Here is a 133,471-nt window from a genome sequence, read left to right as displayed (position 1 = left end):
CAGAACAGGGACAGAACAGGGACAGAACAGGGACAGAACAGGGACAGCCCAACCACGAGCCCCATGGACGAGCACCTCAGGAATGCCAAGTGCTGTGCCCACACAAATAGGTGTAAAAGCAACAACCATCTTACGGAGGGTTAAAAAAAAAGAAAAAAGCCTTATCACAAAGCATTCGGCCACAGGACTTACTGTTCCAAACAAAGAAAAAGCCACATGCTGTGTTCAAACAAAAAGTTTATAGAAAGGACTTTTCATTAAACAAAGACACCCCTCGTGACCCTGTGCCACAACCAGCAGAGGACACAGAGGGAAGTGTTGCTCCACCACAGCCCTCTATTCCTACTTGTTCTGGGCTGTGTGCTATCGGGCAGAGCCACAGGCAGTGCATGAGGTTATGGAGACCTTTGGCCTCAGCCCGTGCAATTGTACAATTCGTAAGCAGTGCAATACTGGTGTCATAGAACGCTTCCAACAACGTACCTTCTCCTTCTCTAACACACAGACCCACTGACTCCACAATTCCAGCCAGAAACCAAAACACACATAGCTATTTTTCTAGTAAAAAATCACAGATAAGAATCCATAAATTTTAAATGAGTATAAAATCGTAACAGATTTCCAAATATTCTTCATTAAACACCAAAAAACCGTAAAAGGCTACTTATAAAAGGCTTCGTTGTTTTTGTTTTGTTTGCTTGTTTTTTTAAAGGAAAATAAAAGCTTTGTATGCTTGAAATCATTGGAGAAAGAAAAAAATAGGAATGAATTATACTTGAGACTTCCACAGTCAACAAGAAGCCTAAAAGAACGTAAGATTTACTACTGCTGACTTCATCAGTACTTCACAACGTAAATCCATCCCTCTTTACTATACCACCATAAGTAACAAGAAGTTTAAAATACCAATTCGGTCCGCGTTTTGCTAACAAGAGGCACGGAGAACCGTTACGGAGAGCTTCACCAACCGGGCTACGAGCACAGCTTTGGCCGCACGGCGCCCCTGCCGCCCACATTCGCACCCCGGCACTTCCAGCGCTCCGTGCGCAGCCAAAGAGGAAGGAAATCGAATTCGGTTCTCAGCGACGCAGCCACAAGGCCGAGCCCCGCCCCGCCCCCCCCCCGCCCGAGCTGAGGTCCCTCTCCGCAGCCATCCGGGCCTCAGGGCCGCGCTCAGCTCCCGGCCCCGCGCCTCGACGGCCCGAAGGCCGCTCCCCACGGGTGGCAGGGCCGGGTCGCACAGCGCCATCGTGGGGGGACTCGGGGAGGGACAAGGCGGCGACGGGGACAGCCGGACCCGCCCGCTACGTGGCCGCGGGAGCAGCCGAGGCCGCACGGCCGGGCCGCCAGACGGGGAACTGGCCGAGCTCCGCCAGCCCGTGCCGAAAGAACGCGGGCCGGACGCTGCAGGGAAACCGGCGGCAGGGCCCGAGAGCGCGGCACGGGGCGGCCCTACCGGAGCGAGGAAGCCGCGGCGGCAGGAGACGCGGGCCTCGTCGCCCCGCGGGCCGGGCCGCGGCTCACCCGGTACGCGACCCGGCGCCAGCCCGGCAGTTACCTGCGCCGCGGGCAGCCGCTGTCCTCGTTTGGGTGTCCGAGGCCTGGCGACGGCAGCGAAAGCTCCGGGCTCCGGCGCTGGCTGCGTTGACGGTGGGGGATGGGCACGAGGGCTCGGCAGGCCCCTCCGAGCGGTCAAAAGGCGGACGGACGGCGCCGCTCGGCCGGCCGCGGAGGCGGCAGGCGGCAAAGAACGGCACGATCGTGACGAGCGGTCCCCGGACCCGGGCTGGGCCCCGGCTCTGGCCGCGGCGGCTGCTCCCCGAAATGGCGCCCGCCGCGTCTCGCTGCTCGCAGGCTCCGCACACGGCACGGGGGCGCCCAGTACCCGTCGCAGGGGCTCTCGCGAGACACAGAGCCCGGCCCCGCGCCAGCCACCTCTCGCGAGACAGTGCGGCCGGAAACCGGCGCTCAAACGCTCGCGAGACTCGGCAAGGGCTGCAAGACCACCATCTCTGCTCCTCTGTGCTCTCGCGAGAGTGCGCGCACCCGCCGCGGGAGGTCAAAGGTGACCCGTAGGGATTTAAATTCAGCGCCGCCATTTTCTTGTGTGACTCCTTGGGGGAGTTAATGGTGGTTGCTGTCGTTTTGTGTCCTTTCTTAGTTACTGGGCCTTGAGGTTGTTTGTAGCGTGTTTGCAGGAAGGACCCTATCTGATCTCCTGTGAGCTGTCTGTTGGGCTGCCTGTGACCACCCTTGAGCTTTAGCGGCCCAAACAGTCCCTGCTCACTTAATTGTTTTCATAGTGTTGTTTGTTTTCTTTTAAGTGGGTGTGCTCACTGCTCTCCTGCACCCCGGATGGTAGCTCAGAAGGGTAAAAAGTGTCTTTTGTGTAAGGTGTTCTATTCTTTACTTTTTCAACAGTGTGCACATTGGCCTTGTGCTGGTGGCTGCGGGCTCAGAGTCTTTGCTCTTTATTTATGCTGAAGCATCTATGTGATTATCCCTATGAAGTATTCCTGGGTAGTTACAGCTCTGATGTTAAGCTCTAAGTGAGAAAGGTCCTCTCACAGTCCTTTGTCATCTGGGGCCTTTTACCTAAAGAAACGGAAGAGCTTAACTTTAGAGAGATAAAAAGGAACTGGGCAAGATAAAGTGGACCCAGGATAGGAGGAACAGAAGCTGGGAACCTGCAAAGCCAGCTCAGGCTGTTAGAGGACAACTTTAGGCCATACTGCATCTGGTAGATCTTGTCAGCCATCCAAGGTATGCTTCCAGAGAGGCTGTGAACAGTGACTGATGCAAAGCTTCAGTGGTGCTGTAGCTCTGGTGTCTTTTAATCAACAAAATATGCATGTGTTGCCAGCTGGGAAGTTTTGCTGGCAAAGTTGCAGGCACACACAGGTGTATTGTCCAGCTTGAGCCTATTTTCTGTGGGAAAGCCTTGTTACTCCATTTTTTGAGCAAGGTTCTTTAAGAGACTAAGAAGTGTTACTGTTCCAAACATTTGGTAGAAGTGTAGATCACCACAGTCATGAGTTGAAGGAGGGATCACTGCAAAGGCAAGGTATTTGCCTAGACCCATCTCCTTATCTTGTGAATACTACGCAGGCCTGTTTAATTACAGCAAGCAAACTTAGGGAGGAAAAATTCTCGCAAACTATGCTTGCACACATTTTGGTAGGGTCAGAGTAAGGCCCCCTGAAGCCCCTGCAACCCAGTTCCAGAATTTTCTAAATCTTGAACTGCTCTTGCACAAGAGTGGGATCATACCTTGATCACAATGTTAGAGGGCAGCTGATGAGTATTTGAGACACTAGACTCATTTCTGGAATGTTCTGAAGGACTCAGCTTCTCCTTAGGAAGAGGAGGGACATCAGCACTGCTCAAGGATCAACTCTGGCATCGCTGGATCCAAGAGCGGTGACTGCATCTTTCTCTCTGTCCCCCCCCACCTCTCCTTTCAAATTATGTTGTTTACCAGAAACAATATATTCTGTGTAAGCCATTAGACATCAGTATCCAAATATCTGCCTGAGTTTGTTACATCAAACAACTTCATGCCTACTTGAGATCCCAATCCATCCTTATACATTCTTATACATCCATGTCCCAGTGTAAGCAACATGTTTTGGCTGACAGTAGCAAGTGAGAATTGCACAAAGGATAAACCAGAGGAGCTCATGACAGTAGCTGTCGTGGAAAGTGCACAGCCTATGTAAGCTGTGTCCAGTGTAGGAAATCCTGAGCTGTGTCTGTTGCAGCCTGAGAGCACAGGAGAAAGCCTTACCTTGTTAATAATATTCTTTCTTTCTTGGGTGAAATGGATGATGGTTGGGGATAGTGTTAGGCTTGTTTATTGTAGGAGAGAGCAAAATGTGTTGGGCAGGAAGTTGAAGCTGCCAGTGTTCCTTTGTGTCTGGCTCTTCTGATGTAATGACTGACAGTGGCTGTGTCTTCATGGTGTCTGTTCCTCCCTTTGGCTAAGGGCTCTGACAGGATTCCTCAGGCTTAAGACCAGCTACACCTGGTGGTGTCACTGCTGAACCCTTCTGCAGGAAGCTTTCCCTGGTTAAGGGATGCCCATGTCTGACAGCCTTTTGCCTGCCATAGACCCAGGTACATCTAAGATTGTTGGTAACCTGGCCTCCTCTTGCAGCTTTTGGCCCAAGCCACTGCTGACTGCCATATAGAGTCTGCAAGAACCTTGGGGGCAAATGGTTTAATGGAATAAGTACGAATGTCTTGTGAGATGAAGCCTGACTGTCTCAGTAATAGTGCTTTGTTTCCCCTGGAAGACCACAAAATGGCACATTCGTATTTACATTTAATTCAGTAATATTCTGGAAGTTTGAGCCAATTCCTCAATACAGACAAGCGTTAGTGACTGGGCTTAGGGCATTTTTTTCTCTTATGAGTCTGGAACAGTTTATAGATAAGATTTAAACAAACTTTGTCTTCTGAAACTCTCTTTTTTTTTTCCATAGCTAATGGAAATACTTAAACCAATGGGGGGGAGCTACGAACTCAGGTCTATAGGCTTCCAAATCAGAATGTATTTTATCACGCTGCATGGTGCTGGGCTCAGCAGTGGTGTCACTCGGCTGCTTCTCCTTTCACTGAGACATTTCTTAGCAAAAGCGTTCATGGGTAAGGGCCGGGCTGGGCCTGCAAGGGAGGCTTGCTGCCATTCCTGCACTGGGCACTGCAGGATGCACTGTTTGTGGCACAGGTCAGTGTGAGAGACATGGAGACAGTGCTACGAGCACCAGTGCCGTTACCGCTGCAAGGAGGCACCGGGGAGGTCCGGAGCAGGAATTCAAGTCGTTCGAGGATGCTGTGTGGGTGCTGAGAGCTCTCGCAGTTGAAAACTCAGAAAGGAGCTGAAATAAAAAACGTTTGCGCTTTCCCACACCGGGAGTCGAACCCGGGCCGCCTGGGTGAAAACCAGGAATCCTAACCGCTAGACCATGTGGGATTGCATGTTAGCTACCTCTGCTGCGGCGTCAGCTTCCTGCGCTCCGCCTGCGGTGCAGCGCCACTTACCGGCCGGGTCCCCGCACTGCTGCGCCGACCGCGCGGGCAGAGAACTGCGACGACGGCGTGGTGCGGGCCGCACAGCCCCGCCACCGCGTGCCCGGGGACAGCGAGGGCCGGGGCGCTCAGAGTCAGCGCACCTGGCTCATCTCAATCTGCCAGCGTGTAAAACTGCCCCTGCGGTTTGAAAGCTCGAGTGTAAATAGGAGTAAACAGGAAAAAACAAGTAATAGGGCTGCTGTAATGAGCGCTCTTCGAAACCAGTCCCAGGGATGTACCTGGGCGAGCGGCCAGGCTGCGGAGGCAGAAAGCCGGTCTGTAACGGGCCCCGCGCCGGGTCTCGTGTCAGCGTGCCATACAGGCCGGGTCTGCGATCCCAGCAGGCAGCAGCTGCCCGGGGAGAGGTGAGCCATTGGTGCTGAGAGGTGGGAGGGACTTCGATCAGAACCGTGCTGGTAAGAGAGCGCTGTGAGACCGGGAACATCGTGGGTGTGATCCGGTATAATTGAAAGAGCAGCTACACAGAAATCCCTCCCAAAAGAGCTAATAAAAAAAAAAAAAAAAGAAAAAGAAAAAAAAAAAAAGAATAAGCCAAATGGAGAACATGCTTGCAAAAGCCTCTTATTTCACCAGACGCAAAACTATTCTAAGAATAGTCTCAAATGGCTGCAAAGCTTGGCAAAGAAAGATGTGAAATACTAAATTAAAGATACAATGCTCTTAAAGATGCAAAGCTGATGCAGACCATGTCTGTTTGCCAGTAAAGAAGATCCCAGTCAAGTTCCAGGCTGTCCAAAGGCTCAGGAGTGGAATTGCATGTGCCCATGTGTGCAGGTGCTGCTTCCTGCAGGATCAGAGCTGCAGCCCCCGGCAGAGCGCAGGGCTGCACTGCTTCGTGCTCCTGCTTCTTCGGCAGGAGAAGGTTAGAGCCTGTTTCTGTGAGGTCAGTCAGGCTTTGGCACAGCTGTGGCAAGATCTGGGCTTCCATGCACCAGCCTGCCTGTCCTCAGCTTCAGATCTGCCTGGGTAAACACATCTGTGCTGCAGATGAAGACACTGTGTTCTGGCCTCCCAAGGGCTGCTCCTTCACCTGGGTGCACTCTGGTCTTACAGAAAGCTCTCCTCTCCTGATTTGCACCATCCAGCAACAATTTGGGGATCTATATATGGGCCAGCAATGAGTTATTTGCTGGGGTGCTGCTTCAAGGGATCTGTTGGGTTTCCAGGGGAGCTCTCATGCTCATCCCGCACAACCATGGAGCTGGGCCAGGCCTTGAGGAGGGGCTGGGGCTGGGCTGAGATGTGTCTGCTGAGAGTAGGTGATGCTGCCCAGCTGCGTCAGGGATGTGTGATGACTGTAGAGAATAGGAGAATTTGCCACCATCAATAAACTTAAAGAACTAAGTTGTCATTTTTTTATTGCTGTCATAGGACAGGTAGAGAAACTTGGACAACTCAAATGCAAATCTTTTAACCTTTCTTGTTCTTTGACTTTGAAATTCACGTCCATCACAGTCCCACTGCACTGTGGGTGCTCTGGGAACAGGCCTCGTTTACATGGTCCCATAAAGCAGCTGTGTTCAGAGTTTGCAGGCAGTGTCACTATCACCTGCACCTCAGCGTTTCAAACTGCTCTGCTGGGGCATCTGAGGCCCCATCCCTGCAGGTGTCCGAGGCCATGGCTGGGTGCTGGGCAGCCTGAGCTGGGGGGCAGACAGCACACGGCACGGCTGGGGCTGGGGGGGCCTTTCCATCCCAGCAGTGCTGGGATTCTATGAATTCCTGTCCAGCAGCGCTGTGGGGGCAATAGCTCTTCTCCAAAAAGCTTCTGGGGGCACACGTGCTGCTTCCAGCTGGAGTCTCTGCAGAGCTGGCAGCGCCCTTTGGGCTGAGCTGACCATCTGGAGGAAATGCTGTCAAAAAGCTGATTTTGCTAAGTCATCCCTGTATCACTGCTGAAGAACAGTGTGCAGGAGCAACCGCTTGCACTGACCACACAGGGATCCCCAGTAAATGCAGATCCTGAAAGCTGGGGAAGGCGATGTGTGCTGGTGTCCAGCTCACTCATGTGGAAAAGAAATGGCCTTCACCCTGTGTAGACTCTGCTCAGCAACAGCGAACCCGCCACGGTGTTATCAACACTGCTATTATTACAGATTCCCAAACACAGTGTGGTACAGGCTGGTAAAAGAGAGTTAACTCCATCCCAGCCAGATCCAGTGCAGCACAGAATACAGTACAAACTGCCTGGGAGGTGACAACAGCTCACACTACCTCTGGTACCAGGCTGTGTGTCAGCTGTGCCAGCACCATACATCCCCAGCCCTGGAGTCAGACATATCCCCATTGCCAGAAAAGACTCCAGTGCTGTTGTGTCACCAGACAGCTTAGATACTGAGGATGGCCTTACTGTTGTAGCACCACCTGATCTGGAAAGGCAATCTCTAGTTCAGAAACATAACTTCTCCCTGTGGTTACAAAGTGGAGCAGAGAGTTTGCTGCCATTCCCAATGGCTTCTACAGGACCATGGCTGGACCATGAGAAAAGATGAAGGATATAGAGCAAACAAGCACTTCTCATACTCAGTTTAGGAATGTTATCAGTGAGTATTAGTAAACAGGCAGCGTGCAGGCAGGACTCAAGACATTATCTTCAGTGAAATGGATTAACCTCAATTAATAAAAAAAAAAAAGTTGTCATTATTTCAACAAAGGAATATGGTAAGAAAAGCAACCTACAGATACTTCAGTTGGAAACATCTGTAAACAACGAAATGGAGCAAATCTGTCTGTGATGGTGAAGAATAACAAGAATAATGGAATAAAACTGAGAATGTGTAATGTACTCCCCTTAGCAGGAAGGGGAATTCTGGATGACGGCTCAGGAGACAACAGGACCAGCAAGAGCCTCTGCACTCATGGGCATGCTGCAGGAGACCCTATAAATCCCCTTCTTCCTTTATCTCCATAGTTCTGATGGTGGGACTTTCTGTCCAGGTTTCTCACAGAAATGGTAGCCCGATTAATTTGTCAAAGGTTGTAAGAAAACAAAACAAGCAAACAAAAAAACAAAGCTGCAGGATTAGCTTCAGCATTTGCAGGTTCTTTCTGCTCTGTTCTTGGCAAGTACCATCCACAGTATTACACTGCCTGGCACGGCCATCAGCCACAGACGGCTCCGGCAGCTTGTGTAGCCTGGCGGGAGAGGGAACAGCGAGCTGAAGTGTGATGGGACACCAAGGTCACCACCACTCATGTTGCTACTCGGGTACAGCATTGCTGTTCCCACTGCTAGCCTTGGCCACCCACCTCTGGTGGCATCCCCTGCGCCAGGCACTGTACTGCAGCTGGTGCTGGGACTTGTGCAGCTGAGCCACGCACAGTGCTTAACGTCCCCTATGTGGGAGAGAGAAGCGCTGGCTGGCTTGTGTGGTCTGGCTGATGGGTCAGCCCTTAGGGGGCAGACTGAAAGCAGCAGAGCTCTCACTGGGTACAAGGAGGTGTCAGTCATGGAGTAGAAGTCCCTTAGAAGCTCTAACTGATCTGGTAGTAAGGTGATGCATCTCATTTCAGAAATTTATCTGCTCTGTTCTCTCTGTGTTCCAGCCTCGCAGGAGACCCTGGGAGTCCTGAAGCAAGGCAGGGCATCTCTGCTGCGGACTTCTTCCCAGCCATCATTACCAGAAACTTGAGGGTTTAGTTCACAGAAAGTGACTTGAGAGCAAGGCTTCCCATCCAATTCTGCCTAGCTTTGGGGCGAGGACTACCAGGGACAGCAGGTTTGGGGGGGCATTCCCACCTCCACCTTCCTCCCCACTTCTCTCCCTTCATGTACAGTTCTGGTTTCTGGCTCTGCTCCTCACCCCTGGCACAGTGGTGGCCTTATCATCCAGCCTGGCAGAATACCTCACTCCTGCTTACGACCTGTTCAACAAGCTGATGTAGTTCACTCATCTGGACACAGGAATGAAGAGCAGCAGGAGGAGCAGGACTTGAAGCACAGGGAGTCCTCAGCTCAGCTATCTCACCCAGCTGCAGCCATGTGTCCCCTCAAAGGGCCTGTAATCACTGTCTCTGATGTTCTTCCCCTCTTCCCAGTCCCCTGTAAAAAGGCAGAGCTCTCCCATACTGTGGGGAGCACTTACCCCTGCCAGAGCCCCCTCCGCAGCTTTGCAGGCAGCCAGGGAGCCACAGAAGCAGGAAAGATGGCAGAAACCTCTGCTCTGTATTTTCAGTAACAGTCTGTTTTAGAAAGCAAGAGAGGAAACAAAGAGCATTTGCTGTTCCATCTGTTTCCTGGTCCCATGCTGCTAAGGTTGGGTTGCAGCCAGCTGCTGCTATTGCCAATCGGTAACGTGATAGTGTGACTGCTTACTTTGCAAGGGAGCAAAAGATGGTAAGATGGAAAAAATCGGGACAGGATGATTTTTAAAAAGCCCCATTGCAGAACATCTGGCTTCTTATATACATTTACATCATGCCCATGATAAAAACAAAACAAAACAAAACAAAACAAAACAAAACAAAACAAAACAAAAAAACCTGCTGATTGCTGCTTGAAACCACGTATTTTTACAAATGGCCAAATATTTTCAACTAGCTCTTTCCAAGTGACAGTCCTGGGCTATTTGATTTCTTCAGTCAGCTTCAAAACACAGACAGGGTTAATTAAGAACAGGGATGTTTTTTTATTTGCTTCATACATGCTAAGGCCTTTGCTGGAAGAGGACTCTCACAGTGCACAATCCAGGGAACCTCAGCCATCAGCTCACGCATCCAGGTCAGCCTGGTCCCGTTCAATAAAGGATCTGAGACATTTTATGGAAGATGTCTGCCCTCCAAAATAATGGAGAATTCACATCTGCTTTGTTCAGTTTGAGCCTCAAGCCTCTCACAGGGAATAAGAAGCACTCTGGTCAGAAGGCACCTTAGAAGGGCGCTAACCCAAACCCTCGCTTAAGGGAGACCATCACTGATGGTAGATCTGGTCAGCTGTGGCTTTGTGTAGCCAAGCCCTGAAAACTCTGAGGACGGTAAGCTGTACCCCTGGTGAGCCAAACGCTTTGTCTTGATTACCGGTACAACAAAGAGCTGCCCATGGTGAGAAATCTTAGAATCATAGAGTCATCAACATTGGAAAAGACCTCCGGGATCTTCTAGTCCAACCCAAACCCCCCCCACCATGCTCACTGACCGCGTCTGTCTGTGCCACAGCTACAGACCTCACCCAGGTGCAGGCACTTCAAGAGGTGGTTTGGTGGTTCTTGGAACATTGTGGAATACTATTGGGTCTTTCATTTTAAAACTGCGCTGCGTTGGGACTTGCCACAGCCACCAAGAGACAGAAGGGGAGGGAAAGAGATGAGAGGTAGAGCTGCCTCTGCTGAGATGGGGCCATACAAAGGTGGTTTGCTCCTCTGGCGGGGCTCTTTGCTCCTACGAGCGGGCCCTGCTCCCTGGGTTAGGCACTTCAGTATCCAAGGCATTACTTCTTCCTGGAGCCTGCTGGGGCTGCAGCAGAGCAGGCTGCTCCTGGTCCTGCTCCGCATTCCAGCCCTAGGGTTCACAGTGTTGAAGAGCATTAGGAGGGGGCAGGAGAGGAGAAAGCAAAGTAGTGTTGTAGCTGAAGGTGCAGTCCCACCATGCCAGAGAAGCAGAGCAGGTCCTGCAACGGTAACCAGCCACACCAGTGGCTGAGGCAGGCCCTGGGTACAGCCTGCCGGTGGTTGGGGCAGCAAGGAAGGACTTTGTGCAAGGTCCTGATGATGTCCTGATGTGCAGTGTTTGCACAGGTCTGTCAGCAGAGCAGCTGCATGAAAAGAGGAGTGGGCGTACGACTCCTGGCACTGCTTCTTCCACCCAGGAGCAGCAGCTGAAGGAACCATTTGAGCGTGATCTCAGGCACCTGGCTCCTTTTGCAGTTGTTCAGCGATAGCTGTGGGAAGCGTCCTTCAGTCAAGAATGGACAGCAAGGGGATACCTTGGCCTGGAACCATTGGTCGGACATCTCTTAATTCATCTTGCAGTAACCCAGTGTTCACAGCCTCACAATTCACAAAGGCTGTTTCTTCCAGTGCCTGGTGGGAAATGTGGTTTCATTACTAGCAAAAGAGCCAGAGGTTCGTAACCGTCTGCTCTCAGAGACGCTGTGATGTCTTTGCCACGCTTTCAAAGACCATTACAGACATTTCATGTCTACCTCCTGCTGCTGACAGGGGTGTGCTGATGGCCAGCATTGCATCCAGCCAGCCTGATCCCCTGTGCCTGCCTCAGTGCGACCTGCCCACACCACTGGGGGGGGGGACGACGACCCTCTTATGTTGTTACACCAGGCAGAAGGTTTCCTCAGCCCACAAGGCCTGAGCTATGCGAGCCTCAGGGAGAGCCACTGCAGAGGCCCTACAGAAGAGGCATTTTCCCTCAGCTCCTTGATCTTTCCCCTCCAGGATCTGCCTCCTTGTCCCCGAGCAGCACACACAGCTCACACCCACCGGCGCTCTGTGGCTCTCCCAAAAGTCACACCCTGCCCTGGCAGCTTGGTGCCCCTGTGCAAGTCCCAGCCTCACTGTGTCACTCCTCCTGGTGTCCCTACAGCAGGGGCTCCAGTGACCTCCCAACCCCCAGCTGCTATTTTTAGTCTTCATGAGGCTCCTGCCAGTGCTGCAGTGTCAACCAGACTGCTAACATTTTTACACGCTGACTCTAGCTCTACATGAGCCTTCGAACAGAGGCTGTCAGGCAGCTGTAAGCATTTTCCCAGATTTGCTGTGTCCCTCAGAGGACAGGTATAGCCTTTATTGGCAAAGGCAGACAGCATCTGCAACTCTGCAATGAAAGCTGCCAGGTTAACCACATTTTAGAGCTACACCAGAAACTTTCATTCTGAGTGTTAACTCCTGCTTTTCCCCTCTGCTGCTCCATGCCCCAACCCTGAGTTTTGCTGCCCGCAGCGCTGATCCCATCCTGCCTGCCTTGCGGTGCCACCAGGGATGTCCTCAGAGCTGCCGCAGGGCCCCGCTCTCCATGTGCACTGAATCCAGCCTGTGAGCAGGCGGCCATGATCTCACTGTCTCTCTATTTGTTATTTACAAGTGCAGGGGGACTTTGCTCAAATGTCTTCAGATTAAGTTACTCCAAAGTTATTCGGCAGTGCCAAAACAGCATCAGGGAGGCAGCACGGCAAGGGCTGTGTCTGGTGTGCACTGATGGGCTGAGAGGGGTCACGCCTGGCCGTGTGGGAGCCCACAGACCCCTCTGCTGGAGGCAAAGCCCACCTGGTGTCTGCCATCTCACACTGCCACGGGCAGAGCCTGTGGAGCTCAGGCACCCCGAGGCTTTGCCTCCACACGGCGTTGTTCCTCCCTGGAGGGACAGGGCCTTGCTGGCTCTGCTGTGCCACTGGGTGATGTTCTCCAAGTGGTGCTGCCAAGGCTGTGCTGACCGAGCAGGGCTCAACTCTTTGCAGCACTCCTACTCACAGGATGTCAGAGCTCTGCCTTGTCTCGGGGTCTCTGAGTTGCTGTTGTCAGCGTGCCGATGGCTGACATGCGCAGAGGCTGTGCTGGATGTTCCTGCACAGCCTTGGCCAGGCTGTCGGGGCTGATAGACACAGAAATCCTCCTCCAGACAGACATGATGTGGCACAGGCCCCATGGACACACATGGCACAGCTCTGCTGTATGGATGCCCCACAGTGCCCACGTCTGACAGCCCGGCAGGGAGCAGTGCTCCGTGGCACCGAACCTCTCAACCCACAAGGCTTTGCCATTTCCCAGAGGGGATTTTTGTTCCCTCGTGGAAAAGGCACCATCGTTCACAGCGAAGCTTCATTTCACGGAACAGAATGGGGTCCCACAGCTGATTTTGGGAGACACCGCACCCTCGGGCTCCCCATCGCTCCGTGCTGCTGCCAGAGCCCCGCGGCTCCCGCCGGGTCCCCGTTCTCCCTCAGCAGAGCCTTCTCTCCCCGCTCCATGTCCCCGGGCACCCCGCACCCCACCCGGACCGCCCGAAGCGGACGCACGGGCAGCAGCCGCCGCTCCCGAAGCGCCCTCCGCCGCCGCCAGGGGCTGCCCTCGGCCCGCGGGCCCCACGGCTGCTCGGGTCCCGAGCTGCGCCGGGCACCGCTGCCCGCCCCGCCCCGCCCTCGGCCCGGCCCGGCGCGGCGAGGCGGCCCCCAGCAGAGGGACCCGGGGAGCGGCCGGGGGGTCCCGACGGCCGTGCCGAGCGGCGGGGCGGGGCGGGGCGGGGCGGCGCGGCGCGGCGCGGCGGGTCGGGTTACACATCCTGCCCACTGCGGGCAGAGCCGAGCGGCGGCGCGGGCCATGGCGGAGAGGTGAGTGCGGCGGCTCCACCTGTTGAGGGCCGGGGCAGAGCCGAGCCGAGCCGCGGGTGGGGGCGGCCGTCCCGTGAGCCCCCGTCCTGCCCCGGCCGCTCTCTATCGCCTGTTGTCCGCTCGCGGCTCGTGAACAGGCGGTCCTGGGCTGCGGCCGCGCTCGGCCCCGCGGTGGGAGCTCCGCGGGTTCCGGGCGAGTTTCCTGCCCGGCGAGGGAGCGGCTGTTGCGCTTCTTGCCGGAGAGGCGCAGCCGGGATCCCGGGGTTCACCTGGGCCCGCTCCGGGCCGCCCTCCTCCCCCACCCCCCGCGGTGGTTCCGTGGCTGTCCCGAATCGCCCCGTCCCGAAGGTCCCGCGGCCGCGGGGCTCGGCCTCAGTCGGGTTCCGCGGGCCGTGCTGATGCCCCCGCTGTTGCTGCCTTCCGACGTGACGGGCTCGGAGCGATCGGACGTTCCTGCGAGCCCCGCGCTCCCCAGGGCAGCGGCTCCCGGCTGGCTGCTCGCTCCTCTTTGTCTGGGGGAGAGAAGGGAGAGCCGTGCTGGCGCGCTGCCCGGCGGCTCGGTGCGAGGCACTGGGAACTATCCGTGTTCCTCTGGAGCGTGAAGTTTTTCCTCCTCTTTCGCGTCTCTTCCCGCAGCACGCTGTTCCGGTTAGTTAGCAGGGACGTGTCCTGAAGGCATCACGCATCCCCCGAGCGGGGCTGCGGCACACCGGCAGCCAGCCGGTAGCGCGGGGTTGAGCCCCGCATCTGCCCGCAGCCGTCATCGCCGCTGCTTCTGCCTGCGCTGCTGGCGGCGATGGGGCTCGGGGATGCAGGGTGCTCCTTTTGGGGCACGGACCCCATGGAGTCACGGAGCTCTGGGCCGGCCCAGCTCTGCTCCTCGTGCCGCTGCTCCTGTCCCGTCCCCGCTCCCTGGCGCGTTGTTTGCCGGGTCGATGCGCTCTTTCCTGTCGGTTGGATCGAGGCTCTTTGGAGCGATGCTGAGGTCGGAATGGATCGTAGGAATGCGGATTTTGCAGCCAGGTTTTTGGTGGGATAGTTCACATGCCTTTGGTATTCACAACAGGTTTGCTTAGCCGAAACAGATGTCTTGGCCTTAGCTGGAAGCACATGAACTGGAGGGATATCCATGTGTGCTGGCCTGGTGCATTTTGTAACCAGGAGAATTTTATGGCCCTCCTTGTGATGCAAAGGCTGCTTTCAGCCTGACAGTTACTGGATCTGCAGCTGAAAACCTTGCATAAGACTTGTGCATCTGGTGTGCCAACCAAAGTGCGGAATCTGGTTTGCTTGATGCTGCCCTACTTTAGGGGCAGATGTGTCCCATTCAGCTTATGTACCTGATCTCAAAAACGTGTGCCCTGCCGCGAGGGTGGAGGAAGGAGAGACTGAGGCTGCTGTGCTGAGCGGCTCACTCAGGAGGTAAGGAAACCTTGCAAGTTTCTGTGTATTTTGAGCTTTGAGGCATTCCTCTGGGGTCAGCTTTATAGGATCGGGGCAGCTGCCTGCTGTGATAAACAGGTGGAGGCTCGTGTACCAGAAACGGCTGCTTTTTTCCCCAGTAAAGCTCCAGGGAAGGATCCGGCAGCACTGCTGGGAGACTGAGAGTAGGACTGTAAGATCCAAATCGACTCTGATGGAATTGCTTCTATAATGAAAGATAAGGAAGCATCAGGTGCTGTAGGATTCTGGCTTTTTTTGACCCATGAGGCTTTCCTTGTCTTTTTTTTTCCCTTCCTTTTCCCCCAGCACTATGGCTTAATGAATATTCACGAAGAGTTCCTTTGAAGTTGTGAAAAGATGAGTCATGTATGTATTTCTTGATAGGTAAATGCGCTGGTAAGCGTGTGGTTTGGTTGCCATTTTACCCCTGAGAAGCAGGCTGTTCAGCTCGGTGCTGGCGTTGCTCAGCGTGGTTTTGGCTGTTGGAACCGAGGAGCCCCAGGAAGCACATGTGGAGATGGTGCAGAGTGCTGGGCTGTGGGCCCTGCTGGGTGGGGAGAAGGATCGCCCCGGGTGCCTCGGAGGGCACTTGTTTGGTGGGAAACCTGCAGGTCTGCTGCCCTTTTAATCTGATTAACACAAGATAAAAAGGATTCTTGCACTTTACGTTCTGATTACAGTGATACTGAAAGTAAGGCTCTTAATTTTGCTGTTAAATCTCAGTATCCTGAGTAATGAGTTTGTTGGAGCTAATTAATTCTGGGTTTAATATGCTTTCAAATACCAGAACTAGACCAGCTTGCGTGGGGTTGTTTTTTTTTCTTTTTGGTGTTGTTTTCCCAGCAGCTTTAATTTAGCAGTGAGTGAAAGCGCCCGCAGCCCGGCAGCCTCCCAGCACTGTGGGCTGGCTCCTGCGGCAGCGCTCACTTGTGGCTTTGCGGTCGAGGGCTCTTCTGGTTTTGACAGAGCATCTGAACCTCCTGCTGATGTTCAGCCCGGGTCCCTGTGCGCATCCTCTGACGGGCTCTGAGAGCCCTGTTCTGCTTCGTGCTCATCTTAGCTGTCTTACGTAAGCCCCTGAATGAATAAATGTTTTCTCTGTAGTGAGCCGTGACCGCAGGAGAAGCTTCTGCTCCCAGCAGCTTATCCCACGCTCGCCTGCTGGGTGAGCCTATTCCTGGCTGAGCGCTCTGGTCCCTGCGCTAAGTGAGCCAGGTTAGTAAGGTCTCTGCTTTCTCAGAGATAAGCGCAGGTGTCGGAGGTTATCAGCAGGCTGACCCCTGCTCCGTGCTGCGGGAGCCGTGAGTGAGAGTGCCAGCGTGATTTGCTCGGGGTGTGGTGGTTTAGGGCAGGGGGTGGAAGCAGGAGGATGCTTTCTCTCCAGTGGCTCTGCTGCTGGGCAGGGGTGGAGGGGGTGCAGGCTGTGCAGGACCAGGTGGTCCTCTTGTCCACCGTAGGGCTGTCCTTTCCCAGCTCTCTCAGCAGGCCCTGCTGCTGCCCTGAGGGTGGATCTGTTGCTTTGGTGTGTGACTATGCAGATAAAGCCTGGTCTTTGAGAAACACCTTCAGACACACCAGACTCTTCTGATGGTAACTAATCAGAAGTTCAAAGGAAAGAAGCAGCATTTCCTCCTTCTCTGTGGTCTCCTTTCCCAGTGCTTCCATTCCTGTTGTACTACCCAAGTGGCTTCCTTGGTGGGTGATGCAATTAGGAGATGCTAGAAAGCTTTCATCAGGTAAATACGTCAGATTCTGAAGTGTTCTATTTAGGCTTGAACAGTCCTTTCAGATAGAGTACAATAATTTGTGCCTTGTTGTGACATGTCTCCTTTAAAAAGCCCTCCAGGCGGATTTGAGTAGTTAGTGAAGCACCTCTTGTTTGTAATAAAAATAAATTCCAGAGCAGACATTGGGATCTGGTTTTAGCTGGATTCCTAGAGGGTTTCCAAGCTCTACTGTTGTAATTTACATATTTGATGTAATTCCTCTCTGTCCAGGTAAGCAGAGAGGCAGTTCACTTGTGGAAAAAGTGGCTGTAATGATCAAGCTGCTTACTGTACCTCTTCAAAGCTCAGACATGAGCGTCTGCTGAAGTAAGTGCTCCGATTTATTTTTCACACATTTCATGGGGAAGAGTAGTTTTCTGCTTTGTGCGACTTCTTGAAGCAGTTAATGCTTTCCTCCTTCTCCAAAAACCAACTGAAGCAGCAGACGTGGGGTCCATCTGGCTCACACATCTGGAACTAGACACTCTAGTCAAGAGAAATGTGTTCGTGCTTGGTGTTTTTCCTGCAATTGGTCTTTCCCTTGTGGGAAAACCTAACAAATATGATTGTTTGGGATATATTCTCTCATCATAATTACTGTTCCAAGTGCTTGAGGTTACTGATGTACGGAATAGCACTGCTTTATATTTCCAGTTGAATGCTGACCAGCAGGTTCCGGTGTAGGGGTTAGCAGGTGTATCCTGGGTACTGTCCTAGGTGTTCTTCTCTGCACATGGTCAGCAGACATTGTTTGGGCTGTGTGATAACCCAGACAGGTTTGGGAAGCTTTTAATGGGGATACTGAAGACCCAGATCACAAAACTTCTAAAACAGAGGTTTATCAACATCTTTTCAGTCACAGAAGGCAAATAGAGGGCTGATCCTCCATAGAGGAGCCGTGAGCTGAGCTCTTGCTCATGGAAAGTCTGTGATGTGCGATGAGTCAAGGATGACAGCAAGCACCCTGCTCCCACATGTGCTGTTCCACGTTGGAGCTGGGTGCTGCTGGGCCCCTCTAAACTGATCTTTTTCTTAGCTGCAGGGTTTATGATCTACTAAGAACAAACAAACCTGCCCTGGGCTTGTTTGTGTGTAACTTGGCAGATGTGGGATGCTGCCATAAGGCACTTTGCTTTGGCAGATGGGGCCGCTTCCTACCTGGGCAAACAAGGTTGCTGCTTTCTGGCTGGAAACCCATGAGAGGAGCAGAAAAGATGCAGTGTAGTGGGGTTTTGTGTCTTCTCAGAGGGCCAGTTGCTCTGTATCAGGGATAAAGCAAGAATAACTTCTTCATTCTGTAGGTCTGTTTTCTGTTTTTTTCTTATGTCTCTGTCACTTGTGATATTAAGAGAAACCCCGTCTAAATTGGAAGCATGCTCAACAAGTCTTCAACCAGGTGAGGTTCAGCCATGCTGCTGTGTGTGACTGCAGGCATCATAAGGCATTGCACACGACTTTTCACGTGTAGCAGCAGCCAGGACTTGCTTTAAAAGAAGGGTGGGTTGTCATGAAATTCTTTCAGTAACAAAGTGAAGCCAAGAAAGGAGTTATCATTGGAAACTCGATGTCGAAGTAATTAAGCACAGACCCCGGGATGAAGCGGTGCTGCACGGTGTTACCTACTCACGGCTGCTGATGACGGCTTTTGGGGCTGCTCCAGCCAATTGCTCTGGCCCAGGTTTGCTGGCTGCAACCGGCTGTTCTGGTGCCTGTTACTTCCCCTCTTCACCTGCTTGTGCAGCACTGTTCCCCTGGTGTGCATTTGGGGTGGTGTGGGAGGTAACAGGTACCTTGCTGGTTCCAGCCAGGAAGGAAGTGTGGATGACTCCTGCTGCTGGATGGCTGACTGCTGCTATCCAGGCTCCCTTAACATGTGTTTAAACAGTGGCTCAACTTCCAGCTTTTAGTTTCAACGTGCTTAGCTTGTCATAAAACTGTAAATGCTTTCTGTAGTGCTATCCTGGTATGCCTGCTTCCTCTTCACAGATGTTGTAGTTCTTTGGTTGTCCTTTGATAACTCCCAATATCCAGCTGTGCATCAGGCACTCTGTCTAGTTCTTTGTTCCCTAGCCATAGTGATTAGGTTTGGGCTCTACCTTTTTTAAAATTATTATGGTTTTTTTTTTTTTTTTATTAGTCCTTCTGCTGCTCTAAGCTATCATGAGCAAAGCAACTCTGAGTGTTTTATGAATTCTTGGTGATGAATCAACAGCAAGTGAAGAAAGGGATGTGAGGGTGCACAGCCTGGAGCGAGTCTGAGTTCGCTGGGTGCGTGTCTGGCGCAAGCAGTGCTTATTGCCTGCCTAAGGACAGGTGCTGTGTACATTGGATGTGATGGCGTGTTCTCTTAGTGATTTGAACTGTCCTAATGCAATGGGTTGTCTGGTTATTGTGTGACTGACTGGGCTGTGGTACAGAGAAGGGATGTGAAGGATGTGGTGTTGGGGCTGCAGCTTTGTGTCTGTGTTGGTGCTCTGCTGGCTCTCCCCTTCGGGCTTCACCTGTGAAGAGTGCTAATAGCAGAGGGTTATGATATCAGCTTGGAAACTCTTAGTAGTAGAATAAAGGTACTGTAAATTTCACAAATTGGGTTTTAAAATCACTGAAAATGAGGATGGAAAGCCATCATGGTTCTCCTTTCTGTACTGTGGGTTTAGAAGCTGCTGAGGACATGCCTGGTGTCCTGTCAGCTCTGCTGAATTTGCTAGAGCTGTAAATTAAAACAAAGTCTTGTACCCCAGTTTGAGGTTTTGGAGACTGAAGCCTTCTCCAAAGAGAAGGGATGGCTCACAAAAGCAAGGGAAAACCAGCTGCTGATTTCATTTGTAAGCTACACAAGTTTGGGCACAGTTTGGGGGGCACTGGTTTCCTTATGGTGCTGGGAATGCAGGGTGCAGAAGGAGCGTGGGGGAGCAGCAAAGGGGGGTGGGATTGAAGTTGCTGTTCAACCCTGAGCTGAGAGCTTTTCTCTGAAAGTGCCAAGTCGTGATCGTCTCCTGTGGTCCCTCTGTCCTTGTGCCACAGAGGAGACTTCAGGTACTCTGTGGAGACTTGGCCCTCAAATGCCCAGACTCCACTGGAAGAGCGCAGCTCGGGGGTAAAGCTGCTTTGCTGGGATCTCCTGTTGGAGTGGCTCTTGTTGCTGAAGTGAGCAGGGCTGGAGGAGTGCCGTGGAGGAGATGTCCCCTGAGTCTCTCTGGCTCCCACATCTCCTGCCTGGACCTTCCATGAGTGGCTCTGCAGTGCAATGCAATGTCTGCTGGTGCTGCCTGTGCTTGTTCCCCCCGCTGTGCCTGTGTGCTTGTACTTTATTTGGTTTTGGAGGGATGAAATCACTTTTGTCTCTGTTTGGATAGGGAAAAGCTTCTGCTCAGCTGTGTGAGCTGTTTGTATGCGCTTGCAATGGCAGCAGTTTCTCAGTAACTGCGTGTTGTTGGTGCAGGATGAGCTTGCTGAGGGTTAGAGGGAAGCTTTGTCTTTCTCCAAACATAAAGTGAAGATCTCAGGCTAAAAAGGGTTGAGAGCTGGGTGACTGCCATACAGCTTGGAGCTAAACACAAAATGTAGGAGTGGGCGACAGAAGTGCTTGTTCCTGCCAGGCTTGGGAGCTCTGGGCTGCATGCTGGGGTTCAGCACGGTTTCAGGAGATGCTCCCAAATGGGACACTGTGTGTATCTTGTACTCGGGGCGCTGAAATAGAATTTCCCCACAGCTGGTGGCATCGGCTGCACTGCTGTGTCCTTCCTTGCTTTGGTGCCTGCTGGGAGCAGAGGCCAGGCCCCAAAATGCCAGCCACCCCTTGAAAGGGTGCACATTTAATTAGAACCTCTGCTATTGGCGATAGCGCAATGTTCTTCAAGGTGAACATTCGGGGCTGTTTGGAGCACAGCTAGATTGCTTACAGGGCTGCTGTAGTGCTGCTTTCCTGCCCTCTGCTCCCAGCTGGTCCTGGGTTGGAAGCTGCACTTTCTGTTGTCTCCTGGCGAGGATTTGATGAGGTTGTAGATGTGATGTGAATTAATTAGTTTCCCCCAAACTCTCATTCTGGCGCTGCTCTGTGCCCTGGAGCCCACAGGCAGAAGCTCCCTTCCCTGGGGAAGGCCCTTCCATGAGCATAGGTGGCCTTGTGCTGCCCGGGGTGTCTGTGCTGGCTGCTCTTGGTGAAGGCAAGGCTGTCTGTGGGCACCCAGGATGGAGGATGAAGGGAAGTGCAGCTCTGGCGCTGGGGTGCATTGGGCAGCCCCATCCCTCAGCTCCGTGCTGAGCAGGAGCTGCAGGAGCACCGGCCTTCATTTCTTTCAAGTCTGCGCCTGCTGAATGGTGACAGAAGACATCAAGAAAAGCAATGAGCAGCTGGGAGATGAGAATCTTCTTTTTTGCTTCGGGCAAAAATTGATTGGTGACTTTTAAATTCAAAGCTGTCCCTGCCTGAGCCTGCACTGCAGTGTGCTGGCAGCCGAGCTGGCCTCGCAGCTCCCTCAGGACCTCTGCAAGGAGCCACGTGGGCATCGGCACTGCTCTGTGCACAGCTGTGCTGAGCGTGCGGGAGGAGCTCCAGGCTGGGGCTGCTGGTGGTGTGGGGCACGTGAAGCTGGGGTTGCCCGTGGTGCTGTCCTGCCTGGCCCAGCATCCATGGCAGAAGCTGCAGACGTCTTACTTTGGGCATCTGGGAACTGGGAATGTGGAGTTACTTCTGGAAAATCGGTGCATACGTGTCCAGGAGCAGCCAGCGTAACTCTAAGCCCAGGGATGTGATGAGCAGCATTAATAAAATTGATGAGACTTGTCTGCTCTGCCACAGGACTGGCACCCACCCCTGAGTCTGCTAAATGGGGCTTCCTCTCGTGGCAGCCTTGTCAGAGCCCTGGTGCTGGCCTGCCTTGTACGGCTCTGTCCTGCTGCTGAGAAGCTGATAGGAGTGGAGGTGGTATGAGAGTTATTTGGGGATGGCATTGGCAGCTCAGGAGGAATGGATACCTCCAGTGAGAAAAGGTCAGATACTTTTTTTTTCCCCATTGAAAAAAAGAAAAGGAAATTGGCAGGGGAAAGGACTGGTGGAATGAAAAGGATGTCGGTCAAAAAGGACATTCTGTATTCATACAAGATGATAAAACTTCAAATTCCTGACATTCTGTGTGAAGGACAGGTATACGTTGCATAGTGTTACATGTAAAAATAAAATGAGGCAGGCCAAAATACGACTTGTGAAGAATAAAAGTGATTCATGTTTATACAGTTGCATCAGAAACCTTTCGGAGACATCGCAGCAGGAGAGCGTGGGAGTCACAGAAGATAAAGCCATCACAGAAAATCAAAACCACTTTTTGGCCATCTTGACTCCTGTGGAGGAGCTTTGTAGCACAGGAAATTAGAAGCCCTCTGTAAAAGAGCTGTCTGAGAAGATGTCTTGTGTTGAATATCAATAGAAGTGGCTTTAAAGCAAACAGAGGAACTGATAAGAAGCTAAAGAACACATAGCATTGACTCAAGAGTGCTGTGGGATCTTAAATATGAAATTGCTGGGATATTTTTGTGGGTATACTGTTCATTAAGTGCCCTCAGTATTGTAGAAATTGATGCTGAAGAATGGATGGCGGTTATTAAAGAAGGTGGGAGGCACGTGCCAGGTGGCTCAGCGTCTGCCCACTGCACTGCGGGACAAGGGCTGCAGGAGGGCCGGGGGGCTGCACAGCTCTGGGTCTTACCTCAAGTGTGTGAGTGTGTGTATGTGTGTTAAAGAACGAGGTTACTGCAGGCATGGCCAGGTGCAGCCTGCTGGAAAAGGGTAGCAGCCTGCCTGTAAAGGCAAGCCCTTCCTCATGGACCTGCTGGAACGTGGGGATCTTGTGGAGATTTCAGAGAATTGATATATTTGAGTTTTCGAACAGCCTTTGACACGGTTAGCCACTGAAGACTTGTAAGGAATCGAGCTACTTCAGTGAAGAAGTCCTGTTGTGGACCCAGGATTTGTTAGAGCACATGATGCAGAGGGTAGGGCTTAGTGGTCGTTCTTTAGCATTGGGGGGGGGGGGGGAAGGAGGACGTTGGCAGACTCTTCTGGGATTGGCATCCTCTAGTATCCATAATACAAGATAAGATTCGGGGAAGATGGGGAAGAGAGGGTATGACCAGATGATGTGCTGTCCTGCCAGCCTGGCGGTGGGTGGGATGGAAGGACAGTTGGGAGCTCAGAGTTCATTTCTGAAATTCTTGAATGGTTTCAGGAAACAGTGTTAAGCAGGAATGTAGATAGATGTGGCGTGTCAGTGTGGCTTTAATAGGCCAAAATTCCAGCCCTGCAATTTCATCAGCACATGGAAGGCCTTCGTGAGCACACGGCAGGGGTGCTTCAGTGGGAGGCTCTAATGGGACTTCCCATGGGGTTTCAGCCATATCCGGCCTGCAGGGTCTCCAAGGAACATCCATCGTGGGATGCTTAGATGAGTAACGAGTTAAAGGAGAGGTTGCAAAGCTTAGGAGTAGGCTGACAGCTTTGACAATGGAGAGAAGTTGCTGGTGGAGCCTGGACGGGATCTGTGCTGCTCAGGGTGCTTGTGAATGACCTAGAAAAGGGCTGGGAGAGGTGAGAGGGAAGAGTGCTGCGGAACGCACGTGCTGGGATGGGCTCTCAGCAAAAGAGGCAAGAAATTCTGGTTACTGCCATTCAGAAACAAGATTGGGGTAACAGAGGGTGCTGTGAAAGCATCGGCTCAGTGTTTGGTAGCGCCAGAGGAAGGAAACTGGGCGTTGTGGAGAGCTGAGAGCAGAATGGAAAAGTCGTGACACAGCTGCGCTTTGCTGTCCTGTTGGAGGTGAAGTGTGTGTCGGGGCATCTCATCTCGGGATGGCCCTCGCTCCGGGCTGATGGCAGTGGGAGAGCTCTGTGAGGTTTTTTGCTTTTTTTCTTTTAATATCTGCATCCCATGCAGTGTGCTGGAAGCAGATGGGGGCTGCCTTGGTGGGCACCTGGTACAAAGGAGGCTGATGGAAGTCCACAGCTCTGTCCCAGTCTGCTGGCCGACTACGCGCTGCCGCCTTTGATGCCTCCCATGGCAGCTTGCAGAATTTGCCCCTTTTTCTGCTGCTTTCCTTAACACTGCTGAAAGTGAAAAGCTCAGTTTTGGACTGAGCACAAGCTAATAAATGCTTGGGTGTTTGGTGAGAGAAAACAAAAGGAACTTGTTTTGGGCACCAAATCAAAAAGTAAATTGTTCTCACACCACTGTTTGCCGTTACCATGTATAGCAGTCACTGCCATGGCAACAGATATTTTCAAGATCCAGCCAAGATCTTGCAGGGCTGCAGCATAACTTCTGATACTTGCTCATTGCCATGCTATTAATAACTGCGTTTTCCCCCCTCGCCGCCAGGAAGTTTCTTCTTCCTCATGTACCAGGCGCGAGGGAGCAGCTCATTCTAAATCAATTGTGGGGAGAAGTGACACTGGGGATTTCCTGCTTGTTTTTTGTTGTTGCGGAGATCCTGTCTGGTGCTGCCAGCTCTGCAGTTACCTCTGAGCGGAGCGGGACTGAGCCTATTGTGCTATTTATATGAAAGCCCAGCCTGGCTTTTTTTTTTCTTTTCTTTTTCTTCAAACCAGGACGAGCAGATGACTTGTGTTTACTCTTCCAGCTATGCACAGAAGCTTAAGTGTTTATTTCAGTCTGACTCAGCCCAGGGGAGAACCTCTGGCTGACTGAATGGTGTTGGGGCTGGGTGCCGCTCCAGACAGGGTCTGCACCGATCTCCAGCCATTTCAGATACACAAACTGTGCTGTGTCTTCCAAGTTGTGGTTTAACTGCACTTGACAGTGGTTTAGTTTTAGATCTCCCTCTTGCACACCCAGCTTTAAGGTCTTTTCCAATTCAAACCATTCTGTGGCTTTCACCCCTCCAAAGGAGCGGGTTGTTCCGCTGGCCCAGTCTCCTTTTCACTCCCAGGGAGCAGAAATGTGGCTGCTGCTGTTTAGGCCTCCCTGCCCCCTCCATCGCCAACTGGGGGGCAAAAAGAAGCACATGATATCGGCTCCCTGGTTTTCCCTACTTTCTGGAGCTCTCAAGTCCTGCATCTCCTGAGGTTACTGCTTTTGACATCCTCCTTTCCTCGGACAGCGGCGTCCCCAAGAACCCAGTGATTGCATCTAATTGAATTGACCATTGAAACCAAGAAAAAAAAAAATACTTAGTATCAGGGAAAGCATGGAATCTCGTATTTTATCTGCCTGCCTGAGAAGGCTGAATATTGCTATGCAAAATATTGGTCCTATGCAAGGAATGATTCAGTTGTGTGTGAAGGAAGTAACTGCTTTCCTCCTCCCGCTGCTGCCCAAGTTTCTCAGCAGGAACGGCTGCAGGCGGTGATGCTGGAGGAGCTGCAGAGCACTGAGTACCCATCTGGGCAGCTCCAGGCTGCAGCTGTGGGCCCACACCCCTGGGTGTTTTGCCTGGGCACCACAAGGGCTGATGCTCTGCCTTCTTGCTGATGCTCAGGAAGATTAGTCCCACCTTTGCTTCTGCAGCCAGGTGAGAGCAAACACAGGTTTGGAGCTCCAGCACTCATCGCGCTTTGTTGGGACACGTGAGATCACAGATGTTTGTTTTTTAAAAGGCTGTGACTGTGTTCTGGGGCAAGGCTGAGCTGCACGGTCTTTGTTTATCATTTAAATGCAGCCAAATCTTGTTAGTGACAAAGCACCAGTATTGTAGGTGAGCAGCATTCTTGTTTGTTTGAAGGTGAGCAGGCGCTGCTCAGTGACCAGCGCAGTGCCCAGCTGGTGGGATTGACAGCTGCTCAGGGCATGACGTTTTGGAGGTGATCAGGCAAGGAGGTGAGGGCAGGAATCCTGCATGCCTTTTCTTTCAGAGGAAGGTTGTTTTTTTTTTGTTCTTGTTTTTGTGGTTTATTACATCAAAATTTAAGAACAATGGGAAAGAAACGAAGCACACTGTGGTTTTCTTTCCTCAGCCACCAACTCACTCATCTGCAGGTGAGCTTTTCAGAGGTGCCCCCAGCTCCACCCCATCCTGCCAGATGCACAGGACACACAGTGCTTTCTGCAGGCAAAACAAGCCTAACGAAATCAATTCCTCACGGAAAGAGGTTTTTGCTTATTGTTTTATGAAGGGTTTGTGAGCTCTGTGGCTGAGACTTTGGCTATTTATTTACCGCTTCTTTCCCTGTGCCAGAGGAAATTAATGTGCTTGGCCAAGGGAAAGCGATGCTGATGCTGGAGCAGCTCCTCCGCATGGCGTCCTGCAGGGATGTTTCCTCGTTGCAGCTATGGGAGCAGAGCAGAGCTGTTCGTTTGCAGGCTTTCCTGTTGCTTTTGACTTGTAGCCAAATTCCTCCGCGGTCCCAGCACTGCAGTGGTTAACGTGAGTCACGCTGACAAGCCAGGGCAGCCCAGGCTTTCAAGAGCTCCTCTCCATTTGTTCCCGCTGAGCTTTTTTCAAGGAGTCAGCAGGAACAGCTGCAGCCGGAGAGAGATTTGCGGAAGAATGAAAGGGCCTACAAAAGTGGCGATGGAACACTGTTATCTTTGTTTTGTGCTTTTAGCCACCAGTGTCTTATGGGCTCTGCCAGCTGAGAAATAACCCGGTCCCTTGCAAGCGGTGTCAGTGTTTTGCATGGGTTTTCAAGGGACTCTGTGTTTCAGCTAATAAATGACTGGCAGCCCTTTAAATGAGGAGAGACAGAGGGCCATTATTTTGCTAATGCCATGCATTTAGGAATGTTGCTGCTGCAGATATGTAGCTTTGCACACTGCTGCCTGAAAGCTGTCCGATCTGAGCTCGGGCTGTCTATGTGCAACAAACAGCTGGCACCCTGTAACGGCGGCCTGCAGGTGCTCCACCCCTAATTGCAGCCTCTGCACGTTCTGTAGCAGGGCTGGAGCTGTGCTGGGTGTCGTATGGCCTGGCAGAATTATTTTAGGAAGATGTCTCGAGAGGCCCCTTCCGTCCTGTTCAGGCGCCTGCTGAGTCTGTGAGCTTTCCCTGCTCTGCTTCTGTGAGTTTCTTTTTCTATTGCTCCCCATGCTCCCCAGGCTGCTGACCTGTGGCACCCTACCTCAGTCAGTGTTCTCACTGTGCCATCCAGCATTCCTTCGTGTAGGAAATGGGCATCTCTGCGCTGGACACAGCCGAACTGCTGGCACTTGGCTGTTGGTGGGGTTCTGCCATGGCTGCTGTCTGCCCTCTGTTCCTTTCAGTGGTGATAATACAAAAGCTGTTGTCATTTTCTTCTATATGGAAAATTGTACCATGGATGCTCCCCTTCCTGGCTGCTTTTGCCTGCACCCGTGGCCAGGGCAGCAACTGTAGGCCCCTGGCTGAGAGGGAGTCCTGAAATCAGCAACAGTGATACAGGAAACCGTAAGGAGTAAATTTCAAGTCCTGAAGCAGCTGGACAACAAGCTAGACCTCTGTCAGTCATTCCTGGAGTCACAGAGAGGGCGGTGAGTGCTGCCGTGTCCTTGAAATAGCAGGAATATCGGGTGACATTACTGGCTCTAGCATAGGGCGTGCACTTGGGGCTGGCTGCTCCTCCAGGGCTTCTATTTGCTGGCAGCAGCAGCTCAGTGCCCCATCCCTGTCTGCATGCATGCAGTGGGATCAGGAAATGCCAGCTTGCCCTGCCTGGGTCTGGTGTACTTTAGTAAGCAAATCATGTTCAGCTTTCGAGTAGCTGAGCCCGCTCTGGAGCAGCAGCCCAGTGAGAAGCGCAGAAGGCTCCTGTGCAGGTCCATGCTCCAGCCTGGCTTTGTGCTGCATGTTGGTCCCATCCACGAATGGGAGCAGCCCAGCCCTAATTGTGGGGTGAGATGCCCAGACCAGCCTACTCCTGGGTGCCTTGAGCCCTGCCTCAGGCTGGCCCTGTGTGGTGGAGTGCCAGCATGACCTGCTAGGGTGGGTGAGGCAGGTGTCCTGGCTGGGTGTCACCTATAAAGCACGAGGCAGCAATATCACCTCTTCTGTGTTGGGAGGATGATGGAGTCTGGTGATGCTGTCACCAATAAAGTGCAGTGCTGATGCTGCTCCCAGGCCACCCCCAGACCTGACCCGATCACTTGTCCTGGTCTTGGTCTGCGTGTCCCACAACCAGCAGGAAGACAGCACCGGGCTGCACCAGGGCACAGTGCCTGCAGCCCTGGGGCAGGCACCAGCCGGCACCCGGCCTCCCCATGGCTGCCTCCCCTCTAGCAGCTGGGGTTTAGATGGAACCACGGAGCCATGCAGCACATTTTGGATGGAGAGAGAGGGGATTCAAAGTGCCAGTACATTTTTCTGAAACTGCTTGTCAAATGCTCAGCCCTTAAAAGGAAAAAAGGCTCTGCTGCAGCCTTTGCTGGACTTAGGAGGTGCCGCAGCGGCTGGGACAGAGCGGGGCTTTTGGAGGCTGTGCAGCAGTTGGGGGTTTTGGCCATGTTCTGAAGTGCAAAATAAAAACGCTGACCACAGCAGAGGGAGAGATGCAGGGCTTGCTGTGACAGCAGCTCAAGGGCCAAACAGGTTGTTAGGGCAGATCCTGTAGCCCCAAAGCTTGTGCTGCTCCGTAGTATTTTGGGCTCCATGGGAGATGATGTTTCCCTGGATCAACTGGGACAGGCGCTCAGGTCCTGTGGGCTCTGCTCCTGCACAGCTGTGTCACTGTTGTCTGTGGGGGGAGCTGAGGTGGGTTGGGGCAACAGCAAGCGGAGAGCCTGCAGTGCTGGTGAGGGAAATTTGGGAATAGACAGGGCTGGGGATGGTTCAAGAAGCAGCAGGGCTGAACAAGCAGAAGGCCGTCGAGTTTCTCATCTGGCATCTCCATCCAGCTTTGTGCACTAGGACCTTCTCGGGCAGCATGGGCTGTCTGCTATCTCTCACCCCGACATCAGGGTGCTGGGCTCTTTTCCCCTTTCTGCAACGTGCAGCCGCTGTCCCCTGCATTCAGGAGGGTGCCCCATTCTGCCCATGTGTGAGCTGAGCATACATGCTCAGGCTTGGAGCAGCCATTTGTGCTGTATTTTCACAGTCTAGTCTGTCTCCTGCTAGGCAGAGGTTGATTTGTTTGCACAATGCTTATTTTTGGAAGCAGGACAGTCTTTTAGGAACAGGCTGACATTATATTTATTTTAGTTCCTCTATAATTTTTGTTAGAAAGATGCGTGTGTATTCAGAGATTATATATGGGAGAGGTGGGAGGACAGGGTTGCTTTGGGTAATTTTTTTTTCCTAAGACTTAAATTATAGCTTTCCTGGGCTTGGCTGAGAGGAGGCAGTGAGCAAAGAATAGAGTGACCGAGCCAGCTGGTGGAGCATTGCAGGAGGTGCTGGTGCTGGTAACCTCCTCTGGGGCCCTCCGCAATTCCAGGGCACAGATGAGTTTTACAGCCCTGTTCTGGCTTTGATGTGCAGATCTGAGCAGCTTCCAGCCCCTTGGGGGGTCACACTTTCCTGCTCAAGGCTTACAGTGAGCGAGGCTTTCCTAAGCATTGTCTGTCTGGGTGCTGCAGGTGCCTTCACTCTTTGTGGGGCCGAAGGCACAGTGCTGCTCTCAACACGGTGCTGATGTCAGTCAGGCACTGTGCAGCCCATGGGGTTCCTGTGCCGGGAGCAGTGTGGCCAGCAGCTCCAGCACGACCCCCACACCCTGCTCAGCTGCTGGGGGCTCTCTGGGGCTGCACAGCATCTGCTCCCCCTCCTGGGCCCTGGTCACGCTTCCTGACAGCAGTGATTGAGTGATCTGGACCACAGGCATCCTGAGGACAAACCTTTCCTCCTGCCAGCACAAGTGCTGTGGGGCACACAGCAACGTGGGCTGTGCCACTGCAGTGAGCCCTCCTGGGCTCCGTGTGCCACGTCCCTGCCTCCATGGGCTCTGTCTGCATCCCAGCATGGGGCAGTGGGACCGTGCCATGTCATGCTTCTTCCTGGGATGGGAACTGCTGGGGCAGTTGGCGGTGCCCCTGGTTCCAGCAGTGGTTCGTTTTGCCCCAAAGGGTCATGGGGACCACAGAGCTTCTCAATTTCTGAGCCATGTTGGGAGGAAATGAGAGTCACTACTGAAATGTCACTGGAAAAAAGTAGGAGTGACTGCAGTCACCCTCTGGAAGATGAGCACTGGTGATGGGATCTGCCCGGTCTGGGGCTGCAGCAGCTCTGCTGGGAGCTGCAGTTCTTATGCGAGGGCTGGGAGCAGCACCTCTGTGTAAGGTGTGGAGGTGATGCTGGTGCTTTCCTTCACATTGCAGTGATCGCACTGTCCCACAACTACTGGAGCTCTTCATTCACTGCAGGCATGTACCCCATCCTTTGAGCACAGCCTCCTTTCATGCTGCTAACTATGCGGCCATACGCTGACTGTACGCACACTGCAGTTTCCTGGAGTCATTGTCACAGAGCAGCTCGAGCACGAAGGGACCTGCAGGGATCATCAGCATCAAACCCCGACTCCACGCAGCACCACCCTGAGTTCAGACCATATTTCTGAGAGTGCTGACTGTAATTTCACAGGTGCTTCTCATTGTTGTGGGGTCCATCTTTAAGTCTGCTGGAGGCTCTTCGAGGCCATCCATCATCAGGACCCACTCAGTATGGAGTCAACATTAGGCTGTGAAGGACTGGGCTCTGCCTTAAAGAAGGGAACTGGGGGAACGAAGTGGGGCCCAGTGTGGGGCACACAGGAGCAGAAATAGCAGAACGTGGAAGTGAAATGGGAGAGCAAGGCATGCGACCTCTCTGAGACCCTGCAGAATGGTGTCCTTGCAGCTCGGAGTGCTCTGAAGCGAGGAGTTCCCATGGCTCGCTGTGGGGCTGGGCTGTCACCAGAGGGTGAAAGAGCTGGACCTGGAGCTGGTGATTGGAGGGAGAGCTTCATGCAGGGGGCTAAGCGACTTGGGCAATGGTGGCAAGAAAATCAGCTGCCTTGGAGCAGTGGTTGTTTGGTTTCGTGGTGTTTCCTCCCTGTTCCTTCAGGTGATGTTTTTCCCCCTCCAGCTGCTGCTCCCTTCCATTTCTGGACCCTTCTGTTTATTTAAAACAGAATTTTAAATTTATTCTCTCCTGGACTCACATTAGTGTTATAGTCAGAAAGCTGGCTCAGGGATGTGAGCAGCACACCTGGTGTTCACGTGGGTTTGTATTGCTCTGTAGCTGCTCCTTTCACATCCTTGGGGTGGCTTCTTGTCCCTGCATGAGTCAGGCCTGTAGGTGCACCCTGAGGAGCCCTGCTGTGCCTGTTCCCGGGGCAGAAGCCCCAGGGATAGGATCTCCAGCATCCAGGGCAAGCCTGGAGTCTGTTTTGATCCTTGGAAAGCTTTGTGCTTTCCTAGCTTTGGCTTGCTGGTAAAGCTGGGGGGCGTTAAGCCCACCTGCAGTTCTGTATACAGCACAGCTATGTGGGTTGGGCTGTAGGAGCCATGCTACGTTCTTTCAAGCTGAAATAGACTTTTAATTAGAATTGTCATTTCTTAATTATTTATTATCTTCCTTGGCTTCCTTTGCCGACCAAGGCCCCGGAAGGAGCTGCAAGCAGGGCGAACCCAAGCTCACCTCTTTGTTCCTGAAGGTGCAAAGTTTGCAGATATAAATCATGCCTGTCCCAGGGGCAGGTGGGACGGAGCCGCACCTTGGCCTTTTACCTGCTGTGTTTGTGCAGCGCTCCGTACAAACAAGGTCTGTCAGGGGCTGCCTGAGCCTTCGGCTGAGCACCGGCTGCTGGGCCACGCGCAGCACTGCGGTTGTGCACCACGCGCTCCCTGCTGCTCCTTGCACAGCTGGCTCGTGGGGCTGGTGCTGCACCTGGGACCTCAGCCCCCATGGCAGCCCCACAGCCCACAGCAGGTCTGCGTGTGAGTGCCTTTGGAGCCTGAGCGAGCGGCTGGAGCTGGGGCCTATTTGCAAACTCAGAGGCTTGGAAAGTATTTGTGTATTTACTTAGGATACAAAGGAAGCTTCTGAAACTCTCAGACAATAAAGGAGGATGCACGCTGGGAATGTGTTTTTGTTTTTGGAAGCAAGTGGGGATTTTGTTGAAATTCCTCCTTTCTGTTGAAGTCTGAGCTCTGCTGCCCAGATGGGCGCTCTGGCTCCAAGCAGCGCCTCGCACCAGGCTCGGTCTGTGGGGAATGCTGCAGCCCAGGGCGTTCTGTCCCAGTGGAAGCGAAATGGACCAAAGCCAGCGCAGCGTTCCCACCGCGGTGACAGCAGTGGTGCTGCTGTGTGGTGGCAGCAGGGGGCTGGGAGTGGGGCACGGGGTCCCAGCCTGCGCTGCGTCCGGGGCCTGCTGTGGGGTGGGCAGGGACAAGGCCTCATTCGGATGGTTCCGGGGAAACTTCTTCTCGTGGTGGGGAGTCTGAATCCATTTCTGTGTCCAAGTTATGACTTTATCTCCAATCCTGTCTTTATCACGTCTTTCCAGAGTTCCTGATGTTATGTTCCAGACTTGTGTGGCAGCCCGGTGCTGGCCCTGCTCCAGGAATGTGCTCCTCGCCTTTCCTTCTCTTCCTTTACGTGTGATTGTGATTGTACCAAACTCTTCGGCATTTCAATGTGTTCTGTGCAGATTTTTGCCTCATTAAGCTCCAACTCGATAATCCTCAGCCCCAAATGTACGGTGAGCAAAGAGGTCACCAACTAAAGGCGTCCACTTACGTGTCTTTGCATGCAGAGATAAATGTGGGCCGTTAAAACGGAAGACTATAGTTAGCAACACACACTCGGTCATGGCCGAGTGCCATGAGAAGAATTCGTTATTTTCAATAGCTTGCACTTAACAGAAAATAGCTGACCTCTCCTCCCTCCCGAGGAGCTGCAGTGCTGGTAGGGCTGGTCGGCGCCTCACATCTTTGCTAATCCTCTTGCTGGCAAAACAGATCCCAAACTTCGTGCTCTCAAATGTTACAGCTCTATTGCTCTGCCATGTCCCGCAGGGCGCCTTCTGTTCTGCCAAGCCAACACTGTGCGATGGCCTCCCTCCTCCCGCCACCTCTGCCTGAGCCGTGTTCCTGCGGTGCCGTGGCTGTGCTGTGCTGCTCCATGCCTGCCTTCCTCTCTCAGCAGTGGCATGCTGGGCCCGCGGCTCCCAGCAGCTCCTGCCATGAGCTGCCCACAAATGTGGGTCTGATTCCCCTTCTGAGTCCCCCTCTGGCTGTGCCCAGCTGAGCTCTGTCACACCACGATGGTTTTGGGCGCTCTGGCTGCCCATCAGCCCCGCTTTTCTATTTCCTTATCCTGTCTTCACTGTTGTCTCCTGGGATTTCTCCTGCCAACACTGCTGGGCTCTTCTGCTGCCCTCCTTTTCCTCTTTGATGCTGTTGTTATGGATAACACCCCTGTGCAGTTTGCGGTGCCCTCGATATCAGCAGTCACTGATTTGTTCCTTCTGTGCCCGTCGGTTCCATTGGGCTGTTTAGGGATGTTTAGGGTGCTTCCCACCCTCGAGCTGTGGCACAGGGGCAGTCACTTAGGGGAAAGAAGGCCAGACCCCACAGAACACTTACCTGTGCCGCTCCGCGTTTATCTTTGAGCTCCCATGGTCTCACCAATGCTTGGCTTGTTTTATCAGCATGGGTGAGCGCTGCCTCCCATCCCCTCTCTCCCCGACCCCCTCCTTGCCCACACTAACGTGGCTCTCGTTCCCCACAGCTCGGACTGGGTGGAGATCATTGAGCCCCGCTCCCAGGAGCGGATGTACGTCAACCTGACCACAGGGGAGTGCGGCTGGGAGCCCCCCCCCAACCTGAAGGTGCGCCAGTCGGACCAGAAGCAGTGGTGGGAGCTCTTCGACCACAACAACAACCGCTTCTACTATTACAATGCCATCACGCGGCAGACGGTGTGGCACCGGCCCCAGGGCTGCGACATCGTGCCCCTGGCACAGCTCCAGGCCATGAAGCACAGCTCCCAGCCCAACTGCCGGGGCCGGCAGCACCGGGGCAGCAGCGGCAGCGAGGGCAGGAGCACCCCCGTCCCCACAGCCCTGCTGCAGGAGATGGAGAGGAGCAAAGGGGACTGTGCCACCGACAAGAGGCCGGACACGGGCAGGTAGGAGAGCTTTGGTTTGTATTTAGGAGGTCTCTGGACAGGGACCGATGCACAGCCTGTGCCCAGGAGCATGCAGTGCTGGGGCAAAGCACTGCCAGGTGGCACTCACCTGCCCTCCTTGTCCCGAGTGAAGCCGTCCCCTTCCGCTGCTGCAGGAATACTTGAGCGTCCACATTTTTGTGGGGTGCTGTAAAGATCAAAAGATGATCGCTGCTCTGCAGCCCTTTATACCCAGCAGGACAAGAGGGGACAGGCAAGGCTGCTCAGTGCTGTGATGGGAGCTCTGTGGGATGTGGTGATGGCACATGGTCAGGTTAGCTGGACTGGCCAGGGGTGTGGGTGAGCTGCTTTGCTTTTTCCCTTGTTGGTACAAGCAAGTATCTGTGCTCTGTCCACTGCAGCCCCCTCCACCCTGGCCAAGCTGTGAGCAGCCAAGGCAGAGTGGTCTGCAGGGGACAGAGCTCAGCTACTTTCTTGTATCAACCCTGCAACAAAAGAACAATAACGGGATGCTATTTGGTTTGACTGTCAAACCAGTCTGACAACAATCAAGATTTTTTCATATTGAAACTTTGCCAGCTTCAGCTGCACAAAAGCATTCCCTCCCTGGTCTGTGCCGGGACAGCCTGCCTCCTCCGTGCCCTGTCTGCATCGTCTTGCCATGGAGAACGTGGTGCAAGCAGCAGGGAAGACTGTGCAGTGGGTGCTGCTGAGTCACGCTCAGGAAAAGTGATTCACCCAAGGCCTGGAGCAGTGCTTGAGTGAGCCCGACACTCCTGTCACCCCTTGTCCCTGCTTTCCTCCTGCAGCATTTGGACAGGGTGATGTGTCAGGCCAGGCATCTTTCACAACTTGCTTTTGGGATCAAGGTCACATCGCTGTGTATGTGGTGCTGGAGAGAAGCGGTGAGAAAACCAAAATGGTGAAAACCTTGTAGGTGGCAATTCTGGAGAATACCTGCTCTGGAGAGCTGTGAGCTGAGGTTCATCCCTTGCCTGCTGCTCCATGCAAGGTGCCTGTGTGTTCACTGAAGATCTGCTGATGCACAAGAAAGAGCCTGTGACTTTGACCTCTGCAGTGCCTCCTGCTTCAGGGCCAGTGCTGGGGAAGGTGCTCAGCTTGTTTGGGAGCTGGCAGTCTGCTTGGTCTTGTGTCACTTTTCCAGATCTCCGCACTATTAAGCCAATGGCAGCTGCTTACAGATGTTTTTGTGGCAGGAGATCGGGTGTTGTTTCCCTGCACAGCCATCACATGTAGACACTGCTATTTGCAAGCAAGCGTTAGCATGCCTTGTTTTGGCATGGAAAACACTTGCCCTACCCCAATCTGACAGCTTAGGAGAGACTTCTTGTGTTTTTCTAGCTTACAAAACGGTGAGTGAGGAGCTGAGCCCAAAGCAAAGGCTCCCAGGTGGGATCTGGTACCCTCGGTAAGGTGTCTGGACTAGCAGCAGCGAAAGCTTGTCAGCTCTGCTGTCTGCATTTTTCTCCAAAGACAAACACGAGCATGTCCTTTCTTCCTTCGGCAGGAATACAGCTGTATAAACAGAAGGCAAATATGTTGAGTGTTCTTAGTAGCATTTGACATCTTTATAGGTACCTGCACCCCAGCCCGTTTCATTTATGTCTCTAACGGCAGCACGGACCATTTGTTTTTCTTCCCTTTATGTTTGTCATCCCATGATAGATGGAGAGGCCGGAGGAGCCCAGCCTGATACCCAAGAGGGGCCTCTTGCTGTGGAGAGCTGGGGGAAGGGATTTAGTCCTTTTTTTCAGTGAAACTTTGCGGTTGAGGGTTTTTCTATTCTAGCAGCCTGTTGTGCTGCTAAATCTTCCCCTCGTGCCTCTTACCAGTGCTGCTAAATCTGAGCGCTGCTCTCCACGACCTCAAGTGGAACAGGGATGCTCCCACAACGGTGCACACTGCTGATGACCGGTCCCTCCTCCTACGTGCCCTGCTGCTTTTCCTGCCCTCCCATCACACAAGTTCAAAGCAGACTATCTGGAGATCAGCCCAGTACTGCGCAGGCAGTTGGGAGGCTGACCTCCTTGTGGAAATGGCAGCTGCTTTCACTTGCTGCTGTCACTGTGGGAAAATGGCTCCCCGTGCCTTGAAAAGGGTGCTGCTGGAGAAATGACTGCTCTGAGAAACTGAGTTTGGTGGGAGATCCCAGAAGGAGGTGGTGGACTGGGAACCCCATCCTGGCTGGGCAGTCTATCTGCTCTGTGCTCTTGCTCTGCTTTTATTATCCATCTCCAATATCCAAGCTCTCAAAGTGTTCCCTTGCACAGCCTGAGACCAATCTGGGTCTGAGAGCAGCCAGCAACGTTCTGGAAGTGTCTGGTGAGCCACCCACCATGTACAGGTTTTTGCCAGAGCTCCTTATGGCACGGGGGAGAGAGCTGGGCTCAGACACAGGGCACGTGGCCAGCAGTGGGGACAGGCTGCACTTGGGCTTACCATGCTAACGGGCCGTGGGAGAAGGGTCAGAGACGACATGTGGCACAGGAGTGAATTAGGCCAATGGAGGTGGCTGTGAGGGTCCCTCAGCCTCTTTACGTCCCTGCTGTACCTCATCAGAGGCCTGTGTCTCTCAAGTCCCCAGCATAAGTAATGCCAGTGCTGAGATCTTCATTAAAGAACTTAGAGGTGGGCCCATGCCGACCTCATGAAGTTCAGCAGAGCCAAGTGCAAGGTCATGCACCTGGGCTGGGGCAATCCCAAGCACAGATACAGGTTGGGCAGAGAGTGGCTTGAGAGCAGCCCTGAGGAGAAAGATTTGGGAGTGAGGCTGATAATAGATTCAGCATGAGCCAGCAATGTGTGATGGCAGCCCAGAAGGCCACCTGTCCTGGGCTGCATCCAGACAAGTGTGACCAGCAGGTCGAGGGAGGTGCAGCCCCTCTGCTCTGCTGAGACCCCACCTGGAGCACTGCGTCCAGTTCTGGAGCCCCTGACACAAGAAGGACGTGGAGCTGTGGGAGCAGGTCCAGAGGAGGGCCATGGAGATGATCGGAGGGCTGGAGCACCTCCTCTGTGAGGACAGGCTGGGAGAGCTGGGGCTCTGCAGCATGGAGAAGAGAAGGATTTGAGGAGACCTTACAGCAACCTTCCAGTACCTGAAGGAGCCTAGAGGGAAGCTGGGGAGGGACTTCTTAAAAGGACATGAAGCGACAGGACAAGGGGAAATGGTTTTAAACTGGAAGATAACTGATTTAGACAGATTCAGGAGGAAATTCTTTACTGTGAGGGTGGCGAGGCACTGGAATGAACGGTTTGCCCAGCAAGGTTGTGTATGCTTCTTCCCTGGAAGCACTGAAGGCCAGGCTGGATGGGCTGTGAGCAACCTGGGCTGGAGAGAGGTGTCCCTGCCTATAGCAGGGGGTTGGAAACAGGTGATCTTAAAGGTCCCTTACAATCCAAACCATTCTATGATTCTGTGATAAAAGAAACACTTCCAAGTTTGCTGATGTGGGCTTGTTTCTGGGCACATTTATGCTGCTGGCCTTAGGTCAGGACCTGTGCACGGGGTCTTGCACGTGTCTGCAGAGGTGGATCTGGGTGGGTCTGTGCCATTCTCCATCCCCATGTCAGCATGGACTCCGTGGGCAGCAGCAGCAGTGCTGCTGGGTGCAGCATCCCTGTTCATTTGCCTTTCTGAAGGCACCAGGAAAATGGCTGCTGGAAAGGGCAGAGCTGAGGAGTGGGGCCTCTTCTGCAGGTTGCTGGGAGGGAAAAGCAAACAATGGGCAGGAGCAAGCTGGAGGCTGGTAAGAGCTGCTGCAGTTGGGTGCGGGCTGGGAAAGCCAGCGCCAGGCTGTGGTGTTTATATTGGAGCTGCTTGAAAGCATTCCTCGAAGGAAGCGTCTCAGGGGACGCAGCTGAGTCTCATGCTGGTGGCTTAAGAGCAGGCTGTGCTAGGACATCTCCACTGCTGGCTCCTCTTCCCATCAGGGCTTCTGCTGCTCAGCAGAAGCAGAAAGGCTGAGCCTTTCTCCGTGCTGGGAAGTCAGGAAGTCCCAGCTCCCCTCTGCTTGATTTTCTTGGCATCTGGGGGTGAGGTTGGGGCAACCAACAGCTCTTTTATGGTGATGGAAAAGACTTTTTGGAAAAGCCTCATCCTCTCCACCGTCATGCATTTTATTGCTGTCGGGGAGGTTGGAGGTGACACATTGTGTCTGAAATCGAACTAGTAACCTCTCATATGGCACGCAATTAAGGATTTCACTTCTCCAGCACCTTCCCATACAAAGCTCCTGGCATGTGGGAGCATGGTGGCCATGGTGTAGCATGTCCATGGGATGTCCCAGTGGAGCTGAGCAAGGGACACTTCAGGAATGGGCAAACGCTGGGCCGTCTGATCCTGTCCTAACACCAAACCCACAGCCACAGTGAGCCGGGGGCAGCAGCCCCTGCATGGCTGTGCTGTGCGGCCGTAACGCAGAGGGCCCACTAAAGTCATCCCCTTTTAGCAGGTGGAAGTGAGAGCAGTGGGCTGGTGCTAGGCTCTGCCAACTCTGAAGGTTTCATAGGTTTCACCCAAACAAATGGTTTAGATGGAGGTGCAGGTGGTTCTTCTCCAAGCTGTTCTGTCCAGGTGTAGCTCTGGGGACTGCACAGCCTTTTGCTGTGAAGGTGTTAAGAATAGCTTAGCATAGCTGACTGACAGAGGCAGCGCTGAATTCTGTGAGTTCGGTTTTACACTCAGATTCCTCCCGCAGGGGAAGGCTGGGTGAGAGGTGGGACAGCTGCCCCCCTCCCCTGGGGAGGACTTGGGGCAGTGAGGGGCTGCCCGCTTCTGCTGCAGTCCAGTGTAAGTGCGGAGCTCCTCCTCCCTGTTGGAAGGGTGGGTGTCAGAGCTCTCATTTAAAAGCATACCGAGTGTTGCTGCTCTGGTTCTTCAGGTTGGTTCAGGAGCTCTTCTAGGAACAGCTGTGTTTTTAGCAGTGCATGTAGGAAGGATGCTCGGGCAAGGAGCAGTGCGTGGTGGGCTGCAGGGCCCCCTGTGAATGCCACCTCCATCCCAGAGAATTGGGGTGTCCCGATGAGCCTCGTGGGGCTGGGGAGGAGGGCAGGCATGCGGAGGAGGTGGGTCCGTGTGCCTGCGCACAGGGCATGGAGGGCAGGTCAGCAGGGAGGTGTGGAGAGAAAGTGTTACGGTTCAGATAGGGAAAAATGGCTTTGAAGCGTTCTGGGAGCACCTCCTGTGCACAGGCAGTGCAACCTGGGGTCTGTCCAGTGGAACTGAGGGCGGATACGTGGACAGAGCGTGGGAAACAGGGCCAGATGCAAAGGGACTTTTCCTGGGGAGGGCGGTGCCATTTAAGACCTGAAATGCCGGGCTGGTTCCACAGCCTTTTCTCTGCCTTCTCAGAGCTCATGGGTACAGGCTGAGTGCAGCTGCTGCCCGGCAGCGGGGTGATGTTACACTGCAGAACGCGCCTGTGGGACCGGGAGGCTGCAGGGAGCCTGCTGGGTTGTGGCTGATGCTGAGTGCCGTCACGAGGCACTGAGCATCTCTGGCAGCAGAGGTTTGCAAAGCCGTGAGAGCTGAGTGGAGCCAAGGGAACCAGGTCTGTGGACGTCTGGACTGTACAGGAAGGATCTACCTGATCAACCAGACATCCCGTAAACCGGAGACGTCCATCCCATAGCACCTCCTGTAGTAGAAGGGGAAGCGGCTTTAAACTGAAAGAAGGGAGATTTAGGTTACATGTTAGGAAGAAATACTCTACTATACAGGCACAGGCTGCCCTGAGAAGCTGTGGGGCCCATCACTGGAGGTTCTCAAGGCCAGGCTGGGTGGGACCCTGAGCAACCTAATGCGGTGGGGAGGTGTCTCTGCTCATGATGTGGGGTTGGAATTGGGTGTCCGTTCTGTGGTTCTCTAGTTTTTCTGCTAGCTGCTGGAGTGCTTTAGAAAAGCTTACTGGCCTTCAGCTGGTCGTTCTGTCTGCTGTTGTAGTTAATGAGCCTTTGGAAGAGTGGGCTGCTTCCTGTCTTGGTGCTGCTGATGCGAAACAGGTTGCAGGAGGAAGAACTTATTTCATCTCCTTCTCTGCTTTCGGTGACTCAGACTTTTCTCATGTGTGTAGCACCAATGTGTTGTTATTTCAGGAAGGAAAAAAAAACCAAAAAACCTATGAGAAGCCCATGTAGCCTGGGGAATCTCCAGGTGCTCTGGCGCTAAACATTATGGTGTGTGGCAGAAGTAGAGGATAATTCAATTAATAACATTTTTAAATAATTCTCCATTTGTGTCTTTCTTCCTTTAGGGAGACTCCTACCCACTGGCAGCCTCTGCCAGGTACAAAAGCAGCCATGTTAGTCAAAGTGAACAGTTTAAAGCAGGTCCCAGGCTCTTCAAACAGTTCCCTTCATCTGCAGAGCGCTCCGGAGACCAGCAGCCAGAAATCTCTTCCAAAACCGGCCATATATGCGCAGCCTCAATCCGTGTCCCAGAGCCCTGGAGCCACAAAGCAGACACCCACCGGAGAAGGAAAGCAGTCTATGCAAATCAAAAAGACGGAGAACGGTGGGTTTTGCCTTGTGCTGATGAATGGTCCAGCTTCTCAGACTCCTCCAAGGAGCCAGACAGGAATCCTGCAGCCTGCCTCCCCCAAGTACGCCTCCCCTGCACCTATATACGATGAGCCATCTTTAGAGTCTCCAATTTATGACGAGCCACCAGTAGATATGGACACTGAGAGCGTCAGTGTGAGTGGGATGTCTCCACCGAGGTCGCCGAGCAATAGCTTAAAGAAGCAGCTGCAACCAGCCAAACTATTACAGCATCCAAGTGTGCAGCAGCAGCAAGCTGCAAAGAAACATGCTAGAAATCCCTCTTCCACTGAGTACAGCCCAGCTGGCAGGGAATACATCAAACACATGGTCAACGTTGACCAGTCTTCCAAACTCTCCCACTCGGCCGCTGCAACAGCCGATGCCTCTACTAAACTGCCTGGTCAGCTGGCATCAAAGGACAGCTTCAAGCAGTCTTGGAGGATCTTGGAAGCCAACGTTCTCAAGAGCATAGAAGCCCACCACAGTCGGCAGAACAGCCTGCAAACTCAAGAGTACCCAACTGCTATAAGCCATCAGGATTCCGGTTATTCAACCGGCCCTTCTCCAAGCTTGAGAAAAAGGAAAGGAAGGAGGCAAGGCGCAGGTCAGGGGCGGCCCGGCTCTGTGGGCAGCAGCAGCGAGCTCACGGCGTTGAATGACAAGCTGATTGCTGAGATGCGTGCTGTGGTGGGCAGGTCAGCAGCCTGCCGGGGAAGCAAAGCCAGCCTTGATGCTCAAAGTCTGGAGAGCGGCATCCCTGCAGAGAGCGGCAAAGTCCGATTCCAGTCCGACCACCTGAAAAAGTGCATCAACCGGAGCTCGAGGGATGACGTCTCGGCAAGTAATAGGTCTCTGTACAGACAGGGCCTGGAGAGCAGGGGCGGCTTCCCCAGTGACGTGGCTGCTCTGCAGGACACAGTGCGGCAGAAGAGGACTTTTGAGAAAGTAGATTCTTTGGAAAAGAATGTGACCAGCCGGGCCAGCTTGGCTTCATCAGGTGCCACGCGGCGCTCCTCCCAGGTACCTCCCGTCTGCCCCAGGTTAACCTGTGTGTCTCTGGAGCGTCGTGGTGCTGAGCCTGGGCTGCGGCGGGGGTCAGTGTGTGTGCTGCACACTGAGCAGTGTGGCTGCAGGACAGCAAGCAGCTCATGGAGCGGCAGGGCTTTGTAGGCAGGGAGGAGAGGAGGTGGTGGAGGGCTTGGTGTGCCCGCAGCAGGTCCTCTGTGCTGCTGTGGTTTGTATTGTGGCTGGGAAGCTCCATTACATTTTGTTCTGCCCTTTGTCAAAGAACTTGAAGACGAATTGCAGGGTGTCAAAGCTCAGAAGGGTGTGGATGGGTCAGCCCAGGGGGTTAACATGCAGCATCCTGTGGCAGCAATGCCAGTGGTGCAACTTATGTCCCCTGTTAAAAGGCGTTTGTTCATCATTGTAGGTCTACTGCCTGCAGTTTTAGTGGTCCTCATATCTTCTTCGGTAGTCTTTGCCCTCGTGTATACTGTCTGAGCTGCGGTGCCCAGGATGGGTGGGGAATGGGATGCAGGGGTAGGATTTGCACAGCAGCTTGACAGCATTTTGTCTTCTACACCCTCATCCATTTGTGGTGGTTCCTTACGTTCTGTTCTCCCTTCTGATCACTCCTCAGCATTGAGTTGAGGTGTTCAGAAAACTGCTGATGTGTCCCCAGCATCTTTTTATTGGAAGTGGCTGTTTTAGAGCCCAGCTGTGTGCCTGCATGACTGGTGCATTGTTCTCCACCACACAGCACTTTGGCAGGATTTAGTTTGCCATCTTCCTTCCTGTTTGGATTCGGAGGACCCTCATGGCACATGATTTAATTTCAGATTTAATTTCCACTGAAGTCACCTCACGTCCAGTGCAGCCTTGGTGCTTTCTCCCTTCTCCGGTGGGATGCAGTGGACAGCCCCGCACAGCAGGCAGCTCCATTTGCACCCTCTTCTGTATCTGCTCCTATTTGTTAGTCCCTGGCCTTCCTTGAGGAAACTTAGTGAAGCTCCCTGCCTGTTTCAGGTTGCTCTGATGAGCTGGGAGGTGTGACTGTTGGTACAGGGCAGAGCTGAGCATGGTGTGTCCGTGATGCACCATACAGAGAAGGGAAGTGCTCTGTGTGTGTCAGAAGCGATGTGTTTTGGGGCTGACTGAGGGCCTTTGCTGGGTCGTTACGTGATTTCTTCTTTTTGAAACCAGAAACCACAAGATCATCTTGGTTGGCTTTTTCCTTCTTGCCAGGGATCTCCTTGGAGAACGCAGTGTGCGCTGTGGGCTGCTGAGCACTTAGTGGCTGTAGGTGGGAATGGGAGGTTGAAGAAAACAGTCTGTTTCCTCTATCAGCTTGCTGGGTGTCTGAGTTCAGCGTGTGTCCCAGGCTGCTGCTTCCATCCAGAACTCAATTCGAGACTGGCAAAATGAGTGTATTTTTCTCACAAGTAGTTATTAACTGTAATTTTCTTGGGATCAGTGATACCAGAGCTCTAATTATGTAGTTATCCTTAGAGATGGCTGGGGAAGAAGGCTGGGCAAGTGCTGCATGTGAGATTGCACACAGTGTCTGGGGGGAAAGAAGCCCTTTGTCTTGGCTGCATGCCCCATGTGCTTGTGGGTGGATTCGTACATGGAGCACATGAGCTCTGGGGTGGCTGATGGTGAAGAGTGGGGGCACCTGGCTCCTTGGTGTGTGCCTGGTGCCTGAGGAGCCGGCCCAGCTCCTGCCTGCACTGCTCCCGGCAGCTCTAGGACAGCTTGGACAAGCAGCCCTGTTTCTCTGTGCCCCGGTGCTGCCCTTGGGGATGGTGTCAGTGTGTGAACGTGCCAGCCTGGCTCTTGCAGATCTGCACTTGTCAGCAACAAACAGCACAAAGCCGTGTTTTGTACAGATGCGCTGCTTTGCAGTTGCTGATAGCCCCATGACACACTGTTGTGAATTTTACTATCGGGGCTAGGAGTCGGCTAAGCTGCTTTTAACACGTCTTTTCTCCTTTGCAGCACGGGGCAATAGAGTTGGACCCCAAGCAGGAGAGCAGCGGGCAGCCGGGCAGCTGTCTGGGATACCATTTCTCTTACAACACCCTGCGGAAGCCCATCTCCCAGAGCAGCATGGCAGACTGGGCTTCTAAAAACCTGAACATGCACACTCAGGGCATCTTCCGCCGCAGGATCTCCATCTCCAACATGCTGTCGTGGAACGGCGGCTCTATCAAAAAGCCGATGCTCATCACAAGCAACCGCACCATCAAAAAAGAGGCGTGCGAGATGTTCAAACTGGTGCAGAGCTACATGGGAGATCGCCAGACTCGCATGGACCGCAATCACGTGGCGTTGGTCACGGTCACCAAGTGCTGGAGCATGCAAGGTTTACGGGACGAGCTGTACATACAGCTGATCCGGCAGACAACAGATAACACCTGCTTCCGAAGCCTGGCGTGGGGCTGGGAACTGATGGCCATCAGTTTGGCCTTTTTCTCCCCATCGCCCAAATTCCAGTCCTATCTGGAAGGTTACATCTATCGCCACCTGGACAGTGATGAAAACAGTAAGTGCCTCACACGCACCAGCAGCGCTCTGGTGGGTTTTGTGTAAGAAATGGGCAGTAAGCAGGTAGTCACAGCCAGAGCCTTGCTCCCCAGCACCGCGTGCCAGGGGAGTCCGTCCTTCCTTGGCAGGAGGAAACTGCCATCAGCTCATCTCCCTTGAGGGCATTTATTGGTTGGTTTGTGACTGTTTCAGCAGTGCTTGTTGTGACTTGCCCAGTCTCAAAACTCCAGAACACTTATTCCCTCTTGGGGCTGCAAACGTAGGTTTGTGCCTCCCATGAATCCTCAGAGCAGGTGCAGAGATTCTGCCCAAAGCACATCTGGGTCCTGGGGGCAGCAGTGCTGCAGTGCTGGATGTGCAGCATTCATTAGGGTTTTCTTGAGGATTCTCCCTCAAAACCACCCCTTGCAGCTATGCTTGTTCCTGGAACAAAATCCCTTCCTGCCAGCACTGGGATCCAGGCATTGGGGGTAGTAATCTGAACTATTTAAGTGGGTTATTGCTTCTGCTGATATTTGGGCAATGAGTTTATTTAGGTATCAGTTTGCTGCCTGGAGCCCCTTCTCAACTGCGTGGCCATTCAGAGAAGCTGAGTGATGTCCTGGGCCCCTCAGAGAGCGCGTTCAGGGCTGGCTGTGCTACAGGACCCTGAGCAGACTTTCCTTGTCCTGGAGCTGGGCTGGCTGCTTTCATTCCTGTCTGTGGGCACTGCTGGCCTTTGGGATTTTGTCATGCCACAGTATTAATTGCACCGCACTGAAACAGCGGAGGACAGGGAGCATTTGGTCTCCTCTGTTGCTCACGTAATGGTGCTTTGACTTTTCAGTTGCGCAGCGTATCAAGGAGCTTGTGGATCTGAAGAACAAGAAGAATTCAAAATCCAGGAAAAAGAGGAAACAAAACACCGAGGAGGAAGGTAAAGGGAGGCAGGGAGCAAGACAGAGGGCTCCACTGACTTCAGATGCACTTGATTGCTGAGCTCTGCTGAAAATCAGATCATTTATTTGAGTGTATAGGCCTATATTTAGGAAGTTTTGCTGCAGGGCTTTGTGTGGGGTCTGGCTGGAGCATGGGCAGAAGGGAGTGATGCGGGTGGGCAGGGTGGGTGTGCGTGCCCATGGTGGCAGTGGGAACCCTTTCATTCACTGAACAGTGATTTTAAGTTGGCTGCAGACCTGGGCTGTCCTTCAGATCACCTGCACATGCCACAGACTTCTCTATGGCACATTCAGTGTTAGAAGCCACACCAGCCAGCACACAGCCAGAACCTGTTTCAGTGTTGCTATGGACTTTGAAAGCCACCACTCAACCCAAGGACCTTCACAGGGACACTGACCTCTGGTGAAGAGCTCTGCCTTGCCCAAGTACAGGTGTACCCTTGCCCACGCTTCCTGGACTGGGCAGTCCCTCTGCTCTTGCAGCCAGAGCGCGAATAACATCTGTGCTGAATGGACAAGAGCTCACATATTACTCCAGACTTGTGTTTTACTGCTGCCTGTAGGAGAACAGATAATACTTTGTTGGGCCTAAAATCTTCCCAGACTGAGTCTGTTCAAGTTTTTATGTTGTTTCTAGGAAACTGGAGCCAAATCTGTGCATTCATGTCAGGGAGCAGTTTGTTTATGGCAGCTTCACTGTCTCATTTTGGGGAGCTGGATGCTGCTTCCAGCCTGGCTCCAGCATGCAGATGCATCAGTGGGGACCTGGCAGCTGCACTGCTGCAGAGATTGCCCTCAGGTGGCACCTGCAGGTGAGACAGGCAGCCCAACTTGCTCCTTGGTCACAGCCCCCACTCAGAGCTGCTGCCCAGTGTGAGCCAACCAGCTTTCCTGTGGGACTCAAAGCAGAGACCTGAATTGGCCTCATCGTTTAGGGGAGGAATGTGGCTTTTTCCTCTCCTGTTCAGGCCCTGCAGAGTTTAGCCCATTCCGAGCCTTTGAAAAGTCATGGTGCTGCTGTTAGAGGGACTTTGGTATCCTATAGGGCAGCTCTGCACAGAGCGTGCTCCACCTGCGGGCTGAGCAGGCGCTGCTGTGAAATTCCCCCTGTGCTGTGTGCAGGGCTTGGGTTTAGGACGAAGATAGAGGTAGTTTTTACTAAAACACATAGGTAAGAACTTGTACTCAAACAGCACACCAAGGAAACTTTATTAAGTCTGCAGAAAGAAGCACTTGAAAATCAGAAATTCTTTTGTGGCCTTCACTGGGGCTCTGATGATAGCCCACGTGCTGCTCCCTTCGCAGGACTCTGCCCGCTTCATTGCAAACAGAAGACCTGCTCTGGGAGTGAAGTGGGGTTTTAGGATGGCTGACCTGCTGCCCGCAGGCACAGAGTGCAAAGTGCAGCACAGGAGGCATGCAGGGCAGGGCTGGACACAGCGTTCCACAAGTGACAGCAGTGGGAGGCTTTCTTCTGGAGGGAGCCCAGAGGAGCTGCCGCTCAGCCGGGGCAATCCTGCTGGAAGTGCTGGGCTGTCCGTGTTGTTCCTTGGGGTCCCTCTGTCTGCTCCACCAGCCCCATCTGCCTTCCTTGTGAGGTTCCTGAAGCTGCAGGCTTGTTTTGGGAAGTTAATTAGTAGCCATGAGGTACTTAGACACTTGGCAATTTAGCAACAATTTAACAGAGAAATCTATAAGGAAGTTAAATGTAGTGTCTTCAAACAGAATTTGGTGATATATGCAAAGATATGTATGTCTTTCAGAGAAAAGTGCAGTCAGAGCCGTGATTCCCCCCCATACCCTTTGAGCTTGTAAGCAAACACGGGGGTGATCAAACATTTAGCATCTGACAGGCACCCAAAGAAATTCTGTGAAGTTTCCCACGCTTACCTATGCAGTCTTCATCTTCCAGCCTAATTCTCTGTGGGTAGATGAGGTATGAAGGTGGTGCAAGATCCTTTCACGGCTCAGTAACCCATTGAAAGGCAGAAGAATGAGTAGAAATAAATGATCTGCTTTCACAAGGACAATTGTCTCCTGATCCCGCAGGAATGTTTGCTGGCCTTCGCTGTGAGCTGTACAAAGAGGCAGATAATGAGCTGCCAGCTTGGTGCTGGCACGGGGTCTGCAGGGCTGTGAAAACTAAAGGTGCAGAAGGATCTGGTGAGAGTGCAGTGCTGGGCACACAAACACAATGGCTTCTGCTGTGTGAAAGTACGTGTCCAGGGCTGGGCTCCCATCCGTGTTGTTTGCTGCATTTTTAAGACGTTTTTTGGCAGGAGAGTGTGTTCCAGAAGGTATGTTCCCCCGTGTGCCTTGCATGGGTTTTAACTTGTTATAAAAGGAGAGGTTCTTCAAGAAGCTCTCTGCATATGTTTTTAGACCAGCACATGGAAAAATATTTTCCTTTGCAAACTGTTTTTCACTGTGTGGGTTGTGAGGAGTCTTCTGTTCCTGAGCTCACGGGGCTGCTGCGGGACCACAGGAAATGGCAGCTCAGCGTGGATTCCATCGGCCCGCCGTGCGCTCACAGAAGTGGAATTACCCCGGGGCAGCCCTGCCAGGCCGAGGCCACCTGTCCTGGCTGCGGCCATTGGCTGGGGATGGGAGTGGGGATGGGCAGGAACGTGGCTGCAGGGCCTGGGGGGCGCAGTGTGAGCGTGGCTGGAGCAGGGCGTGCAGCACAGGCAGTGCCAGCTGGGGTTCGGGCCTTTCCCTCGGAGTCCCTGGGAAAGCAGAAAGTGAGCTTCACCTGACGTGCCTGCAGGACCTGTTGTGTCTCCTCCAGTGCAGAGGGTCGTGTTGCTCTGCTGGGGAAGCTTGTCCTCTTCCTGCATCGAGAGCATTTGAGGAACTCCAGGATCCTGACCAGCTTACCTAAGCTACAGAGCTCTTGAAAGGCTGCTCTGAAATTAGCAGCATCTGACCAGAATGCAGATTTTAAAAGCCACAAGTATTTTGAACTCTGTTGCAAGCTTTAAGCCTGGCAGGGAATCAAATAGGGCGATCTATTCAGTGCTTTCAGCGAGCAATTCGGGTTTGACTCAGAAAAGAACAAAAGGCCAACAGTTTTGGAAAAACTCTTCCAGCAATCAGTTGTTCTGTCAGTGCAAATATTTCTCTTGGTGTCACAGGGGGATTAGCTCTGTGAATCCTGGCTCTGCTGCCCTCAGAGCTGAACCAAGCACAAGAGCAGCCCTTCTTGCAGAAGGCTGTGGCTCTTGCGGTGACACCGCTGGGCTCCGGTGCACCAGGTCAGCCTCACAGAGCACACCTCAGTCTTATGTTTGAAGGCTGCGCTGGAGGAGGCTGCAGCCAGGAGAACAGGGGAGCTTCCTGCAGGCCCTTGGGAAGCTGAGAGAGAACCCGGTGCATTCCTGCGCCTTCCCTCGCTGCCTTCATTCAGAAGGTGCTGATGCTGGCTCTCTGGGCCTGGCACACCGCTGCCTCTCTCACTATCCCAGTGTTTGAATCATGAACAATTTGTTTAAAACACTTGAAATCTTTCCTGGCAAGAGGCTGGCTCTGCGTGCTCATTGTGAAGCTCATGCATCATTCGGATTCCCAGCCCTGTGCCTGTGAGCCCCACAGCTTCTGCCATGCAGCAGGGAATGGGGACTCATGCTTACGTGTGTGCCCATGCAGGGCACTGAGTCAGGGGTCAGACTGTGTGTGTGCAGGGCTGTGAGGTGCAGAGCTGCGAGCCTTGAGTCACTGGTCAGATCCCTCAGAGCCCGAGCACCAACTTGCACTGACACCACCTGCCATGGGGCTGTGGGGCTGGGAGGGCTCGGCGTGTTCTATGGAAGTTTCAGCAGCCTCTGCCCTGCCTGCAGAACAGGCTGCACAGAATGGGGGTGGATGTTTCCGCCAGTGCAAACTGCTGTGCTGGTGCTTTGCACGGAGCTGTGGCGTGGCAGCAGCACGGCGCTGTGGGCTGACAGCTCCTTTCTCCTTCCTGCCAGGTCTGCCCATCAGCACGTATGCCAAATACTGCTACCGCAAACTCCAGAAAGTAGCCGTCACCGGGGGCAAGAAGGTGAGTGGCTGTGTGGTGCTGGGGGCTCGGGCTGCCGTGCAGTGCTCTGCTTTCCATGTCCCAGAGGCGTCAGCCCTGTGACACTCGGAGGCCACTGCTGATTCAGTGATGGAAAATAGAGATAGAGAGCGGAGGAGGCTTGCTCATGGCTCATGGCTGATGGCTCATCTCCCCATGGATGTGTGGGAGAAGGCTGCTGCTGTGCTGCGGCCTTGGGGACCTGGAGGATAAAGCTGATGGCTCCCAGTCTCCAGGGCAATAGGAGCTACCTGCAGGGAATGCCCATCGCTGGGGAATCTCCGTTTGCACCCTGAGACCTTGCATGCGCCTGCTCTTCTACCTGGTTTACTGTAGAGTCGTCCATTTCCAGCTGAAGATGTCACGCAATAGAGATCCCTGGTACAGATCAGGCCCCTGTGCTCTGGAAATCCCCCCCCTCCCTTTTCTCTGCACAGAGCTGTGAATGCTGGCATGCAGCCCCAGCCCGTCCATCCCAGGCCTCTGAGCCAGATCCGGTTGTCTTTTATTTCTGCAAATCCCCCTGGGGTGTCCTTGCCATCTGGACTCCATGTACAGTGAGCAGATAGCTCGAATACCTCGGGAGGGGTGACACTGCTGTTGTTCCCGAGGGGCAGAGCAGGAAATGTAGGGTCACACGTTGTGCCCCAAGGGCTGCTGCTCCCATGGGCTCAGTGGGAGCTCCTAGGGAGCATCGGCAGCCGCTTCCAGAGTGTCCTTCGGTAGGAGCAGCTGCTGGATGCTCTCTTGTGTGCGCCTCTCAGAGCCCTTTAGCACCTCTGAGGGTGATCCAAAGCCAGGCCCTGGGCTTGAACATACCTGGAATTCTCCTCTCCCAGGGCTGTTTCTCAGCTGTCCTGCGACCAGGCGCTCTCCTGAGCTGGGGCCGGTGTTCGCATGCCCTCTGCTGGCCTGGCTGCAGCCCAGGCACAGACCGGCCCTGCACCCTTCCCGCGGAGCTGGCTTTGCTCCCGCATGCAAACCCCTACAGCAACACCCCGAACTCCAAAGCCGCCCCCCGCCAGCAGGCAGCAGCTGTTTGCTCGTTTTGAGCTGAATGCCTTGGCTCCCCTCAGTTACAGCATGTGCAGAGCCAGGGCTGCTGGGGGGCTCCCAGAGGCGGCACACACACGAGCAGCCCTCGGCCCTCGGCCCACGGCTGTGCTCAGCTCTCCTCTGTCCCCAGGGCCTCCGCAAGCCAACAGTGGAGGAGATCACACATGCCAGAAATGCCATCGTGACGCCGTCGCTGTTTGGCAGCTCTCTGGAGGAGATCATGCTGCGGCAGCAGGACATGTACCCGGGCCACAAGCTGCCCTGGGTGCAGACGCAGCTATCGCAGCAGGTCCTGGCTCTGGGAGGAGAACAGACTGAAGGGATTTTCAGGTGAGCTTGTGGGGTTCTGTGTTACTTTTGATCCACCTGAGCATCGGTCCTGAAAGCTGAGAAATGACGATTGACCTCAGCGGGGTTCCCCTTCCCTGGAAAGAGCACACTGCCAGACAGAAAGCACTGAACTTTCCCAGGCTCAGGGTGGTCAAGTAGCATCAGCCCATTTGCATGTATTGTCACAAGGGAAACCCTAGATGTGATTTGAGCTTGTGACAGCGCAGCACTGAATTTTTGTCAGACAGCAGCGGCCGCCAATGCAGGGAAGGGTAAAGTTCAGGCTGCTGGTGGAGCTGCATCTGCAGCCATGGTGTGTGAGCTTCCCACGCCTCTTCTGGAGAAAGTCTGTTCCCCTGTGAGCCCCACGTGCTCCACTGATGCTGTTTGTGCTCCCTGGAAAGGAAGGGGCTGCCTGGCAGGTGGAAGTCTGAACTGACTGGGAAGGACAGCACCAGACAGGGAGCAAAGCACAGGACAGCACTGCTGTGACTGCAGCATCCCTTGCAGGAGGCAGGCTGTAGAGCGGGGCTTTGCTAGAGAGTAGCTTGCACTGACCTTAATACAATGCTACTACTTGTAGGTTTGCTGCTTTTCTCCTGCGTTCAGTGGGTAATTAACACTTGAGAGGTTGCAGATAATTATCACATGTGGGATCTCCCTGAGCGGGTCATTCTGAAAGGCAGACCAATGCCAATCAGTACTCTCCAGTGACTGAAAGCAATTATAGAAGGATGACAGAAATTGTCAGATAAAAGCAGTTCATCAAATGCAGCGCTTCAGCCTTGATGATACACACAGCTCAGGATGTCCTGCTGTGGATGAGCACGTGAGGATTCCAGAGAGACAGAGTATCCGTATGATGAATGCGAGGCTCTGAGTTTGGTTGTTTTCTTCTGTTGTTTGCTTGTTTTAAGATTTGTGTTAGTTTTTCAATTATTAAATTTAATTGAAGGTAACTCACAAAAGAATCAACTTTGCCTTGCAGTAGTTTCTGATATCTTGGCATATTTAGCCAGAGGTGCTTTTATCTCTGGGCTGACTGTGCTGCTGGGGGGGGCAGTTACAGCTGATGTCTGAGGGAAGGAGACGGGTGGCTTTTCTGCCTGCATTTTAAAGCTGTGTCTAAAAGCATTCTTTCTGACGAGCTGCTTCTGTAGCTGCTGCTGGTGTGTGCTCCCTTCTCCCCAGTGCCCCAGAAGCACTTTTGGAGGCATGGTTTGCTGGCCAGCTGCCTCACCAGGCACATTGCCATGTACCATTTGCCTTCTGAAGTGTCCTTGCTGTGCCTTTGCTTGCAGGATACCTGGAGACATAGATGAAGTCAATGCACTGAAGTTGCAGGTGGATCAGTGGAGAATTCCAAGTGGCCTCAGTGACCCCAACATCCCAGGTAAGGGAATGCCACGTGCATGTGCAGCATCAGCCATGGTACAGAGCAGAGGGGAGGGTGTAGGAGCAGCCCAGGATACGTGCTGCTGTCTGGGGACACGTACACACTGCTGTACTCTGCGAGCTGTCTTCACCAACTGGCTTTTTATTGTGTGGCCTTTCTGCTGCTTTTCCAAATGCTGTCCATGGGAAAGCACTGGGGGTGGTGGAGGATCTGTCAGAGTGAGACTGCGCAAGCCAGGCAGCATGCAGGGCAGCTGGGAGCAGACCAGCAGCAGCAGTTTTGCTTCCAGCATCTCTGAGTTGCCCTCTAAGGTGGAGCAGCACAAGTGCAAAATCCTTTATCTGCCTTCTGGTTCCTGAGGCATTTTGTCTGCCTGCCTGGTTTGTCTCTGAACATGGTAGGAAGGCAGCCAGAGTTGTTCTCATGCACCCTTCTTTCTGTCCAGCCTCTCTCCTCAAGCTGTGGTATCGGGAGCTGGAGGAGCCCGTGATCCCCCAGGAGTTCTACAAAGAGTGTATCAGCAACTACGAGAACCCTGACGCTGCTGTGGCCGTGGTGCAGCTTTTGCCGGAGCTCAACAAACTGGTGCTGTGTTACCTCATACACTTCCTGCAGGTAGGCAGCCCAGCCGTCTGCTTCTCTGCCACCAGCCAGTGGCCCGGGCAGCAGGAGAGCTGTGCTGTGCCATCAGCTGGCTGTTAGGGCCTCTCACCCATGTTTAAGGTGGGATTAATGGAGGGAGTTCTGCTGGGTGACGGTGTTCCCGACCTCGCGGGGTATGGGACTGTTCTCAAACAGGGACAGGTTGGGATCTGCAGGATGTTCCCTGCCTGCAGAGGCTGCCGCACCATCGGCTGTGTCAGAGCATGGTGTTCTTTCCCTGTGGATGCATGGTGGTTGGGGTGTTGTCCTTCAGGGAGCCACATCTCTGCTGTCCTTGCACCTCTTCTTAGGCCCCGTGTTTGGAGTCCCTTGCCCTTTTCCGCCGCTCCAGCTCATCTTTTCCTTACCACTTGCAGATCTTTGCTCAGCCATCAAATGTGGGCAGAACAAAGATGGATGTGAACAACCTGGCCATGGTGATGGCCCCCAACTGCCTGCGCTGTCAGTCTGACGACCCTCGCATTATCTTTGAGAACACACGCAAGGAAATGTCCTTTCTTCGCATGCTGATAGTGCACTTAGACACCAGCTTCATCAAAGGGCTGGTCTGAGGCGCTGGCCCTGGGGTCCAGGACGTTGCTCTGGGGAGTTGTTGGGTGCCTGAAGTCTTCTCCCCTCCATTAATACTTCTTCTGTTGTCCTTGCTGTTATCACACCCTGGGTTAACCCCCAAGCATCTCCCAACTTAAGACCTCAAAGACAAGGACTAGACAATCCTGGAAGGCTTGGGATGTTCAGCAGTAGGACCTGGAAGTCCTTGGATGTGTCAGCCCAGATGCTGGGGTGGTTCTTGGCCTTCTTGTGTGTGTCAGAGGGGGAATGGCCTCCTTGGAGCTGCAGGACTGGCTGCTCATTGAAGGAGCTGTGACATCCGTGAGACACTGCACCCCGGGATGGTGAGACTCTCCATCTCCATTCTGAAGGCAGAGTTGGCTTCAGGTAGGAGGACATCGCTCCTGCGTTGTGACACGAGTGTTTCCCTCTGGTCCTGGTGGAAACGCTGCCTCACTAGGGATAACTTCACTGCTGTGGAGCCAGCTTAGTCCACCTCTGCAGACTTGTTTGAAGGTGTGAGGTTGTTCTGGTAGAGGGCTGTGAAGGTGCAGGGGAGTCACTGAGGCAGAGGCATTCCTTGGGCTGCCAAGATCAGCAGAAGCATATTGCAGCCCTGGAAGAGGAGATGCCTGAGCTGCTGCTGCTGGGTGGCCAGACAGAGATCCTGGGAGCTCTGGCAGGCCGGCTCAGCACAATATCCACCTCACCCTCTCCTTTAGGCAGCTTCAAAGCTGCACAGCAGCATGAGGTCAGCGTTGGGGCCAGCCCAGTGCTGAGCTAAATCAGCAGCATTCACACTGTGGGGCCTGGGGAGAAGAGGAACATTCAGTAACATCCTCGGTATCCCTCAGTGGGCTTTGTTCTCTGGGAGGGTAACCCCTAGCAGCTTCGCAGCTCCTTTCAGCCAGCCCTCATTGCACATGCTTCACAAGCCAATACCAGTTTTCCTGAAGAGCAGCTGAGAACCAGAGGTACTCAGAGCACCCACAGCACCTCCTTCTCTGAGCACCGGATGCTCTGCCCTCTTCCATGTTCAGCCAGATCTAAAGAAAGGAGGGGAGACCACCGTAGGTGAGAATTGCCCCTGTGCTGAGATGCTCTTCCAGGCAGAGCCAGCAGTACTGTGAAATGCTGATTCTGCTGGGTGTCAGCTATGGTAGCTGTGTTCTCCCCACCAAACTCCTACTGTTGTTGCAGAGGACTTAAGAGAAGATAAAGAGAGAGAAGGGAAGAGTGGAAATGGTCCGAGCAGCTGCAGTGTGGTGGAGCCTGCATGGAGCAGTGCAGGCAGGCGGCTCAGTGTCCTCTCCGCTGCAGTTGAACCCCTGCAACTTTCTGTGTGCCAGCAAGAAGTGAGGCACAGCAGGGGCACCCTCTTTCAGAGGCAGCACATAAATTTTCCCGCAGCCTCCCGATACTGTTGCATACTTATTAGCAAGCAGCAGTTTCCAACTCTGTGACATTCTGGCATTCTCCTTCTTCTTTGAAGTGTTTTTCCTGCTGGAGGCAGGTCTGCTGCAGAAGCTGTGTGCTGGTGTTGTTCATGCAATGCTACATCTGCTGGTAGCGTCCGTGGTTGCATTTCTGCAGCCCCTTCCTTTCATGCAGGGACCTGGGAGCGCCTCTATGTTGCAAGTGGGAGCCCAGCAGGGAGGTTTTACATTGACATCTGAGTCCGAGCCATTTGGGCACAAGGTACTGTGTGCAGGGAGCTCCCTGAGCCTATTTGAACTTCTCTGAGCAGGGTTTCCAGGGCACAGCTCTGCTCAGAGACCTCCACAGTGGCAGTTCAGTTTGTGCTCATGTTACCCGAGGGTTGTGATTCCTCTTGTACCCCATGCTTCTGTGATCCAGGAAACCTTGCTCCCTTATCAGGACTGGGCCTGCAAACCCCACAGCTGTGTGAGGATCTGCTTTACACTCTCATCCTTCACAGTGCTTGCAAGCAGTTCAGCTCTATTTGGCCTCAGAAATGCCAGCCTCCTCGTGCATCAGATGCGCGGCCGCATTCCCAGAAATGCAGGCAGGTGGTTACCAGCTCTGCTGTGTTCTGCCAGCATTTCGATCACTGAACAGGCTCAGGGTGTGCATCCCAGCCCCACAAGAGCTGGGCCTGCTGCCTGCTGCCTGCCCCTTCTCTGGGCTGCAGACACACTGCCTGCAGCCAGCCGCCACCCCGGCCATCCATGCTATCCCTTGCACTTAGCTGTAGCAGGCAATCAGAGCATAGGCATTTGCTGCTATTACACATAGATGCTTCTTGCCAGGGCTGTAAAATAGGCTAATAAATTACACTGGATATTACTTTCTTTGCTGACAGATTTGTAAATACGAATCAGTAAAGCAGCCTCTCCTCTGTTATAATAATAAATACGATCTCCGTGGTTGTTCCTGGTCTTTCTTTTTTGTGAAAAAGCATGGCCGTGTCTGCCTGGAGCTGCATTTCCAGCCTGGATGTCAGCATTCATGAATAATGTTTGGGAATGAGCATGACGCCAGCACTTCAAAACCAGGCTGGGGCTATTGCTGTTGTTCTTAAAGCTCAGGCAGCAGTGATGGAGCATTTGGTTAAACGAGGGAGAGAACAGGTGCAAGCAAACAGAGGAAGACACACAGGAGCACTGATGTTTGAGAATCTTTCAGGGTCAAAAAGGGATTAGGCAAGTTCATGGGCAGTATCTGCACACGTGGATACTCAGAGGATAAGGTGGGGATGCACTGCTAATATCCTTAATCCAGTGGTCGTGGGCACTGCAGGCAGTGTGCAGGAGCCTGTCCTGGTGCTGGAGGTGTGATTGGGCTGAGCTGGCCAGTTGGGGCACCGTTATGTTCAGACTGGGGGACTTTGTGGATCTTCCCTCCGTCCCCACCCCAGGAAGGAGCTGGGAGCAGGGTGCTGGTGCTCCAGACTCACCCTGTGTGCTGTTGGTGGTCTGGAGGTGATCGCAGTTCTGGAGGCACCGGGAAAAAGCCGTGTGCCTTAAGCACAGCCATCAGAGGCTGGCACGCAGCAGTCCAGGATCACACCAGCCTCGCTGGCAGCAGAGACAGGTGAGACCTGGAGCCTTCAGTGATGAGAGCAGAAGGAAGAGCAATAGTTCGTAACCTCACACGGCCCTTTCCTAGGTAGATGTCTGCAACCTGATGTCTGAGTGGCTTTGCTGTGAAATGGACTCACTGCCCAAATCAAGAAAGCGTACAAACCAAGTGCATCAGCCCAGGCTCAGAGACTTGGACTCCCCCTGCCGTTGCCTGGCCTGCCTTCTTACTGCACTGTGTAACACGTCATTTTACAGGGCTGGGCTCAGCACAGCCCTATGTCTGTGCCTGGCTCCCAGCAGCAGAACAGGAGCCCATGCCGGACAGCCATACACAGCTCACCTGGCTGCAGTACTCAGGAGAGAGGCAAACCTGGCACCTGCCAGGGAAGGGAACGTGTCCCAAGGGATGAGCGTCCTCGCAGTGCTGGGTGCTCCGGGTGGTGGTGGTGAATTTCTGGATGTTTTCAGCATGGCATTTGTGCAGAGCCTGGAGTGGGGTTTTCATCATCTCTGCCATCGTGTCCTGTGGATCTGCGCATGAAAATGGTAAAAACGATCCTTTCAGCTATCCATTGCAACAAGCCCCCAGGGCTGCTGCCTGCACTTTGCCTCGGTGCCTGGAGAGGCTGTGCAGCTACCAGGGGCTGAGGGGTGGCTGTGGGACTGCTCAGCACAAGTTGGCGGGAGATAGGGCTCTGCTTTGAGGGCTGCCTGGTGTTGTGCAGGACATGGCAACCACCAGACCACCCATCCTGCTCACTCGTCACCCCTCTCCATAGGGCTTTTTGTAGTCTCTCATTCCCCTGTAAGTATGAGGTGCGCAGGGGTTCCATCTCCAGGATCCGTTGGCAGTGGGAGGGCTGTTGTCAGCCTGACCCTCCTGCCAGGCTTTGTGCTCAGTCAGCCCCGTGGTGAGAGAGGCCAGAGGAACAGGCAGGCCTGCGTCAGGAGCCCTGCAGCAAAGGAGGGAGGCAGACGGGAGGGCCCCTGTCCTGACGCTGCCCCACATTGGGTTTGATGTGGGCACAGCAAAGCGGTGGCAGGTTCAAGAGAACCGGCTGGTGTTCTGCAGAGCAGTGCTGAGTCTGCGTGGGCACACCCAGAGATCGTCTGGCGGACAGTCACCAAGGGTGAGATGGATAAGGGCAATGTGTTTGCTGAGAGCTGCTGCTTTCAGAGCTCCTGCCGCTCTCAGAGACTCCTCCTGCCCTGGCCTCCACCCAGGGCTTATTCCTCCTCACCATCACAGCCATTGCACTTTGTCTGAAGTGCTTAGTGGTTACTGGTGTGCGAAAGGGAGCTTGAGTATCCCTTTACCAGGGGATTGCCTTCCTCGCTGTCTGTCTGGAGGAGGAATATGGAGATGTGAGAACACGAGGTTGAATATGAAGGCTTTCTGTGAAAACATGAGCAAAGAGAACACAAAAGATCCTGTTGCTGGTGTTAAGAGGTCCACAGAGAGAGGACTCAGGCGCTCATCAGCAGATGGGAGTTTTAAATTGAGGTACAGTATCACAGTGCCTGCTTTACCTGCTGTTATTGAGGAGGAGGTTGCACCCCTTTGGGCACAGCCAGCAGCTGGCACGTGCTCTTTTGGCAGAGCTCAGGTGCAAGATGGAGCCCAGAGTGCAGCTGGAACCAAACTGCTGCTAAGGAGTAACCCGAGGGACTGAGATCTCAGGTGCCAGGCTTGGGTGCTGGCAGAATTCATGGCCCAAGTCCATGAAGGCATTTAGAAGACTGAGAGCAAGGGTGTTCTCACAAGCTGCTGCCTCCCCAAAGCAAGTCTAACAGCATAGGTCAGCGTATCTCCACTTGCAGCCCAATTTCCTTCATTTCCCTTAGAATCACCAAGATTGGAAAGGATCTCCAAGATCATCCAGTCCACCTACCACCGATATATCCCCACTAACCCACGTCCCTCAGTACAACATCTAACCGTTTCTTGAACACCTCCGGGGTCGGTGACTCCCCCACCTCCCTGGGCAGCCCACTCCAGCGCCTGGCTGCTCTTTTGGAGGAAAGCCCCGTTGTGCCGGAGCCGGTATTTCATTCAGCTCCTAAGCAGCAGCAGCGAGCACACGGGCTGCAGGGGGCTGTGGAGAGAAGAGAATTGGAGGAGGAACGGGTCCCTCTCTTTTGAGGGCTGTTTCAGCAGAAGGTGCCGCCTCCCCTGAAGCGACAGCCCTGGTGCCTGCTGGGGAAGAAGATGTTTCGCAATTGCAAACAGTACCCGGATCCCGCAGGGATGGCGCGTGCTGCCTCCAAACGGAAGAGCACGGGGCTGCTCTTTAGAAGGCGGGGAGCTCCGGCGAGCCGCGCCTGCCCTCGTCCGACCCCAGCCGGCCCTGCAGCCGGCACGGCACGGCCCAGCGCTCGGCTCTGCCGGGCGGGCAGCGTGGCGGGACGGCAGTGACCCCGCGTGGGCTGCGCTGGAGGCTGCGGCTCCGCCTGCGCCGCCAGCATCGGCGCCGCGGCACGGAGCAGCTCGAGGGCAGCTCGTCGATAGCGCAGCTGTGGGGATGGCTGTGAGGAGGAAGAGATGCGAGCGCCTCGCCGGGAAGTTCCCCCCCCCTCCTCCGGGAGTCTCCTCGTCGCTCGGGCTCTCCCGAGCCGGCTAAGCTCTCCCTGTGCCTCGCTGCGGTCTTCCTGGCCCGGACCCTGAGCGCAGCGCGCCTCGCTCCCTCCGTCTCACGAGGACGTGCCCGCTGAGCTCGGTCCGCTCGGCTCCCTTCCCAGCGCACGCGGGGCGCTGCCTTTGTATCCGCTGCGTTCTGGCACCGCGTCCCCTCCGCCGCTCCCGCAGCGCCCGCACGGAGCGCGGCGCCTCTCGTGGCCAGGTGAGAACAGCACCGCTTCCCAGAGAGGGCGGACCAACCAACCGTTCCTGGCTCGCGAAGCCCCGTTTCCCACAGGTGTATCCACGATCCCCAGTGACCTGGAAGCGGCTGTAATCTGGGCTCCTCCCGTCCGCAGGCAGAACACGAGGGCTGCACAGGGTGCGGGGCGGCATCAGCGCCGGGTCCGAGCCGTGCACCATCCGTCAGCAGCTGTCACGAACCTCCCTGTGCCGACAGGGGTTTGCCCTCGGAGAGGAGCGAGAGAAAGGGAGGAGAGAATTCCTCCAACCCAGCAGCTGCGGGGTCCCGGAGGATCCGTTCGTGGGGAAGGGGAGCTGAGGGCACGGAGCTCGGAATGTGGGGAGTGGAAACGCTCGGAGCAAAGAAACAAACGGAGAATAGCGCGGAAACACCGCGCCCCGGGTTTGTGGAAGTAGGAAAGCACTGAAGAAACCTATTTTCCACAAAGCTCTCAGGAGACTTTGCTTAGCGCCATCCTGATTCCTCCTGCTCTTTGCATCCTGCCGCAAGAGCACTAACCGCAAAGATTTTTGCTACTGCGTGTCAGCCCGGCTTCGGCTTTCGGCTGTCACAAGACCCAAAAGGGTTTGGGTTGCAGCGCGCTCGCTGCCCGCGCCACCTCAGGGCGCGCCTCGTGCCCGGTGCCCGATGCCCGCGTGCCTCGCGGCGAGCGGGAGCGGCGCTCGGCCCCGCCCCGCCCTCGGCCCCGCCCCGCCCTCGGCCCCGCCCCGCCCTCGGCCCCGCCCTGGCGGCGGGTGGCGGCGCCGCAGCGAGGCGGCCATTTTGTGGCGCTGCGCGGTCGGTGGCGCTGGGCTCGGCGCGGCGCGGGGCCCGGGAGCGGCGTTGGCGCCGTTCTTAGCCCTTTTTCCCTTACGGATCCCTCGGTAAGAGCGCGGCGCCGCCTGGGCGGGTTGGGCTCTAGCCGACTGTACCGCGTTGCGGGCCCGCGGCGAGGCGAGGGGAGGGAGGCCGGGCGGGCGGGCGCGGCTGCACGCGGCCCCGCGCACAAAGGGCCGGGTTCCCCTGCGTCCCTCGGGCCGCGCTGTGGGAGCACCGAGCGGGTGCCGCTCCCCGCGGCCGTCCTGAAGCGAGGGGGCTCCGGGCCGCGCCCCCTCCCGCCGCCCCTCGCCGCGGCCTGCGGAGCCGTGCGGGCGGCTGGTGAGCGCCGCGGGCCCGGCCCGGCCCCGGCACCTCGCAGCTACGGGATCGGGGGCGGCGGGGCGGCGGGGCCGGGCCGGGAACGGGGGGGGTCCGTGGGGCGCGCGGCCGCGGGGGCGGGGCGGGACCGCCGCGGGGTGACGGTGGCGGAGCCGCGGGGTGACTGACGGCGCCGCGCCGTTCCTGCGGGCGGGACCGCGGGGCGCATCCTCGTCCTCTTTGTCCCTTTAAAAGTCCGCGGGCCGGTCGGTCGGTAAGGGCATCTCCGTGCGTCGTCCCGAAGCCGCTGCGTGCCGCGCGCCCTTAACGCGGACGGCCGGAGGCGGCGCGTTGTTTTCTTAGCGGTGAGGTCTGCCCCGGCCGGGCCGTGTGAAGCAGAGCTGATGGCCTGGGGCTCCTCTGTGTCGGTAATGAGCGTTTGTGTCGCAGAGCCGCCTTTGCCCCGGACCCGTTCCGTTCCCTGTGAAGGTCCCGTTTCCAGAAGCGCCCGACCAGCATTCCTATATAATTATTTCATTAACTTCTGTGTGACTCGAGGTGGTTGGGGAGCTGGAGGCGGTGCAGGTCGGTGCGCGCCGTTCCCCCCGGGGTGTCTCGTGGTGCGCGTTGTCACCAGTATCGCCGTGTCTGCATGGAAAGATTTCACTTGAGCAGTCAGATTACCGTCTGCTTGTCTGTAATCCAGAGTAATTAATTAAGGTCAAGTTGGGAATGAGGTTAGCATCGTAATTGCTTATAACAGTACTGCCTCGATTGAAATGTAAGAAGCATATAATTAATTCTTACCTTTAATTGGATAAGTTCTCCAAAGCTCTTTTTCTTGCTCCTGCAGTTCCTGGCTAATCTAAGCAATGATATTGACCTAAATTCTCCCTCTTGGTCAGAGAATGAGGGTGCAATCCTGAAGTTAACTGTAGGGCATGCTAAATTCTCCAGAAGCTCCATGGCTGTGGTTCATCAGCCTTTGACAGAAGCAGATGTGGCTTGCCTCTGTGTGGCTCCATCCTGTGCTGATGTGTGCTGGTCTGCATGAAGGACACATGGACGAGCTCTGGCCCTTGTTGCATTCTTAGGGCTGCCTGTTGGTGTAGATGTGATGTTTTTTTGGTGGCAGTTTCTTTCTCAAATTTTTTTTTTTAAAGAAAAGTTGCAGATGCTTTGGACTTAATGGCCTGTCATGTTAAGTGTTGCTAAATGTGTGTAAGGCATTTATTCTTTTATTTGCTCCTTACAGTCTTCAACTATCTTTCCCTTGCTTACAGGGTTATCTTAACTTTTGGAGCCTCCTGTAGGAAAACGCTTCTTTCAGGTAAGGAATTGACTTACTGATTTTAGTTTGACCCTACTGTCTGCTGTCAGTAGCTCCATAGCCTGTGCTGATCAAGGAAGTGCTGGGTCTGGTGGCTTTGAAGGCTTTATTATCGTTGTTCAAGCGCTAGATTTAAGTGTACATGCAGGTGCAGAGCATGTCTATGCTGGCTGACTGCAGATGTGCGTGGCAGAAAAGAATGCTGTTAGAATGTAGTATTTATTCCTTCTTGAGATGTGCTGATTTGTTGACACGCCATTGCGTGGTTTTAGTGGGCTTGAGAGCTTTGAGCCAACCTTGTTTGAGTAGAGCCAGCTGCAGTCTGCTGGGTGTGCCACAGAATGGGTAGCTCAGAGGGGACCTTAAAGGCCGCCAGTCCAACCCCTGCTGTGAGATGGTTGTTCCCCACCCCATCAGACTGCCCAGGGCCGCATCTGTGGCCTGGAACACCTGTAGGATGGGGCACCCACCTGCTCTGAGCATCTTTGTGGCCCTTCTCTGGACCCACTCCAACAACTGCACATCCTTCTTGTGCTGGGGGCCCCAGGCCTGGGCTCAGCACCACAAGCGGGGCCTTCGGGGCAGAGCATAGGAGGACAATCCCTTCTCTTGGTCCACTGCCCCCTCTGTTGATGCAGCCCAGGGCACTGTTGGCCTTCTGGGCTCTGAGCACACGGCTGGAGAACTTGTGCCCAGCTTTTCATCCACCAGGGCCTCCAGGTCCTTCTGCACACGACTGCTCTCAGTGAGTTTCTCTCCTGGTCTGCTCTTATATCTGGCTTAGCCCCAGCCCTGCACTCGGCCTTGTTGAACCTCATCAGGTTCTTGTGTTCACACTTCTCAAGCTTGTAGGCTTTAATGAACTCCATTTCAGGTAGGGTTCTGAAACAACTGTGTGGCTGTGTGGCTTTGGCCCTGGGACATGGATGGCAGCACTGCTGAGTAGAGTTTGAGTGGGGTTTTCTGTTTTTCTTAGTGCTGAAATCAAAAAGGCTTCAGTAGAGCATCAGAGGTTACACAAAATACCACACCTGAATTGCTTCTTCACTATACTGAGCACTGCTAATGGCTTTTGTGTGACATGATCCTCTGTACCTGTATAGATCCTCTGCTTAGGTTGCATCTCTGTCTCTCAATACTGCTGTCTTGCAAAAGGATGCAGTGACTTTTTTTTTCCCCAGCTGCCCTTTCATTTCTGAGCTGGGAGAGAAGTCTGAGCCTTCAAGTGCACCCCTTCCCTTTCTTTTTGTGATAAGCCTGCAGAGTTGCATTCTCCTTACAGTGTGGCACATACACAGATGTGTATCCTTAATGTAATGAGAATGTGACATCTCAGCAAAGTTCATGAGCACGTAGTGTAGGGTTTCACTTCGCACATCAGGAAAATATCCTGTTCCTTATCAACAGGGAGGGCAAGGTCTGCATAGTTGGGGGAAAAAAGAAGAATAATGAAACTGGAAGTGCCTTGTGTGTCAGAACACTGTGTGCTGTGGCTGTGAACAGTGGTCATTAGTGCAGATAGCGTAGATTCTATGAGAAACATTCTTGGTTTTGTTTTTTTTGTTTTCCCCAGATTTTCTTACAGATGTTTTTTCAGTTTGACTTCAAAGAATCACAGCTCCAAGCTGTTAATGCCCATTACTGTTACCAGGTGCTTTTTTGTGCTGCCTTAGTAACTCTTTCACTTAGAGTTGTTCTCTATCCAGAATACACGTTGGTGCTCACCAAGTTGGGTTCAGCTGCCTGCTGGACGTGTACAGGGTGCTGCTGGAACATCCAGAGTGACATCAAAGCCAGTGGTAGAACATCAGGTCAAAACTAAGTTTGTTGGTTCGACCCCTGACGTTTTGAGTTTCTTCTAAAGTGTGGACTTGCTTGAATTCCAAGGCTGCTCTCTGGCGATGCACCTGTCAAGTGCCTCCAGCCTTACATTGCTGCACTACCACGCTCAGCCAGAAACGTGAAGGTGGCCTTGCTGTAAGCTTGTCCAGGGAGCTTCGTGCTGTTTGGTCTTTGCTTTTGAGGGAGTGTGGAGCGGGAATGAGAAACAGTCTGCTTTATTCCTCTTCTTGATTTCATTCTCAGTTGACAGAGGTGCCTTCAGCTGTAGGCAGCCATTAGGCAGGGCAGAAATGTCTTTTAAGGGGCAGTTCTATGCACTGCATGCAGCATCGTGGATTTATGCAGCTTCAGGGAGGCAGAGAGGAGAAATCGTGGTGAGGCTGTGGGCTCAATTAGAAGTTTAGAAATTTAACTTCAGGCTAAATTAGAAAGATTGAGGTGGCTGTAGCTTGTTTCTGCCACTGCCTTCTGCCTGGAGAAGCCTTGCACATATTGACACGGAAAGGATGTTTGGATGAAGAGACTTCCTGTAGAAACTCTTGGTTTACTTCTCGTAGGAGCACAGTGCTCATCCCTGAGCCGTGGGATGGCTGTAGGTGATCCAGCAGGGCTGCTAATGGAGGAGCACTGCCTTTGCTTGTCCTTGTGGGTTTGCTCGTGGCACACTGACTGCTTGCTGTGTGATTGGTGTGGTGAACTTCATTGTGATTTTGGGTAATTGTTTCCCTGCAACCCAGCAGCTCACATCAGCACTGTTCAAGCTGTTAAACATTTGGACTCTCCATTTCCTTGAATTCTTACTGCTTGGTGGATTTTTGTGCCTGAAGATGTCCTTCATACCACACTTAACTCTTAATTAAGTTCTAAAATCAGAGGTTTTAAGAATCTGCAGTTGGTAGAATCTTTCCAAAGACAGAATTGTTCTGTATCCATCTTTTCCTCTGATTTGTTTGGCTGCTTTTGTTTTTTTGTAGTAGTCAGAATTATTTCTGAGTAAGAGATATTCAAAATATATATGTATAAATATATATATCTATAATTCTGTATGTATATATATACATACGTTTTCATAATACTTAAAGTATCTTTCAAGCTCTGAAGTCCCACATCTTGAAAAGCTATGCTTATAAAATGAGAGTGTGTCTCTTACTTGAACTTGCTGAAGGCTTCTATTCCAATTTTTAAACTGTTTTCAAATAATCAATATTAAAAGATCACCTGTGAAGGAAGTTCAGCCCCCGTGGTTTTGCAGCAGGAACCCACCAGCGTAAGTGGGAGCTGTGTTGCATCAGAAGCCATGACTCCAGTTCTGTGAATCTGCGTCTGCTGTAATTGTTTTTCAAAAGAATTTTGATGTGCTTCCAGATCTGGAGTGCTCAGGCATTTTGAGCCTTGACTCAGCTCTGGAAGTCCTGGTTTTGTTTATGTGCTGTTTCTCACGCTTGAATGTTTCAGAATTGAAGCTTCCTCTTTTTTTAGTTTCGGTCCTCGGAGTTGACGAATGTTTGGGCGATAAAACAGGGTTGGTGCTGAGATATTTCCGGGCTCTCATCCTGTGAGAAGAAAGGAGGTGTTAGATTTGGGGCAGAGTAATTGAACTGAAGTCTCGGAATATTTCAGATAAGCTTTGAAATGTTAGCTGCCAAACAGTGGCTAGATAGACAAATTCCTAACTGCTCTTCCCACTTCTCTCTCTTGGAAAAACAAAAGGGAAAGGTGGGGATGGGGAAAGATAGAGGGGGGGGGAAAAGCCCCAAAGCCACCAGCAGGAATTGGGTGTGCTTAGCAGGCTGTTGGAAGAGATGGCAAGTGGGAATTGCAGCCGTGTGCCCTGGCTCTTTAGCCTGATGTTTCCTTGGACATTCTCAACAGCATGCACAGTAAAACTGCATCCTGTAATGTTGTTTAGGTGCAGTCGGGTAGGTGTGCTGTATGTCACCTATTCAAACATATTTACACAGTATCCTGAATTTTGAGTTAGTTGGACATGCAAGTTTGGTATGCTGCCTTCTGCCTTGGTTAATGGAGGTGTTCTGGGATATCTGGCGTGCAGAATAGGAAGAACAGCAAGTTACTGGTGGGTTCTATTTAGTGAAGGATAAATCAGTGATGGAGAAACTTGATCAGGATATGCAAAGAGTCTTTAAAGACCTCAGGATTGATCTTTGGTTTGGATCATGATAGCCAGCACTACTCTGTATTGCAGTATTTCCAGATTAAATTGATACTCTGTGTAATTTTACAGGCATGTTTTTTTTAAGCTCTAAAGTAACTTTTTGTCTCAGAACTCATTCATGTGATTGTTTTTCTTCCCTGTAGTGGTACAGCAGCACAGGGATGCTCGTGACCGCCTAAGCAGCGCGTTTCTTCTTGGTGAGTATAAGCACAGATCCTCATTTTTCTGAAAGGACTTTTTTTTTCCTTCAAGCATTTACAGCATGTTGTGAAATTCATTTTTCTTCATTCTTGCTAAGGCACTGTGGATCCCATTCCTGTAAATTAAACCTTATGTTCTTAATGCAGAAATTGCAGACTTTCAGTTGGATGAAAAAATGGCAGTTTGATCAAAGTAGTTGCTCTTGAATGTAGCTTGTTCTGCTTAGGGAAAGCCTGCTTTATTCCACGTGATCTGAACCCTTTTCCAGAATCTCTCTACCTGTTCAGTGTTGAAGTGTCTCTAACGTTTGTGCTACAAGAGACCAAAAAAAAAGAAAAGAAACCAGAACAGTTAAATAAGAGATGATCAGATGGCTGAAAAGCATTCTTTTCAGTATCACGTATTTATTTCTTTAATTGCACTTGGTAATGAAAATAAACTTTACTACAAAAATTGCCCACGTTCCTAATTTCTGCTTCCACATTGGTCTCCCCACCAGTTTGCAGTGCCAGCACAGTTGTGTGGGTTGTTGATGAGAGGGTGAAAAGTGACATTCTCATGTCCTGTAATCTCAGGGAGGGTGTGAGGATGGCGACCCAGGAAGGGCGGTTTGTTTGCTAGCGCCACTGCTGCCTCTGAATGCTTTGAGGAGGTCGTGGTTCTGCCTGCACAGGGAGCAGATGCTGCTGTCAGCAGTGTCAGCTGTGGCCGTCTGCCTGGGGAAACAGTCAGGCATGTTTGCGATGAAACTCAAAGCTTTCTGCTTTGCATGGGTGTTTCAGTGATAGGGAGTTAGTTATCTGTTACTCTTGATGTGGAAGTTGCAAGTATCAGTTCAGAGTTTGGTTTTGGTGCTGTCATTCAGCCAAGGAGTTTGCTTCCTGCATAGTGCTTGGTTGGTCTGACAAACTGAAAGCAAGAAGTCAGCGTTGATTACAGTCTGTTTGAGATCCAATGCAGTGCACATAAGAGCTGGATGTAGTCTGGTGTCTTGTTTGAAGTGTCTTTGGGATGGAAAATGGAGATGTCACAGTATTCCTGGGAACTTATTGCCTTGTCTGATAGTCTGCGTGTTTTATTCATGTTTTTTCTCGTACCTGCTCCTACAATTAAAAAGAAAAAAAAAAAAGCAAACTAACAAAGTACTCGATTGAATCAATGTGTGAAAGGCCACTGATTAGGATAGCCTGGGTCTTGGGTTTCCTTGTAACCCTTACTCAAAAACTTACATTGCTGTGAGACAGTCTGTGTGTGTGGACAGGCAGGATTCCTTGAGTGAATAGCTAGTACAGGAACTGTCTGCGTGAGCATTTTAACTGGTGGGTTTTCCGTTTCCTTTTTTGTTCAGCGTAGGATGAAATACAGTGAGACATACTGCATGGCAGCAGTGGGGCTGGTAGGCATGGCACACACAGACCTTGTAGGCTGTGAGATCTGCCTACAAGTCAGCGCCAAAATGTTTTTCTGTAGCGCTGTTTCAATGTTTGTGAGACTGTGCGAGTCTTTGTAAGATGTTGTTAGGGTTGTATAATATAGCAATGTCTGTAAGTGCAACCTTGCAGCTTGATACAGCCATTACCTTTTCTCATCTGCAGGTGTGTGGTTTCAGCACAGCGTGGCTGTGGTCTTGCAAGGTCTTCTGATTGTGGTGGGGACCATGGACTTCTCTGCACTGACCATCCCTGATGGGGGCAAGCATGTTGTAGGGGGTGAATTGGGTGAGGCTTTCATTGTTTTACCACTGATGAAGGTGCAAGGCTTTGCATGATGTATGCAGATAGTATGAGATCAAAAGTAAGTGCTAAGCAGTAAAAACCTGCTGTGCAAAATGTGATTGGACTTGGTCCTTGTCAGTTCCACAGTATGCATGGAGATATGCTAGCAGTCTGATTGTTCAGATAAAGTGCTGGAGTGAATGGCAGTCAACTTACGCTTTGTGGATCCTCCCATTACTCTGTCTTAGCACAGAAGCTGCTTATGCTGCTATATGGATAAAAAGCAAGATTCATGCTTACAGGAAGCAAAATGCACTTGGGTTTTCCGCTGCTGCATTTCAGATCTCGGGGCTCCCTTCAGTAGCTGAGTGCTGCATCTCCAGTGGACGCAGGACAGTCTCTTGCTAGTTACTTTCTCTGGTTTTGCAAGTGCCTCTTGTTAATGCAGTACCTTCCCTGCCTGCCTCTTCCTCTTCTGTAGCCCTGCAGAATGCCCAGCAATACAGAATGCGTTATAGGAGCTGAACAGCAATCTTAACCATCCCAAGTAAAACTTAACACTGCGTTGTACTGAGTAGTTATGTATTTTATCTCATGTTGCTGCAGTTTGCCAAAGCTAACCATGCTCCTTCATCTAGCCAGAGGACTGCAGTGATTCACTGAGTTCCTCATTTATTTTTTTTTTTTATTTTTCATGTGTTGGGCTTTGTTGGAGGTGTGGGAGGAGATCCTGGGTTGGTGCAGGTGTGTTCCAGAATGAAGGAGGTGAGGCTGAATCATGGGACTGAATTTGCCGTTTGAACTGAAGTAATACTCCATTTGGAAGGGGAGCTGGTTTAAAGGCAAGGTTTTGTTTTGATGCAATTGTGCGTGGGGAATGGTTTAATCATATTTGTGGGTGATCTGGAAAATTCTGTTTGTACAGGTAGGTGAGGGTTTGGAAACTGCAGTGACTCTGCAGTTTCCAGAGAGAAGATAAGAGGCTGTTACTCATGAGTTTGCTATAACTGCTTGCTTATGTCCTATATGACAATATAAGGAGATGCTTCAGTTTATAGAGGAACTTTCTTCTTTCAAAGCTTCCTGGTTCACCAGATCAGGGGCTGAACACTGATGGAGCTTAAAAACTGAAGAGTAAGAATTGCTACAGGCTTGTTTTAAAAGACAAAAATCATAAATCCCCAAAGGGATCAGCATTCATGTAGGCATATTGTCCTCTGCAGTGCCCTGATAGAAGTGTGAGTACCAATTAGGAAGGTACGAGTAATTGAATGGTTGAATAGTCTTTTAAATTTGAATTGCCTCATGGTGACTCGGAAGCAGGGAAAGCTCTGCCTTTTAAGCAACAGAAAGATGTGCTTTTTGTGACATGGATTTAGAAATACTTTCTGTTGAAAGCAGTGATTTGTCTGCGTTCTGGAGTATCTGTTCCTGAAATGCTGCTCATAGTCGTTGCAGAGTAAGAAGTTTTTAAGAATATGAAAAAAGAATAAGAGTAGAGAGGAGCCTTCCAGCTTTGGGGAATAATGTTCTGCCAAGTGTGTCTGCCTGAGGAAGCTGATCCTGGAATGAACTGATGTGAAGAGGACAGCCTGCTTTGCAAGGAAAGCGTGCCAAGCAGAGAGAGCACTGGGCTGAACCACCTTGGGCTGGGGGCTAGAAGAACCCAAAGGAGCCCTAGGGAGGGGGGCAGTGTGGGGAGAGGGATGATGAGGAGAGTTCTGAAATTCTTTTTTCCTTCACATCTCTGCTCTTGTTCGACTTGCAGATCAGCTGTTGCACTGGTGTTGCTGTGTTGCTGTGGTTAGTGTGTGCTCTGGCAGATGCTGACGTTCAGCTGACTCCAGCTGGAAAGAAGAAACAGTTCAGATTCTTACCAGAATCTGCAGCCCCAGTAAATACTATCAAATGGCTTCTGCTGTTTTTTCAGGTTTCCCTTGCAATACTCTTCCTTTATTATTTTCTTAATTTAACATAAGCTCTAGTGCAGCCTTCCTTGCCAAGGCTGGCATGGTTTTGTTTATGAATAGAAGCCCTGTTGTATGAGGCAGTGCTCCTGCAGCCAGGAGGCCAGCCTGCCCCACTGCCTGCTGTGGGTGAGCTGCAGTGCCCCTTCTTTGGGGTCCCCCACTGCCGAGGGGCTCCTTTGCAGAGAGCTTCATTCATGTCCTTCTTGTGGCACATCGAAGTGCTTGGTCTGTGTGTGTCCCTATTCAGAAAAGGAGTAGCAACTTTAATACTAGGTGAGGAATCAACTCGCAGCCCCAAGTTCTCCTACATTACAGCATTAAGCAACATCTGGAGACGTGGAGTTTGATTGCTAATGGTAGGAAGTGGTAATTCTGCTGATGTGAGTCTGTGGTGGAAGTATGGATGTTTGAGGTGTGGATGGATGTATTCCATTAACAAAGAAACAGCAGGTTTTTCTTTTTTTCTTTCTTTTTTTTTTTTTGGTAGTAACTAAGCATTTCTTTGAACTGCCTTAGTAGTGATGAGGTAACAAGTGTTCCTCAGTACTTCACTATGGGGTAGATTTTGAAAGGTTGTTACTGTGTGTGTTTGCTGCTTCCTGTTTACTGGATTCCTTGTTTTTATCCAAACCAGGAAGGGGAGGGGGGGGAAATTATCTCAAGAATCTTCTGTCTCAGTCATGGGTTGCAGAGTTGTTAATTGACCTGGAACTTGGACCAGTGGAGAAAGGTTGAGCTTCAGTCTTCCATGGTCCAGTAGCTCCCTTGTGAACACTTTTTTTTTTTTTTAATGATTCTGTATACACTGTCAGTTGGGAAGCCTTGCTTTAGAGGTAACTGCCCTCATTACTTTGTGAACAAGAAATGCTAAGGTCCCTTAACACCTAGGTTTTGGGGGTTATGGTGCATAAGCTTATTTTGTATGTGTCTTGATTAGTGATTGATATTTAATTGCATTTTTCAGGGGAATAAAATCAGCAGTGTTGATATAACAAAATGACAAAACATCCTCCGAATAGAAGAGGGATCAACTTTGAGGTGGGAGCCCAGTTGGAAGCCCGTGACAGATTAAAAAACTGGTATTTTTTTTTCAAAAACATTCATATTATATTAACTCTAAGTCTTTAATATCTTAAACATTTTATATTGATACCGTATTTAGAGTCCTTGTCATTGGTTTGTAGGAAAGTAGTTAATTTCTAGAAGCTTATATACCAGTGCTTGAAATGGGCAATGCTTGCTGACGTGTTGTGCTGGCATTTCTAGAAGTGTGCTCGTGCTGTGTGTGTCTGGGAAGCAGGGCTGCAGCCACCTGCGGGGCTTTGTGCTCACACTGGGAAGGCCGTGCTGATCCAGCTGTAGGGCAGGCAGTGTGAAGAGATGAGTCCTTTGGAGTACAGGATACCCAGGGTTGGTCCTTGCTGCTTCCTTTCCCATTGCTGTTTATAATTTGTAGACTTTGAAGCCTGAAACTGTTCCAGCCTGCCCTCACCTGGGGCCACCAGCTGCCAGGGTACTGAGTGGGGAAACACCATTGAGAAATGTGCTGCAGTATTTGTCTGGCAGGTTTGAGTTTTGAGGATTTGAGATTTTGGGGGATTTGTGGTTTTTTTTTTGTTTTTTTTTTTTGTCAACTACTGCAGGAAGGGGAGAAAGGGCCTGAAAAGCAACTCGAGCCAACTTCAAGCCTTCTTACTCTATTTGTTTCATAAAATAATCACGGAATCATGAAATGGCCTGGATTGGAAAAGGCCGAATAATACTTATAACTGAAAATTGCTGGCGTCAAAGGCTGCTTAAATACTGAGTGGTTCTTGTTAGTGCTTTATGATGTCTTCTCTCTACAGAAATCAGTAGCTAGTTAATTTTTATTTAAGAATCTCTGGGTTTGGCATAACTGAATATCAGGCTCTGGAGCATGCAGGCAGGATAAATGTGCAGAAGTAGCTGTTTAAAGCCTCTGGGCACCGCAGAAGGTTTGTGTGCTGCCCTAGAGATGTGCAGAAGTTGTTCCAGAATGCATCAGTCATGAGTGGAATCTCTCTTTTCTTTCCACGTGCAAGGAGATTGGAATTGTTAAAAATGAGTAAACATAGCTCTTCATGGAAAGAACATGAAGCACAAACACTATGTTGTTCTTGGATTTTGTTGCTTTTCCTGTGTGACAGAGACGTGTAAGTAGGGTATTAGCCCAAATCTGCATGCTGTATCTTTTGTGTTCTGTTTATACAAGAAGCAATGGTAGCATCTACAAAAAAAGACTTGAAGCTGTGCTGTGTAGGCTTAGTGGAGGTGCAGCTCAGTATGGGTTGGCTCCTGGCTACCTGCATGCACGTTTGTGTCTCAGGCTATGAGTACATAGCTCTTACTTTGGGAAACCTGGTGGACTGGGATAGGATTCCACACCTACTACTTTCCATAATTCCTTTGCTTAAATTTAGTTTTAGACTTGTAATATATCCAGAATTCAAGCTCTCTTGATTTTTATTTTTTTTTTTTTTAATGACCTGTTTTGTGCACTGTGTTCTGCAGCTCTTTAACCTCATAATGTAGTTATTGGTTATTCAGTTCGGAATGTTTTCATCTGCTTGCTGAGCTCCTGAAACATGGGTCAGAAAGTCCATCTTTCCCTGAGTGATGATTTCTGGATATTCAGGGGTTGTGTACCAAAACCTGTAAGATCTAGGGGCTTGACTAGCAGTGTTAGTAGTGGTGGACAAGGGACCTTGTCTGCCCCATTCTCAGAAGATGTGGATTTGTAGAGGAAGATAGGCTGTTCTTCAGTACTTTCATCTGTCAGTGAGTCAACAGAACTGCTCTGTGATATGGCTACAGTGCTCCCTCTTTATTTGGATGCAGAACTTTTCCATTTCCTCAAGCTTGTTCTTCTCATTCTAAGCCTTCAGAGGTCCTGGCTTTAATTGTGTGCAGACTTCAGTTTTTTTCTTAGACAGAAGCCACCTCTTAGGATGGAGGGCTGGCCTGGACTTCTGTGCTCAGTATCAAATACATCGATCAGTTGGTGAGCCATTATTGCTCTCAGTAGAGCTTTGGAAAGCAGTTCATCTTGGTGCCCCATTTATTTGTCCTCACGGCAGTGGCTTGTGCCCTGCACTGCAGGTTCTGCTTGTTCAGTGTCTGCATGTTTGAATGGTGCCAACCTTCCAGCCCTGCTGCACAGAAAAAACCTGCTCATGCCAGTGGAGGAATCAATGCCACTGCTGCTCCTTACAGTGTGAAGTGAATGTTGCATCTTTTAGAGAAAACAAAATCCCTTACCAAAGGTGCTTTGGTAAGATAAGCTCTATCTTTGCTCACAACATACTGAGCATCACTTCAATTCCTGAAGGAGTTGTCTGTGTAAGCTCCTAGATTTTGAACTCCAGAGAGCACAGTGGGTACTTGAAGTGCCTGTCTTAAGTGTTTTTGTTTGGTTTATTAACCAATAAGGTTTGTCTGACACATGAAATGTGTCATGAAAGGCCTCTGATGGTGTGTGCTGACCTGGGGGCATGGAGGGGGAAGAGCTGTGTGCATCAGACAGTGCCTCTGCATGCAGAAAGGCTCTTGGTGTACACAGTGCTGGGGTTCTGAGGATGGGAGAAGGGACTGCCCTGGTGGAGTAGTCCTGGGTCTAGAGGACCCAGAAAGGCTGGCTGTGGTGACTCTCCTGCACATTCACCTCTGCTGCATTGAATTCTTGATGGTTTTAGTTTTGTTTTGGGTTTTGTGTTTTTTTTTCCAATTGTGAAGTGCAGTTTTGCACTCTTGATGCTTTTTTTTTAATCATTTAAAGTCTTCACTGCTGGCTAGCTGCAGATATTGCTTCTTAATGAAAAGGAGTTGAATGTGCTGCTTACCTGCAGCAGGCAGATGGTGACATCTCGTTTCCATACTTTAATGATGCTTCTTTTAAGTTCATCCATCTGTAATGCAAGTAAGATAGGAAGAAACTTGATTCTAGTCAAGGTTCTTGAGTATTGATATCAAGGTAATCTTGTCATGAGTGTTGTACTACCGTGTTATGGCAGAGATTGACAGTGTCATGACTGTAGCTGCTCACACTGTCAGGGTTTTGTTCCACTGCTGGAAACATGGAAGTTCACAGTAGTTGTCCTTCATAGTACTGCTCCTCCTGGAGTTTTCCATTCCTCAGAATTGCCTTCCTAGCTCCAAGAGAAAAGGGGTTGTGTATAGGAAAGGGAAGATGCACTAGTCCAGGCCTGAGAGAGAGGAACTCCTTCAGTCATCGCTGTCTCCTGGTATTTCTGGATACTCACTTCTTCACAGAGAAGGACGGAGGGTTGCCCTTGTCTCTACAAGAAACCTCCCTTTGCATGGCTGGCTGTGCTCTTGACAGCTGTAGTCGGAGGTTGCCAGTTGCTGTTCATCGGCACTGTAGAGAGTTGTGCTGTTGAAGTCTTCAGTTGTTGCTTGGGTTCTTAGGGAAATTAATTGCCACTGTTTGTGACTCTCAGAAGTTTCCCCTTATTACTTATCTAACTCATTAGGCAAAAGGTCTTGGAAGATACAGACTTGCCGTTCCTTTCAGGTTGAGATGTAAGGCCGTTTGTTTTGGTCTCCTGACAAATCATGAGAAGTTATCTGGCTTCATCTGGCTCTTCAGCATGTTAGATAAACATCCAGATCAATCCCAGTTGAGGATCTCTTACTCCAAATCACTTACCTGTTCTGAAAGCCCATACAGCCAGCTTAATTCTTCCTTCGTGGTCTGGTGGAGGATGGACCATATATGGACTCATGGCAGGCTGTGTTCTTTTCATGTCCTTTCAGTCAGACTTCAGTTCTTGTTTTTCACTTCACAAAACTTTCCAGTGTGTGTTCTTGATAAACAAGCTTGAATTCCTTAGATTACTTCCATCCCACGACGTGTGCTTGCATGGATATCCTGTGTTACCTTCTGTGTAGATGAGTGAGGGCTTGTGCATCCTGATGTGTTGTGCTTGCTCAGGGCACTGAAGGACAGGGGCTTAATATTGGAGGAAGGATGCCTGTGCTGTCAGTTTGTTCTCAGAGCTGTTGGGAGCCTGGGAGCTTTTTGTCTTCGCTTTCAAGGCATTGAGACAGCACTGCGCTGCTTTGTATCTGAGAGGAGGGTATCACTGGGGAGGCACTGAAGTTTCTGGTTGGATGTAACATAGCTTCTGACAGGTTTGCTGTTCCAGTCAAGCACTGAGCATCTGTTTGCTGATGGTGGTGGCTGCAGTGAGGGAAGGCTTGTTCATACTGCAGTGTGTTAGCCAGGAGCTGCCTGAGAGCTCTGGGTCACTCAGCTCTTGACCAGGCTGAAGTGGGGTCTTGCTGTCAGGTATGGTTTTTACTGCCCTTGTTGATGGATCATCTTGTTGATGTTGATGTCTCCCACCATCAGGGAGCCTTCAGGAGGTGAGGTGAGCTAGGTGTGGATGATACTGGTGCGTGCTTCTGGGGTGATTATTCTTTTGGTGTAGTCTCCTGTTCCTTCTTTCCCTGTGTGAAGAAGGGAGCAGTCTTGGCTGAATGGTTTATTGGCTCTTGTCATTTAAGCATGGCTCCTCAGCAGGAGGAAATCAGCGGATTGAGTGTATTTCCCAGGGATGGGCATCTGAGTGGAACACATTGTTAGTTTTGTGCTGAGTCAGTTTTGGGTCATCCTCATCGGAGTCCTCATTGGTCTTTGAGAATCTGAATGAGTCTCAGCTCTGCTGCAATCCCAGCGGCAAGAACTTCTTCTGCTGGCTTCTTGAGAGGAGCTGGGAATTCCTGCCCCCAATTCTGCTGTTCTGTGCAGGGAGCTGTATTCTGGTTGTTGCCATTGCTTGTGCCGAGTACTGTGCAGTTCCTGGGATACTGAGGAGTAAACCACCTCTGAGAGAATCACAGTATGTTTGGAAAGACTCCAGGTCTTTCCTCTTTTGAGACCCTGTGCAGAGCAGTTTGGGACTTAAATACAACAAATGGTGACCATCACACACACAGATAATCACACCCTAGGAAGGAAGGAGTCAAGATGTCCCTACCATAAATATATCCCATCTGTCTTTCTCTCTCCTCCACAGCCTGTGCTACACGTGCTCTCATAATGTACTGGGATGAACTAATGGCATAGCTTGAGGTATGTGGCATCGGGTATAAGGCAGGTCTTTGGTTGCAGTGTAAGGCTTTGGCATGGAGTATTTGTAGCTCTTTTTCAACAAGCTGTGATTGGATGTGACCCCGTACATTCTGAAGGATTTCATTGATAGATAACCTTTCTTTTAATCCACGTAAGATTGTATAAAATAATTCTTTGCTTTTCTTTTAAGTATGAGTTCTTTCTTTTTATAGCTTTATTTCTAGCATCAGGCTTAATCTTTTTTTTTTTTTCCTCAGCCCCTACCCTTTGTTCTGCCTTCTTAAGTGTGATTTGTCAAGTAAAGAGTACTTGTGGATTTAGGCTTTTCCTTCAGGCATTTGTTCTATTCACCAGGGTCTTGCCTTTAGTTCCAGGTGACTGTAAGCATTGACAAATGAGTGTTTTCTCCTGGTGCTATTATGGCAGGGGGGAAGTAGCAGCACTTGGGATGTGATTGTCAGCTGAAATAGTGGAATATGTGCCATGCTGAAATATGTACTTAAGTTACCAATTACCAATGCAATTAAAGAATTAAGGTCTTCCTGGTCAGAAACAAATGAGTCTGACCTTTCCCTGATTCCTGTACTTTGTATGTACAAAGCACTTTGTATTTGAAAGTCCTAGGACTCTGATGATGGATTTTAACTTTAAGAATCTAAAACTAAGTGTGGATTTAGTGTCTCTGCTAAAATCCTACTATTAAACTGAACAAGTGATCTATGAGACGTGTTGATGGGCATCTCTGAGGGAAGTGATTGTGTTGTTCCAAATGTTGCTCTTACTAAGAGAGAGCAGAAGCTATCAGTTCTGTGTACATGTAAAATTTCTAGGAATAGGGGAGGCTTTTTTGTTTTACTGATCTCTAGCTGCTTTGTTTTGTTTCTTTTTTACCCCAGGCTGGAACTCTTCAGTTGTTTCCTCTTTCTGCAACAGTCCTTGTCTTTGTTCAGTGTTGGGATTCATTCTGTACTGAGCTCCGAGTCATCTGCAGCATCTTAATTGCTTATACGAGTGATGTGTCAAATAGCACTAAGGCTGTAGAAACTGATGCTTTTTAGATGAGGTGGCGTGGATCCTCCATCACACCACATCAAGCGATCTTCAGCTGTTTTGCTGTTGATTGTGCAGAAGGCCATCTGTGTGTAATGCTTCGTAGTGCAGTTTGAGTAAACCTCCTCTTAACTGAAGTATTCTAATCTACCTCTTCTCCAGGTATCCAGCCCACATTGAAGAAATTGATTATGAGGAAGGGAAAGTACTTATCCATTTCAAACGGTGGAACCACAGATATGATGAATGGTTTTGTTGGGACAGTCCTTATTTACGGCCTTTAGAGAAAATACAGTTAAGGAAGGAAGGATTACATGAGGAAGAAGGGTGTGCAGTAAGTAGAAAATAAAGGATGTTTGAGCACACGGAACTGTTGAATGTGCAGTTGGCCTTTATAATGGTTAAAATGCTTCGCTGTTGCTTCATTGCCTGCTGTACAAGTTTTATGAGTTATTTTTAAATACTGGAAAGCTACACATCTCATGTTCTAAGGAAGTGGTGTATTTCTGTATTTCTCAGATGAAAATGCTTTTCAATATTGCCTTGTAGGGTTTTCATATAAATGATCAGGTGTTGGCATGCTGGTCTGACTGTCGCTTCTATCCAGCCAAAGTTACTTCTGTTAACAAGGATGGTAAGGAGTCATTACTTTTTCTTGGTCACGTTTGTTTGTAATGTATTTGTAATGTGTTGGAGCCTTCTTGCATAGCTGGAGGGAGTACAGCAGACTGAGACCAAGTGGGAACATTGTTGTGAATTGCGTATCTTAATCTTCCATCAGCTCTTCTAACTTAGCCTTTCACCCTTTCCATGAGGTAAGAATCTTCTGGGATATCCAGTCAGTAATTACTAAGAGGATGTGCTCAAGGGAAGTTGTTTCTTAAATTTACTCTCAAGGAATGTGTGTAGTTGCAATAAGCCTAATGTGAAAGTTGCAGAAACTCTTTGCAAATAGAGAATCTGGAGAGCACAACTGTGCTTCTTCTTAAGCATCCACAAGTAGGGATTTGTTCTTGTGCTGTGCTTTCTTTGCATTGAGTACATGTTGTAAGATCAAGGAGAAAGTCTGACCTTTAATAACCCTGTGGACTCAATGTTTTGGAGTTTTCTGACAGAGTATCTAAGGACAAGCTCTTAAGCTTGGGCATGTCAATGTTTTTTGTGCGTACTGTAATTTTTTTTTTATTTTTTTTTTTTTTTGTAACTTCATTATTTTTCCTATTTTTCCTTTATCTGTCCTGTGAAATGACTTATAACTTTCTAAGAAAAGTGGCAAAGCAGCTCTTAGCTAGAGCTAAGCATGCAGCTTCATCATTGGAGCTCTGGTACTCTGTTCAAGCCCTTTCAATCTTTAAACTTACACTTTGTTTTCAAACTTCAGGTACATACACTGTGAAATTTTATGATGGTGTAGTTCAGACTGTCAAAAACATTCATGTCAAAGCTTTTTCCAAAGATCAGGTAAGTAGTGTGTTCATTCTGAAATTGATGGTTAGGCTTGCTGAATTATAAAAAACGAAACAGTAAAATTAGTAGAACTTCTCTAATGCTAAACTGCTGTACATTTGAGATGAAGTCCATCAAAATGATAAGGTGGTGCAAAGCTTCATGGCCTGTTCTGTGAAGTTTTCAGGCTCATGTTTTTATGAATATGCTGCTTGAACTGAAGAAGTCATAGACTTAGATTATTATTTTTTTAATAAAAGTATCATTGGAAGGTTCAGAATTTGCGTACCAAAGCTAATGGTGGGGTATTATATAACGGACGGGGGGGGGCGGCGATGATATATACATAAATAAACATATATATAATGGGAGGGAAAAACTGTTTGGCTGTGTCAGTGGTGAAGTTGGTTTTGTGGTATGTATATACTTAAGCATTGAGAGCTATGAAGTGAAGTTTTTTTTCTTTCCCAGAGTAACTACTGATTGCCTCAGGATCTTTAGGGAAGTTGCCCAGTGGTCACTGGCTTCATTGCTTTTAGAATGTGAACTTTATTAACACCCACATTCTGTTCTTCTATTTGTCTCTTTACCACCCTTTGCCTTCTCTGTTCTACATGTTCAGAATTCAGCTTATGTTGGAAAGCATTAATGAGATGTCAGCTGACTGCGCACAGTGAGATGAGAGAATAGCTGTTTTCTATTCAGTTTTCATGTGGATGCTGTAGGAAAGGGTGACAAATTCTTTTCTTGTGTGACTTGGTTAAAACTTTTAAGTCCCTGCTTCAGAATAATTGTCATTGAAGGAATGGTTTTGTTTGCGATGTTGCCACATGCGGTGTTGCTGTAGCCTGTGTTTTCAGTCCTGTTTTGCTTTTAGGGTTGTTGGCTTGGTTGTTAGTTTTTCAGTTTGAAAAAAGACGTTGGATCCCTCAGGAACTTGAGTCTTAGAATTCAGGTTCAAGTGATGAATAGATAGCTATCTAATGTTGTTATCTAATATAATCTAATGTATATATCTAATGATAGATAGATAGCAATCTAATGTCTCACTGCTGGGAAGAGCTGTGCTGTTCCTTGGACGCCTGTAGGTTTGTCTGCCAGGCTGGGAGGGAGAACTTTCAGACTTGCTGCAGGGTGCTCTTAGTGACTGACTTTCAAAGGTTAGTGACTGTGCTTGGTTCAGGTTGATTCATTCTCACAAGGCATCTACCAGAAGAATTTTCATTGCCATGTGGAGTATTTCTGCCTTATTTAATCTTAAACACATACAACAAACAACACTAAAAAATGCTTTTTTCTTCATTAAAATATTCAAAATGTTCTCTTTTGTCTCCTACGGAGAGCTCACCAGGTTTCCATATGGCTTCAGATGGATAAAATACATTCCTTCCAAAACCTATTCAACCATTGACTAGGAGGCTTTCTATTAGCCTGGGAGATGAGTTGTTCTACAGCATAAAATCACTTCTCATTGTGTAAAAAAGACTCGGGCCTTGGGGAGCTCAGGAAGTTGCTTGTGGATGTAAGTTCATGAGGTGGATTCGATGCAGCAGCAAGCTGACAGTGGAAGAGAAGAGCTCTCAGTCTAGAGTAGGATAGCCATGAAGACAGAGGTTAGAAAAACAAACACCTTTAATAATAGTATCCCTTGGTAGAGGGGATACCTCTATAGATCCCTCTACAGAGGGTACTAACAGGCACTGCTGAACTGTCATAGTAAAATGCTTATGCACATGCTTAATGCAAATGCACAGAGTGATAGTATTTATTCCAGCTTTTAAAATGTTGGTAAAATTGAGAGACAATCCGAGATCAGTTTGATTGAGGTGGTTTGTGCCTGTTGTGGCATGGCATTGTGTCTGACAGCTCTGTGAGCAGCACAAGTAACAAAACCCAGTGTTCGAGGGTTGCTGTGTTGAATGTGAGACGTTATGGGTTTGGGCATATTTTTGTTTTGCTTTTTTTAACTGGTGTATGAGGCTTCTCCCACAGCTGTGCTATTCAAGGAATGTACTTTTTTTTTTTTTCCCCATGATAAACATTAAAAGTTGTGCTGAGACACCAGTGCCTTTTCTTTGTGAGAGGATGAAAGGCTTGTTGTGCCTGGCAGGGCTGTGGCTGGAAGGAGTCTGATTGCTCGTTGATGCTGCAAGTTACCAGGCAACACGGAGGGAAGGCAGTTAAACTGAAGGCAGTGTTGACATGCAATCAGATATAAATTATTAATCTAGATTCAGAAGGCTTCTGTGGCTCAGAGCAGAGGAGCTCTGGGATAGCCTGTAGCAGGAGCGTTGGAAGGAGGGGAAAACAAAGCTGGCATCTCTCCACCATGAGCTGTTGGAATGAATTGTGACCACAGGATGGAAAGGGCGTTCAGTAGTGCTGAACTGTAGATACAGGGGTGTTCTTCCTGGCTTTCTGTTACTGTATAACCATGATGTAAAAATGAGACTGTTTGAATGTTGTATCAGTAGCTTACTGCCCAGGGGCCACTGAAGATTGTGGTGTTTGAAGTGCTTACAGTAACTGGCCTTGTTTTTTGAACACAAGCAGAGTTTTGGTGACTGCAGTTCTGTGGATGACTGCCTAGCACTTGTGATGGGCAGTGACAGAAACAACCAAAATGCTTGTTTGCTTTGAGATCCTTCTGTGGAAGGAAGAGGGGAGTTCTGCAGCCAGGAGGTTGAGGTGTGTGCCCTCTCCTGTGTTCTTGGCTCCCACTCCTCCTGCAGTGCCCTGGGTAAGCTCTAAGCTGACATAGAGCTATGGGGTTGTTTCTGGGCCCAGCCTGCACGTGGGAATCAAGGCACAGCAAGTCTTTTATGCCGTTGGGTTGTCAAAGGAACGAATCTGTTCTGCTGTCCTGTTAAAGCAGCATCACTGTTCTGCATGGGCCTTTGAACAGATAAGGTGCCTTGAAGTTTTAATCTGAGGGGTTACCGTAGAGTGTGTGCTTCTGTCCTTTGGGAAGTTGCAAAAATATGCAGGTTTGCTAAATGCAAAGGTGTGGAATGACTTCAAGGTTGCAGCAAGTTAATTTTCATGTCACTCTCTTTATTCTAGAATATTGTGGGTAATGCTAAGCCTAAAGAAAGAGGTAATGAAATTCCGTCATCTCCTGAAAGGCGGGAGAAATTTAAAGAACAGAGGAAAGCAACAGGTAATGCAAAGAAAGACAAGGATGAAAAGACATTAAAGACTGAAAAAAGGGTTAAGCAACCTGATAAAGAGGGGAAACTGATAGTCGTTTCAGAAAAAGGCAAGGTCTCAGAGAAGAATATATCTAAGAATGGAAAAGAAGATAAAGAGAATATATCAGAGAATGATATGGAATATTCAATAGATACACAAATTGAGAAGAAGCCTGAGAATGACAATGTGAAGAGTCCGCAGGAAAACGTAAAAGAAACGAAACGAAAACGTGGCAGACCACCAATAACACCTCCAACAGGTTTGTAGTTGAATTTGAATGCATGTACCACGGTCAGAAACCTTTCAGTTAAAGAAATAGAAGTGATGTTGTTTTTCTGCCAACAGTCTAATTATTTAGAAATTTCTGAATTTTTTCAGAACTTCAAGCTTGGTTTAAACTGAATGCATACCTGTAACTCACACGTGGACTGTTAATGCTTTGGTGTGAGGTTGGATTTGGGCCAGTAATGTATGTCTGCAGGAAGATTAAGTGCTGTTATGTACAAGTGAAGCTGTTCACAAAAGCCTAGCATTTGAAGTCGCAAGACTTGTGAATTGACATTCTGAAGTTTTCCAGCTTTATATCTAACCACCTTTTGCTCTTTGTCTGAATATGCAGAGCCTGGTTCTCAGACGCTGCAGCCCATAGCCTTGGAGTTGAGACGCCGGAAAATACCAAAAGGAGGTGAAGTGCCGTCAAAGCGTCCCAGGATCGACAGAAACCTGTGTGAGTGTCCTTTGGTATTTAGCTCTCACAGGATTTGTGCATATATCAGTTCGTAAAGCTAAAGTAAAGAGAGAAAAGGTCTGTAGTAGTAGTAAAGTTCAACTGTGATATATGAAATAGAAAAACATGCTAAACTTTGTCCTACATCGACTATTCATAGGTAGCATCATCATTCTGAAATTACCTCCTCGTCCTTGAAATCCCTATTTGGGTAGTGAAGACACAAGCTCTGAAGAAGGAGCAGTGATTATATTGCCTCTGATACCCTAAGGGGTTACAAAACCTCAAAACAAAAATTGTTAAATAAAGAAAAATCATTATTTTAAATTTGTTATCAAAAGTAATTAGTGAGGCTTGTAATATTTTTCTTCTCCTTATTTGACTGTTTGTATCGCTGTAACTTTTAGAGAGAAGTCTATCCACCATGGATGTTTAGCTTTTGCTGTTAAACTGAGCCCTATAAAACTACTTCAAAATGTCACTGGGAGGGAAAGCTTTGAAGTTGGCTCCTCAGTTACTCAGCAATCCTGTGCCTTCACAGTAGCAGCAGATTTCTCTGTTCTAGCTCAGGAAAAATTGAAGAACTCCTCAGATAACCATGAAAAAGACCAGACCAGGAGGCGATCTTCAAGACTCTCGTCTGGTGTTAGCCATGAGATTTTAAATACGGATCATGTCACAACTTCAGCAGAAGTTCAGACTTTGAAAGGCACGGAGTCTAACCCAAAGGAGTCTGAGAAGGGTAAGCAGCTTCCTGATGTACTCTGAATTTATGGTGCTGTGCAAGTCTTGGTTGTTGCGAGTGCTACTCTCACTTTTGTAACTTGCAGTTAAAACCTGATTTCAGTGGCCATGCAGAGTAAACTCAAGGAGAGCTTGTTTCGATCTCTGCAACCTTAAATGGTTTTGCTTTTGAATCCCTCTCTGTCAGTAACCCTGTTACTTACTTTATGTCTATGGTGCTTTTTCAGTAGGAGGATGAGTGGCTGATCTCAGCTGCTTTGAGAGAGAGCTCCACAGGTTGTCAAAAGACTTGGAGGGAAAAGTTGAAGAGATGTGGGTTACCTTTGGGAAAATGAAGTCATTTTTAACTTCCTTTTGATTCAAGAAATTATTTGTGTACTGAATCTGAAGTTTAACCTTCCTGTTGAACACTAAAAGCACTGAAGAAGATGGTTTTTTGTTTTGTTTTTTTTCTTGAACTGCTGGGAGATGACAGTTCTGTGTGCTTCCCTGCCTTTCCCTTTTGGGAGCTCTGGTAATGGTGTGAGTAGACCTATCCCACTTGTCTATAATGAGCTTGTAGCCTGTATGGTTTTTGATTTGATTTTTTTAACCCTCTGAAATTTAGAGGGTAAATAGAGGGAGCTGTACTGTACAGTGTTAGTTCTGTGTTAATACAACAGCAAGCAGTCTGAATATGGATGGATGTTTGTCTTTAACATGATGACCACACGCATTGCTATTCTGGAACATTCTTCTGTGTGCATTTTACTCAATCAGAACTTTTCCTCCCTTCTAGTCCAGTTAGAAGTTCCTGTTGAATCTGACCAAAGCTTTGGTGAACAAGCATCTCCTGGAAACACATCCCATAGCACGGTACTCAGTACGGATGCCAGTTTACAAGAAGAAAACATTGAAGACACTGAGTCTTCCTCTGTTACTGTCAGAACTGAAGAACCTGCTGCTGCTACAGGTTCAATTTTTCATTTTGCATCTTAATATTAACACTTTTCTTGAGCCGACTGCTGCCAGGTGCTTCATGCTTTTCAGTGTGACTCATGAATTATGCTTTCTTGTAATGCAAACCACAGGTGAAAATGAAAATTTTTACTCCTTATGCATTCAGTTTAGATCTTGAGAAAGCTTTACAGGTTGACAGGAATCTTCCAAAAAGCAGAAATCATACTTTCAAAATGTCTGGGTTTCATATTTTAACACGTGGATTTGGTGATGTTAATAAAAATAGTTGCTTTCAGGGTATTTTTGTCATTCAGGGTTAGGTCAGAGTAACATGTTAAAAGATCAGTTTCTGTTGCTGTGCTGCAGGTGTGTCAGAGCAGTGATGACTGGGAATATCAGCCGTGCGTTTCTCTGCCCTGATGTTTTGTCATCTGTCATACTTAAGCCCTAGAATATTTGGATTTTTTTTGTGCAGACATGAAATAAGCAGTGAAGTGTAATTTCTGTTGTTTCCTCTCAGATGGAGGAGTGTACTTATCTGTCTTCTTCACATTAAAAGTTCCTGTGGAGACAGTAGGCTAAGCCTGAATGTGATTTATTTTTTGTAGCTTCAGTACTTTTGTCTGCAGCTAAGTAGGGAAACTTGAACTACAAATTCCCTTGTGTGTGCCCTATCAGGAAGGCTTTCAATTAGATGGAGCAGACCATTTGTAGGGATTTAGGGTTGCTTAGCAATGCTAGAGTAACCTCTGCATGTTGGCTTTCCTCCTGATTCTGTTCTTCTAGCTTTTCTCCTGCTTGCACATGTCCTCATTCACCCGCCTTGGTGTAACTGTGCAGATGAAATGCCCTCTCCCTGTGCCCCTGCTAACAATTGCAAGATGGTCTGTAGTGAGGAGAAGTAACTTCTCCATTCTCAGGTTTGATGTGTCAGCAGCCCTTTGCTATTTAAGAGTTAAAGCTCTTTTGATCTTTGCTTTTCCTCTTAACCAGTGTGATGATGCATAGGTCTGCATTGTAACTGTGTGTATCAGTTGGTACCTGTTGGCACTGCTCTGCTTGGTGCCACCATGTGTAAGCACAGAGTGCTGTGGTCAGATGCGGTTTTAAAAAATGCCTCTTGCCAAGGGCTTCTGTTTTCTGATTGATACTCATGTCGCTTTCTGTAGAGTTTTGCAGTGTCTTAACTTCAATAATTAGAAGATCCAAGAAGTATTAAAACTGGGCTGTTGTCATAGCTGTGTGCACATCTGCAGAGATGATTTCTTTCTTCTGCAAAGTTCTCTTGGATCTGAGTTCAGGGCTGGTTTAGTGAGAGCTGCGTGTGTTGGGTGGCAGCAAGCCATGTCTGGTAACTGAAAAAATAAATGGATGAAGTGGTCTTCATTGTGTTTAAAAAAACAAAACAAAACAAAAAAAAAAAAAAAAAAAAAAAAAAAAAACAGTGTGTATTTGTTGCTAAGTGGGGAGTCTCTTCCCCTTTGTGAATGGCCTTAAAGGATTTCCTTGACAGATTTAGGGATTTAAGTTAAACAGTAGCAGGTTTTTCTTCTATGATTTGCATATTTATGGTCAGCTTGAATTCATGGATGCAATTTACAATCACCTTGATTGTGTTTTGTTGAGTAGGAAGTGGAGAAATTATTTGATTTGTACATTTGAAACTCTATAGTGATACTTCAGTCTTACGGTTTGATCTTTAGAGAACCTGACCTTTGGCTGCAGGTAAATGGGGTAGGACTCCAGGGTAATGCTGGTGTGCAACTGGACTGCTGAGAGTTCAAGAGTCTGTGATTTCATTGGACATTTTTTGCCATTACTACAACTTTCCTTTTTTTTTTTTATTCTCTGTATTCCTGAGCACCTGCAGTTTGGGTTTAAACTGGTGAGAATTCCAGGGGAATGTGTGACTCATGCCAGTGCAATTCAGGTGATGTGAGCAAATAATGAGCTGACTTCATTGGGTGCAAGAAGCAAGGCTGTGATAACATAACTTCTGGTTCACATGAGTACCCAAGGCCTCCAGTATTGCACACTTTGATACTGCACTTGAGTGAGCTGGATTCTAGTCTGTTCAAGAGTACATGCTCATGCTGAATGTTGGCCCAAGGCTCAGGACTGGTGGGGGTGCCTGAAAATCCACCTTTCTGAACAGTTTTGTTCTGGTTAATTTAAGTCTTCTCACTTAATGTTAGAAGCACCAGACATGCTAATGGGAGGACATTAAAAAATAGGGGAATTGAGTGTTTTTACTGAGAAACTTGCTAAGGGTGTAAAGGCTGTTACCATATGCTGCTGTAAAAACAAAAACAAAAAAACAAAAACCTTAGGTTTCTATTTTTAAACTAATTCTTAAAATGTTATTAAAGTGGTTTGTAGATACAATAATTTTGAAATGATGAAATCCCTGGATCCTGCTGTGGGTAGATCTGTTGTTACAGAGCAGAGCTGTGCTCCATCGGGTTCATTGGGCTCACTGTTGGCGTTGTGTGGGTACGTTGCACTGCAGGTACCTGCCTGGTGGGGGAACAGAAGTGCTTGGCTTTCTCCCTGTGTGAGCAGCAACGTGTCAGAGATGTGCCATGGCTCCAGAAACATCTCCGCACACTTCCAGCTCTGTGTGTTCTGGAGAGCTGCTGAAGAACGTGCAGCCATGAAAATAACTGGTGCTGGGGGCTGTTGGCTGGGTCAGCTTACTGCATTGGGTGATGATGGAGGAGCAAGAGAGCCGTCTCCCAGAAGGCTTATAGTTGAATATAATAAAGTTGAATGAATCTGCTCGGCAGAGAAGGACCTGGGGGTCCTGATGGACGAGAGACTGAATATGAGCCAGCAGTGCGCTCTGGCAGCTCGAAAGGCAAATGGGATCCTGGGCTCCATCAGGAGAGGGGTGGCCAGCAGGGACAGGGAGGTGATTGTCCCTCTCTACTCGGCTCTTGTGAGGCCCCATCTGGAGTACTGTGTCCAGGTGTGGAGCCCTCAGTACAAGAAAGACATTGAGATTTTGGAAAGGGTCCAGAGGAGGGCGACTAAGATGATCAGGGGGCTGGAGCACCTCCCCTATGAGGACAGGCTGAGGGAGTTGGGCTTGTTCAGCCTGGAGAAGAGAAGGCTGTGGGGCGACCTCATTGCAGCCTATCAATACCTGAAGGGAACCTACACCCAGGAGGGGAGTAAACTCTTCAAAAGGGCTGATAACAGCAGGACTAGGGGAAATGGTTTTAAGTTGAAGGAGGGAAGATTTAGGTTGGATGTTAGGGGGAAGTTCTTTACTAGGAGAGTGGTTAGGCCCTGGAACGGGCTGCCCAGGGAAGTTGTGGATGCCCCGTCCTTGGACGTGTTTAAGGCCAGGTTGGACGGGGTCCTGGGCAACCTGATCTGAATGTGTATGTTTGGTGGCCCTGCTAGGCAGGGGGGTTGGAACTACATGATCCTTGGGGTCCCTTCCAACCCGGGTGATTCTGTGATTCTGTGAATGTCAAGCTGTTATGTCCTCAGACCAGCAGCTGTGTTCAAGAGTTCCGGGGCTTGGAAAGAAAGCATGTTGTCAGAACACTGATGTGTTGGGGGAAAAACACAAAACGGAGTATCTGTTATGTGTGTGGTTCCCACAGAGCAAAGTGTGGGAATTCAGGTGAAGGATAACTTACAGTAGTGCAACTTCGTAACTCTGTACTGTTTCTTGCCTTCAGCTCTTGATTGGAGTTTGATGGGAGCTGATTCTCTTCCTTTAAGAAAATACTACAAAACAACGGAGTGACCCTCATGTGTGGAGTTAGTGTTGGTTCTGTGTGAGTGGCAGACCCTGCTACAACACTCACGGTGTATGGGATGAGCAAGGTTGTTATAGCAGTTTATAAGGGTAAAAGCACTATTTAGAGGTGTTTGCCCCTTCACCGATCGGCAGAGGGTTCAAGATGTAGCAATTCCAATCACCTGTACCAGCAGATGCAGTTTGTAGTGTTTACCTGCTTATGTTTTAAGAGGTGATGTGTTCTTGCAGGACAGCATAGCTCCGTTTGCCACAGGTGAATTTCCTTCTTTAGACTTTTCCTCAAAATCCTGATTAATTTAATTATATGCAGTAGGCAATAAAAATCCTATTCTGCTGGTTTTTTTGGCTCCCCTACTGTTTAGGGACTAGAATTGGTGGCTTAGGATTTAGTTAAATCAAGTCACGCTTCAAGTAAGGGGCTGGCAGCCTGTAGGCGAGCTCTTACAGCCAGGTAAAGCGCTGCTTCGTGTATCTGGGAACGGGCTTACAGGCACTCTGCAGCTGTTGGTGTGGCTTTGCTCTTGCAAACTGATTTGACTTCTGGGGTGAGCTGCCTTGGCTTTCCACAGAATGGTTGTCGTGTTTCCCAGAATTTAAGATGCCTTTTTATTTGCATAGACATGCATTAAGGATTTGATTTGCCTTGTGCTTTTCTGATTTTGTCACTTTTGGCTTTGGGTTTCAGTTACAGAGAAGCTGAAAATACTTGTGTCCAGTTTGAGAGAGCAGCTGTGTGTCCTGCGGCTTTCCTAGGTAGGCTCCACTGCTCCACGGCTGAGTCACAGTATTAAGCCTAAGTATGTTGTATGTATCCATCTCACATTGCAGACCTAAACTTGCTTACAGATATACACTGATCTGGAAACAGTGTTTGTTAAACCTGTCCAAGTGCAAGTAAAGCCTTTAAGGCCACCTTGCTGCTCTACCCTCTGTGTCGAGGTTGGCATAGGGTCCACCAGGCACCTGCAAGCTTCTGGGGCATTGTAGGAATCCAACAAATTTAGCGCCAGCACAGGGAGAATATGTTAAGTGGAGGATTACATGAAATACTGTCTTGCAATGCCAAAAAATGCTTTGGGCTCAAAAATGAGAACACTATGTGTGTGATGAGCTGCAATTATTGATGCTTGGCATTTAGTGTAACCGTCTTCTGTTTTCTGTACTTCCTGTAGTTGAGTGGTATCTGGATATTCTGGAGGTGCCCAAATGCTTTTTTTTCCAGTTTAAAATAGGTTGAGAACAGCAATTGGGCAAGGTGGGTTTTTGTTTCACAATTGATGTCTTGGAAGACTGATTTTTAGGAAGATGAGAAAAAATGTAGTGTGAGCACTAAGATTCAGAGCAGCAACAGTTGGTGAGCTGAAGGTTTCAGAAGGAAGTTAGTCTGCTGGTGCAGGGATCCAGAGCATGGGATAGGTGATAGCAGCTGGGCAAGGGGTGAGGTTGTAATTGAGGTGTAGACTGACGTGGGACTGGATGTTGTACCCCCAAGGAAGCTCCAGAGTGGTTCGTGTGATTCTGAGGGTGACTGTGCCCAGCTTCGCTTTTCTGTAAGCAGGTCAAAATGTCAGAGGTGAGTTTTCCCATTGCTGTGCAGGTCTGCGGTTCACGGGTACCATTACCTACAGAATAGGTAAATCTTGTGTCTGCAGTTCAGGAAGGGTGATGGTAACAAACTGAACAACCTTGAAAATGGCAGATGGAAGCGGTGGATGCTGTGTTCTAGAGAGACATGATCTGTTTTGTTGAACAGTAGGTGAGGAAATAGTTCAATTTTAGTTTGCTCTCTTGGGAGGGCAGGCAATAGAAACTTGAAGTGTCATCAGTTTAAATTGCAGCTGTTTGTGAAGATCTTTGAACCAGGAGGCAAGTGCTAAATATTCAGTGCACTGGTGGCATTCTGGGATGGATCACCAGTGCCTTGCAGAAGGTTCCCAGGACTGGCAGACCTTAAATCAAGGTGCTGTGCTGCTGCTGAGCATCGCTGTCCCAACTGGAGTCAATCAAAACAGGGAATTTGGGGGAGGGGAGGGAGCAGGCACGGGTAGGGGATTCAGAAGCTTCTATATGCTGATGTTCTACTGTAAACTTAGTGTTAAATTTGTTCTGAACTGGAAGTTCATGTCCTTTGGATAGTGCAGCACAAGAGAGGTGAAGTAGACTGCTGAAGTGAATGGTGAATGGATGTTTTTGTCTTTGCAGTGAGAGTTAAGAGGTGCTGTGCTTTGACCTTGAGTTTGTGTGATTAGTAGTGTAGCAGTTGAGTGCCAGGTAAGGATTTTTAGTTTTGGTTTTAGAGTTGAAAGAAATAGTGGGTGGGAGGTCTGTGAGATTTCTTTGTACTCAGAGAAAACAGTACATTCAGTTTGCTTACTCTGGAAGGACAAGTGCCTGAAAATCTGGTGCCAATAAAGAAAAACTATGATTCTTGCTATAGAAACTGGCTTTGGTGCTATGTTTGGCTATGTTCCTCCAGCAGAAAATTCAAATGTGTGTAAGGGTGGAAGTTTCTCCCCTTCACGTGTTGGTGTAATGACAGAGCTTCCGCTGGCGTTTAGCTGGGAGCACAGGCTCCCCGAGGCTCTCCTGGGTGGCAGAGTTGTGCATCAGCTTCAGACTGTTTCCTGGCAGCAGGAATTCTATTGCCTTTATTTGTAGAGAAGGAATATGCCCCCAAATGCAGCGGCAGTGGTAATAACTGAGCTTTATTCTGAACTTTTTGTGTTTGTCTGTGCTTTCTGTTCCTCTAACTGGATTCCTTTGGCACGTTGCAATGAATTTTTCCTCTTCTTTCCTTCCCCCTCTCCCATGTGTTTGCTAACTCCTTGTTGCTAAACTGATACGATCCTGCGCTCCTCTTCTAACTTGTAGCTGATCATTTAGAAGCTGTTCCTTGTGTCTGCTCAAGAATTTGTCCATCTCAGTGGAAGGAAAGTGCTCCAAGCTTGGGTAAAAGAGCAGGGGCAAGGCTTCATCGTGGTAGCTCTGTGATGTGTAACAGCTTTCCTTGTCATCTTCAGAGTCCTTGCCCAATAAATCCTTGGGCCCCACTGCCCCTTTCTGCTGTAGTTAGGTTTCCCCATCCTCATGCCAGTTAAGTTGAAGCAAATTATCTTTCATTGTCCCAGAGAACCTTTCTGGATTTTCCTTCACTGAATCCACCAGCCATTTCCATTCCATCAGCTGGTCCTGTAATGCTTGATTCTTTAAGAATGCAAATTCTGATGATGTGCAGTGTATTCACATCTTGGTGCTAGCAAACTGTCATTCTGCTAACCAGTTATCCACATTTGTTCCTAAGTCACTACCCCCATTGCTTGAAGCAGTTTCCCTGTCAGGATGTTCTTAATGCAGTGGTGCCAAAACTGTTCCTTTACTCCTTGCTGTTCTCCCTGGGAAACTCCTGAAAGCAGGTGTTCTCATTTTTACTGTTTTCTTCATTCTTTTAACCAATTCAATGTGTGTCTCTTAGTCCTTCCCTGTGTATCAGCTTCCACAGAACCGTTAGCTGTTCTCTATGAACGACTTCAAGTTTTGTTTCTTTTTCATAAGATAGTACTTAAACTGAGCACGCGTCAGATGCTGTTTCCTAGAATGCTTCTACATAACCTTTGTGTCTGTAGTGCAGTAGAATTCACCATTTTTGTTGCTGCCTGCTAAAAATTTCTAAACAAGCTGTGCTGTTTTCTTATATCAAAACTGTGCTGATGCTATCTTTAACCCTGCCTTCAATCCACTGCTGCATATGTGTGCTAGTAGAAAGCCTTTACTGCTTTTGTCAGTGTTTTGGGTCCTCTTGTGCTGTTTCCAGCTACTTTTAATATAATGTGCTAGTTTTAATTAATGCACTGCGTGTCTTCCAGTTGCATCACTTCTGCTTGTGCTGGGTGATAACTTTTAATGCTGCTTCTTAACTCTTTTAGTTTGATAGCACGTGTCAGAATGGAAACGTTTTAGTGCTGACAAAAGAAATGGAAAAATTGTATTTGTAACTGTTCTGTAGACATGACAGCTCCTGTTATACTGCTGCATTGTCCTCTAGCTGCGGTTCTGGTTTGAAGCAATGTGTATACTAGTGATGAGTGATTACTCAAATTGTTTCTATCTGTGCTTCCAAATTTCTACTTCCCCTGTGTCTATCAGATGCAGATCCTGGTGACAATGTCTCGTTTGTGTATTTCGTAGCAAAAACATGAGAAGTTTCTGAAATCCTGGAACTTTTTTCTCTCATTGCTACTTGAGAAGTTAGTGGGTTTTAACTTGAGTAGTGTCCTTCTGACGTGCTGCTTACTGTTCTGTTGTGCTTGGAAGTAATCAGGCCTGGAAGATCAGACAAAGCATCCAGCAAGGAGGCAGCAGAAGAGCTGTAAGCAAAGAAGCATAAGTGTTTTCCTCGGAAAATGCCTTGGCCAAAGATGTGCACAGCTAAATGACGTGCTAGATAGAACGTAATGCTCAGCATTCTGACAGAAATAAGCAGTCTCTCTGTAATTCTGTCTTGTGTCTGTAATAGTGCTGTGTACAGCACAGTGAGGGTGCTGAGTGACTCATTAAAGCACTGTGACAGATGATTTAGGAGTACAGCAAGGGCAAGTTTTCTCTTAGCCGTAACAGCAGACAGCCTAAAAATTTCGTTGTTAGCATTTCACAGCTGACTTGTTTGAATGCATGCTCATTTCTTAACTTTTGTTTTGTAATATAGGAAGCCATTTGTTAAAGGTAGCAAATGCATCGGGGAATTTATCTGTTTTGTTCTTACAGTAACAAAACCTTTTAGGAGATCAGATTTTCTTGCATCAAAAAAAGCTGCAACCGTTGATCAAGACCACAAGTTTAAATGCAAGTTCGTGGACTGTTCAAAATCATTCCGCAAAGCCAAGTTATTGCATTATCACATGAAATATTTTCATGGAGTGGACAAGTCTGCAGAATCACAGCAGAACCCGGTAAAAAGGCACATTCAAACCAGAGCTTCTTTGGCTTCTGAGAAAGCTAACCAAGAAAGGTCAAAAAGAGGACGGAGCGCAGCTGGTTCATTGTGTAAGTATCTTGCTGATTTTTTTCTTTAACAGCAGCAAGCAGGACAGGGTGGAAAACAATTTTCTTTTGGGCTGGAAGAGTCTTCTTATGGCTGCAGCTTGCATATTTCGTTGTGGAGAAGCATGATGATATCTCTAAACATTCAGTTTTAGAGAAGAGAAAACTGAAGAAATTGCCTCATCTAGAAATACTGATGGAGTTCTGTGATGAGGTGACTGTGCAGCCTGTCTTATTTCTTCGTAACAGCTTTCTCATGTATTAAATCTGTTCTTTTTTCAGAACTACTATCCCTTGACTTTCTGGTCCTTTTTTCCTTCTGTCTGTGTCAAAAGCCTAACTAGTATTGCTGGAAGACTTCTTCTGTCCTTTCTTGTACTGAGGTAACAGTCCGGATAACTCAACTTCTCTTGCTTCTCACTTTGCTCTTCACATTTCCTAGTCCTTTCTCAAGATTATACTTATGTGCTAGTGTAGAAGTCTGCTGGCGGTTTTGCTGGACCTGTGAAAGAAATCCTAGTGTTCAACAAGTGCAGTTGCTACAGCTGTTCTTGAAAGATACTTCTGCACCTGGTGGGTAGTGGAAATGGAAGACCTCAGTGTAGCCATTGGAAGGGAGGAAAATCAGAACTCTTCTTCAGTTGTAACTGCTTTGCAGTCTTCAGAATAATGTCATTTCTTCTTCTCTGTTCCATTCTTTGAAGTTCTTTGTTCCTGGTGTATTGAATACATCAGAGTGACAGTCGTGGTGCCCCTGTGTACTGGTGTGGGTACTGATCGTGTGTCCAGGCTGCTCTTGTGGGCAGGTTTCACCTGGTGTCCTGGATCTATGAGTATTACCTCTCTCTTGTCTTCTGACTGACCCTGTTTTGTAAAATCCACCTTTCTCTTTGCCAAATTCTCTGGTCCTTGTAAGTGTTGTTATATTTTCCTCAAAAATTTTGATCTTTCATGTTGTTCTGTATAATTAAGGATTTCAGAATCTTTCAAGTTGTTCACTGAGGTACCAGCACAATGTAGCAGAATGTATCTTGCTTTACATAGTTTCATGTCTGCCTTTCCTAATGCACCCAGCAAACCTTTTTTCACTTGAGACATTAGTGCTGGTTCCTAACAAAACAGTGTAGCTGAACGTACTGCTACAGCAAATAAACTGCTTTACCTGGGGTGCTTCTGTGATTTCAAATAATGCAAAGGCGTGAGATTTTATTACTTAGAGGTGCCTTTTCTTTAGCTGTGTTAGAATGTGCCAGCTTCTGTCTGTTACTTGGAATGCAGCTGGTATGTAACTTCACTGCCTGTGGAAGCGGAGCTGGACGAGAGCAGTGAGGAGAGCAGGTGGCACCGCGCTGATCGGAACAGGCTTCTGCTTTGTTTTCATAGCAGGCTTCTGTTCTGCTTTTGGAGATGCTATGCAACTAGTTCAGTTTAAAAAGTAGTTCCCCGCTGATTGTCTTGAATGAACTGACTTGTGGCTCAAGATCTTGACCTTTTCATTACTCCTTTCCTCAAAGTATGTCCTGTTGATGTGATGACATCATCTTGGCAGCACTGGCAGGTAATTGTTTATAGCATTACTTCTTTAAGTCTCCACTCCTTTCTTTCCTCTATGGTGAGTGGATACTTGTAACCCATGTGTGTGCTTCCTAGCATATCCCTGCAGGTAGCTTCTTGGCTGTGCTGACAGCTGGTGAATAGTGAGTCAAGGTGGAAAGGGTAGAATTTCATGCTTGCTATCAAAGCTGGCTGTTGCAGAGGCACAGAAGCTTTTCCTTGATGTGGAAAAGGGATGTCATCGTTCTGCATTTGTATTACAGTGCCTGATTACTTAGTTGTTTGTATTTTGTTGAACTTTTTCTTAACTCTTGGGATTTATCCTGTACCACAAATTCTAAAATGGAGTTAATGGGACTTACAGACTCGTACTGTTTCATGTTGTGTTCTTTTTCCAAGCATCATTTCTGTTAGTAATTACCCAAATAGGAAGACCGTGCTGTGGGATGCAAGAAGGAACAAATCAGATTCTAATTTCTTTATACTTAAGTAGAGATTCTGAAATTTCAGCATTTAAACTGTAGTAAATTGTACAATTGGGAACTGGCTTCAAAAGATTAATGTGGCTAGAAAGACTGATGTGGAAATACTTGTCCTGTCTGTCTTCCTTCTCAGGCAGGAGCTTACCTTGGCTGTGCCAAATTTGACAGATACCTCTCTAAATTTTGCAGTGGCTTTTCATAGCATCATAGAATATCCTGCATCAGAAGGGACCCGCAGGAATCACTGAGTCCAACTCCATTTAATGGAAGTGAAAGAAAGCTGCTTAGCTGCTATTTTAAATTGTCCTTGCCTGATCAGAATGATACAGACCTGAATGGCTCCTGAATGCTTCTAAGCAATGCTACCTTTCTTTATCGGGAAATACGAGATCATCATGATGAAAACTCCTCCCCAGTGCTGTAATGCTCAACTCCGAGGACTGCTCCTATTTGGTCTTTCCTGAAAGAACCATTCTGTGCAGACAGTGAGGCAGCTGGTTTGGGGTCTCCCTGGAATATAGGAGCTGCAGGTATTTCTGCCCTCAATTTTTAAGTTGCTTTGCACCTCTGCAGGTATAATATAGAAACAGATGCAACTCCTTAGTTTCAGAGGAAAATCAAGATCTCTACGAAATGTTTTAAGCTCGTGCAACAGCATATAAGATTTTTGGGCAGGGCTTTAACATTGCTTCTTAAAGTTTGTCTTAGAAGGAAGATGCCTTAGAATTTTGATGATTCAAGTTGAGACGTTCTCTCAAATTTGTCACCTCAAAATTGAATGTTGTGTATTGTCTGCTAAATTTTGGGGCAGAGTTGCTTGGTGATGGTGATTGATATAGTGAAAGAAAGGAGTGGAACCATTTTCCATGTCTGTATACTTTATGGTAAAATACTTTTTTTTTCTCTCTTTATAGTCACAACTTTTTCCTTTGCAAAATCACTGACGTTTCACAATTGATAAAACATGTTTGCATCCTGCAAACATTTGATGTAAGTTGTTTCCTCTGAAGATGGCAGCTTTCTTCAGCTCTGTGTGGGCATCCTGTTGTATGTGAAGTACCCACTCAGGGTTTTTGGGAAGGTTTGTCATGTTCTGACTTGGACCACTTAAAGGGATTTGGAGGCTCATCAGAGCTTGGTTCCTGCCCTTCTGCCGGGGGGTGCTGAACAAATTTTCTGAAGCCTGCAAGTCAACTTGTGGCAGACTTCAGTGCTCGAGCAGCTGCTGGGCCTCGCCTCACGTGTGAACAAGCGGGGCACTTTGTGTGCAGAGAAATGCCGCTGAAACCTCAGAGTTGGCTGCAGTACTCGTAGTTCTGTTAATAAGCACTCGGTGCTGACAGGCTTCATACTTCCCTCAGCCTGACAGTCGTACTGGCAGGGACTTCACCAGCTGCCTATGAAGGTAACCTTACCTTCATATTCCCAAGACACGGCTCAGCTCTGCAGAGGAGTCTTGCTCTTTGTGAGGTTAAACTGGTTTGGAGAATTCAAAAATACCTTGCAACACGGGGCTGTTGTTTGGGGGGTTAGAGTATACATGGAGCCTGAGTCTGGCAAGTTGCTACCAGTGTTGGCCCTGCTGCTGTCCTTGCCATGAGGAACAAAAGAAATCGGGGGACGTGCAATTTGTATTTCAGGGACCACAGAAAATCTCTCCTGCTGATGAGTCCTTTGGTGATGCTTACGGGAAAGAAAACGTGCATTTTGTCAGAGGGCTTGAATTTTTGTATGTGCCCTCACTGTTAGAAAAGCATCCTTAATGTCAGAAACGCATACCTTTGTTTGCTTAGTGATCATAACCACGTGTGCAGAGGCTGCAGGGTGGCACGCTTGCTTTGCTGGCTTGAACTTAGCCAAGGTGTTCGCTGTCACCTGGTGGCTGTTAGCGTGTGGTCCGATGGCTCTCAGCTCAGTGGGTTTCAGGGTGGTGCGTTGGGGCGGTTACCCCTTGGCTTGGTGCAAGAAGGTACACAGGGCTGCTACGAACACAGGGTTTGTTGTCCCCGGAGGAGGTGAGGAGCTGCGTTAGCAGCCTGTGTTCTGTAGAATTGCCAGTCAGCCTGTGGCTTATCTCAAGATACTGCATGTGGTTTGTGGACTGTGTGTCAAATTCCTTAGTGTAAGTCAAGGTAAGAGGCCTTCCCTTCTTGAAAATACAAAGGATATTCTCAGCACGTGATTTCATAGCTGCTGATGGTGAGCACTGTACAACAGACAGCAATTGGAGTTAAATCTTTTTGATTCCTGTGAAGGTTGAATTATCTTCATAACTGGGACCTGACATCTGTGTTCCTTTGGACAGAAGGCTACTGCATTGCCTGTCACTGAGTTTTGACATGTTCAGGTTTAAGTTCCTCTGGATGCTCTATCTGGCTAGTCGCCACGGTTTCTGCATGGCTGAGATGGTTGAGCACAGTTCTCCATTTTACTACAGCCTACAGTACAGGCTTGTGTTGCTTGGTAACCTCAGCGGAGTGCAGGAACAAGTACTTGACAGAGAAGTTACTTATGAGGTGTGTTGTGTGCTCTCAGCTTTTCTTCATCAGGATTTCTGTGACAGGAAGAAAATGGAGATGGAAATGTTCTACAGTAGTGAAGGCTGGCTCAGGGGGCAAGGAGCACAGAGGGCATAGCACACTGCAGGTCCTGCTGAGAAAGAGGCTGGGGAACGTGCACGTTCATAAATAAAATTAGTTGTGGTCATTACAGTTGCTTTTCATTCTTTTGGGGCCTAATTTAGAAATTGACCTGCTTCATGTTAGTGATGTTTAAAAGTGTTCTGAGAGGAGAAAAGACTCCATTATTGGAATGCTTAAAAATTTAGGTCTTGTGCTGCAAGTTTAGACTGTACACTTCCAAAACAAACAAAAACAATCCAAAATGTATTTAATAACTACTACTGCAGCAAGGTACCTGGCATGTGATTGAGTATCTTGGGTCCCTTCCAAAAACGTATCACTGGTGGCTGGAAAATATTACAGAAATGGAGTAACCTTTGTGCATTGTAAAAGATGCAACATGTTCTTAAACAGAAAAAAAATTCCTGCACTTTCACTCTTACAAAGCTAAACAGCCTCATGGGTGTAAAACAGGCCTTGTTCCACCTGGAGACTCTGTACGTGGCTGTGAGCCTGCAGGAAGCATTTTGGGGAGCTGGTGGGATCAAGATGGCCATAGCATAGTTCCAATGGTGGCTTATGAAATACAGTTGGACTGCTGGGAGAGGAGAAATACCTTGTAGGTATTTTTCTAATGGGATTTTTAAGTTCTGTGAGATGCTATTCTGTAAATAATTCTGGAATTCAAAGCAGGCAGGATGGTGGATAACCAGGAATGCTTATCCGACTTGTTTACACATCTTGTCACCGTGTGCTGACACATTTCTGCTTTGCAGAATGTCTGCTAGGACACTGGTGTCCCAAATATTTTAAGAAATACCTTAATCTTGTTGTTTTTGTTGTTTTCAGCTACTGTGTACCACGGGAAAAGATTTCTTCCTCCTCCGACAGTTGTTGTGTCCAGTCCACTAATTGTGAAAGTCCCCAGAAGTGATTACCATTAGTGGCAAGTCCTCCTAGCATAGAGATGGACTTACACTGCATTAAACTTGTTCCTGTAGGAGACGTTGGTCCTTTTGAAAATGTAAAGTCACTTTGTGTCTCACCAAGGAGTATTCATTTCTGGTTTTAACAGTTCTTTGTGGGAGGGGGAAAAAGAGCTATTTTGTAAGGTCTTGCAGCTCTCAATTTCAGTACGCGCCCAGGGAAAGGCAGCAGTGAGCTGCCAGACTGGATGAAAGCCACCTTTATCGTGGTCTTGTATAGGAAACTTGAGCTTTTTGTATCTTTTCTGCCTTCTCTTGTGGCTGATGTAAAGTACTACAGCAAATGTCTGAAGAGTAATCAGCAAGTAACTAAAATTATTATGAACCGATCCTTTTTACTGTATTTATTCGTGAAGTTCTAATGCAGCTTCGTTATGGAAAACTAGGGAAAAAAACATCTGATGGCCTCATTGCTGGATTTAGAGTTCCTTTGGTCTGAAGGGATCCACCTGATTCTGAAAGGGTCAGAACAAGATGGCTCAGTGTGCCCCACTGAACTTGAAATGTTGGTCAGGATGGTGCACTTGATTTCCCATCTCCTAAGTATGCTGACTTGGACTCCATCCTCAGCTACTGCTGACTTAAAGGCTTCCAAGTGAGAAACCTGTTGATGTGTACGTCTTCAGACATGAAGAAGGGTGCCTTTAGTGTCCACTGAAGTTTTGAGATCCTTATGATGTTAGAATCATACATTCTTGACAAAAATCAGTGTTCTGTCAGCCTGGCTACTGGATCTGATTGACAGAGAGATGTGAGTTCATGCTTCAGAGTTGTAAAGTACTTTTTATTCTGTCCACCCTACATGCCATGCAGCCTTTGCTTTTATCAGTTTCAGCTGCCATCTTCTGTCGAGGAGTCCTTCATTAGAAAGAATTGCTTGCTGTTCACTGCCTCAAGGGGCTTGCTAAATGAGAGCTAAATAATTTAACTTCATCTGCAGTTCTATTTTCTGTCGAAGTCATGTCTGTATATTTCATGATTTTATGAGTTTTAGGTAGCAATTCTGAGTTCTTGCATTTCTCCTGGCTGAAAAACTTGTTTTTGGGTGGTATGTACTTAAAACTGCTCTTCCTCAGGTGCATGGAGCTCCTATGCCTCTTCTATCTGCTCGTTACAAAGCACACTTGAGAGCAGGCTGTGGTTCCTCTATTTCCATCCACAGGAGCTCTTTCTTCTCTTTTAGAAGCAACTGTCATCTGACTACAGCGTTGCTGATCCAAACTGTTTCTCTTCCGTCTTTCTTCAGTGCCACACTATTTCTGAAAGAATAAAGCTCTAGGGATACATTTACATTCACTGTTTCTTTGTGCTTTCTTTTTTATTTAAAAAAGAAGTGACAGCGACAAAAAAAAAACAAAAAACTTACAGGTCTTAGTCTTTAAATCAGCTTCTGCTTGAAGCTGGGTCACGTTGCTGGGACTGAGTTGAGCAGTGCATCTCCTTGGAGGTGCTCTGTAGGGCCAGCCAGGGCTGCTGCTGGGGGAGGAGAGTTCCGTTTTGAAAGTATTTAAAGTTTGGACCTCATCTTTATTCTCTTTGTAGATGCTCCTCTACACGTAGCCCTGAGGAGTACCTCGTATAGAGGTGAAAAAATAGAAAAGAGAAGAACTTCTACTGCTGTAAATGCATTAAATAGTCACCGATACTCTGTTAGAGGGCAAACCAAGGAGAACCACGTAGTGAGATCGCTCCGGAAACCTCAGCAGAAACCAAGAGGTGAAAATGGTGCGCGGTTTTAGTTCAAAATGAACTCACAAGCATTGTTAGGAGCTGGTATACAAATATAAAGCATTTTGCATACCTTCCTTTAAAGTGTTGATTTTTTGAGTCTGTGGTGTGAACTATAAGTGGTATTTTTCACCGTTTCTTTGTCGTGGTTTCAAATGAAGAATCAATACAGCAAAACTCAGACATCTTTTTGCTGTACTCGTTGGGTTTAAATGTTCCTGGGTATGGTGCTTAATATTTTCAATATATAAAAATACAGAAATACTTTAAAGTGAGTGAGAACACTTTCATGCCTGTTTGCTTATTGAAAGATACCCTTGGTTGTCCAAAGCATTATGTATTTTAAGCAGTCTTGAACTTTTTGAGATGCATGAACTTAATAATAACTCTTCAGAAATTACTTAATCTATCATAATTCTTCTGATATAAATTCACTTTGATCTTTTCAGATAGTCTGTATTCTGTGCTTGAAGAAATGTCTGGGTGATAGCACTTCACCTCTGTTCAGTGGTACGGGGTGAGCCCTGTTTATCCTAAATCTGCTGTAATGCAGGTGGATAACGGCCATGCAGACACATGAGAATAATTTCCTACATACCATCAGATTTCTTACAGCACTGTTTTATTTCAGATTTGTAGCGACAATTTGAGCCACTGTGAGAGAGATGAAAGAACCTGTGCGTAGTTCACCTCATTTGTAACAGATCTTTGTTTAAGAAAGCTGTTATCATTGGTCTGATTCCGTTGGGTGTTCCTTATTTGAGAGTATGGCCTGTAGAGATGAGCTGGGCCTTTCCCTGTGGTGTTGGTGGGCTGTGAGAGAATGCTCATCCTGATCCTCGTTAGTCTCTTACCACTCAAGGAAATTAAAAGGGGTTAAGATTTTTTATTCTTCTGGCAAAAATTCCTTTTATAAACAAAATGTGATGGTGATGAATTTGTATGATTATGTAATACAGTTTGCATTTCTTTTTGGTCTTGCAAGTCTGAGAAGCTGTTTCTAACTAGCCAGGTAGCTGCCTTGTTGGGTCGTATTCCAGTGAGAGTTCATTAGACTTGAATGTGTTTACAGGAAATGACTTGGGGCAAAATACACAAATATTTGGATTTTTTTTTCAGTTTTTTTTTTAAGACCATACTGGCTAGCTCAAGGGGAATAAGTATGAGACTGAGGAGCATTTGTTTTGTCACAGTTACAGCTGATGTGTTGAGTGATTGAAGAAGCATAGCTTGCCCTCTTGTTGCCTTGAAACAGATCAGGCGATCTGACCATGCAGCCTTCCATTTCCAAGTAGAAGGATGCAGAATGTTCCTTACTGCGTTGATCTCAGTTATTGTCCTTCTCCTGGAAGAATAAAACGAGGAGAGTTACTTGCATATCTGTATATAAGCTGCAAGAAGGAAATGGTGCCCAGGGATTCCCAGGCTGTGGAAAAATAGGAGTGTTGGGACGAAGGGAAGCCAGGTGCAGCCGGAAGCTTTGTTGGGGCACACGTAAGAACTTCTTCCTCTAGAATCTCCACGCGTAAAGGGTAACAGGAGAGATATCAAGTTTGTTTTCAGCTCTGCCAAACCTGGGCTCTGCATGGCAGGCTGCTGTCCATGGCTGCTGGCAGTGTGCAGCTTCAACAGCCCTCGTTAATAACATGAAAATGAGGAACACGAGCAGCAAACTTACAGGCCTTTGCAAGGCCTGAAGGGAAGGGGTCATAAAAACTGGCAGCTCTTTTGAGGAGATGCTGATGTTTTGTCTCCTGTGTGTTTCATCACAGCTGGTAATCACCCAAACGTCACTGAGGATTCTGGTTCTCAAGGTGGGCTGCTTGTGCCACAGCAGCACAGCCCTGTGTTGTGAGTTAGGAGGTTACTAACAGCGTACTGCGGGGGTAGTGTAACACTCTGGTGGTGTTCTGTGTCCTGAGTCGGGTTCCTAGACGTTAGGCCTAGGAGAGCATTTCTGACAGGAGTGTCTTCAGCTGCTTGCTGTGATAGCAGTGATCAGTAAATGAAATGACTTCCCGGATGGGGTGGCGAGCAGCCTGACAGCTGAGTGCTCTGAGAGGGATGGAAGGCATCCTCTCACATGGCACTGTGGTTGCACCTCGTGGTCTTGGCAGTGTTAGGATAACTAATTTAAGGAACTATGCAAGTATCTAGACGTTCTGCTGCAGAGGACTACATTTGAAAGGAAGAAGCGAGAAGCAAGTGACAGGAAGTAGCTCAGACTTGTGTGCATTGCCTGGCAGCAGTTACCTCCAGCAAAACATGTAAACATTCCTCTGAAGGCATGTTTGGTGGCTGTGCTTGATTGAAAGCTGTCAGCTAATTGTTCAAAAAACTAATTTTTATTCCCTTAAAAATAGTGTGGACTGCAGATGGTTCAGTTGGCTGTGCCTTCTGTTCTTTCACCATTACTGAGTGGGAGGTACAGCCAACTGAATCTTTTGTTCTCTGTTTTTCTATGAAGCCTAGCATTTAAGGAACTGGAGTTGGGAGAAAGGGGGGTTGAGTTTTTGTTCTTGTGTCAGACTTCCGTCACAAAGCAACTGAAAAGTTCAGCAGTAAGATTTTCAGTTAGAAATTTGAATTGCGGGATATAGCAGGTGCCCCAATAATTTCTAAGGGCTCAACCTTTCTACATAATTAATAAATGGGGCATTGGTGTCCACTTGTTTTCTTCTGCATGCTGTTGCAACTTAGTTATGGGATAATCACCCTCGCACTTCAAACAGACCAATTGTGGGGGCTGGCAGTTCTAATGAGTAAGCTTTGTGCTGGTTTTTTTCCTAGTGAACTGGCCATGGTCAACTGAAGAAACCTTTAAGAGAATTAGTAAGTACAATAGGTGTGTATACATCTTCAATATTAAATTGGAATGTTGTCTAATTTCAGCTGCTAAAGAACATGAGAAGAACAAAGAAAGAAAATCAAAGGACTATGGAAGGTCCAAGGCAAAGAAGAAGAAAAAAAAGAAAAAGAGAACTAAGCCTGGTAAAGTTTTTTTTCTTAGAGCAAAATACTTTGTTATCTTTTGCCTGTTACTCAGTTCCATGCTCTTAAGAGATGGCATTACAGATAAGACCATCTCCTTCGTTTATCAGTTCTGATTTCGTGTCATTAAGAAATAATGAAGTTCAAATAGTGATTGGCAGGATGATTAATTTCCTGACTGAGGTGCATCGTTACTGCAGCATCACAGCTGATAACAGCACTTATAATGGCACAGAGCAAATCTAACTCTGCATTCAATGTGTTAGTCTAAGTCTGGCCTTTCATTATCTGGTATACTTGTATGCAAGACTAACCCAGTTACAGAAGGTAACCCATTGATTCACTACTGAGTTGCCCTTGTACCAGACGTTGACATATGAGAGATAGTCATAGGCTTTCTGTTCAAGTGATGGGGTTTGAAAATGCTGATGTCCTCATTTTTCCACTGTTAGCCTTGTGACTGCTGAAATCTTTGCTCGTTTTCAGAGATTCTGATAATGAGCTCTGTTAAACCTGTCACATCCTAATTTTTCTTGGACAAGCTGTCAAGAGATAAATGGGGGAGAGAACTGCAGGTAGACTGACTAGATTGCACTGAAATAAATAACTGTATTACATTTCTGATTACACGGTGCCTACAGATACGAGGTGTTCTGCAAGTCCTCATTCGTGAACTTTGCACAATAACTTCACAAATAAGGGTGCTAAGAAACTGCTGTCCCTCTTTCCTTGGGTTTTTGAAATGTAGCATGTTGGCTTCTCGAGACTCTCTCAAGCTTTGTAAGACCCCAATGTGTGTACCAGATGATTTGGGTACCTGTGGAGGCTGGTTGTGTTCTTGGGTGCTGTGTCCTAGCTTGTGCAAACTGCAGGTTCACCGTTTCAGTGTACAAAAAGTGCAGCACATCACATTTCTGAGAGTTTTGGAGCAGTGCCAAGACCTTTTCAGTAGCTAAGTACAGTTAGGTCAGTTTGCCATCTCCAATCTGTTCTTGTCAGATCTCATCAGTAATCTGCAACATCTTAATGTGACCTCATTGGTCTTTCAGTACCTAAAGGGAGCCTACAAACAGGAGGGAAACCAACTCTTGGAAAGGGTAGATAACAGCAGGACAAGGGAAATGGTTTTACGTTGAGGGAGGGGACATTTAGATTGGATGTCAGGGGGAAGTTCTTTACAGAGAGAGTGGTGAGGTGCTGGAACAGCTGCCCAGAGAGGCTGTGGATGCCCCGTCCATCCCTGGAGGTGTTCAAGGCCAGGTTGGATGGGGCCCTGGGCAGCCTGGGCTGCTATGAAATGGGGAGGTTGGTGGCCCTGCACGTGGCAGGGGGTTGGAGCTTCATGATCCTTGAGGTCCCTTCCAACCCTGGCCATTCTGTGATCTTCACACTTCATGGTCAAGAAGGCAGAGAGCACTCAAGAGTGGAGGAGCTTTGATTTATCCACCAGTGCTGAAACTGGAGTGCTATCAAGTGATTGGCACCAGAGCAGTGAGAAGTGACTTTCCAATGCTGACACGCTTCCTCCCACCTTTCTCCCCTCCCTTCCTATAAAATGTCCAGCAATATTTCTGGGGGGTCAGATTCTCAATTTTTATCAGTTGCTATGAGAGACAAGCAAGTTACATATTACCTTCTGTGTTACAACATAAAGGCTGCAGGAGATTTCCAAGGCACTGTCTCCTTGGCAGGGGGTTCGATATAGTTTTCATTTGAAATGCTGGACTGCTAACTTTTTCCTTTTAGGCAAAAGTATCCGAAATAAAACTTTCTTAGGATGCCTGGTGAATTGTTCTTCTGAATGCAGCAGATTGTTGGATCTCAGAAAACCATAGTCAGAAAGACCTGGTTTTAAAATCAGAGATGCTTTGAACTTGGATAAATTATGCTGCTCAGTCAGGAGGAAAGGCTTGGTGGTTTGTTCCTTCAGTTTTCAAAGCGAGGCCAGGACAGCACATTTTAACTGCCATTCCACCAGTGTACTTCCTGGACTGCTTCAGTTTTGTTCAGTCATCAGCTGTGTAGGTTCACATTTCTTGAGGGACAGATAATACCAAGCAGGCTCTTGTAATTCATATTTGCAGCCCTTTTGCTAATGCTTGGTCTTTAAGACCTGAGGCTAGCATTGCAGTAATCTGTTCTTCAGCAGTTGAGAAGCTCAGTGATGCTTGGACATAAAGATTCTTCTCTTTTCTCTGTATACAAACTATTAACAGTTCCATTTGCTAGAGTAATTTGAGGTGCATGCAGTGACTACAGCTAGAGCAGCCTTCTATTTTGCTGATGTCCTTGTTCTTTAGTGAAGGAACCCTGCAGCCTTCCTGCAAGTAGCTGGTACGGAGGGTGCTGCCTCCCACTGCACACAGCCAGGTTTGATGTATGGGACAGCACGTGGCAAGCTGGTGCTTCAGAGAAGCTGTTCTAGGTGTTTTCTCTGCATGTTCCTGACCGTGACTTTTCTTTTCCACTCAAATATCCCATTTTGTCTGTAGGCTAGGAAGAGAGAGACTCCTTTGTAGCCCATGATACTGGGAAGGAAACATGTATGTTGTGTGAGTAACTGGGATGTTAGGAGAGGTCTCCAGCCAACAGTGCTTGTGTAGAAGTGGCTGTAATGCAAAAGTGTTTGTAGACACATTCAGCCTACAGAATAGCTGGATTTAGTTTAGCCAACGTTTTCAGCCTTTCTGACATCAGCAGTGAAGGGTGGTTAAGCTGTATAAGGTTTTTATTGGCTCATATGGTGTCTTTCTTGCCTCTTGGTGACGAGTCTTTCAGCAGCATAGTGAATCCTTGACTCCTGGTATGTTGAAGTGGACACTCCATGAATCATATGTGCCTGTTACTAGACGTTGTTTTTCTTGGCTTTTTTTCCTCGACCACAAACTTCTAACAGCAATGCTTACAATTTTACAGAGTACTCTGCTAGTGAAGAGAACACAGATGTTACACAGGAACTTTCTCCTGAAAAATCAGTTGTCACAAAAAGTATTTCTTCAAATAAATCGTCTGCCCACCCAAGCACACTGCTGCAGTGCTCTGAGTCTGGACACCACCGAGGAAAATCAAAGACTAATGGTAAAATAACTCTTTGGCTGTTCTTATGCAGGACTGCGTCTTTCCTTTGCCCAACCTGACCCAAACTGAACCTAGTTTGGTTGCCTGAGCTAGATGTTGGTGCCTTTGCTTTGTCTTTGTATTTCCACTGAAGTTTTAGGGGTATTTTCCTCTTGTTTTGAGAACTCACTAATTTTGCACTTTTTGCAGCTCCTTATGAGCTCTGTGATAAATGTTCAGTAATTAAATCTGTTATTTTTTCCTAAGGTTTCCTTCAAAGTGATAATTGATTCAGAGTTAAAAACAGATGCTTTGCAGGTTGTATGGTATGTGTTGTGCTTGGGACACCACTGGCTGTGGTTGTGTATCCTGCCATATCTGTAGAACTGCATGCTTTTCTGCTGGCTTTCTCAACTAAGTAAAGAAAAGAAGCTCTCAAGTAGACATTAGTGACCTCGTAATATTTATACTATTTATAAAGCTGCTGCATTCCAGCTTTCGTGATCTATTAGTGTCTTGATATTTGCTGCTACAAGTTAGTGCAGTAAAAAAGACACGTTTTTCTTCTGCTACTCTTAAAGCTCAGGAATTGCCACACTGAACCTGTTTTGAACAAACTATTAATGATGGTATAGAACTTCATAGAATCATAGAATGGCCTGGGTTGCAAAGGCCCACAACGCTCATCCAGTTCCAACCCCTGCTGTGTGCAGGTTGCCAACAGCAGAGCAGGCTGCCCAGAGCCACATCCAGCCTGGCCTTGAATGCCTGCAGGGATGGGGCATCCACAGCCTCCTTGGGCAACCTGTGCCAGTGTTAATGAACAAATTCGGTGTTCCTTGAATTAAAAAAAAATGAACTGACACGTTTAGAAATGTGTATCTACAAATCCAGGGTTATTTGGGAGGTTTTTTTGACCTTTCTGTAACTACCTGGTATTTGACTTTTTTTTTTTGTATAGAGGAGGACACCATGAGTGAGTCATCGATGGACAGCTTGCTTTGGAGCGACGATGACTGCAGTCAGGATGTTGATGTAACCACAAATCCTGACGAAGAAGCTGAAGAAAGTGACTTTGAGATTGTTCGGTGTATTTGTGAAGTAAAAGAAGAGAACGACTTCATGATTCAGGTAAAGGTTCAGGTTTTGTTATTGAGGGAAGTGGTTAAGCTGGAGGAATCTATGAAAGTCTTTAATAGTTGGTTTGTCACTTGCTGGGGTTTAGTGTTTGTGTTTTGTTTTAGAAAAAATGCAAATCTACAAGAAAAAGAAACCTGGAACACTTCCTAGGTTTAGCAAATATGCATTTTGAATTAGTGGAGTGGAGCTTTTTTTTTTTTTTTTTTTTTGGAAGCAAAACCACTTATTCCATTCAGCAGTGTTCTCTGCATTTGCTAATCTGCATTAAGCCATCTGTCCATTGTACTCTTGGTAAATTGAGTGTACAGAAAACTTGCCAGCCAGAGCAGTGTCTATTGTCTGCCCACTTAACACTGGTGATTAAAGGTCTCTTTGAAACTGCCCTCTCTTTTACTCTTACTTAGTCATTCTACCCAATTTCTATTCATCTCAAAGGTTTTGGTATATATTTGACTTTGGCTTCTTTTGCTCCAGTTTACTTTTCTTCTGCTTCTCATACAATCTGTGTGGTCTCCTTCAGAAATTCCCCATAAGCCTTAGAAGATGCAGGAAAAAAAGTCATGCAGGGACTTGGTATTTTATGCTCTTGAATGAGCTTTTCATAGTTGCCTTTTGAAGAATGAGCTTTGTTTCAGGAGGCTTACGTCCATCTCTTTCTTATGGTGGGACCTCAGGTCAAAGTGACAGTAGTGTAACTGTGGGCTCACTGCAGATTTCAGGGTAATTATTAGATTATTTTGAAGTGTTTGTTTGTTTTTGAAAGTGTCATGACGGTGTCTGGATTACATACTTTGGGGATTACCTGCTTGTCTCTGTAGGTCTTGCCACAGATTGATGGCAGGTGAGTTTTTTATCTCAAAGCAGCAGTGGCAACAGTGTTTCACAGAGCACTGTGGGGGGCTTATCAGTGTGTTAACGTCATTGGGTTATTGAGATGCATTCAGACCTGGTGTTCCATAAAGCATCACCTCTTCACTTCTTTGGTTTTCCAGGCAGATACTTCAGATGTCCTGTTAGTGGAAGGTCTGTTGGTCTGTCCTGGAAGCAGCAATTGCTGTTCTTGGGCACTGCCTGACAGAGTAATGAAGCTTGCACTATTCTGTTCACAACTGCAAATCCTTGGTGTTCTGTTTCCTTGAAAGCAGGCTGACTTCTGAGCCATGTTTATTTACTATAAACATAACATTGCCAGAAATTATAGGTGGAGCTAAAAATTTTTTGTCTCCCCAGGCATCCTGTTGTTAATTTTTGTGAGGTTTAACCCCCTTAATGGAAGAGGGGTTAAACAGGCTTCTGGGATAGCTGCTAGCATATTGCAGTGAGCTGAGTTCTTAGTATTCAGAACTAGGAGGAATGGAGTAGCTGGCACAGCCTGCCTTGCAGGCTCTGCCTGTTTCTGGTGCCTTTGTTGCTTGAGCAGGGGCAGAAGCCTGGTAAGGGCAGAGGAGTGCACTGCTGGGGTTAGTTCTAGTGTGAAGAATTGTTGGCTTCTTCAGCAGGTGTACAGAAGCACCTGTTCTGTCCTGAACATCAGCAGCCTTTTCTCCAGTTGTCTTAGTGCAGCTGGGCTTGGGTTCTGTCCTCAGCAGTCAGGCTTAACATTTAACTTGATTGAGTAGTTTTCTTTGGTCTTCTGTAGTGCTTAACAGATGGGTTGTCCAAGAAGGTCCAACACCTTTCTTGTAGTGCTTAGTTCATTCTGACGTACGGTTTGCATTAGTGTTGGATCCTGATGCATGCTGAGATGTGCCTTGTGCCCTGGTTGGGAAGGGAGTGGTGATGAGTGCTCAGAGTGAGTGAATGGCATCTGGGAGTAGGAGAGGAAGAGGAGACAGAAAGCTGTTGGTCATAACAGGAGCTGGTTGCATTCAGAGGAGATGGCTCTGTGAAGGATGTAAAGGCATAGACTGGGCTGTGATTATTCCAGCAGAAGCAGTCTCAGTGCTGGTCTACAACTGAATAATGCAGAGAAACGTCAGCTGGCCAGAACGTAGTCTAAGCATAGCTTCCTTGTAAGGTTTTGTGAGCTGCTGCTTTCTGCTTTTTTTGTGAGCTGCAGTTTTCTAGGCTTAACTAATTGGGTGTTTCTTTAATACATTGCAAAGGTTTTATTTTTTGAAGAACAAAAACAAGACATTCTGTGTAATGGGAGAGCTATGTAGGAGAGCAGGTTATTTTCTTAGAGAGATGCAGATGGGCAGCATGGCAGGTACCTGCGTTAGTTATAGGGATGGGAGCAAGGAGATGTTAACAAGGGCTAGCAATGCAGATAACCTAAGGTGCTGAGTGCTGTGCCCTCTGTTCCTTTTGGTCAGCCTGTAGTTTTTGAGAAAATGGTCTGAGCAGTTTGGCCTTTAATTGTTGGTGTAGAAATGTCTGAGTTAGCTCTTCAATTGCAGATCATTGATATAAGGGAAAGATCCTCTCATATGCAGCTGTGGAACTATGATGAGGGGAACTCATTTTCAAAGGTGAAGTGCTGGAAGTACCCAGAAAGTCAAAGGAAAATGTCAGTTATCGTGGATTTGCAAGGAGGAAAGATTTTCTTCCCTCTTTCCTATGTAGACTTTGATATTTGGAAACTCTAGTTTGGAAGAGTTTGCCCTAACAGAGCTTGCACTTGGGCTTGTCTTCTCTTCCCGAAGATGCATGATTTCAGTGTATGGGTTTTTGGAAGAATATTGTCTTTGCACTTGTTTCTGTTGAGCTGTTTCTTCTGTCCTTGCTTATTCCTCCATAGAGATCTCACTGAAGAACACAGATGTTTGGGGCACCTGCTTGAGCACATACCTATAAACCAGACTGCTTTGACTTGAGAGCAAAGTTAGGAAGTAGAGCACTTGATCTGTGCTTGTGAGTGGAGGTTCAGTCTTCTCGTGATGCGTGCGTTGTGTCCCCTTACAGGAAATACAGCTGCAAGTCATTTTCTCTTCAAACTGAGCTCATTTTCATTAATGTACCCAATTAAGAATTAATGAAGAAAAAACAAGAGGCAGCATCTTTTATTTGCTTGGAAGCATGGGGAGCCTTAACATTTGATTGGATTTCACCCAGTTAAGCAGAGTTGTCTCTGTTTATCTCTTTGAGTTCATAGTAAATGTCCTGGTAAATTCAAGATAGCTGATAAAATACTCTTCCCATATCTTGAACTTGGTTTATGTTGTCTCAAGCAAATTGTGCACAAAGATTGTTCATTAGCAAGGGCACAAATAGATTTTGTAAAGCAAGTACCTGTTCCAGTTAATAGCTGTTTTCAAAGTGGTTTTTTTTTTTAATTTAATTTATCAATCACTATGATTTCATTCTAGTCTCCATAACTTCCTATGAAGGTAGTAGCTTTACTACTTTGCCTCCTGTTGCTTTAGAAAGCACAGGACTATATCTTTAAGGTTCTACTTGGGCCCCCCCAAAAAGACCGGATAAAATGACATCGTCCCTTCTGTTTGTTTTTTGTACATAAACATCAGTGAACTTGTGTGTATCAGATAGGGAATGGTGTACCTCAACGTCAGCGCCTTTGGAGGACATGGGTGTCAATAGAATCAGGATATTGTTGTTCTGGTTGCTGAAAAGCTGCTTTAAATGTATGTTCTATTGGGCTTGGTTATTTCTTTCTTGCTTGAAATTCATCTCACTTGTGCACGTTTTTCTCTTCAAAATCTCTTACTTGGCTTACTTCTCAATCTCCTTTCTGTTGCCTGGGCAGGGGTGTTGATGTGGACCCAGAGCAACAGGCTCAGCCCAGCTGAGGTGGGAGGTAGAGGTGCAGACAGAAGGAGGGAGCTGTGTGTTTCATTGCCTGATGTACAGGGCGCAGGTGTGACCGGTCCAGGAGCTCCCTTCTCGTTTTGTAGCAGGAAGGCTGGGTCTCTTTGTCTCTCTTCCTTTTAGGACAGCGTCCTCTGGCTCCTGTGTATCTTACTTTGTGAACAGGAGCTGGTCTCTGAATATCTCCTGGAAACATCTTCCTGCTTCAGATCCCCTTTTCCATTTGTAAGGCCAGACACTAATAGTCCCATTTTTCAGAAGTCTGTTTCTCGCTGGCGGTTTCTGTGCTCCAGTTTCCTCCATGCTTGCTTAGAGCAGATGACATACGCAGAAGCCGCTGGTGCCTTCCTGTCTCTGTCTCTCTTGGCTGGAGGAAATGCAGCAGATGAGAAGGGCATTAATTAGGTGTTGGCCAGCACAACTGAGGTGCTTACCAAGCTGGTGTTTTGCAGGTCGAGGATCCTCTCGGGTTGCTTGCAGTTGCCATTTCTTCACTTCAGCTCATTTAAAACTTTTGCCGATGTAGCCGTGGTCTCTGCATTCAGCTTTTGGCTTGTTCTCCACGATATCAAGATTATCTGCAGTTTCACTGCTCATAGGAAGAGGAACTCTAAGCGAACTCCACACCACACAGTTTCAAATTAAAAATGACTTCATATTCTTACGTGTGGTTTTGTCTCATGTTCTGTTGGCCTTTAGGCTACAGTTATGGGTTGGGCTGCTCGTCAAGGCCAGAGGGGCGAAAAGAAAGAGGCAGAAGCAGAATGTGTGGGTGTAGTTGTTCCTGCCATGAAGCTGCAGATATAAGGATTACATGTTAAGTAGTGTCACTGCACTATAAAGTAGTACTCAGTCTTTACCAATGAGGATAAACATCAGGAAGATCTTAAAAACTTTAGGATTTCTTCTTCTCTATGAATGGAAGTTCCCTTGTGGAAATGAACAAAATGCTGGAGGTACAGTGAAGCACAGGGTTGGCTAATTCTGTGTATTGTGAATATCCCTTTGATTTTGCAGCTAAGATGTTAATTTGTTCTTTGAGGGTGAAAAACTTACATTAGAAAACTTGATATATTTTTATGTTTGCTGTCCTTGATAACATGTGCATGCATCTCCTAAAAGGTTTTCATCTTCGAAGGGAACATTTTGGTACTTCTCAGGATCTCTGGTTTGACTGCATAATTTGTCCCATCTCCATAAATCGTGTGAAAAATGTGGGAAGGACTGTGATAGCATCGCAGTCTGTTTCTTTAGTATGTTGGTTTGAGGCTGCCAGGGAAGGGACACTGATACACCTTGTTGTTTTAACATGTGTAGATGATGCATCTCTTAACTGAGGTAAAAATATTGAGCTCCATTGATGTGCCCTTCTTTACTTTAACAGTGTGAAGAGTGTCTGTGCTGGCAGCATGGAGTCTGTATGGGTTTACTGGAAGATAATGTACCTGAGAAATACACCTGCTATATTTGCCAAGATCCCCCAGGTATGGAAATTTTTGAAGTTACACAACCTTATGTATGTAGCAACTATTAGTTTGTACACTGCTGTTGCAAAGATTAAACTTTTTTTTTTTGCTTCACTAGCCATGTCTCTTCAGTAAAGAAATTCAACTTCATGAATCTGTAACTGAGCTCATGTGAATGCATGAGTCAATGTTGTGGAATTACAGCTGGACAGGAATGGAAATCAATGTTTAACTGTGGCCATCTGTGTCATGTTTGTCAGTAATAAGAATTGAAATTGATTCAACTGCCTGACTACAGAAAACAAATTAAAGACTCGGGAGGATTCAGTAAAACTCCTTATGATTAAAATGCAGACACATCTTAAGGGGCATGACTGCAGTTTTCTTCCAGAGAGGCCAGGCTTATGTGCTGATTAAAACAAAGCAGCAAGATGTCTCTGGTTCTCAACAGCTGTGATGTCCTTGGCCTGTTTAGAAGAGGCACATCTATAAATATAAACAGAAATTACCGTGGGTACTACCCACAGTCAGAGTTAATTAAGCAATGCATTTTCTACTCCTAAACATGAGGCTGAATAGTTTAGAATGTCTCAGCTCATCTTATGCAGCAGATAAAAACTGCCCTTCTGACATGGGTTGTTTCTGGCTTCCTTCTGTGTGTCGTGAAGCCTCGCTGAGTGTGGAAATGGATGAGGTTTGGGCTTGTGTCCGTGCTCATGTGTGATGAGATGCCTGGGATGTCAGCCTGCCTCATCACAAGCCCTCTTGGCTTACGTCGGGGGTCTCCAAGCTTTTGGCTTGCCTGGGCTGCATTGAGTGAAAGGCAGTCGTCTTGGGCTGTATACAGAATGTATACTGTAGTGTATGTAGGTAATGTGTATGAATAAAAAAGTTCTGTTCCTTGTAGCTTTATTAAAATATCAAAAAGAAGGCAACAAGCCATTAAACTAGTGGGTTGGACACACGGAGTTTAGGTGCTTATTCAGATAGTGACCACTGCTTTTCTTGGCAGCTACACGTTCTTCAGGCTCCTAAATTGTTTGCTTGCGGCTAAGCAGAGTTTGTGCACTAACAGTGTTTGTACTCAAAGCAAAGACAAGACACTATGCTTAAATACAGTTATCTTAGCCAAATAATTTATAAACTTTAAGGTTGCGTTTATTATAATTGTTAATGCAGTATTTTGCACCCAGGGCTCTAACCACTTACTTTCAGCATTTAGTTTTGGACCCAGCTGAGGTGCATGTGCAAGCTGAAGTCGTGCCATCACACTTGAACTTCATCAGAATGCTTTCCAATGAAAACAAATTGCAGCTAGCATTTAATTTGCTTAACTAGTGTAATCGCTTTTTTTTTTTTTGCTTTGAAGATCCTGAAAATTTTATTTTTTGTTTGGATTTGATTTCCAGAACAGGTAAAATTTTTGTCCAACATTTTGGCTGCAAGCTATAAAGTGGATTCTCAGTTTCAGTGAACCTTTCCTTAGCTTGAAATGAGCTCAGATAGAGTTTATGAATCTGGAAATGGCTGTGCCCAATTTTAAAAGTGTATTAGCAACCATTTTGTTGCTATTTTTAATTACCTTCCAAAAGGGATGTAATCTAGGAGTAATTTCTCAGGGTGCCCTGAGAGTTCTGTTTCAGTGTGCCTGTGCCCTGGGTAACAGCACAGCCAGTGGTGCTTCCCAGTGGGTAGGCAGTGCAGTCCCCTGGTTTCATCCTGCTGCTTACTGACTCTGTTTTTTCAACAAACCCCTGACTGCTGCCATTTTCTAATGAATATTAACCTGCTTGTATTGGAGACTTCTGTGCATATGGTTCTGACCTGTGCTCCTGCAACATCTCTGGCTTTGTAAGTGCAGTGGTTGGGGCAGTGAGTAGGGTGTTCTCAGGGCACTGAACCGTCACCTGAAAACAAGAAGGACCGCTGGCTCTCATGGCATTTCTGTCTGCAGAGCTGTATCCAGGCTGGCTTTAAGTTATACTCGAGGATACCCTGCTACAGTCACACATTTCTCTGTACATCAGCTGCATGTGCTTGTTGTGGAATCAGGGTCTGAATGCCCCTGGCTTTTACAGCTGGGCCAAGATTTTCTTGACCAAGGTACCATTTTGCTTCCCATGTACAAGTTCTTCCATCTCCAAAGTTTTGACTGCTGTCACGAAATCATTCTTAGTGCTGCTGATAAGGGCTAGTAAGCTGCTGCAAGACAGATCATCACAGTTACCACCAGTAATGTTAACGTGCTGTAGTTAATGCTGCATTTTAACACACTCATTACTGTTGCTTTAGGTCAGAGGTCCAGCTTAAAGTACTGGTATGAGAAGGAGTGGTTGAGCAATGGCCACATGCACGGCTTAGCGTTCTTGGAAGAAAATTACTCCCACCAGAATGCCAAGAAGATAGTAGCCACTCACCAGCTTCTTGGCGACGTGCAGAGAGTGATAGAAGTACTGCATGGACTGCAGCTGAAGATGAGCATATTGAAGTAAGCAATGTTTAAGTATCAGTTGATATGTTCTCAATGTGAATTAGATCTCAAGAAGTAGAAAAATAACAAGAAATTCGGACTGACTTTTGTGTTTCTCTGCAGATATGTCACTGTAGTTTGAATTGCTAATGTTGTCTTGGATAAGTGTGGTGGGGAGTGTGACCTGGCTGTGTGAAGAAGTTGGGAAAATACGAAAAAACTAACAGCAGCTTTTCCTAAAGCACCAAAATAGAGCAGTAGCAGTTAGAGCACGGTGTATAACCATAGCAGTGTTCTTGAACACTTTCTCTATCCAGTAATTTTAAATCTTAGCTGTTTGAGTAGAAACCACATCTCTTCTTATAGCATAATTTGTTGCCCTGTAGAGGAAGAGCAGTTGGACCTTCAATGATCTGTAGTATCTCAGTTCTGTGCAAACATGGTACACTAGAAACAAAAAACAGCACCAGTGCTGTTCATAATCCCTGGAGAAATCAATGGTCTTCTGTTTGAGGTCACCCTTGGTACTGATGACTGAGAGGTTTTTTCTAATCCACATCTAGCAGTTTCAAATTGATTGAATAACATTTACAGTTTACTCATTGATAATTTACTCAACAACAGCTACTTAGAAAACAAAGCTTGGAGTCTTTCCATTCTCTTCAGTCTTTTTTTTCCTTAAGTTTAATCTGTGGTGTTGCAGTAATGCCACTGGCAGTGTTTGGAATGCCTAAAGCGAGAAGGTGCCAGTTGTAACGTGAGTCAGATCTGTAAGTACCTTTGTCTTGGGGTGACTGGAAAGCAAATATCCTGAGACCAGTCCATAAGCCTTTTCTTCTTAAGTAGCAGTGCTTTAGACTGACTTTCAGCTGTCAGTTGAGATTTGCCTGGTGTTGTGGTCTGGAGCACTGGACAGGTATGTGATGGTTGTTACAGGCTTTGTTCACTTTTCCCTTTCCCACCCTGGAGTTGTTGTATGGTCTGGTTCCCTTAAATATGGGTGATCCTTGTTGGAGATTGCAGCCCCAGGTTTTTTTCATCATTATATAAATCAGAGTGGATTTAAAAAAAAAAAAAAAAAATGACTGAATTAGAAGAATGGTTATAGTGCTAATACAGATCTACAGGCTGGGAGAGATGAATCTCACAGTCATGAGGAGGGTGTTGCTCAGTATCTCAAGCAGGTTGCTTGGGATCGGAGGCACTGTGGCAGGTTTGGTGCCAGCCCTCAGAAGGGAGCTCGGGCATTCAGCATGGGAGCACCCACCCTTGTGTGGCTGCTGTGTCATCTGCCAGCCTTCTGCCTCGTGCAAAGGATCCCTTGCTGCTTTGCTCAGCAAAGAATGCCTTTAGGTGCAGAATGTGTGGAGCTAGAGCAGAAAGCTCTGGTGAGTGAGCACCTGGCTTTGCCTTTTCTAGAAGTGCATTCAGGATGCCTCACCAAGGGGGTGACAACAAACAAATCTATGAATAATCTGATAGCTATAGCTGTCCCTGCTGCTGGAATAAATAATGCTCAAGAGTTGTTGCATATTAGTCAACTTGAAAACAAGAGAAATGAGGATTTTTATAAAGGGCAGCTGGGGGGACTGTGACATGTTGGCATATCAGGTGATACTTCTCCCAGTGATCCCATGGGTGTTTAAAGGGAAGTTAGATGTGAGGGAACTGAGTCTGCCACTGTTACTGTTGGAGGGTTAGACAAAATCGGCAGATTGAATTCTGAAGCTGCTTTGGGGGGAGCTGCAGGCAAAAATCTGACAGTGAGCGATTGGAGGGGCCTTGTTTCACTGGGATAGAAATACACTTTATATTAATGGGTGTGCTTTAATTTGAGCGTATTTGACTTACCTGTTTAAAATACTTCTACAGCTGTCCCCAGGAAAATGGGTTAATGCTGTTATCAAATTACCAACAAGGAGGAGAATCTCTGCCTTTGAGGGCAACGTTGGTGAAATTTTGCATTCATATCTTTGAAGTTTATTCTTCACCTTTTCTTTAATGCCAACACTTGCTCCATGTACCGTGTTAGAGAAATGAAAACAGTGAACCTAACAGCACTGATGATGCACAGTGGAGGTCAGGGAAATCATCGTATTTCATCTTATTTGTGTGTTTTTGTTGATACTGGTGACTGAAGTGTGTAGCATTGCAGGTGTTCTTGCTTGATTTCTTTACGTGGTAGTGCACCCTACTTTGAGTTTAAGTTTGGTGGATGTCTGACTTGTTTTATGTTTGAACAGAAATAAAGAACATCCTGACCTGAAGCTCTGGTGCCATCCATGGAAGCACATCACGGTGGATGAAAAAATCCATACGAAACACATCATTCACATTGAAGAAAACTGTTGCAAAGAGGAGACAACGAGTTATAGAACTTGGAATGGGACAGCTGAGAAACCCTCAGCCATTCCTTCTGTGGAGGAATCTTACATCACGAGTGAACACTGTTACCAGAAACCTCGGGCCTACTACCCTGCTATAGAGCAGAGGCTGGTGGTGGAAACGAGAGGTGCAGCCATGGATGAGGGTGTAAATAGAATCAGGGAAAATGGGGATGACGTCCTGTCGGAGAGGCTCGGCTGGAATCTGGACCGAGAGATATGTAAAATGGAAAATGAATCCAAACACAATTACTCCAAGGTACTTATATTAAAACAAGCCTCTCTGCAGAGAGAATGTGTGTGTCTGGCCAAGTGCAGAACTCATTTGCCCTTTTAATGGTATTTTTCTGTTTTACTTTTTTTCCTGTCACAATGCTAAATTTAGGTTGCTGGTGCACATTTAAATAATAGATGTAATCATCTTCACCTTTTCATCCCAAAGTTGACTTTGGGGTTTTAAATCATTGGTACAGTCCATGGAACGTGCACTGCAGTCTACCAGCACTTTGTTGCTCCTTACTTGGCTGCGTTAGACAGTGCAGATGAACACCAGGGAGAGAGCAGGGCAAGCACGTATGGCACTCTCAAACACATTGCTGTTGCAACTTTTGGGTATTACCAGCTTGTTCTTGCATTTATTTAATAGTTACATTAATTAAATAGATTCCACATTCTTCAGGCAGTGTGTAAGTAAGTAACCTGTAGTGATGGTTAGGAATAATCGGCATTGAATAGTTCAGTTCTTTTCCTGCTCTTTTCCTTCCTCTCCAGTTTTCTGCTTCTGACATTCAGTTAAAATTTCAGCTCCGTTAGGTCTAGCAAACTTGTAGCAGAGGCCTCTCTACGTTGCATTGTGCAGATGGGCTTCTCTAAGGTGCTGTCAGTCATGGAATACAGTCTGACAAATGTTGGAATGCCTCAGGGGAAGTACTGACCTCCCTGGTTTTTGGATGAGGGTGCTGTTTAGCTTGTATTTTATTTCAAAAGAACATGTAAATCATGTTCTTTCTGATTTCTGTCAAATCCATGGGATGGCTTTTTGTTTCACAGAAAGACATGTTTCAGTGTTTTGATTTCTGAAGAGTCTTTTTCTAAATCCTGTCACGTGTCAGAAAAATGACGGAAAGAAGCCTGGGAAGAATGATCTGCTGACACAGTGCAGGCAGGTTTTTTAAGTTGTCTGGGTGTTTAGATGGATGTTACAGAAGAGCTGAGGTTGGATTCCTTCAGGAAGAGCCCCTCCTCGCTGTAGCACAGCCTGTCTTTGCTTGGTTACTGCTGTGCTTGGACAGGTGGCTTGGACAGGTACACTCTTGCCTGGATAAGGAGCTGGCTGGAGAGCTGGGCCCAGAGAGTGGCTGTGAATGGAGCTGAATGCAGCTGGAGACCTGTCACCAGTGCTGCTCCCCAGGGCTCGGAGCTCTGCAGTGTCTTTATTGATGGCCTGGGTGAGGGCATGGAGTGTGCCTCAGTGAGTTGGCAGATGACACTGAGTTGGCTGGAAGTGTGGATCTGCCTTTGGGCAGCGAGGCCCTGCAGAGGGATCTGGACGGGCTGAAGCCAATGGGACGAGGTTCAACAAGGCCAAGCGCCGGGTCCTGCGCTTTGGCCACAACCCCAGGCAGCGCTGCAGGACTGGGGCGGAGTGGCTGGAAGACCGTGCAGAAGAAACAGGCCTGGGGTGTTGGTCAGCACTGGGCTGAACGTGAGCCAGAGCTGCCCAGGTGGCCAAGAAGGCCAATGGCAGCCTGGCTTGCATCAGAAATGGCGTCATCAGCGGGAGCAGGGCAGTGACTGTCCCCTGTACTCAGCTCCGGTGAGGCCGCACCTCGAGTGCTGCATCCAGTTTTGGGCCCTCACTGCAAGAAAGACATTGAGGCCCTGGAGCGGGTTCAGAGAAGGGCGACAAAGCTGTGAGGGGTCTGGGGCACCAATCTTATGAGGAGTAGCTGAAGGAGCTGGGAATGTTCAGTGTGAGAAGAGGAGGCTCAGAGGAGGAGGCCTCACTGCTCTCTGTAACTGCCTGCAGGGAGGTTGTGGTGAGCTGAGGTCGGCTCTTGTCTCCTGTAACAGTGATAGAACAGATGCAATGGCTTCAAGCTGCTCCAGGGGAGATTTAGGCTGGATGTTAGGAAATACTGGGGTGGTCAGGCACTGCAATGGGCTGCCCAGGGAGGCGGTGGAGTCACCAACCCTGGAGGTGTTCAAGGAACGTTTGCATTTTGTGTTGAGGGACATGGTTTGGTGAGAGCTATTGGTGATGGGTGGATGGTTGGGCTGGGTGATCTTGTAGGTCCTTTCTAACCTTGGTGTTTCTGTGACTCTGTGTTTAAAGGAAAATTCGTGGTGTTTCCTGGACACGCAGGTTTAGTGCAGTGTCTTCCAGCAGGAAGTTTGCAGGAAGCAAGCTGCAAGTGTCCCTTACAGCTCAGTGTTACCTTCCCAGAATGAGGTGCTGGAGAAGCTGCAGAGATGAGGTCTTAACAAAAGAACTATGAGGGGCTGTTGTTGATCTGCTCTTGCCTAAACTGCCTTCACATTTCTACATTCTCTTTTCTTTGTGTCTCTCTGTCTCCTGCTAGCCTAAAATTTGTGAAGCCATTAGCCTGGGTCACCCAGACAGCCTGCCTCACCAGTTCTACCTCACTTACAAATATTGACATGGCATTTGTATTTCTGCTAGGTTAGAGAACCTGCGTCTAAGAAAGCCTCTCCGGAGGAAGCTATTGAAATGAAACTGCTGGAAAAGGACAAAGAAGGAGTTGTGAACTCACAGCTGCAGTGGCAGCTTAATCTTTTAGCTCATGTGGAATCTCTGCAAGATGAAGTCATACACAGGATGGATTTCATTGAGAAGGAGCTAGATGGTAAGGAGCATTTTTCTATTAAAAAAACCCTGCATTTTGTTCAAAAAAACATCTGTCTGTAGACTTACTTCTGCAGACCTACAGAGTGATGAGCGTTAAGCTGTGAGATGGACTGCATTGAGTAATAGAAAGCAGACACTTGTGGTGCTTGGAAGGTTTGAAAACAAAATTGAAGATCAAATTAATACCATGAAGAATTTAATTTGAATAAAAAATCCTGCTTGCATCATCTCTGAATACTTGCATCAGATGACGTACTGGAATGTTTTTCATGTCTTGTTTTTGTTGTCATTTTCCATAGTGCTTCTGTGTCTCCAAGCTTTGCTGTTCTTTGGGGCTTGCTGGCGGTTCTGCCCTCTTCTGTATGGCCGCTCCAATGTTCTCCTGGTCTATTGCAGACAGTTCTCCTTTCTCTCTTATTGAAGGGTGTGGGCAGAAGGGACACGCTCTCCTTGACCTCACTCTTCTGACCAGTTTACTGCCTTATTTTTCACATCCCTCACCAAGTGCAGTTCCATCTGTGCCTTGGCTTTGCTCATCCTATCTCTGTTCATCCAGACAACATCCCTCTCCTCTGCCCAGCACGCCTCCCTGCTTCCTCTCCCTGCACGTTTCCTTCTTACCCCTCACTTTGAGCAGTGTGTCCCTGCTCAGCCTGCTGGTTTCCTGCCTCCTCTGCCTGATTCCTTACCCTGGGGGATGGAGAGCTGTTGTGCTCTCAGGCTGGCGTCCTTAAGAGGTGCCAGCTCTGCTTGGCTCTTCTGCCCCTGAGGACAGCTTCCTAGGGGATCTCATCCAGTAATTCTTTAAACAGCTGGAAGCTGGATCTTCTGAAGTTCAGGGCCCTGTCTTTACTTCTTGCCAGGCCCGTACTCCTTGATCTTGAATTCCCTCACACCATGATTGCTGCACCCCAGACAAACTCTGATCTGAACCTCACTAATGATTTATTTTACACTGGTGAGCACCGGTTCTCTTAGTGCTTCAGCACTGGTTGGTCTGTCCAATACCTGCACCAGCAGGTTGTCCTACACGCAGCCCAGGAGTCTCCTGGATTGCTTGCAGCCCGCTGTGCTGCTGCCCCAGCAGAGGCACCGGGTGGTTGAAATCTCTCATTGGGATGAGAGACTGAAAAAGTGTGATGCCTATTTTAGCTGGAGCAAGAAGGCTTCATCCTCAGGCTCCGTCTGATCAGGTGCCCACAGTTGACCCAACTGCCAGATGCCCTTTGAGCTCCTGGTTTTTAACCCACAAACTCTTGACCTGAGCATGGCTGTTCCTCAGAGGCAGCCCTTTGCAGTCTGCCCACCTCTTAGCATGGAGGGCAGCTCCCTGGCCCCTCCTGCCCTGCCTTTCTCATAAAGCTTGTAGCCCTCCATCTTGGTGCTCCAGCTGTGCAGTTTCTTCCACATTTCTGCGATAGCAGTTCTGTCACTGCTTTCTGACTGTGCCAGCACTTCCAACCCCTCCTGCTCTGGGTGCTCCTTGATTTCAGGCCCCTCCTTGCACACCACCTCTCCTGCTTCCTGCAGAAGGTGTCTGTCTGCGCTGGAGCCGATGGTCTCAGAGACTGCAGTTCTTTATATTACCAGTCAGTTCTTTTAAGATCCCATCATAAGGCATTCCAATAGTATGATCTTCCTAGCACCACGTGGTGTCGTCTCTCACTACTTTCTCCTGGGAACATCTGGGTTTTGTCCTTTAAAACTTCCCTTCAACGTTGAATTGGTTGTTTAGTATCAAAAGCTCTTCCTAATGATGGATAGCAGGAGTCGCTCTGCGGCATCTCAGCGCTGTTACATCTGTGCCTGCATTTCTCAAGGTTGATGCTGGATGTAAAGAACTCGTTCTGTGGCTCAGAGCAACTTATGTGGGAACTGAAGGAATGTCCCTTCTGTTTCTCTTGGCAGTTCTGGAGAGCTGGCTGGATTACACGGGGGAGTTGGAGCCACCCGAGCCGCTCGCCCGCCTCCCACAGCTCAAGCACTGCATAAAGCAGCTGATCACGGACCTCAGCAAGGTGCAGCAGATCGCGCTGTGCTGCTCCACGTGAGACCAGGGAGTGCTGGGACTGCAAAAAGCGCGACGTCGGGCGTCCGGCTGGAGAGCTGTGTGTATTTAAGTGAGGTTGGCATGCTGGTTGCATGTGGTGCAGATTGACTTCAGGGATTTGCGAAGAGGCGCTGCTCAAAGAACGGCCAGAAGGTTATTTTATCTCCTGATTCCGGGGCTGTTGGGAATGGAGGAGGTTAATACTGTTGTCTTCAAAGGCTGGGTGTTGGTTGATTAAATTATACTCAAATTTTCACTCCTTACAAGTTGCTCATGAACAGGTAGACTTCTCATGATTAAATTGACTAAAGTTGTGCCACTGAAGAACAGAGTTCTAAGAGCCAAAAATGTTCAGTTGACAGAGGTTGTAAATAACTCCACATAGTTTCAGTGACTTGTGTCATGTTTTATTCCTTCTGGTTTATGCGTAATGCACACTGTATTTAATCATTAGGAAATGTTATAACGTTTTTCAGACCTAGTAAGTATGAATGCCCGGCTCCCAGCTTTGGGCTGCCACGTGGAGGGCGGCCAGGAGCCCAGGCAGCGCCTGGACAGCAGGCAGTGCAGCAGAAGTGCCGTGTGCTGCACTCAGTTTGGGATAAATGGCTGTTCTGGGTTCTGACCTTGTCTCTCTCCCAGTGCTGGGGCTGAGCTGCCTGCCCTGCTGCTCTGCAGGGGGAGGAGGGGCTGCAGTGGGTGTTGTGTGGCCTTTCCCTTTGTTAATAGTCGCCATTCCGGTTCTATTTTGAAATGTAGACTTTTCAGCACTCGGGATGTGTTCACTGTAAAGACTTACCATGAATGTGCGGTTTTGGGAATCAGTTTGTTTTATATTTGTGTAAATAAAGCCTCGAGATCTATGCATGAGGTGCTGTCCTGAGAGGCACTGAGTGGGTTGTTATCTTAACTGTGTGTGTTCGCGAGTTCCCTTTCCTGCTTACGTTTTGGTGTCCTGGTCTGTTACTCTGTGAAGCAAGGTGAAGATGCTGCGTGGATTCAGGTGCGTTGTGCAGTCCTTGAGGCAGTGCTGTGCTGTCAGAGGCATCAGGAGCCTTTCTGCTGTGGATCAGCGCTCCGGCAGCAGCACTGCAGCTTCGCTTTCCTTCCTGCCACAGCTGGGGTCACTGTACAGAACGGCGAGGGTGTTTTCCCATGGAGAGGGTGTCCTAAAAGAGCTGCACTGTGTGACGGTGCTGCCGAGGGTGGATTGAAGCTGCACTGAGCCCATCGTGCTCACTTACTGCAAATGGTAATGATTTACTGTGGAAACTCCTACAGTAATAATTGCAACATTATCTACACAGGGAATGTTCCAATCAGTCCCTGCAGAAGGTGAGGTAACAGGGCTTCTCCGGGTAGTTGCTGCAGCTTTGTGCAAGGAGTCATTCAGGGAATAATTGTCTCCGTTTCATAGTACGGCTGGTACACGATGAGCACAACACACGTACAGCAGAAAAATGAACTGCTCTGTAACACAGAATAAGGCTTATGTGGCATTGAGGATCTGCTTCACCCTTTGAAGATGGGTGCAGTGCTAGGCTGCCGCACTGCTGCTGGGAGCCCCAGCTCTCGGGTGCCATGGGGCAGGGCAGCCCAGCAGTGCAGTGCAGGCAGGAAGGGGGCTGTGGGGAGAAGGGCCAGGAAGGGGAACCTGTGAGACCTGCAGCAGGTGCTCCCACGGGGTTGGTGGGTGAGCATCGTGCAGCACACGGCTGTGCTGGGAGGCTGGGAGCAGCTCCTGAGCTGGCGGCTCTGCTCAGAGCTGAGCTGCTTGCTGTGCGTCGGCTGCGCTTTCACTCAGGGCAGTGCTGAGGAGACGGGGGAGAAAGGGCTGTTCTGAGGGGTGGGAGGCGGCAGAGCCTGGGCTGGTTCTCCTGTAGTGCAGCCAGAAGAAGCCCTCACAGGTAAAGGCTGGAAGTATTTATTTAAACTAGACTAGCGTTTCTCATGTTCAGGAAAGGTTCTTTATTGTGCTTTGGATTCATTTTGTCCCTGTTTCTGTAAGTTTCCGCATCGTTATTTCGTAGCCTGGGCTGGCTGTGGGGTCTGGCAGGTCACCTTTGTGTTCTTTAAATCACTGGTAAGTGAATGCAACGTGGAGCCTTGATGAAATGAGCAAACATTGCACTGTGGATATGTATTTGTCTTTGTTGATGCACTATTAGAACTGAGGGCGCTGTATATAGGATTTTGCTTTGGAGCAATATTTGCAAAACTTGAAAACTTCTGTATCTTGGTGTTTGGAATAAATAAATAGGTTTTTGTTGGTTAAGTCTTAGCAATGTCTTTGTTTCAATTAACGACTCAATAAAATAACTGGTTTTCTTTGTGTCTGTGGTCAAAACCACTCAAACGGCGTCTGGGAAGCCTGCTGCTGCTGTGTGGATGATGAGCTGTGCAGCGACGGCTCCTCGGCCTGCAGCATTCCTTTCGTGTATTTAAAATCCAGGGGGACAGGGGAGATGAGATCTGGGTGATGGGAGCAGAAGGGGGCAAAGGGGGTGGAGCTGAGCAGGGCCTGAGGAAACCCCTGCCTGGGCTGCACCTGGGGAACCGAGAGTGCGCAGGGGCTGCATGAGCCCGGCAGTGAGACATGAAAATGGGGAGAGCGGAGCGTGGCAGGGGCAGGAAGTGGGTCGGGTGCTGCCACAGCAGCCTCTGTGAGCTCTGAAAGGGTAGAGCAGAGGTTTCCAGGCCCTGTGTCACTGCTGTGTGCAATGGGGGGCTGCTGTCAGCCGTGGCACTGCTCTGATGTCTTTACAGCACTGCTGGGTTTGGTGTGGCACTGCCGCGCTGTCCCTGCTCCCACGTGGTCAAAGCACGTGGTCAAAGCAAAGGCTGCCCGAGCTGCAGGGCTGCTCTGTGTGCCTCAGTGCGGTGGTGCTGAATTTACCCCCCTGTAACCCTTAATTAAGAGATTGCAAACAGGTGCTGCTGTGTGCCCTGCGTGATCCTGTTTAATGGGTGAGGTAAAGCTTTAAACGTGTCTGTGGGGCTCTGGGGGCCCAGGTTCTGTGCTGCATGGAGCCCCACGTGTGCTGTGGGGCCTGGAGCTTGTGGGGCCGTGCCTCTGCATGGGCTCAGCCCCAGCCCTGGGCTCTGTCCCAGCTCCTGCAGAAGCTGCACCACTGTCAGCGTGGCTACCGCCAGCCGTGTGCCCTCACTGCAGGGCTGCAGCCTCTGCAGTGCCCTCTGAGTGCTGCTCAGGGCCCAGCAGCCCACGGTGGGGCAGGCATGGGTGCCCATCCCGGGGCTGTGGCGGCTGCGCCCTCAGCTGGTCTTCGCCCCCTTCCTCACAGGGCCAGTCTCTGTATCCACACCATCGGTCAGCAGCAGGTAGGAGCTGATGGCTTCCCGCAGGCCCAGGCTGATGGGGGAGTCCTCCTCTCCCTCCCCCGGAGGTGGCACAGCCTCTGAGAGCAGGACGGAGCTGTGGGGTGGACGGGGTGATCAGCGAGCAGCGCCCAGCCCCAGGGGGACCGCAGCCCCCACAGACGGCTGCCCCCACCTGTCAATCTTGTCCCAGTTGAGCGTTGGCTTCTTCACCACGGCAGGCCGGACCAGAGCAGGCACTGCCTTTGCCGTCTCCGTGACACAGGGCTCCCTGAGGGTGCAGCACAGACCCTCCCCGCACTCTGCGTGGGGACGGCAGCATCAGCGTGGTGCTGCACCGACCTGCAGGCACATGCAGGCGCTGGCTCCGGGCCGATCTCTGCTACTCCTTACCGCTGTAGTGGTCTACGAGGTCATGCAGGCTGGGGAAGGTGAGGCGGGGCGAGATGTAGAGCCAGCCGTTCTCCAGGCAGTGGATGCGGTAATGTGTGACTGCATCCCATGAGGCGAGCTCAGTGCGCCGCACCGACAGTGAGAAACCGCCTGCGGGGTGTGCGGGGCGCAGGGCTGAGCTGCCTGCAGCCCCACTCAGCCTCCGGCTCCAACAGCCTCACTTTTATCAGTGGGAGCACCCACAGCTCGGAGATGTGGGGCTGCCAGGATGGGCACTGTCCAGTGCTCCCCTCCCGCAGCATCAGGATGGCAGCAGTGTGAGTGCTGCGTGGCAGAGCTGCCAGGAGAAGGGCTCAGCCTGGGGGTGCCCAGCGGGGTCCCCTCGTGGTTGCTATGGGGCTCTGTGCCACAAGCAGGGCCCCTTTCATCTCTGAGGCTGAGCCTCCCCGCTTAACCAGCGGCTGCAGGAAGCTGGTTTGTTGGTTCGTCGGGGCCCTTTGGTAGAGGAAGAGGTGCAGCACAGAGCAGAGCAGTGGCAGCAGGAAGCGGCTGAGCAGGGCAATCCAGTGCCACCCGGTGTGGTGGCAGAGCAGCCTCGCTCTGGGCCTGGCTCTTGGCACATGGTGTGGAGGGTCTGGGAAACTCCTTATGCTGAGGAAGGGGCACTGGGATGGGCCCTGGCAGGAGCTTGCACGGGTTCTGGGGTGTTCTCAGGGGCCCAGCTCTGTCCTGCGTGCAGCAGTGCTGCTGGATGCTTCTGTCTTGTCCTGTCCCACTCCATCCCAAGGATCCTGCCTGTGCCCCATTCCACTCGCCCTGTGGCTTCCCATCCCCAGCACTGCAGGCCATGCTCACCTCTCCGGGTCTGGCTCTCACGGATCAGGAAGGCTCCGCTGTGGTTGCCCGGCAGCAGCAGCAGCTCCTCCGCTTTCTCCCGACTCACGCCCTCGTACAGCCACCTGCACGGCAGCGGGCAGTGGCAGAACTGATGCACCTTCTGTCCCAGGGATGGGGACAGAGACAGGGACAGGCGGCCCCGCGGAAATGCCCGTGGGCTGCGTGGCACCGGGATTCAGGTATGGGGCATTGGGACTGGGACACCGTTGTCACATCCCCAAGCTCAGCTCTGATGCCAGCAATGGGCCTGGAGGCGCAGGTGCAGCAGCTGCGGTTTGTCCTTGGGACAACCCAGGAGTTTGGGGTGTCCCGGCTGAGCCCCCCACGTGTCACCCTGGGCTGACACCCACCTGTGCCGCACTTTGGCCACGCAGCTGCTGGGGATGAGGCACTCCTTGCCGGACACCTGGGATGCCACCAGCCACCACTCCCCATCCCTGCAGGGAAGGGGGACACGATGTCCTGCGGCTGCGGGCAGGGGATCCCTACGGACCCGGGGATGGGTGCCAGCGGGGCCCGCTGGGTGCAGGACTTACTCAGAGAGGACGCGGAGCTGCTCACCCATTCTCAGCACAGCGGTCGCGCCCGTCCCGGAGGGGAAATCACACAGGGCGAGCGCCTGGAATCCGCCCGGGGCTGCCTGTGTGGGAAATGGGGACGGCGCGGGGACGGCGGCCAACGGTGCGGCGCTGAGCGGCTTCTCCCGGCTGGGCAGGATCCCCATCCCTCGCCGCACTGCGGGGTCAGCACGCAGTCCCGGTCCCCGCCCGTGGGCCCCACCGGCTGGAAGGGAAGGACGGAGCCCGGCCCGGCCCCGGCCGCGTCCGTGGCGGAGGGCAGAAGGGCCGGGACCCGCAGCCACACACACCACGGTGCCCACATCGGGCTGAGGGCTGCGGGCTCCCATCCCAGAGCGGCGTCAGCGTCCCATCCCCGGCACAGCGGCTCCGAGCCGGGCGGGGCAGGGGAGCCCCGGGACGGGGCCGAGCTCCCCAGGGAGTCCTTCGAGGAAACGGCCTCGGCCCCGGTACGATCCCTGGGGAGCTGCGGCCGCGGCGGGCGGGGGGCTCTGGGGACGGGCGGCCCACGTTGCCACCCCACGCCGTCCCGGGATCCCCTGGAAGTTGGGCCACCCGGTGCTCCGAGCCGTCGGCGCCGAGGGGAGCGGGGCGGCCGCGCTTCCCTTCTCCGCGCAGCACCGCACGTGGGCTCCTCGCCCGTGGGGAGGCACGGCCAGAGCCGCTCCGTGACCCGACCCCGCGATCTGAGCCCGCACTTCCCGCTGTCACCCACCCAGGATCACCCGCCTACCTGCCGCTCACGGCCGCCTCCATCGCGCCGGGCTCCTCGGGGCCGGGCGGGCGCCGAGCATCCCGGCGTTCGGACGCGGGGCTGCGACCGGCCGCAGCGGTGCGAAGCGAAGAGGCCGGGCTCTTCCAGGCGGCTGCGGCGCTTCCTGTGCCGGTTGCAGCGCGGCGCCGCGCCGTTCTCCTTTTCGCTCGGCGCCGCCGCGCAGCGCAGCCCCGCCGTGTGCGGGGGGGCCGGCGGCCGCCGCTGGGACGGCGCTACGGAATGGCGCGACCGCGGGCAAAGCGCAAACGGGTCCCGCTGCCCCCGGCGCCGCTCTCTGCCCCGGCCGCGCTCACATCCGCCGGTTGTGCTCTGACGGTTTCTGGTCAATCGCAAACCGCCGTGTCGGTGTGAAGTGCGCACGGGAAAAGAACGGCGCGGATACGAAAGCGGCCGCCGCTGGGCCTCGCGCCCCCGGAGGGCTTTGGGCTTCGCTTCGCTCCGCTCCGCTTGGTCAGAGCCGGTGCAGCGCCGGCGGCACGCGGGCCGGGCTGAGGGCTGAGCGCTGAGCGGGTGCGGCAGCGCGGCGCGTCTCCGGTGCCGTGAGCGGAGCGGCAGCTGGAGGCAGAGAGGGAGCCGCGGGGCGGTCCGGGACGCAGCCTCAGGTCCGGCGGAGGAGAAGGGCCCCGCACCCACCCACCTCTATCGGTTCCCCACGGAGTTACGATAACAGATGCGTTGGGGGGAAGAAGCTGCTGCGGTCACTCCAGCTTCCTCCTTGAAGCCGCCACCGGAGTCGCTGCCGTGTCTCGAAAGCCCCCGTGGCCAGACGTCCTTCCCCACCTCCCGCCCGGGGCTGCGGCGCTCGCACGGCTTGAATCAGAAGGAAAAGCGCCCATCAGCGCCCACACGGAGCGTCCCGGGCGGCATCGCCCCGCTGCTCGGCTGCCCCCGTCACGGAGCGCTGCCCGGCGGCGCAGGGCGACGCGGCACGGCCCGGGATCCACCGCGCAGCCCTGCGGAGCCCCGGCAGAGCCGTGCCCTTCAGCAGCCACGGCAGCGAAGCTCCCTTCTTCCTCATCTCCCTTTCAAAATGCCGAAATCCCATCCGTTTGCTCTCCCGGGCTCCATCCCACCAGCACCACGCACAGCCCCGCAGTGCGGTTGTTTCCTTTAGCTCATTTAATGCTGTGTTTGTGTTCCCTTCAGTCCGTGTTTTCATGAGGGAACTCGGGGAGGAATCACTTCTACGTGCCGCTGCCCTCAGTGCAGCGCCCGGCAGCGATGCCTGCTGCAACTCCTCTTACACACTGGGCACTTGCAATCAGCAGGGATGAATTTTTTTTTCACCTGGCACCCAAAGGCTCGGCCTGCCCTCCCCCGACCAGACCTCACGCTCACCCTGCCGGGCAGCTCCTCCTGTTTCTCACCTTTCAGACACTTTGTACTTCTGGAAAACACTGCATCTCAGTGGGAGTTCCCCACGTGTGAACCGGAGCCCACCCCGGGCAGAGCCACGGCACCAGGACCAACCTGAGACCAAAAGCTTCACTGCTTCTCAGCCCCAGGCGCTCCCCGTGAGCACAAGCAGGCTGTCATCTTGAGAGCAGAAACTGGATCTGAGAAGCAGAAGATGAACAGCTGTTCTCAGCACCGCTCTGTGCGCACCTGGCTGGATGCACACAGTTACAGAGCCAGCAGGGCTTCCCCTGCGTTCTGCAGCACCCCCTGCTTTGTCCCGGCAGGACAACTGCTGAGCAGGACAGACAGCCGCAGCACTCACTGCCTTTGGAGGCAACTCCGGGTGGCAAACCATCAGCTGGAAGATCAGAGGCAGAGCTGGAAGCTCCTCTGTGCACTCAGGCACAAACCCGCAGCGATGCCTGCAGACACCCCTGCCTGAGGACAGCCCCCAGGACTGCCCTGCCAGGCCGGGCTGTGCCTCACAGCTGCAGTGCAGGCCCTGCCAAGAGAAACACAGTGAGCAGGCAGGGTAACAATGAAACTCAGTTACAGCTTTATTTAATAACCGGTACAAAGTCCCCCTCAGTCAGAGCCTCCCGGTCCCATTCCCTACCTGAAATGGAGCAGAACATGAGCGTGAGCCTCGGGGGAGCTGCCTCCCAGTGAGTCAGGACTGCTCACCTGGTAAGCATGGATGTTTTGCTCGTCTATTGAGACCTGCAGCATCCTGACCACTCATCCCTTTTCACCCATTAACAGCCAGACCCTGGCACACAGCAGGCATTTCCTTCTTGCTCTCAGTGACCCAGACAGATGCAGAAAGGCAGCAGAACTGCGAATTCCACAAAGACGATGAACAGTACCTGCACAAAGGCATTCACTGCTCAACTGCTGGCCTGAGTCACATGGACACAGGCCATGGCAGTCACTGCCATTCACTGGCATTGCCTGAGCCTCAGTGAAGTCCCTGTGCAGACACGCTGCCTGGGGATGGCAGCAGTGAGAGGCAGAATTGGCAGTGCAGGAGATAGGGGATCTCTGGATGACGAGGGGCACTGCTGCCCATTCCACAACCTACTTGATGCTAAAGATCCTTCCTGTGCCAGGGCAGAACAGTGACTGTGCCTTAACTGCACTCGGGTCCCTGCAGGAAGGGCAGCCTGGAGGCCAGAGCTGCTGCACTTTAATCCCTTGTACTCTGATGAATAGTGCACCTCAGTTAGTGTTCACTTGTTAATTGCTTTGCCCTTTCAGGAGGCTCCGGTAAGAAATCACTCTGCTCCTTCTTAACACACATACAGAGATGAGACCACGACAGTATTTCTGACTGTTGGTTTTCCCACAGCTGCTTGGCACGCCCCGAGTCCTGGAACACAAAGACCTCCTGGTGGGCTCCATGCTCCAGGCACAGCTCTGCCTCGAGCGTCACAGCATCATGGCCTTGCTTTCCCGTGTCCCACAGATGCCATTCCGACTGCACCACAAGGGTCCTTTAGCAGAAGCACAACTAGAAAGCAATTCTAAAACCTCACAAAGCCACAGAAATTATATATAAATGAACAGGGGAGACAATGGCTGTCATCTGCATTGATATACAGCACAGACAGGAGATGGTATCAGCATGTACAGTAACGTGATTTACTAAGACTGCAGAATGTTAAACGGGTTGTATAAAGAGGCTCCGATACCAAGGGCATACAGAAAGGACCAAAGTAATGCCAAGTACAGACTACTAAGGAGGTGGCAGCTCAGATGGGCATGCACAAGTTAGAGAGAACAGTTAATGCCACGTTGTATGAAATGCTAGATTCTGAGTGGGTTCAGTGGGGCGAGTGGAATTGTCTGAATCCAGAAGAAGGACTCCTGCTTAACAGGACACTTCCATGGTTTGAGGTGCATCCTGGAGATCAATTCCGTCTGGGGTTCCAGCACTGCCTTCACCGTGGTTGCTGGCGTGAGACCGGCTGCGGATGCTCTCCCCAGAGCCCACGCTAGAAGAGGAGTGAGTACGTGAGCGCATCAGCCTGGTCATACTGGCTGCTGGCACTGCAAGAGAGAACAAGAGCAGGACTTACAAAGGGAGGAAGCTCGCAGGCTCAGAGCAAGTACCGTGGTCACCAAGTATGTGCTGCTGGGTAAGCGCAGGAAGAGCTGTACCCTCAGGAAGAAAACCCACTCCTCACTGCCAAAACGAAGTCTTTGCACGTCTAAAGCAAGATGTTTAAGGCCCAATTTCAAAAGGTCCAAGGTGAGCGAATGCCAGAAATGTAACTGATCATTTGCAGGTGCAGTCACAGTGAGTGTGTGCAAACCAAGGCAGCTGTTGTACAAGTGACCTTTTGAAAGTCAGTCTCGTCACTCTTGAAAACCACAGAACTGAAATCATGCAACAGTCAACAAAATACAAATGAAAGGTGAGAAACCATAGCAAACACGCTGTACGATGGAACAGCCTAGCCCAGAGCAGGCCAGCAGGACATGCTGAGACGGAGCAGTGCACCCGAAGGATCATTCAACTCAGTACACAGACTTGGGCCAAGGCAGATGCACAGTTGAAGGTACCTGACTCAGTGCTTAGGTGGCTGAGCTGCACATAAGGGACTGGAAACAACACGAGACAAGGAAAGGGATGAATACAGGAAAGAGCCAATTAGTTGCAGAGCGTGACTACAGCTGCACTGCTGCTGGGATCCCCGGCTGCTTTCCCTTCCACTCCCAGCTCACACTGCGCTGCAGCTCCCGCTACTTGAGAACACAGCTGCTAACGAGCATCTCATCAAAAATGTACCTGGCCCAAATCTCTCTGGTGATGTTAGCTGGAAGCTGCAGTGCACTTGGTGACCTCACCTCCCCACCACTGAACACACAACTGCACAGTAGAGACAGAATTTTCCTGAGGTGGGGAAACTGCAATATTATTCTGCAGTTCTCAATACTGGACAGAAATTCTTGCCTTTCCTGGCGTTGATGGCATCAGATTCCAGCTATGAGCAAGGCTTTACTTTCCATCTACAGTGTCAGCATGGATACATCCAACCACTTCAGCCAGTGTGCAGAAGAAACAAGAAAGGCTGTCAGAGAGTTGGTCCATGCAGCTGCAGAGGTGACAAGCTGCTGAGCTTTTGCTCTGCTCTCAGGAGAGGACCTGCTGGCCCACGCTTAGCACTCCTGCACAATCTTGCCAACCAAAGCTGGTAAAACAGCTCTGGGACTAGCTACAAATTCTAGAAGTAGAAAATGACCACTTATCCTTCCCCTGCGCTACACATCCTATTGGCAAGAGATCTGACTCCCAACATGCTGCTGACATCCCTGCTCTGATGACAGCACTTGCTGACTCTATTAGCACTATGAGCACAAGAGACTTGAACGTGGAAATGTTCTCAAGCTTGTGAGATTAATGGGACTTTTTCACACTGCATCTTCCTCTAAAGGGCCAGGGCTTCTGGACAGGCTCGGAGAACAAGATTGTCCCAGTGTGCTCATGCCAGCTACACACAGCACTAGGGAAAAGGACCGCTCTCTTTCAACCTGACACCCACGAGCTGGCCGAGAATCTCTGGCCACATGGAGGCCAATAGGAGCACCACAGTACCATGCTCAGAGGTTACTAGCCATGGGAACCAACCCTCCTGTAACTCCAGCTTTTGAAGGTCTACCATCAACAGACAGGACCTTCTAGCCCCAGCCCCTGGCAGGCAAGGCAGAGCTGTGCCAAGGGGCCTGCAATGGAAGCAGAGTTGACTGAATGCACCAAGCTCTTCTCCTGAGAGCCTCACTCTCTGGAATACCAAGGGCAAGTGAACTCAGGACACAATGTCTTCTGTCTCCATGCACAGGGAGGAGCCACAGGGCAGAACTCTCACATACCCATCACAAGCATGAGGCTGTGCTAACTCCTTCTCCTTTGGAGAAGGCGGCACAGAAGATTTCTGAAGATCTGCTGTCCTTGCAAGCACACTTCTCTGAACTACAACAAACATAGATTTACAACATTTCATCAACACCAGCAACCACCCAAAAAGGGTGGTGCGGATTAAACACACATCAGGGAACAATCCTGGCTTGCTAACTCGTTAGCAGTAGTTGATTTTCCAGCATGGATGGATGTCCTGGCAACCACACTAACTTATGAGTGGGGACACAGATGCCAATGGGCTCAGATGGACCAAAAAGGCTGAGCTCCCCTCAGAATAAACCCACTCCAAACCAGAAAATTGTGTTTGCCACTTACTGTAGCCCATTCCCTGCACAAAGTACTTGAAGGCTTCAGTCAGCTTGCCAGGCTGTGGAAACAGGAAGGGAGGCATTAGTGTGAGCAAAGTGAAGGGCTTGGAACGAATCAAATCCCACGGGAAAGCTGGGAGGCGTTTCTCACCTGAACCACTTGGGGCAGTCCTCCGCAGTCAGCCATCTGCAGGGGAAACAAAAGGACCCTGAGTCTCAGTCCTGCCCCAGCTGCAGGACTGGGCCAGCACTGCCACCCCACCCACCGGGCTGCACTGCCACACTG

At 49.6% G+C, this 133,471-nt stretch overlaps 5 protein-coding genes, 1 long non-coding RNA gene and 1 other non-coding gene across 19 annotated transcripts in view; 2 read left to right on the top strand and 5 right to left on the bottom strand.

The window, feature by feature from the left end:
• Positions 1-1,691, bottom strand: part of RBM39 (RNA binding motif protein 39) — a 28,785-nt gene extending 27,094 nt beyond the window's left edge. For 2 of the 6 annotated variants that reach the window (XR_006181567.1, XM_042886705.1), the window contains exon 1: positions 1,559-1,691. The gene's annotated coding sequence lies outside the window, so the exon portion shown is untranslated. The remainder of the gene's footprint in view (positions 1-1,558) is intronic. The other 4 variants (XM_042886702.1, XM_042886704.1, XM_042886706.1 and 1 more) reach the window with 3 other exon arrangements.
• A 3,212-nt stretch (positions 1,692-4,903) lies between these two features.
• Positions 4,904-4,975, bottom strand: TRNAE-UUC. The gene has a single exon. It is a non-coding gene; the product is annotated as a tRNA-Glu (tRNA).
• Positions 4,976-13,309: 8,334 nt separating this feature from the next.
• Positions 13,310-55,101, top strand: ARHGAP39 (Rho GTPase activating protein 39). Its single transcript, XM_042886635.1, has 10 exons — positions 13,310-13,369; positions 33,208-33,606; positions 39,882-41,190; positions 43,171-43,717; positions 44,546-44,635; positions 48,623-48,696; positions 49,901-50,100; positions 51,402-51,493; positions 51,942-52,111; positions 52,516-55,101. Exons 1-10 carry the CDS (start codon positions 13,359-13,361, stop codon positions 52,708-52,710), a joined length of 3,087 nt encoding a protein of 1,028 aa, XP_042742569.1. The 5' UTR covers positions 13,310-13,358; the 3' UTR covers positions 52,711-55,101.
• On the bottom strand, positions 45,843-46,767 carry LOC122188379. Its single transcript, XR_006181565.1, has 2 exons — positions 46,548-46,767; positions 45,843-46,272 (listed from the first exon to the last, which is right to left on the bottom strand). It is a non-coding gene; the product is annotated as an uncharacterized LOC122188379 (long non-coding RNA).
• Positions 55,102-59,414: 4,313 nt separating the features above from the next.
• On the top strand, positions 59,415-123,853 carry PHF20 (PHD finger protein 20). 6 transcript variants are annotated; one of them, XM_042886697.1, is made up of 23 exons: positions 59,415-59,500; positions 61,037-61,083; positions 65,245-65,298; positions 66,898-67,020; positions 69,952-70,066; positions 76,315-76,486; positions 76,702-76,786; positions 77,534-77,613; positions 80,662-80,758; positions 80,843-81,049; positions 81,410-81,517; positions 82,083-82,259; positions 83,040-83,213; positions 91,737-92,015; positions 99,198-99,380; positions 102,276-102,374; positions 105,291-105,452; positions 106,393-106,562; positions 111,724-111,823; positions 114,098-114,293; positions 116,519-116,918; positions 119,343-119,526; positions 121,437-123,853. In XM_042886697.1, the coding sequence occupies exons 5-23, from the start codon at positions 69,984-69,986 to the stop codon at positions 121,577-121,579; spliced, it is 3,099 nt and encodes a 1,032-aa protein (XP_042742631.1). In that variant the 5' UTR covers positions 59,415-59,500; positions 61,037-61,083; positions 65,245-65,298; positions 66,898-67,020; positions 69,952-69,983; the 3' UTR covers positions 121,580-123,853. The 6 variants fall into 6 exon arrangements, with proteins under 6 accessions (XP_042742631.1, XP_042742630.1, XP_042742628.1 ...); XM_042886696.1 differs by having other exon boundaries at positions 80,662-81,049; positions 99,198-99,371; XM_042886694.1 differs by having other exon boundaries at positions 80,662-81,049.
• Positions 123,493-126,928, bottom strand: SLA2 (Src like adaptor 2). Its single transcript, XM_042886701.1, has 6 exons — positions 126,741-126,928; positions 126,555-126,641; positions 126,163-126,266; positions 125,308-125,457; positions 125,090-125,216; positions 123,493-125,011 (listed from the first exon to the last, which is right to left on the bottom strand). Exons 1-6 carry the CDS (start codon positions 126,926-126,928, stop codon positions 124,852-124,854), a joined length of 816 nt encoding a protein of 271 aa, XP_042742635.1. The 3' UTR covers positions 123,493-124,851.
• Positions 126,929-129,488: 2,560 nt separating this feature from the next.
• NDRG3 (NDRG family member 3) overlaps positions 129,489-133,471 on the bottom strand; it is a 54,189-nt gene continuing 50,206 nt past the window's right edge. For 2 of the 3 annotated variants that reach the window (XM_042886667.1, XM_042886668.1), the window contains exons 14-17: positions 133,337-133,372; positions 133,193-133,244; positions 131,521-131,559; positions 129,489-131,004 (exon numbers count right to left, since the gene is read on the bottom strand). In XM_042886667.1, coding sequence (XP_042742601.1) covers positions 130,826-131,004; positions 131,521-131,559; positions 133,193-133,244; positions 133,337-133,372 — 306 coding nt within the window. In that variant the 3' untranslated portion in view covers positions 129,489-130,825. The remainder of the gene's footprint in view (positions 131,005-131,520; positions 131,560-133,192; positions 133,245-133,336; positions 133,373-133,471) is intronic. The other variant, XM_042886669.1, reaches the window with a different exon arrangement.

Source organism: Lagopus leucura, unplaced genomic scaffold (assembly GCF_019238085.1).
Source record: "Lagopus leucura isolate 7727_CA_CO unplaced genomic scaffold, USGS_WTPT01 Super-Scaffold_100060, whole genome shotgun sequence".
Taxonomy (NCBI): Eukaryota; Metazoa; Chordata; class Aves; order Galliformes; family Phasianidae; genus Lagopus; species Lagopus leucura.
The sequence above is the reverse complement of the archived record's forward strand: the minus strand, read 5'-3'. Positions and strand labels throughout refer to the sequence as shown.

What these genes read in the sequence shown, in the direction of transcription:
- PHF20 (XM_042886695.1), top strand. Translation starts at nt 69,984, where the DNA reads ATGACAAAACATCCTCCGAATAGAAGAGGGATCAACTTTGAGGTGGGA. An exon ending in CCCAAAGGAGTCTGAGAAGG is followed by an intron (nt 82,260 to 83,039) that starts GTAAGCAGCTTC and finishes CCTCCCTTCTAG; the next exon opens with TCCAGTTAGAAGTTCCTGTT. An exon ending in GAAACCAAGAGGTGAAAATG is followed by an intron (nt 99,381 to 102,275) that starts GTGCGCGGTTTT and finishes GTCTAATTTCAG; the next exon opens with CTGCTAAAGAACATGAGAAG.
- ARHGAP39 (XM_042886635.1), top strand. An exon ending in CCACGCGGCGCTCCTCCCAG is followed by an intron (nt 41,191 to 43,170) that starts GTACCTCCCGTC and finishes TCTCCTTTGCAG; the next exon opens with CACGGGGCAATAGAGTTGGA. An exon ending in CCGTCACCGGGGGCAAGAAG is followed by an intron (nt 48,697 to 49,900) that starts GTGAGTGGCTGT and finishes CTCTGTCCCCAG; the next exon opens with GGCCTCCGCAAGCCAACAGT.
- SLA2 (XM_042886701.1), bottom strand. Translation starts at nt 126,928, where the DNA reads ATGGGGATCCTGCCCAGCCGGGAGAAGCCGCTCAGCGCCGCACCGTTG. An exon ending in GTGGCCAAAGTGCGGCACAG is followed by an intron (nt 126,267 to 126,554) that starts GTGGGTGTCAGC and finishes GCTGCCGTGCAG; the next exon opens with GTGGCTGTACGAGGGCGTGA. An exon ending in AACTGGGACAAGATTGACAG is followed by an intron (nt 125,012 to 125,089) that starts GTGGGGGCAGCC and finishes TCCACCCCACAG; the next exon opens with CTCCGTCCTGCTCTCAGAGG.